The 144,179-nt window shown below is 36.2% G+C and overlaps 5 protein-coding genes across 9 annotated transcripts; 2 read left to right on the forward strand and 3 right to left on the reverse strand.

Moving 5' to 3' along the window:
- The first annotated feature begins 16,613 nt into the window (after window positions 1-16,613).
- On the forward strand, window positions 16,614-17,243 carry LOC137247232 (uncharacterized). The gene is made up of 2 exons (XM_067778341.1): window positions 16,614-16,764; window positions 16,846-17,243. The coding sequence occupies exons 1-2, from the start codon at window positions 16,695-16,697 to the stop codon at window positions 17,145-17,147; spliced, it is 372 nt and encodes a 123-aa protein (XP_067634442.1). The 5' UTR covers window positions 16,614-16,694; the 3' UTR covers window positions 17,148-17,243.
- Window positions 17,244-20,430: 3,187 nt separating this feature from the next.
- Window positions 20,431-25,565, forward strand: OstDelta (oligosaccharide transferase delta subunit). Of its 2 annotated transcripts, none has more exons than XM_067776927.1 (5): window positions 20,431-20,582; window positions 20,773-21,011; window positions 23,636-24,670; window positions 24,735-24,981; window positions 25,038-25,565. In XM_067776927.1, the coding sequence occupies exons 1-5, from the start codon at window positions 20,570-20,572 to the stop codon at window positions 25,436-25,438; spliced, it is 1,935 nt and encodes a 644-aa protein (XP_067633028.1). In that variant the 5' UTR covers window positions 20,431-20,569; the 3' UTR covers window positions 25,439-25,565. The 2 variants fall into 2 exon arrangements, with proteins under 2 accessions (XP_067633028.1, XP_067633029.1); XM_067776928.1 differs by having other exon boundaries at window positions 25,041-25,565.
- A 1,054-nt stretch (window positions 25,566-26,619) lies between these two features.
- Window positions 26,620-31,207, reverse strand: LOC137245767 (prenylated Rab acceptor protein 1). The gene is made up of 4 exons (XM_067776934.1): window positions 30,756-31,207; window positions 30,480-30,686; window positions 30,222-30,415; window positions 26,620-30,167 (listed from the first exon to the last, which is right to left on the reverse strand). The coding sequence occupies exons 1-4, from the start codon at window positions 30,842-30,844 to the stop codon at window positions 30,070-30,072; spliced, it is 588 nt and encodes a 195-aa protein (XP_067633035.1). The 5' UTR covers window positions 30,845-31,207; the 3' UTR covers window positions 26,620-30,069.
- A 3,282-nt stretch (window positions 31,208-34,489) lies between these two features.
- Window positions 34,490-82,235, reverse strand: LOC137245762 (neurofilament medium polypeptide). Of its 3 annotated transcripts, none has more exons than XM_067776926.1 (9): window positions 81,777-82,235; window positions 62,701-63,009; window positions 55,376-55,579; window positions 49,208-49,981; window positions 48,929-49,118; window positions 38,215-38,384; window positions 37,927-38,161; window positions 37,077-37,470; window positions 34,490-35,923 (listed from the first exon to the last, which is right to left on the reverse strand). In XM_067776926.1, exons 2-9 carry the CDS (start codon window positions 62,912-62,914, stop codon window positions 35,729-35,731), a joined length of 2,376 nt encoding a protein of 791 aa, XP_067633027.1. In that variant the 5' UTR covers window positions 62,915-63,009; window positions 81,777-82,235; the 3' UTR covers window positions 34,490-35,728. The 3 variants fall into 3 exon arrangements, with proteins under 3 accessions (XP_067633027.1, XP_067633025.1, XP_067633026.1); XM_067776924.1 differs by lacking the exon at window positions 81,777-82,235 and adding an exon at window positions 76,277-76,435; XM_067776925.1 differs by lacking the exon at window positions 81,777-82,235 and adding an exon at window positions 76,156-76,293.
- Window positions 82,236-86,039: 3,804 nt separating this feature from the next.
- On the reverse strand, window positions 86,040-120,746 carry egr (TNF superfamily member 12 eiger). Of its 2 annotated transcripts, none has more exons than XM_067776937.1 (7): window positions 119,860-120,746; window positions 107,377-107,502; window positions 95,913-96,253; window positions 95,687-95,830; window positions 95,470-95,606; window positions 92,640-92,741; window positions 86,040-92,483 (listed from the first exon to the last, which is right to left on the reverse strand). In XM_067776937.1, the coding sequence occupies exons 1-7, from the start codon at window positions 120,016-120,018 to the stop codon at window positions 92,113-92,115; spliced, it is 1,380 nt and encodes a 459-aa protein (XP_067633038.1). In that variant the 5' UTR covers window positions 120,019-120,746; the 3' UTR covers window positions 86,040-92,112. The 2 variants fall into 2 exon arrangements, with proteins under 2 accessions (XP_067633038.1, XP_067633037.1); XM_067776936.1 differs by having other exon boundaries at window positions 92,640-92,762.
- Window positions 120,747-144,179: the final 23,433 nt, after the last annotated feature.

Raw genomic sequence — 144,179 nt, forward strand, 5'->3', positions numbered from 1 at the left:
CGTCAATGCATGTGATACCGTTTCAGCGAGTGTGGGTTTTGGATTTGGGTATGCAATTCGCTTTGTTTCGACATCCCCAATTCGATTTATGGAGGCTTGAATTTTAGATCTCTTAATGTATTCCACAGGTGCGTTCGTATTTGCCAGATGAACCAATCTTTCAACATCCGTTTTTTCAATTCTGTTTGGTGTATCTGCTTCCTGTGTTCGCTTTGCCATCGTCTTTTGACAGCAGGCATCAGCCATTCATATTTGTTCCGCTCTCCTTCGGGAATCCTCTGTAAGATTTCTGCTCCTGGTCCCTTCAATGCTACGAATAGTGCAGCAACTTTATCTTCAGCATTCCAGTTATTCACTGCTGCAGTCTTCTCAAACTTAAAGACCTGGGAAGAAACAGACCAAAGGGTGCCGTTTTTACCTTTGGATTACTTGGATAAGCAGCTGTTGCAACGACCTGTCCTGAAATTGTGTAATTTTTGCATCCTGCTCTTCCAACATCAATGAAATACGCATTTCCTCCTCTTATAGTTATGCAAAGATCTGCGAAGAAACCTGTTCCGAAATTTGTGCTGACATTTCAGATATATGTACGTGCCTCTTGCGCTTCCAGTTGAGACACCATACATGTCTTCTATTCTTCCGATTGTGCTCCTATCTTGCATGTAATATTTGTAGAGATTTCTCAAATACGCGTTTCTTGTGCTTCAATGTTTTGCGTGTCTCCTGCGATTATAATTGACATGTCATATAATTCTTTTGGAATTCCAGTTGAGATGCCATTGTCGATGTTTGTGCAGATATTGCAGCCAATATCATGTTCAAGTCTGTGATCATCACTGCCAACAATTCCTTTTCTAACACCAACTGTAGCGAATTTTAGGAGTTATTAATTATTCTGCACATTGTTATAGTTCGATTGCTGAACTGTCGAAAAAATGACTGAACTATTAAGTATAGCTAAAATTTCTTTATTGACAAACACTTCTTGTTAGTAAAACTTCACAACTAATTTTAGCGCGTTCTTCGCTTATAGCGTGTTAAAATCAAACTGATTGACCATCGCTTGCACTGCGCTGCTTTTATGCTATCACTTCGCTATGTTCACTTCTTTCTCCCAGGGTCTAGACTTCGCGAATAGCCGTCTCGAATAGTTGTCAATTTCTTTCGTTTATGTATCTCTTATTGACTTTGGCATCATACATGTACGTCTGCTTCGCTGTTTACATGTATGTGTAACTTGCTTTGTTATTTACATGTACATATGCGTAGTTGCTTACTTTGCTGTTGTGCATTTATTTACTAGCAGCATAGTGATGTATCGAAATGCTAATGCTCGCCATAATACTAACCTAATACGTTTATGTGAAAAAAGCACTAAAAGTGGAATACTTTACTCCTGAAAAATGTTTTATTATTATAAGGCTTGGAAGCACTGCGATCTTTGTGTAGATCTATTATTACCGTTTACAACTCAACTTAGTTGGGTTGTAATGAAAACAACTCAACTTTAAGACAACTCAACTCCTGTTTGGTATTACGAATTACACCTTATTTCAGTTGAAGTTGAATTGAGTTGCCAACTTCAGAAAGTGATGATTTGACAGATAAATGAACAGCTGATCAATTTGTGGCGGAAATTTAAGCATTTGCAAAAGTGATTTTGTTATTAAAAGCAAAACGGATATTATATGAAATCTATTTTATAATGGCGAAAATGTTGGCGATTGATATGTCGCGAATACGGAAAACATTCGCGTGATCATTGCAATACCTTAGAACTGCCAAGCACCAAGTAAGAAAATGTTGATTTTTTTTTTTTTTTGGTTTAAAATAGATGGCAAGGAGCAGTGCTCCAACACAGCCAGGTTATCCCTCCTTTTTCGTGATAAATCTCCTAGCACTTCTTGTAGTGTTTGATGTTCTTTCAGTATGTATCATATGATTAAGCCAATTCGGATGTGTTGTCAACTTGCTTGACATGCCAGTGATCAAACCAATATTGACATGTTCTTTTGCGTGTGTTCTTTTTTACTTAAACGAATATTTAGCGCGGTTAAAAACTTAAAAATTAGCTTCAATTTGAATTAAAAAATCTGATAGTTGTGTTATTTTGCTGATATCCATGTTGTGAAATATTTCCTTAAAATTATGATTATTATTAAAAATTTCAAAATCCTCTCTAGCGTTGTTGTGCATGTGGCATTCGAAAACTTTGTGATAAAAATTGTCTGTTTGGCCACAAATGCATGTATTATTATTGCGAATTTTAATTTTATGTAGATAGGCAGCATCATAGGTGTAACCTACAATGATTCTGTTAAGTATTTTAATTTGTCGAGCAGATAGAGTGCATTTTTTGAACCATGGCTTGACATGAGTATGAGTATAAATGTAGTCTAAAGTGTTAGGTTTATTATTGGAGAAGTTCTTGAATTATAAGAACCAATCTCCAAAAATTTGATTTTTAATGTGTCTTAACGCTTCATCAATAGTCAACTTGACGTCAACAACATTTTGACACAATGTAGCTTCTTTCGCTAAATGGTCCACGTGCTCATTACCTGTGATTCCAGAATGACCTGGAGTCCAGATGATGACCACTTCCTCAAAATTTCCGTTGCTAATGATGTTGTGTATGTCCACAACACATAAGTTTATGGTACTTTTTTGTTCAAGAAGACAGCACGAAGACATGCTCTCCGTGAAGATTGTAATTTTGTTGTAGTTAAGGTTAGCAGCTATCTCTAGGGCGTGTTTAATGGCATGAAGTTCGGCAAATGTGGAAGAAGTTTTGAAATTGATTTTAAACATGTAGTCATTTTTGTTAGAGAAATTGTAAATGCCGCACCCAGTACCGTTGTCATTTACAGACGCATCTGTAAAGAAGATTTTATGGTTGTCGTGTATATATTTATTAAGCATATGTGTGTATATAGCTTTAATGGCTTCTGTAGGTATGTTATTTTTTTTATCATATAGTGAGTCCTTGATGATGCGCAAATTGGGCGAGTGGACATAGCTACTCACTTCACACAATCTGTCATACACCTCTTTGAACTCAGAGAATATTTTTCCATAACTAGTGTTAATATTAGAATATTTGTATAGTAAATCTTTGAATGATTCATCATGACATAGAACTTTTGTAACTTCTTTGGCAGTTAACCACTTAGCTCTACTTTCTGGGGGTAGCTCATTAGCTAAAGAAAATGTTTTGTACTGGGTTCCATACCGGCAAGGCTATCATTCTTTTTTTTTTCTTCCAAAATTCCATTCTTTATTTTAAATAAACCAATGCACTAATTTAATGTATGTCCATCCCCTATTGCAAATAAATTAATTCACCAACTTAAATACAGATAACTTCAATCATTGATTGTCAATATCCCATTACTGAAATTTACGAAGTGTCAAAAATGAGTAGAATGCAAGAAAGAAAATTGATAGAACGGGAAGAAGGTGTCCGCTTCCGGTCAAAGCAAGCCTATATATACAGGTTTTTCAGCTGAAAACGCTCTCTTTTTCCTGTTCAACAGCCAGCGGTAAGATCGTAAAAGTGGTCTCGAGTATTGATTTTATTTATTCATTTTATCGGATTTTGCAACAATAGTATATACGGTTTTAAAATTCGCCTTAATGTAAAGAGAAAAGTTCTCTAGAAGTCGCGTTGACCGTAAACAAAAAGAAAAATAAAATCCGAATACGCAAACAAAACTAAAATTTTTAAACAAAGTTTCGAGATTGGAGCAGAACATCATTTGGAGCTGGAGAAGGGTATTGCAAGTTGCCCAGAGGATCCGCATCCAGCAGCTGAGTGACAATGGAAATTGGATTCCTGAATTTTTTTTTCATTACTTTTCTGGTGTCTTAGATTTTTTTTGATTTGATTTTCATACTAGTAACAAAATATACAAAATAGACATAGATAGCAAATATAAAACAGAATTTTGCAAAGAAGCATCGATAGAAAAATAGAAAGGAAATTATTAGTGTGCATATCTTGGTCAAAAATTAACTTGGAAGGAAATAGTAATAAAGAAATAAAAAGCAAAGTAAGAAACTTTTTTTCTCTAAAATATCTAATGTCCAAAAGAAAAAAAATATATATATTTAACTCTCATAGTATACATATGTATGTATAATAAGCTTAGAGAGGCGGTACAGTTAGGCTCAAGCTGAACTTCAAGTCGAGCTCAGTAGAAACTGAAAAATTTAGTATGTTCGGTAATCTATAAACGTCACTATATATGCAGTGGAAAGGAAAAGGAAAAATTTAGCTGGAAACAAAACTTTGAAAAAAAAAAACTTTGTATTAAGAAAAAAATGCGGTCAATTAAAACTAAAGTTTAGATTAATTAAGTATTAAAAAAATAAATCAAATAAATTACCTAAATAGTGTGAAATATGAAAGAAGAAGAAAGCCCCTTACAAAGTGCATAAGCTGTATACACGTGTGGATATATGTAGCTATCAGAGCGCTGATACTACCACATAAACATATAAATAGATATATACATACATATATATATGATGCAAAAAAAAAAAGGTATTGCAAAAAGAAGAAAAACTAATTTTTTTTGAAAAGTTTTAATATTTTTAAAATTTTCACTAGAAAATGAATGCGGTTTAAAGAAACAAAAAAAAAAAGTTATCATAAAGAAAAGAGAGTTTTTTTAGTTTTTCCATAATTGTATATGCATGTCGTTAGATGCATTTATATACATATATACATACAACCATGTATATAATTTCTAAAGCCGTTCATCGATGCTGCAACGAGGGAAGCGCTTCACTTCGGAACCAGTATATAACCATGTGAGTATTTGAAAATTATATAAAACATTTTTGCTATTTAAAGAAATATTTTTTCTGATAAAATTTGGTATCAAAACAAGTATAGTAGAAATCAGTAGCGTTTAAACAACTTTTATTACAAGAAAATACGTGATTATATACATATATGTTGCCTACGTAGATATATGTTTGCAGTTTTTTTTATGCTTATATACTTGTTTAATGAAAAGAAAAAAAATTTGGTTGTAAAATATTGCCACAAAAAAAAAGAAAATTAATTTTTTTTTCTAGCACCCTAATATACATAATTTTCTGTATGCGCATGAACATACGCATGTGCATAGTTACATAAAAGTGTCTTTCTTTTGACCGCCGCTCTGAATAGCATAAGCTAGCTTAAAGGCTCCATTACTGATACTTAGCATAGACTTGACTTGGCTTGCGAGCTGTCACTTACATTTCTGTTAAATTAACATTGCATGTTACTGATTACTCAAAACTTAACTTGACTTTGAAGTCTGTTGAATTTTGATTTTCTATGTGAGTTCTAAGTGACGTTTACATTTTGAGATGCCATTTGTTTGTTTCCATTTCATTTTGACATTTTGTCATACAAATTGACATTTATTTAAAAATAAATTTCAACGCTGATTATGATGCCAGATTTTATGCGCCAAGTGGAGTATAATCGTGGCTAAGTTGCCAAGTATACGCCAAGTCAAGTCAAGTCTATGCTAAGTATCAGTAATGGAGCCTTAAAGCTGGAGACATTGGTGCTTTATCGGTAACCGTATCGGTAACCGTATCGGTAACCTTATAACAGCTGATTCGACCAACCTTATGAGAATCAATGCAATCGATTATTGGTGCCGCTAAGGTCGTAACCGTATCGTAGCCAACCAATTGGGTTTTGGTTTCCGTCGTAAGGATAAACAGCTGATTACGTTAGGGATACGGATACAGCGATACGACATACGGCACCAATGACTCCGGCTTAAATTGTAGGGGAGAGCCGTTCCGTTTGGCAATATGCAGTTTGCTTCCTCTCTCTAATTCCGAAAATTAATTTTATAACTTTTGTTTGTTTTGATTTGAAGTTTCTACTTCTTTCATATTGAAGTAATCCTATGTAAAATTAGAAGTCAAATATTATAACAAAAACATAGGCATGTAGCTATAAGGTCAATCACACTTTTTGAATATATGTACGTTATCTGTGGAAATAAACGAATTTTTGTATTGATCAGAGGAAAATTATCGTTTAAGTTCTTTTCTATCTCTGTCTGAACCCGAAGGTAACGTAAGTTGTAGGAAGGCGGGGCTTTCACCCATTTTTAAAATTTCCCCACAGAAATGAAAGCCATGGATAGGGAGGGCAACGGGCAGTTTCACGATCTAAAGCTGCCAGGATTGTGAATGGTAAGGATCTGTAGCGCGGCTAATCACTCAACGTGATTTTGTTGTTGTTATCTTTTTTTTTTGATGTAGTTCATTTTTTTTTGGTAATTGAATTAGTCAGTTCGTTAGTGTGCACAATTTTTTTTTGTATGGCCTACTTGTGTAGACTCACTAGTGTTACCCTTCTTTCTTGAATCCCACGGCAATGGCTGAAACTCCGGGCTGAACAACGAGCAAGGTGCACACGGTGGGGTAACACTGAGAAGGTGGATGTCTGTAGAGGAGCTTTCCAAGCTGCACAGGAGGGATCCATTACAAAAATGGCGTCCAAGTGTGGGGCCCACTAAACGTGGGAGCTCCGAAGTTTTTCTTGATATTTATGGCAAATTTTTTAAAAATTCACTTATACCATTTTTCACGGAATGCCTTTGTGTTTAGTGCATTTACAATTGCCCGTGAAAATATATTGATGCTCGTTATACCTTCAGGGAATTACGATTTGCCTTATTGTATATTGGAATGCAGTTAAAATACAAACTTATTGTGCGTTTTACTGACCGATACAATTCAGGTGAAAGATTCATTACTTTTAAACTTCGAACCAAAGTTCGATGTGTCAGATTTGTTGGAGTCATATCTGAGAATAATACGGAATATGACCACAAGTCAAATTTTTTTCATTTAATTTTTCTTTCACACGCTATCCTTACCTTTACAATATTTATGCCTTCTTACAACTTTACGAAACCTTTGGACAGAAGAGAAATACATATCTTGTTATATCTTTTGTGGAGTGTAAACTAAAAAAAAATCATAAAAACAAATAAAATAATATAAATATTTTTTTTTTTGTAAAGCTAGTGAAGATAGAAATCGTCAATATGTCTGTACGGTACAGCAACGAAAACTTGCCTAGAAATTCCAGTCAGTTTTGTATACTCTGTCAGGAATATATTAGGAAAAACTACGAAACTTTGCAAACCGCTTGTAGCCACTTATTTCACCGTGCAGGTCTACTAAATTGGCTTAAAAATAACCAAACTTGCCCACAGTGCAGAGCGACTTGCAGCTCTAAGCAATGTACAAACCCGAATACCTCCGTAATGGGTACCCGATCGAAAACTACGTCTCAAAGCGGAATGTCTACTAATGCAACCCAGGCAACTCTACCATAAACTGGTGGTCATCAACAACAACCACAACAACAACAGCAAAAAGAGATGCAACCTCCGCAACAGCAAACATCTTCTGAACACAATACCGGTAATCCCTCAGCGGCTGCAAATGCAGCCCCAGCAAACACTGACCTTAATGAAAGCCGCATTCGAAGCATAGTTACCGCTGTCGTATCTGCTAGGCAAGCTTCAGCATTAGAAGAGTTCGAAAGTAGGGTATCTCAGCTTATTGAAGATAGGATTCAAAGCTCGTTAGCTAGTGTTCTTAGTAGGTTTCATATAGATAACCCAAACAATATTGAGGCTAGCATTCCACCTCAGCAACCCGATAATGTCAATTGGCCGCAAGATAGACCCAGTTTCATAGATGGGCCCCTCTTACTTCCTAGGAACGATCATTTCAGACTAAGTGATATGTCTAGTGTGACACACGCTGGCAAAATATCCCAACTTATTTCCAGCTGGGACATCAAATTTGACGGATCAAAAAAATTGACCGTAGAAAACTTTATTTACAAGATAGAATATCAAGTTGTAGACGCTTTAGCGGGAAATTTTAACGTATTGTGTGAACATGCACAGATTCTCTTTACGAAGGAAGCGAAGGACTGGTATTGGCGCTATCGCAGATCAGTCCAACGTGTTACTTAGCCAGGTTTATGTGAGGCCCTAAGATTAAATTTCGAGGAACATAGAACCGATACTGATATCAAGGAAGCGATGAGAGCTAGGAGACAAGGTAATACGGAAAGTTTTGACGAATACAAAACCGCTGTATTAAAGATAGCTGAAAGCCTAAAGAACCCAATTAGTGAACTGGAATTGGTAGAGATGTTACAAAGAGCACTGCGTCCCAGAGTCAGGCAACAGCTTTTGTATGTGACTGTTAACTCTGTTGCACAACTACGAATGCTGTGCTTAAAAGGAGAAACGCTTTTGCAGAAAATTTTCAAAAATAATTCATCTAATCAAACCCCAACTATTTCTAAACCAAATTTTAGCAAAAAACAAGTAAGCGAAGTAGAATTCGAAGAAGACTTGGATGGCAGTGATGCGATACCTCCTGCTGCAGATGCTAACGAATTGGCAGCTGTAAGAAAAACAGATTCCAAAATCATATGTTGGAATTGTAGGCAAGAAGGCCACAGGTATTTCGACTGCGTCGCAGCACGTACCATATTTTGCTACGGCTGTGGACTTGTTGAAGTTTATAAACCAAATTGTAAAGCTTGTAGTCCGAAAAACTCGAATGTGAGCGAAGGCTCCATGACGAACCTTCGCAAGGACAAATAAAAATTTATCTGGATGAAGATAATAAAAATAGGGAGAAACTAAACGTGACTGGAAAAGAGTCTACCCAAAAAGTATTTAAAATAATACCATATAATGAACGTATTAGAATTTATAAAGAAAAACGCAATGAAATTTTAGGCAGTAAGGATAGGAGTGATACAAAACGATCTGCTTTGCATATGAGTGATTTTTGGCGGAAAGTTAAAAGCAATCGTAAAAATGTTAGTAACCTCGTCTATTCAATTACTAACAAAGAAAATGATCTTAGGGCATATGCAGAAGTAGTTATTGAAGGTAGGAGACTCCTGGGATTGTTAGACAGTGGAGCGCAGGTGTCTTGTTTAGGTAATAACTTAGCTAAAGAAATCTGTGACCAGCACAAATTGTCTACACACGCTGCTACGATAAGTACGGCAGATGGTCGAAATCAAATAGTATATGGCACGATTTTACTTCCGGTAACGTTCAAAGGTCAAACAAAAAGCATGAAATTTTATGTTGTGCGAAGCATAGCCGAGGATTTAATACTTGGCGTTGATTTTTGGAAAGAATTTAGCATATCACCACACCTTATCGCGCAAATAGACGTAGATGATAAAACAGAAGAAAATGCCAATAAACACCATCTCACCGAACAGCAAGCCATAAAGTTGAAAAATGTTATAAATACCTTTCCTTCTTACGAAAAGGAGGGCCTAGGGAAAACTTCTCTAACCGAGCACGTAATAGAAATTGAAGCAAACGTTAAACCAACGAAACAAAGGTACTTTCCTATATCCCCAGCCATAGAAAAACTGGTACATAAAGAGATCGATGAGATGCTAAAGCTAGGGGTAATTGAAGAAGCACCAAATAGTCCTTGGGCAAGTCCCATAGTGTTAATACGAAAGCCAGCGAAAGTTAGATTGTGTCTCGATGCTAGAAAATTAAACAGCGTAACTGTAAAAGATGCATACCCTTTACCGCATATCGACGGAATATTAAGTCGATTGCCGAAAGCTGAGTTCATATCTTCACTGGATTTGAGACGAGCTTTCTGGCAAATACCCTTGTCGGAACAATCTCGTGATTTGACATGCTTTACTGTTCCGAATAGACCATTATACAGATACCGCGTGATGCCCTTTGGCCTGTGTAATGCACCACAAGCCCTTTGTCGTCTAATGGATCACGTGATACCAGCAAACCTGAAAGATGAAGTTTTTGTTTATTTGGATGACCTCCTTATTATTTCAAACAGCTTTGAAAAACATATATCTGTATTATCTGAAGTTGCATATCAACTTCGAAGGGCTGGCCTCACTATAAATGTACAGAAAAGTAAATTTTGTATTCGCGAAGTAAAATACCTAGGTTTTATTGTGGGAAATGGTACTCTTTGTACTGACCCAGAAAAGGTTTTATCCATGATAAATTTCCCAGCACCAAAGACGGTGAGACAGCTAAGAAGATTACTTGGTATGGTAGGATGGTATCGGCGATTCGTCGACAATTTTGCATCGCTAACTACGCCACTAACAAACCTTCTTAAAAAAAAGGCCGTGGATTCCACTGGAATGAAGAAGCGCAAGCAGCTTTTGAAAAACTAAAGAAAAAGCTTGTAAGTGCACCAGTTTTAGCCAATCCGGATTACCAAAAGCCCTTTTTAATTCAATGTGATGCCAGTAATCAAGGTGTAGGTGCTGTACTGGCCCAAGTGAATGACCAAGGGGAAGAAATGCCTATTTCGTATTTTTCAAAAAAACTAAATAAAGCCCAGTCGAATTATAGTGTAACAGAACTTGAGTGCTTAGCTGCAATATTGGCAATTAAGAAATTTCGTCCTTACGTTGAGGGTCAAGAATTCACCGTGATCACTGATCACGCAAGTCTTAAATGGCTCATGCAACATACCGACCTTAGCGGCAGATTGGCGAGGTGGTCGTTAAAATTACAGGGTCACAAATTTCAAATTGTACAGAGACGCGGAACCCAAAACATTGTTCCGGACTGCTTATCGAGGCAGAACTTTGAAGAAATCTCTAAAGTCAGTTGTTATCCCATTATTGATATGGAGTCAGAGGAGTTCGAGTCCGAGGATTATCAAAAACTAAGAGCTTACGAAAAATATACAAAAGAACTGAACACCCAGATGGAAATGAAGAACGGGAAAAGTTCAACTGGAAATTGTGGGTACCAAAAGTATTGACGGTTAAGGCCATTGAAAGTGCTCATAATCCCCCAAACAAATCTCACGGTGGTATTGCAAAAATCCTAGCTAGATTACAACTAAATTTGTATTGGCCAGACATGATAATAGATGTTAAAAGATTTATAGCCAGTTGCTCTATTTGTCAGCAAACGAAATCACCTAATGCTATTCTTCGCCCACCGATGACAGACACATTTAAGGTTCAGCGTCCATTTGAACAATTATATATAGATTTGTTAGGTCCATATCCCAGATCGAAGGAAGGTAATATTAGCATGTTGATCGTGGTTGATCATATGACAAAATTCCCTTATTAAAGCCTCTAAGAAAACTGAACTCTACGGCAATAATAAAGTATTTAAGGGAAAACGTATTTACGATATTTGGTAGGCCAGAAGTGATTATAAGCGATAATGGGAAGCAATTTAAATGCACGCAGTTTAATAATTTTCTGGGAGAAAGAAGTATAAAACATGTTTATACAGCCGTATATAGTCCTCAGGCTAATGCCAGCGAAAGAGTAAATCGCTCCATAATAACTGCCATTCGTACCTATGTCTCAAAGGAGCAAACGAACTGGGATAGATATATACCGGAAATTTCGGAATCATTGCGAAGCTCGTACCACCAGACAATTGGATTTAGCCCATAATATTCGCTTTTTGGTCAGCAAATGATCACCAATGCAAAAGATTATTCTCTTATTAGGAAGTTAATGACATGTGAGGGTGAACTAATTAATAGAAATGAAAAATTAAAGCTTATTAGGGATTCTATCGCCCATAATATTACAAAAGCTTATGAAAATTCAGCAAAAAGGTATAACTTGCGTAGTACGTCCACTACTTTTAACATTGGAGATGAAGTTTACCGAAGGAATTTCGTACTCAGCGATTCTTCGAAAAAGTTCTGTTCAAAATTTGCACCAAAGTTTATTAAAAGCAAAGTGGTAGGTATGAAAGGAAAGAATATCTACCAACTAGAAGATCTAGACACAAAAAGAAGAGAGTTTTACCACAAGAAGGATATAATGAAAAGAGTTTCCTAATTTTAACCCTCTTCAAAACATTGCCACTGTGCAGCAATGTTTGTTTTGTACTGGGTTCCATACCGGCAAGGCTATCATTCTTTTTTTTTTTTCTTCCAAAATTCCATTCTTTATTTTAAATAAACCAATGCACTAATTTAATGTATGTCCATCCCCTATTGCAAATAAATTAATTCACTAACTTAAATACAGATAACTTCATTGTGAATAGTATCAATCATTGATTGTCAATATCCCATTACTGAAATTTACGAAGTGTCAAAAATGAGTAGAATGCAAGAAAGAAAATTGATAGAACGGGTAGAAGGTGTCCGCTTCCGGTCAAAGCAAGCCTATATATACAGTTTTTTCAGCTGAAAACGTTCTCTTTTTCCTGTTCAACAGCCAGCGGTAAGATCGTAAAAGTGGTCTCGAGTATTGATTTTATTTATTCATTTTATCGGATTTTGCAACAATAGTAAATACGGTTTTAAAATTCGCCTTAATGTAAAGAGAAAAGTTCTCTAGAAGTCGCGTTGACCGTAAACAAAAAGAAAAATAAAATCCGAATACGCAAACAAAACTAAAATTTTTAAACAAAGTTTCGAGATTGGAGCAGAACATCATTTGGAGCTGGAGAAGGGTATTGCAAGTTGCCCAGAGGATCCGCATCCAGCAGCTGAGTGACAATGGAAATTGGATTCCTGAATTTTTTTTTTCATTACTTTTCTGGTGTCTTAGATTTTTTTTGATTTGATTTTCATACTAGTAACAAAATATACAAAATAGACATAGATAGCAAATATAAAACAGAATTTTGCAAAGAAGCATCGATAGAAAAATAGAAAGGAAATTATTAGTGTGCATATCTTGGTCAAAAATTAACTTGGAAGGAAATAGTAATAAAGAAATAAAAAGCAAAGTAAGAAAGTTTTTTTTCTCTAAAATATCTAATGTCCAAAAGAAAAAAAATATATATATTTAACTCTCATAGTATACATATGTATGTATAATAAGCTTAGAGGGGCGGTACAATTAGGCTCAAGCTGAACTTCAAGTCGAGCTCAGTAGAAACTGAAAAATTTAGTATGTTCGGTAATCTATAAACGTCACTATATATGCAGTGGAAAGGAAAAGGAAAAATTTAGCTGGAAACACAACTTTGAAAAAAAAAAAACTTTGTATTAAGAAAAAAATGCGGTCAATTAAAACTAAAGTTTAGATTAATTAAGTATTAAAAAAATAAATCAAATAAATTACCTAAATAGTGTGAAATATGAAAGAAGAAGAAAGCCCCTTACAAAGTGCATAAGCTGTATACACGTGTGGATATATGTAGCTATCAGAGCGCTGATACTACCACATAAACATATAAATAGATATATACATACATATATATATGATGCAAAAAAAAAGGTATTGCAAAAAGAAGAAAAACTAATTTTTTTTTTTTTGAAAAGTTTTAATATTTTTAAAATTTTCACTAGAAAATGAATGCGGTTTAAAGAAACAAAAAAAAAAGTTATAAAGAAAAGAGTTTTTTTAGTTTTTCCATAATTATATATGCATGTCGTTAGTTGCATTTATATACATATATACATACAACCATGTATATAATTTCTAAAGCCGTTCATCGATGCTGCAACGAGGGAAGCGCTTCACTTCGGAACCAGTATATAACCATGTGAGTATTTGAAAATTATATAAAACATTTTTGCTATTTAAAGAAATATTTTTTCTGATAAAATTTGGTATCAAAACAAGTATAGTAGAAATCAGTAGCGTTTAAACAACTTTTATTACAAGAAAATACGTGATTATATACATATATGTTGCCTACATACATATATGTTTGCAGTTTTTTTATGCTTATATACTTGTTTAATGAAAAGAAAAAAAATTTGGTTGTAAAATATTGCCACAAAAAAAAAGAAAATTAATTTTTTTTTGTGGCACCCTAATATACATAATTAATTTTCTGTATGCGCATGAACATACGCATGTGCATAGTTACATAAAAAAGTGTCTTTCTTTTGACCGCCGCTCTGAATAGCATAAGCTAGCTTAAATTGTAGGGGAGAGCCGTTCCGTTTGGCAATATGCAGTTTGCTTCCTCTCTCTAATTCCGAAAATTTATTTTATAACTTTTGTTTGTTTTGATTTGAAGTTTCTATTTCTTTCATATTGAAGTAATTCTATGTAAAATTAGAAGTCAAGTATTATAACAAAAACATAGGCATGTAGCTATAAGGTCAATCACACTTTTTGAATATATGTACGTTATCTGTGGAAATAAACGATTTTTTGTATTGATCAGAGGAAAATGATCGTTTAAGTTCTTTTCTATCTCTGTCTGAACCCGAAGGTAACGTAAGTTGTAGGAAGGCGGGGCTTTCACCCATTTTTAAAATTTCCCCACAGAAATGAAAGCCATGGATAGGGAGGGCAACGGGCAGTTTCACGATCTAAAGCTGCCAGGATTGTGAATGGTAAGGATCTGTAGTGTGGCTAATCACTCAACGTGATTTTGTTGTTGTTATCTTTTTTTTGATGTAGTTCATTTTTTTTGGTAATTGAATTAGTCAGTTCGTTAGTGTGCACAATTTTTTTTTGTATGGCCTACTTGTGTAGACTCACTAGTGTTACCCTTCTTTCTTGAATCCCACGGCAATGGCTGAACCTCCGGGCTGAACAACGAGCAAGGTGCACATGGTGGGGTAACACTGAGAAGGTGGATGTCTGTATAAGAGCTTTCCAAGCTGCACAGGAGGGATCCATTACAGTTTAAGAGATAAATGATGAGCTTCAAATGAAGTTATTTTCAAGGCGAATTCATTACAGGTGGTGTTATCCCATAAAGGCAATACCGAGGCTAATTCAGTACAGGTGGTGTTATCCCATCAGCTGATTGCTTGTTCTTGATGATTTTCCATACAAAGCCTTGTACAACAAAATGTCAGTTAATCGAAATCAATGAAAATTTTCTATTGACTTGACATTCTTCTGCACGGCGAATTGGTTGAATTCGCTTTGCCACCACCTGGTATGGATTCGCCTTGCTTACTACTATTTCAGAAAACGGTCTCTTCTGTTTTTCACCTTTCTCTCTTCATTCGTATTCGTAATGTGTGGGAGTTTTCAAAATCAGCTGTCACTATATAGAACACCTGGCATTATTACATTATGGAGCAGGATAATTGAACGGTTTACTTCACCTGGTTATTCCACCATGACCATACTATCCAGCTAAATAAGGCTGACAGGGAGAATAGCTGTCACGAATGACTAGAGAATGGAATAAAGGTTTGTTTTATGCTCGCGCTCAATAAATCGAATCGCCCCGAATTGCCCACTTGTGTTTCAAACCAATTTTTATTTTAAATGTGTCTTGAGAAAATTTGACTACATATTAATATTCATTTATAAAATCTAGTTGATAGAGCAAATATGTATGAGCAGCTAATCAAGTGAACATTTTAAAATATATAAATAATTCAATAAATCAGTCGGTTACAAAAATGTTTGAAAGATATTATTGAGCACATGATTTAAGTAATCGAACAGCAATTGAACAGATGAGGCTGTTTACTATTGCGAATGTATTTTCAAACATTCGCCACCTGCAGAAATTCCCAACTGTGGTACGCATTTTGAGAAAGCCATGCTGGCGATTGGCTAACTGAAGGTTTGTGAAGTTGTACGGATTATTTTACCCAAGCCCATTTTCTGGTCGATTTTTTGTAGCTCAATCAAAATCGTAAGGCAGTCCTTTTTCTTTATCTGGCTACTTTCTCCGGTTTCTTGCCTGCTTTTATATATAATTCATAGAGGTGGGCATGTTATTTTTATGTATTTTTTTTTGCTGTTCTATTGTGAATAATTACCCTGCAAAAATTGTTGGATTACGTCTTCCATTTTCTTCATGTTGGAGTACTCTAACAATATTCCTTTGCAATGCGTTTGCGGACCACCATCAGCCGATCATTGCTCGTTTTTTTACGACCGTGATCACGACACGATGACGATCGAACAGAGTTGCCAAAAGTAAAATATTTCATACAAATAACTGATAATAAAATTATACTATGGCAACTCTGATAAAATGCAACCGCGCATTGCTTTTATGTATACCATGGCGGAACGATACAAGGTGGCGGCATGGGACAGCTGACTATAAACTTTTTTCATGATGTATACATACTATAGTATAGAGAAATATTAGTTTCTTTATTCACGCAAATGCTAAAGAACATAAGAATTTCATAGTATAAAATATAAAAGTTGTATTGCCCCTCATTTACTTTTATTTTAAATTAAATTCACTCCGATAATTCTTTCCGACACAATTCCTCTTTAGTACTTTGGCATATGATCCTCTGTGGGTGCTCCATGGAGTACTACAGTGAAAGTACTTTGGAAAGTATTCTCACGCATTTATTCTATGGAATACTCACAAACAAAGCGAGAGTGGGATCACCTACTCCTCTCCTAGGGCATCGCAATGTTAATTGGAGCACATTTTTTGTATGAATACAAATTAGTTTTGGAACACTCCTATACTCCTAAAGGAGTATTCCTTACACTATTTATGGAGTACTCGCGTTTTTTGAAGGGTATTATTTTTTTTATTTTTTCTGGCTGGGAATGTCTGACATTGCATTTTCATTTCCCTTGGTAACTCAAACTTGTTATGTCAATAAAAATCAATTTGTTTATTTGAAATTGATACAAAGTTTTAATAAAAGTTCACTGGCATATTTTGTACTTTTATTTATATATTTTACATAACTTTTTTCGTTATTCCCAAATAAAAAAAATGTGTTCCCAAGAACAACATAGTGAAATGAAGGATAAATTCAAAACTCCAAAACTAAAAAAGCCTACAAGTGAGTTAGAGAGAATATTGGATTTTTAATCAAAACTAGCTGTTTACGGACTTATTATTATTTTTTTTTTTTTTTTTGTAGCTACCCGTGCGCGATGCTATGAACAATTTCTATGGCAGGAGCTTTACGATGAGTATATTCGTTATAACGATCGTATGCTAAATATAAAAAGTGAGAAAGCAAACACAGAATACTTTGATGAATTTTGCAAGAAAGTGCCGAAGGAGGACATTGGCGAAAAGGAGCGCTTAATTAACATGTATCCTTTATACAGTACTAGTGCTATAACATTATGGAACAATAATGGGGATATAACTAAAGACTTCAAAAAACGTTATACCGTAACAAGGCCGGTGCAAGAACAGAGAGAACAGTTCGGTTAAATAACATACATATTTTTTTTTTTAAACTTGATATAATCGCTGGGATTGTTTGATCTCAATGTCACGTAATTCTTCTTCAAAAAATTACAAATAACAAATAAAGAGCATACATTCAGAAATAAATATTCATACTTCTAACAGATTCTTGTAAAATTGCATTTAAAAGGAACATCTAGTAGACTATAGGATATTCTCTAAATCTTCAAAGTCTTGAAAATGTGCCTGTTGCATAAAAAGTTATTATATATGTATACTAGCAGACCCGGCAGACGTCGGTCTGCCCTAAATTTGGCCTATCTGCATATATTTTAAGAAGCTTTTTCCATCTAACTCTGCCCTCGGCCTCTTCACTTTTTCCTAATCCTTTTATTCACTCCTCCGTCTTTTTCGCTTCATCTATCTCCATCTTCGTCTCATTCTATCTCTCAGTCTATCTCTTTTGTTCCAGTCCCAGTCCCAGTTCTAGTCCTAATCCCAGTCCCAGTCCGTCTCTTGTCTACTTCTCGGAAAAAAGGATCGTAAATACTAATATTGGCAAATTTATATACCAAATTTCAGGCAAATGGAATAGGACATATCGCTCATTTGCTGCAACGTCGTCCTAACTCAAAAAACACAATTTTACAGGAGAGCCGTTCAAAAATTTTAACTGCCATATGTTGCGCATATAAAGGCATATTTTTATTGTTATAACACGTGCTAAATTTTTAACTGATCACGGAGATTTTTTATACAACATAGATCATGATATTGGGTACGTTTATATGTTATTAGCTCAAAAGTCATGTTTTTTGAGTTATGACGACGTTGCAGCAAATGAGCGATATGTAAATAGGTATGTGGGTATTATTAATTCATGCCTCTATTTCAGCTTCGCATGCATATTTATCAGTTTTGCCAGGTTGATGCGACTAAATCGAATATCACAATGAAAATTACTTTAGAGCTCCCAGCAACAGCTTTCATTTGATAACCATATTACCCACACATTCTTGGGGTATCCGGGTCCACGTTTTGGCGTATATCTCGAGACCCTAGTCACCCAGCGGTATAATATATTACTCTGTACTAAAGCACTCATCAACAGCTTTCATTTGTTATCCATATTCTACAAACACATTCTAGGGGTACCCGGGTCCACGTTTGAACAAAATCGACCGACACATCTCTTCAAACACCGGCGACCAACTAACAGACATTTTAGCCTTTCCTTTTATATATATAGATTTTTATTTTTCACACTTCACTATAATATTAAAACGAAATGCGGATATTCGTTGCTTTTGAAATTCGGCTTACAAATTGCACATGAATTAAAAAAAAATGTCTTAGCACTTCTAAATCGCGGGTCCCCTCAGAAACCCGTGTCCCGATGGTTATCCCCCCCCCCCCCCCCTCCTCTCCTCGGGCCTGGTGATGTGCTATACTTGATATCATTCGCCATAATATTTTTTATTGATAAGCACGTTGTTTAATTAAACACCAACCAATTACACGGAAGTATATCCGCACCATCTGATATGAGTGCCGGTGCGTATACGTAACATTTTGTTATTACGTATAAACATATAAAAAAATTTGCAATAAAATAATATTGCGACTATAAACCTATCCTATATTTCAAGTTAGATCAAACTAAACACGGGGTGCAAAGCAAATTCAAAATCGGTTCAGTAGTTTAGGAGTCCATCGCGGACAAACAATGTGACACGTGATTTTTATATATAAAGATATATTTGAAAACACCCTATAGCAGCAATTTTGAAAGAGCATCTTACTTACCTCTTACCATGTGCGGTGGAGTCGGAGGTGAGAACTTGTTGCAGCGTCAGAGCCCGAATATACCACACCGGATGAGGGTTAGGCCCACATCCTTTAGAAAAACAGACAGATAAACAGACTCCTAACTTGAGGAGGATTCGTTCGATGTAGAGCTGATACAGAAGCCGCCAGGACGGAAGGCAGTGTGAGAGCTGCAGTCATGATCAGAAAACATTTATATTCATCCAAATCCCCATAAAAAAAATTCTTACAACAAAGCTCCCTTATTCAAATTCCCTTTGACCGAGCTTCTAAAAAATATCCATTATCCGACATAAATTACAGAACGGAGTGCCATATACTCCAGAGTATTATATAAATTTCTCCTGACAAGGATAGCGATACTATAAATTTTGGGCCAACGTCATGTGCTTGATATCACATTGAGTGCTGAACAAACAAAGAGGAAATGGAGGAATCCTATAGCATCCTATCGAAGAGGATAAATGGCTGTATATAACAGAGATTGTCCTTTCATAAGATAGGTAGGTTCTCTCTACCCTTTAATTTATTAGGTTCGTTGTAGTGAACAGTCCCCCGAGGCGCTTCCCGACACAAAGATATTTCTCAAAATGATGTGGAAGGCCAACTTTCTCAAATCGCGCTACAAATTTGAACTTTTCTTGGTTATTCTAAACGAAAGCATAACACTCTTAATACACGTCAACAAATATCTATTGGGATATCAAAACACCCATTTCTTATTTCGGTTCGTTAAACCGAAAACGGAAGTCAAAAGCGAAAAAATAACGCCGGAGCACTCCCAAACCGGGTTGGTCAGTAGTATTTTTACGCAAAGCACATACCTGCATAAGCAGCATTCGGTCGCGCTTAAAAAAATTCCCCTGGGTGGGTCCAATACTGGTTTGGAGATCAACATTTTGTTTTTGTGGGTGCAACAAGTTCATCAAAATTACACAACCACATGCAATTTTCAATTTCTTTGGCAAATTCGTTTTAACAGAATCAAAATATTTAACTTCCGTTTTCGTTTGTCGGGACTGGGCAAGAAAAAGAACTTGAGACTTAACAATTTCTCGAAGCACTGTTAAACATTCTCACACAATACAAGAAAAATACTTGCTAACATGTCTTTTGTCCTATTTATTTGTTAAATAGCATTTTCTACTGTGAAAAATGTTAGAAAAATGCCAACGAGTGGGAAAAATATTTCCCTAGAAAAATGTGAAAGCATCCAAAGCAAATGTCGAGTTCACCTTCTTGTGCATTAAAAACAAAAAGTTTGCTACTTTTTCATGTTAGATGGCGCCCATGTTGCTCGTTTTGCCGTTCTCCCTTAAAATACGTGCAATCTACTCATCACACTCAAGATTGCGTTAAACGCTTTTCACACAGATGTCACTGTGCATGCGGTATGCGCCTAAATTTTAGAATTGTACGCCAAAGCAACCTTGCAGATGGTCATCAACGTGAGTGAGTAGAGGCACTGCAGTATATATCTAGCTGTTCTTTCGCACTTGTTCATTTCAAAGATCAAATACCTCGTTGACGTGTCTGTCTTATATCCGTGTTTTCGGCCGTCAGTCGGTGTGGAATTTTCTGTAAAGTTTAGTAAAAACTGGTTAAATCGGTGTATTAAAATGTTCAAAATAGGTAAATAATTTAAATTCTACAAATATTCAAACGAAGAGACTTGTTTGCTATATCCACGTTTGCATGCAAAAAGCCGGTTCGGTCAAATAAGCAGTCGTGCCTACGCCGGCTGCATTGATGACAGAAAAACATTTGTTTGTTCTTAGCGTCAAATGGGCGTTAAATATATCTTTTTTTTTTTTTAATTTAGTACTGATATACACTACACTAGCGTTTGCTTGGACACCAATTTTGGGAGCGCGTACCGTACCAGGGCATTTGGAACAAAGTGACCTCAACCGGATGCAGCGTGTTTTTGCCGATGGTATCACATCGAATGACCTTCAATCAATATACTATTCCACTTTAAATATACAGGTCACTGATGCAACGGAATCGGCTGAACTGTGCTCTAAAATACAAAAAATACATGGAGAATCTAAATTAAGCGTAAGTTTGTTTTGTTAGTAATGTGGTTGTAAAGACGATAAGTTTTGGAGAGGTTCGGTGGTATGGCAATGCTTGGCTAACAGATATGGAGCTATTGCATTCGTGCACCCGCCTTCACTCACACTTCATCTGTTAGTGCAAAACTAGCACCCTCACTCAGCCATAGTGGTAGTGAACCTGAAATTTTGTTCTCTAAGATTTAGAAGCTGGTAGTGAAAATATTTTCAGCTTCAGCTTAGTGCACAAATATGTTTCTGGCCGTGTGTTCCATTAGTGCACCATTAACGATTCCGAGTAAAAAATGAAATTTGATAGAGAAATTTGTGTACGGTTTCTTTTATGTAAATTATCACTTCCGTAAAATTATTAACTAGTATTCAAGTAAATTGTTAAAAATTTGGCATTTTCATCACTCGATGGGAAATAAATGTTACAAAACTTTCAATTTTTTCATAGAATTGGATCAGGTCCACCTTGGTCTCGTTCTGGGATTTAAAGTAGTAAAGTGGTCGGCCCGGGGAGGTGAGAGGCGCAACACCGCTAAGAAAAAATAATTTTTTTTCTGCAAAAACCAGAAGCCTTTGGAAGAGAAAAAATTAGTTATTTTATTTATTGTCAAAGCGTGATGCACGAATGAAAAATTATACTGATTTTCCTCATTTGAGCGAAGAACAAAAAGTCCAATGAAATTTTTTCTATTTCATATTGCAAAGAAAACTAGTTTCCCCATGGCAAAAATGTTGTCATTACATATGTCCTGTTGTTGTTGTTGTTGTTGTAGCGATAATGTTGCTCCCCGAAGGCTTTGGGGATTGTTATCGATGTAATGGTCCTTTCCCGGATACAGATCCGGTACGCTCCGGTACCACAGCACCATTAAGGTGCTAGCCGACCATCTCGGGAACGATTTATGTGGCCACATTAAACCTTCAGGCCATCGCCTCCCTCCCCACCCACAAGTTCCATGAGGAGCTTGGGGTCGCCAGAGCCTCGTCTGTTAGTGAAACAGGATTCGCCGCGGATATGTGAGGTTGACAATTGGGTTTGGAAAAGCTATATATTGCGCTGGCAACCAGAAGGGTTGCGCTACATAGCCCCTTGAATCTGGTATTTTAGTCTCCTCTTACGACAGGCATACCTACCGCGGGAATATTCTGACCCCCCCAACCCGCTGGGGTACATATGTCCTGTAATAATACATCATGCATGAGGTGGATAGGTAGAGAAAGTCAGAACCATGGTTGGTTTCCAGGGTTAACCAGAGCTGTTTAAAATAAAGTTTTTTTAAGTCACATATTTCTTCCTTTCCATCATTGTATTTCTATAAGCTCTGACTTTTGAAGCATCGTTGCTTCATCTCATTTACGTCAAAAGTCTGTTTCCATTAACCTTAGTTATGGATAACGGGATACTCTGAAGATCCAGCTTTCAGTTGCTTTGACTAAAACTTTTCCATTTCCACTCAGGAAAAGGAAATTAACCCCCCACAAAAGGAAATACAGACCAACAACGCCTGTTTTCCTGCACGCAACACTTAGGCGAGTATTGTCAAATGCGACTCCATTTTGTAATAATGATTTTACATGTCTGGTTTTATTGCGTCATGAACCATAAGGAAGTTTCAAACTTCATGAGGTAATGCTTGGTAATACATGTATGATCATCTAGCCTATGAACGAAAAGGTGTACGAAGTTCTCTAAATCGCTGTCATAGAAAGGTGATGTATGCGATGCTTGCCACCTTACGGTCTGTATAAACTTTAATTATTATTATAATCTGATGCTCTGCCATCTTTACATGAATTAAGTCTACACTTGATTTTTTATTTTTTTAATACGAGTTAACGCCTTTTCATATTAGAGTGACGATATAATAAATTATTTTTAAATTTCGTTCCCTTCCTAACGGGTACATTCCTTCAGAATAGAGTTGAAATGTTTTTATATCAGCTATGCGAAGTTGTTTCATTTAGTGTAGTGCCGAAATCTTCACTGCCACTCAGCTTAGGTAGTTGAAAAAATAATTGGCTGCAATACATTTTTTTAGTCGTAGCAGAGAAAGGCAGCACTGTCACTTAGCTGAAAAAAATAGTAAAACTTTTCCAATATATATTGCACTCCAAATTTATACACCATCCCCAACTATGTTAGCCAGATAAGAATCCTGTCGGGCGGAACTATTTGATTTAAACACTGCGAACCTTGTTTTTGGTGTGATGGGGTCACCAAATGAAGATGGAAAAGAGAGATGAAACCTGTCTTTTACACAGATCAACCATTGCATAGGACCTCACATCCATTCTCGGTCGCTTATGTTACTAAATTATGTATTTCGCCCCTCTTGCTAAAAGCATGAATGTGGAAATTTCGAATAGGTTGCGGAGTTGATTGAAGTACAAAATACGTGAATGGAGCCATAATATCAGAGGTTGGCTGGAAGTCGTCTACTTGCCACGACATATTTTTTAAAAGTCCGTCGTCTAACCTCTGATTATTTTTTATAAATTTTTTTTTTTTTTTCACATTACGCGAAAAAAAGATGTTCTAATTCTAATTTACTTAAAATTATTCCCCACTCGGACAATACAACAATCTTTTGATGTCCAATGTATGCACTGCTTCAGGAATCTGAAAAAGATTTTTACCTCATTGGCTCGATTAAAAATCTGCGATGCAGAGAAAAATTTACTGAAGCATTTTTGGCTAAAGTTTACAACGCATTTAAGATGGATGTCGGCTCTTCTCAGGATATTTATTTCCGTGTTGCCTCCTATAAGCTTTTGGGGGTAAAGATTGATGATCAAACTATCACGAAGCTCGTAAAATCTCTGAACGAGTTGTTAAAAAAGGACGATTCAGTAATTAGTTTGGGTTATGCTTTCAATGTGGCAAGTGAATTGGGCAGCTCCGCATCATTCGTAGCAGATCGTGTTGAGGATGCTGTCGTACAAGCTGATGAAGTGGATGGCAGAATGTTACAATTCGAGGGCGGTCTCAGCATAACTGCACTGGTCATTAATGGAATATTTCGTATCACAAAAACTTTCAATAAAGCCCCACCTTTAAGTGCAGATCAATCTGTAAAGTTTGCTACATATTTTCTTAATCGACGCTCCGTACAAACTGCTAAAGGAGCACACGTACTAATTGAGGCTTTAAAAACATTAAGTGGCGCGGGAGAAATTGCGCCCATTTGTATACAACTTATAGGAAATGGCCAACTGCAGGCTGATGATCCTGTGCTGAATGTAGCGATAGTTGATTTATTGGGAAAAGCTCTTACAAATCCACCACAGAATGTGCATGGAAAAATAGTATTAAAAAAAGATAAGACAGTTCTTGCTGAAAAAGTGCTGCTAATATCAAAGTCATCAGACAAAACAATTTATGCAGCACAGCTTTCAAACTACAAGCCAACACGCGGTATATATCTGGCCGAAATCAATGCAGATAACACGTATACACAGACTATGCAGTTCAAGGTGCTTGGCAGAGTAAAAGTACATTCCTTAGAAATTGGTGTAGCTGATTCGGACGCAAGTTCGTCTGTTAAAAAGCAGAGTGTTCTGTATCCACAAACTCTTACCGAAACATTGAAGGCAGACACCACACAAAAATTATTACTGAAATCAGTACTAATTGACGAAAGTACAACAAAGGTACATATAATTTGATTTGAAGTACTCTTAACAAAGACATAAACTCTCTCAACCATTATTTCAGGTTATTACAGTCCATCAAGCATTCGTACGCCTATCAAAAGCTGACACAAAAGAAGAAATAATATTTGTTGCTGAACAAGATAGCAATAAAGCTTACAAGTTTGATATGGATGTAGGTGCACATGGTGCCGAATTTGGCTATAAATCTGGGAAATATGAGCTTTATTTAATTGTCGGCGATGCATCGATTTCGAATTCATTCCAATGGCACGTAGCCAATATTCAACTCAAATTTGCACACGAATCAGGTACTTACTGCTCATACTGCTTGTTGAATTTCTAAAATCAAAAATTTTTTTTTTAGCAGTTTCTCCTAAAAAGCTGGTAATCAGAAGCCCACTCCCAGAAATAGAGCACATGTTCCGTCCACCAGAAAAGCGTCCACCACGTTTGGTGTCTGATGTTTTTACTGGTTTGTGTTTGACACCTCTTGTTCTATTATTTATATTCTGGGGAAAATTGGGCATCAACGTTTCTAACTTCAACTTTGTTCTGAGCACAATTGGCTTTCATACAGGATTTGGTGGCATATTGGCGCTTTTTACTATATTTTGGTTAAAGCTAAACATGTTCCAAACATTACGATTACTAATTCCTATTGCAGTATTTACATTTTTATGTGGAAATCGGCTTTTACGGCGTATATACGCGCAACGTATAGCAAAGTCACCATCATCATCGTCCACCAGCGCAGTAAGCTCATAAATGCCCTTCGAAAGGGACGGTTGTGTAAGATTTATTATAGTAAATGTCGGTTTTATTTGGATAAACAAAACCAACACTAATAAAGAAATAAATAAGTTCGCTTCATTTGAAGTGAAAAAAATACAAATACCAGCACAGTTCTTCACTATTTTCTTTAATTATTAAACAAAAAATCCGACATAAAATGTTGTTTCACCAAGTACGTCGTTTGATTGCGCTTTCGTGAATGAATAATTTATAATAAAACAATGGCTTGAATTTATCCTCTTTCTGCTTACTATAGTGTTTGTATTTGAATATAATATATGGGATATTGCATAAAAGGGGAGGAAACGGTTGGCACACAGGGGTTGATGATTCAGCATTCGTTATATGAATGAAATTATCCAAACTCTTGTTTCCTTTTTTATAACATATTCTTAGACAAAACTGACGTCGACTTTCAACTAGGAAACTCACAAGGTCTATTCGTCGTATGTGCTATGATTTGAAACCCGTCATATATTTTTGTGAATGATCCCCTGAAATTGCTCCACTACGATCAATTGTCGGCATCTTGCTTTTCAAAACACGATCTGATATTTCTTAGTTACAACTTTCAAACGTCACACATCCAATGTTCCTTTACGTATCGTGATTTTAGAAGCATAGATTACAGTTCCCTTAATGCAGCGGTGGAGTCGGTCGAATGGAGCTTGATTCGTACGCTGACATCGGTCGATGATCAGGCATCATTCCTACAGAACCATATTATTAGGCTTTTCGACAACCATGTGCCAGTGAAAATCAAAGCTGCTACACACAATAATACCTGTTGGTTTAGTGCCAATCTAAAACACTTAATTCACCAGCGTAATTCACCTTGCTTACTCACGCCGGAAAAGATACAAAGCTAAGCAGACATTTTATAATAACAAGTTTAGTGCTGCTTTGAGTTCGAAGGAAACCTGGAAGTCGATTAAACATATTGGTATCGGAAAATCCAAATGCGATATTTCTGTCCTCCCTGATGTAGACATTAACGAGATAAATATAAATTTTGTAAATCTGCCAATCTCAACTGACAATATATGTGCTTACAATTATTGTATTCGCGCTAATGTTGATTTTGGTCCTCTTGAGTTTGCTAGTGTCGATGATTGTGATGTCGTTCAAGCCATTCTTTCAGTAAAGTCTAATGATATGGGGTTCGATGGTATATTTATTTATTTATTTATTTATTTATTTATCAGTCTACAAATTAAACAATTATACAGACCAAATATACCGACACTTAAATCTCAGATGTAATACACGATATAAACAACATAAGCATGTCCGAAATTTTTAAAAATAATTCTTCCTAAGATCCTTCCTCACTTAACCTACTTGGTTAACTCTGTGCTGACGTCCTGTGTATTTCCCAAATGTTGGAAAGTTGCTAAGGTAACCCAATCCCCAAGCAAAACAAGGAGTATAGACCTATAGCTATTCCGCCTTTCCTTTCCTAGGTCGTCGAATGAATTTTGCACTGCCAGATAAATACTTATGTGCAGGATAATAACCTTCTCACAGATTCCCAGTCTGGATTCAGGTCAAATCGTAGCTGTAAAACGGCGCTCCTATCGGTGATAGAGGATACTCGAGAACAAGTTGACAAACATTTTACTGCTTTCTTGACTCTTCTCGACCATTCAAAAGCGTTTGACTCGGTCGACCACACCGTTCTCTGCAAGAAGCTGGACAACCTATTTTTTTATTTAATTTCTCCAACTGTGCAACAGCCCTAATCAGATCGTATTTGGCAGACCGAACTCAGGCAGTAAGTGTTGGTAGCAGAAAGTCTGACTTCGTCAGTGTTTTAAGAGGAGTCCCAAAAGGCTCAATCCTTGGTCCCCTGTTATTTGTTTTGCATATAAACGATTTGCCTGGTGTTCTCAAGTATTGTAATATTCACATTTATGCTGACGACGTACAATTGTATATGTGCTGTCCTAGTGATCGTACCAGTTCATGTATTAATAACTTAAATTACGATTTGTGTCAAATTGGTACGTGGGCTTCTATGAACGGCTTATGTCTTAACCCTAAGAAGTCGAAATGTATAGTCATTCATAGAAGGTCACTAGATAAAAGTGGAATCGAAAATTTAATTTTAGACAACACTATTATAGAATACGTTGACACGGCAAAAAATCTAGGTGTAGTTTTTAACAAAACCTTGACATGGAAAGATCACAACTTCCGCACAGTGGGAAGTGTATGGGATGCTTCGTACACTCTGGCTTACACAATATTTTACTCCGTTACATATTCGTATACTAATAGCAAAAGCGTACTTAATACCTACGCAAATTTTTGCCAAATTGTTGTGCTGGGATGAATTGCCTAATAAATACAAATACAAATATATGCTTTGTTGTTTCTCATAAACAATTTGAGTGAATAAATACAACTGGGCAGCCAATGTACATATGAGTGTCGTAATCATGTAAAATTTTTGTTGTTTCCATTGTTTCCAATATAAAATTTGATTCAAGCATCGCACAAACGGCGAATAGGATACCTTTTGTGCCTAACTGTAATAAATAAAAGTATCAGGTGTTTTAAGTTATTGCCAAATAAATTATTAAAAAAAAATTCAAATGGGTTTTCGAATAAAATACAAAATAAATGCCCTTAGATTTAAATAAAAGATTAGCCACTTCATAAATTTAGATTTTTTTGAAAGCGTTACAAATGACATTTCTAGATGCCGCCGTAGTGTGGTGGTAGAGTGCTCCGCCTGCCACGCCGAAGATCTTGGGTTCACACCCCGGGCAAAGCAATATCAGAATTTAAGAAACACGTTTTTTTATTTACAAGCTTGTTTTTTCAAGCGGGGTCGCCACTCGGCTGTGATTTGGTAAACACTCAGAGTGTATTTGGCCACGAAACGCTTCTCAGTGAAAACTCATCTGGATTGCAGATGCCGTTCGGTGTAGGGCCAGTCCCGCAAATTCGTAGGAAACATTAAAAGGAGCACGACCAAAATTGGAAGAGAAGCTCGGCCTAAAATCTCCTTGGAGGTTACCGCGCGTTACATTTATTTATTTTATTCAAAATAGTGTTAACAACTGTCGTATTATAAAAAAGGCAGCCGGTTCTATGTATCGCAGCGATTCTGGATTTTTCCCGACCAAGGACTGACATTTCAGTGTAACCCCATTTAATTTGTTGCGTCCCCCACCAAAAATTGTCATCCTCCCAGCAGATCCGGGAGGGTATCGTACCCAAGAAGGGACCTGTGCCTGATCCTGGTCCAGAGAAGTGGTTCTGCTGCGTTTGCCGGAAAATAATCTTTTTAGGATGTGACCGCCATAAACGCATGTCTTCAACCTGCCCCTGTCCACCCTCGTCATCCCCGAAAAATGGCCAAAGTGGATCCGGCATTAAAGTATGGGAAACCAGGAGATTCTCATCGTCCGATATGTTGTTGTTGTCGTCCGATATCTCTCCTATTGCCAGTGGCCAAGACATTTGAAGCCATTCTGCTTCCCTATTTCAATGCAAATTTGCGCCTTGCCACAATCATCACATTATAGTTATGACTAGAAGCGGCCGCATGAGCTTCTGGCGCCATGTGGCGCGAGCAGCAGCGGGTACTTGTGGCTTGCTGAACAGCGCAGACTAGACTAGACGCTCTTGAGCGTGAACAGCAAGGAGCCACAAAAGATTAATAAAAGTTACGAGTTTCGTCGGGCTTTGGGGTCTAGCCCAGAACATCCCGTCCGATGCAACCATCCCTTAGCCGTGACACACTGACAAGAGTGTGACCGTTCTAAAAATATTCTTTTCCGGCAACCGCAGCACAACGATTTCTCTGGACCGGGATCAGGTACAGGTCCCGGATTCCGTTCTATACCTTCCCGAAGCAAGAGAATTTGGCGCAGTCCCGCTGCAAGAATCTGCTGGGAGAATGACAATTTGTGGGATGGACGCAACAAATTAGGGTTACACTGAAATGACAGCCCTTGTCGCCCGCGTCGCTCCGGTACACAGAACCGGCTGCCTTGGGAAGCTTTGGATTCCTGTTGGAGGATATTGATGACAATTTGTGATTGGTCGCGCCTATTGATGCGGCGAAGCACTGCCAGAACAACGACAACAACTACATAAGATAAAACCAGACCTTGTGAATTGTCTATATTTTTTCATACGTATTAAGTTTGGCTGTAATGTAATTTATTAAAACGGCAATTTGTAGCCGGAGTATAGTTGTATGGTTCGAAAAAAAGGATATGTGCACTTACATATGTAGTATAAAAAAAAAAAAACAAATCTTAGTACAGTATCATACAAGAGTTAAGGCCTAGCTTGGCTTTCGTAATGACTTGAAATAAGTTTACATTGACTTGAAATATGTTTCATTTCACTTGCGAAAAATTGTTTCGACCTGGAGACGCTATATGGAAAAAGGCAACTCGGTTCTTTGAAATCTGGGTTTTTGCAATTTTTTAATTGGACGAGCTACTTTGTAATATATTGAAAATATGAGCTCCATTTAATTTCTGATATATTAACGATATGGGTCAATTATATTATCATGCAATGGGTGGATTCGCCATAGTTTGATTGCGAATTTTGTCTATGGCATAGATCTGCAAGATTGTTTACACGACTTCGGCTAAGAATCCTTCATTTTCCTCAGTTACAATTGCATCGATATTGTAGAATATTGCGTGTAATGAGATTACAAAACATGAAGCACCTATAATGTAAAACAAATGTTACATCTTCATTTTTACCTATTTAAAAAGCGTACCTAGCGTCCAGAATAATGCCGCACCGGCGCCTGCTATGAACAATATAGGCACAGATGCAATGTTTACTGCCATTATTTGATGATTGGTGGTTACTTGGTGTCCGAAAATACTAACAGGTGTTTGGGCTTTTTTGATTCTATGACTTGCAAAGGCCACAGCAACTAAAACCACTAAGATTAAGGGTGATGTGATGCTTAAAATTAAATAATGAAATTATATTACAAAATATACTGAAATCAAAAAGTTTTACCACTTACAGACAGTATATCATCAAAATGACAAATATAAAAATATAATTGCTTTGGAAGTAGCTAATATTGCGTACAAAGCGGTTCGTCAAACGTGGCATACTCGCTGCAGTTTTGAAATTGGCTGTGTTTACAAACTCCGACCAGGGACGTATGGATCTACGTATGAGCTGTAAGAGCTCCAATGGACTGGGTATGTTTTGAAAGTTTGTAAAACTGAAAATTAAGGAAGAAAAATTAGATTTAGAACGTCTAATATTTACACATTATTCGTTTAACCCGTACCTGCTGAAATCAAATGAAGGCTTTTGTTGGTCATCGGGAACATTCATGTCGCCGCTGATCTCCACTTTGACTTCATCCATCGTTGACATTACTTCACTATTATTCAGTGTTCTTACTAGAATTTATATGGAATTAATTCAAGTTTGCTGACGCTGAAGTTTCTCCTTTATTTGTTTTTCTTTTAGTTCTCTTCGTTTGCCCAAATAATTTTTCGGGATTCTGCGATGGTTCAAATAGGCAAATTAAACATACATATTTCCACACAAAATAAAATTGACTGGCGTTCTTTTATTTTTTCATAGCAAAGTACATTAAATTTATTTTTGTTTGAAATTTAATAATGCATTACGGAATTTAGCAAAGTTTTGGAAAATATGCCAACTTTTTTACCTTTGTAAAGCAACAAAATATGTCTGTTCAAATTGTCAAAATCTGTGTATTGGGGTTGGTGCGAATGGTATGGAATGGAAACATCATTGTAAATTTTACCAAGTAGCGCAACTAACAGCTGATCGGTGAAAATTCGCACATTCACACGCACAGTTCTCGACTCAGTTTCAAAACAAAACTTTAGATTATTTAATTCAAATTTTAAAGTGAGATAATCCTTACATATTTATGTATACAGAATATATATGGCGTTTTTGTTGTTATTAAAACAATAGTTTTATTTATATTAAAGCTTTTATCATTTTTTTTTTTTAACTTCGAAAAATCTCCGAACACCATTCCTTCATTATATGACATTCGACTGCCTAGTCCACTGCCTTCCACTCTATTCGCAACATAACCTCTACTTAAGCTGCCAAACTATATAGTAAACAATGGGAAACATAAAACCAGGGATGCACCTTAACGTTAAGCTAATCGTTTATCAAAAAATTTCCACCGTATCTGTTGAAACACTTCGAAATATTATCGATAAAGAAATTATCAAGATAAATTGTATCTCGTTTTTAACCGAAACGAAAAGCTTTCGTTAACGTTAAAAACGTTAACAAAAACGTGATACTTTATGTTTGAATTGTGCTGGCAATGCTATAGCCATGGTGAAGCCGTAAGGTGGTAACAGCGAGCGGACATACACACACAAACTCCATGTAATTTGTTTGTGTAATTCGTTGGTGGTAATGTCAAAAATACTCTGAGAAATGTTCGTACTGTCAAAATTCATGAGAAAAGTTGCAATCAGCTTGGCTAATGCTTTCACCTTTAATGACTCCGCCATCAATCAGCTTTGCCAGCATAGTTTGAAAGTAATAATCAACATAAACGATTTGATTTCGTTTTGATATGGCAGAAAACGAAACAAAATCATTTCGTTAATTTGACGTTATAAACGTTAATAAACGAAACGAAATGACCTTGTTTCGTTTATTAACGTTAATTATCGTAACGAAATGATATCGTTTCGTTGGTTAAGCATGCCTGCATAAAACTTAGCAGTTTTTGTATGTGTAAGTAAAATATTGCCAATGTGTTGCTTTCATTTTGAGTTTGCCATCTCCTTTTGACAATCCCTTCGACCATGCAATGACATAAATAAAATCAGCTGATGATATGAGCCAATCAGCTGATGAGATGAGCCAACCTGTACATAATTGAAACATGATGTTAACACAACTATCCCCATGTTTCAATGGGCAGTGATCCAGATGCCGATAGGAGTTTAACACGCAAAAGATAGGCGCCGCCATATTGAACACCCTGTCAAAACGCTAAAAAATAGCCATATTAAACATCCTGTCAGGCTGTTGACAGATAAAGCGGGAGTCATTGGTGCCGTATGTCAAATCGTTGTAGTCGTATCCCTAAAGCTGCAGACATTGGTGCTTTATCGGTAACCGTATCGGTAACCTTATAAGATAAAGTTTTTTTTTTTCTTTTATTTTTTACATGACATAGGGAATGATACAGGGAATGGTAATACTGGTAGCAGCAAAATACAATGCACCCGGCCCTAAGGAAAAGAAAATCAGTCGCCACCTGTAACTCCAGACAGTTCCAACAACAAATGTCGCTGGAATTCGGTATTTTCAGCCTATATTTACTGTTGCTGATCGGGATCACTCGCATTCCGACAGCATTAATATAACAATAAAATTATATGATGTGTAACCAAAATAAGGTCAAACAAAAGTTGGAGCAGGGGGATTGGAAACACGTCCTTTTCAACCTCCCAATATATTTTGAGATGTGCTGATCGCAATCTTCATGCGTTCCGACAGCGTCTTTACTAAACAAAGTTGAGGGGTGATTGGGTACACTTCAATTTCAAACATCCAAAGACATGTTTAGCTGTGTTGATCGGAGACCAATACATTCCGACAGCTTAAAATACAAATATAATTGAAATATATAAGTTCCAAATTTTGTTGCCTTAAGCTGGGAGCCCTGGAGGATTGGAAACGCGTCCTTTCCAACCTTCCTTAAATGACTGGCTCCCAGACTCGTCCGTTTGTTACGCCAGTAAATATGCTGATCGGAATCACATGGCATTCCAACAGCATATTCAATAGAAATAAATGATATAATAATGAATTGTACTTAGTAGTTTATGTTTTAGGCCTAAACAGCTGTAATAATAAATAAATTAAATTAAAATTATAACAGCTGATTCGACCAACCTTATGAGAATCAATGCAATCGATTATTGGTGCCGCTAAGGTCGTAACCGTATCAAAGAGGATAATCCGAGTAATCCGAGTTTTTAATTTTTATTTAGCACACATATAGTAATAGGAGTAACGCTCCTGCCAAATTTCATCATGATATCTTCAACGACTGCCAAATTACAGCTTGCAAAACTTTGAAATTACCTTCTTTTAAAAGTGGGCGGTGCCACGCCCATTGTTCAAAATTTTACTAATTTTCTATTTTGCACCATAAGGTCAACCCACCTACCAAGTTCGTCGCTTTAGCCGTCTTTGGTAATGAATTATCGCACTTTTTCGGTTTTTCGAAATTTTCGATATCGAAAAAGTGGGCGTGGTTATGGTCCGATTTCGTTCATTTTAAATGGCGATCTAAGATGAGCGCCCAGAAACCTACATACCACATTTCATTAAGATACCTCAAAATTTACTCAAGTTATCGTGTTTACGGACGGACGGACATGGCTAAATGAATTTCTTTCTTCGCCCATATCATTTTGATATATAGAAGTCTATATCTATCTCGATTAGTTTATGCCGTTACGGATTACCGTTATGCGAACAAAATTAATATACTCTGTGAGCTCTGCTCAGCTGAGTATAAAAATGGTGTTTGCTGAAAGCAACTAAAGTTATATTTTTCCTTTTAGGTTATTGGCAACAAAACAAAATCACGCCTTCGATGTAATCCAGGATACATATATTTATATGTATATGTAAGTATTTTACTAAAATAATCCTTGTTGTTGTTTGTAATAAATATTACTAAATAAATTCAGCTTCGCTCCTGAAGAAGATAAGGTGCTTAGCGAAACGTCGAGCCGAAATAGTGGAGTTTTATTTAACTTTGCACTAAGCAAATAATGGTCAAAAAGCTTATTTCTACTGCTGAAAATCACTTTTAGTTAGTTGCTATAATATTTGTTTTCTACCAAAAAACAAGTTTTGGTTGCCCTAATGATTAATTTACTGCCAATAAAACAATTATGTTGATGAATTGTTACATTTAGTTACCTTACATTACAGTTACATTTCACTTTTTCAGTAATTAAAAAAAAAAGATCAATGTAAACGGATGTATAAACTTTTTAAAATCAGTTTATTGAGTGAAAACGGAAGTTGATTACAGAACTGATTAATAATGTCAACACCTCAAAAGAAATCGTATGTCCATGGCATCTGTATTCATTTTTTAGAGATGCTTCTTGTCTTCAGATATAGTTTAGTATTTTTATTGTGTCTAAATATTTTTAGGTAACAATTTAAATTTGTTTAGTAATTATTAAAATGAAAATAAATAATATTATAATTTACACTAGCTGCCAGGAAATTTCAGAATATATAGTACATACATATATGTACGTATAAAGTTATTGTATTGATTTATTGTATTTGTTCAAAAATCGTTTTAATTTTCTGACTTTAAATTTCATTTGCACGACTTTACTTTTTGTGTGAATTCTGAACTTATAAGTAAAGAGTAATCAATTCGTTGGTTAAATGAACCATTTCTCCAAATCTGGATTTCCTTTTTTTCCAAATACTTGAATAGTTTGACTTTGCTTGTATAGATACATACATACATATAAAGATAGACGATAAATATTTATTATTGAAGAGTATTTTTTTTAATAAATTCAAGTTACACATTTAATATAATAATTAATGAAATTTTTTATTTTGTGTATGGTATATTGGTTTTTCTTTTTAAATAACAAGCATTTTAATAATTCACAATCCTCATTTTTTCGAAGTTTTTGTTGTTAATAATAAATACAAATACATAAACATACACACGTAAATATGTATGTATGTATGCTTGCATGAATTCAAATTTTTAAATTTTCTCTTTCCACATTTTACATACACAAACATATGTTTATATTTATTCTCACATTAAGCTTTTTTTGTATATGAAAATTTCGTAAATCTTAGCAATGTTTATTGTTCTTATTTTTTTTATTGATGTGTGCACACTTTTACAAATAATTTGTTACACTTTTATAGTTTTACATTAACCTATGCATGTACAATTAAATCGGAAAACAATATTTTAAAATTTGTGTATAAACCATAATATTCTTAAAAAAAAAAATTTACTTATACTAGCAGACCGACTTCGTGATTTTATATTAATTCTCTTCATTCTTTAACAATGGAAGAAGTGTTCTTATTACTTACTCTTTCTTCTTAGCCCTTCTTTAAAATTTTGACACCAGCCTCATATTTCCAATGTAAATATAATTAATTATCCTCCTTGGTTTTTTTTTTAATTTTTTAGTTTTATTTATAATAATGAAGTTTTTGTTGTAGTGGCGTCTATAGACCAATTTCGCGCATAGCACCATGTAAACAAGAATTCTTTAAACATTCTCTTGGTCCCAGCTGGGGTGCGGGTGTGCCACGTAATACCATTAATATGGAACGCGCTGCAGCTTGACAATCATTGTTGTTGCCACAAATAGAGTCGGCTTCAGCCAAATATTGATAATCGCAGGCCACTTGTGATGTACCCTAGAATGATTGAATTTTAAAAACTTACAAACACAAATTTGTTCCAAAGAACGTAAATTAACGAGAAGATTCAAGAAGCTGTCATCTAATCGACCATGCCATTTGTCCAAGCGTAGAAAATTAAACATACCGTTTTGTTTTTTGAGAGGCCATTCTGATGTTCAAAAGTCTGGCCCTCGAATATTTTCACTGAAAAAGAGAAAATATCCTATTTTTTTCCTAGTGTTTCTCCTCAATCCCGCAAGGACTCCCACGAGACAGCGTCCTGGCAAAACCCTAATCACCATTGGTAGATGAACCCTAGTGAAATAATTTCGTCAGACCACCTGCTATCCACTTCTGGCCATGAGGATGTTGCTGTCCTGCAACAGGTGGTAGTATTCGCCAAGCATTTGCAGGAGCAGACCACAGGTGAACAGCGGAATTCAAGTTCCATGCAGCCACGTACATCCAGTTCATTTGTATCTATGCGGATTAAGAGATCGCCTGGCAGTTGCCCATGATACTGCTATGGCTCGGAAACCAGACGATCCAAGTCTCAAACTAGTTCTATGTAATCACAGGCAAGGTTTGGCACCATCCATCGACCATGTTCAGTGCGCTCCAATAGACCAGCACCCTGTAGAGCGCAATCAGCTTGACTTCCATACCCTTGGCGATAGTCCCCAGTTCCTACCGATGTCTCACTGTAGTAGTATAAGTGTATGGAGGCTTTCGTAGGCCTATCCTCCACGTTAAAGAACCAGTGCCGCTTGCCAGAACAGAAGCTCGTAAAACCCGAAATAAGGAGGATAGAACAATTATTTGCTCCTAGAAGAAGAGACGAATGACTAATCGGTCTAAAGTAACACGTAAGATACTTAATCAAACTATAAATATTGATATTATGGGCTAATATTTTGAGAGCTTTTGGGTTGTTGAGCGTGGTTCCAAAGAAACCAAGAAAAATAAGTTTTGAAACGCACAAATGAATATAATTTCAAAATTTCCCTGTTTGTTTTCGATTAATATTTATGGTCACCCCTCTATGTGAGACAAATTAATCCACGTGGGGAATTCCCTACATGTAAACTGATAGCACGATGGTAGGCGATGTTGACTTCTCTTGTTATTATCACCTCTCTGATCATTCAGGCATTCCCCAAATACTTACACATAAATAACAAATCTGATGTATACCACAAATTGGGAGGAGTTCTTGATTAATATCACCACTCAAAAGATCAACGCCACGACAACGCTCAGCCATCGATTCAATTAATGGACATTGATTTGAGCCAATTATGTAGTTCTTATTACCCAGATAAGCATCGTTCAGAGATTCATAATGGCCGGGTCCGATATCTTCATCTGTATCGGTGAACTCGTTTGGCAAATCAGGATAACGTAAATAGCCATTACGCTTCTTTTTATGTTTTTTCATTGCATCCGAATCCTCATTACCATCTCCCATGGAATCATCGCTTTTATTGGACGTATCAGTTGTGCTGGTGCTCATCATGGAGTTTGAGTGAATTTCCTTTGTTTTATCACGGTCTGTTTGCAAGCTGCAATTGATTTTTATTAAGCTTTTCAGTTGAAATGTTATCAAATTCATTTAATAATTTGGGAAAAATTTAAACAACGTGACATTGGGACGGACAAGGCGACAGCTTTTTTGATTATACCTTGTAAATCTCTTCAAAGCCTCCTCTCCCGTGAGTGGTATTTGAACCCGCAGTCCTAAGATGGTTGAAGTATTACAAACGCATTCAGCCACGTCATGCCTTAGTTGTTATAAACTTATCCCAATTGCCTTCTTTGCATATTTTATTCTTAACACAGTACATACTTCGTATGTTATCATGTGTTAAAGATATGCTGGCAGGTTTCAAAGAAACTGGTATTTTTGATTTTGTTCTATTTATAGAACTACAAAGAATTAATGGTGTCTTCTTGAATGAATTAAGCGGGTATTGCCCTAATTGCTTTTAATTGTTTTAAATGTATCAAATTCAACTTACACAATATTTTCCAATTCATCCGTTGCTTGCTCCTTCTTTACAGACAAACGTTTTTCCAGCTCATTTTCACTGTGGTCTTCAGGTTCAATAACATTGCGCAATAAATGATTCTCAGTTTCTACGGACTGTCGCAATTTATCCAAGGCGCGACGCATTTTTTCTAAGCTATAGGCCGTAGCCAAGCGTGAGAGCACATGATCCTTCAAGCGCCGTATTTCATCGGGATTAGCCATACCTAAATTTGTTTCAATTTAATTTATGATATAAGCTATTGTTAAGTTTATTTACCTTCATGCGCTCCTGTATATTTGATGGTCTCATCGATGATAAAATCTTCAATGGATTGTAATTTCCTATCCATATTGTCTATTTTCTCTGGACTCAAATCACGTTTTTTCTTTTCTTGTTCAGTGTTGTCGGCATTGTCGTCGCTAGCGCTCCGTTTTTTAACTTCAATGCTATGGGCAGATAATTGTGTAGAAATAAGTACACAGTGCTCCTAAACTAGAAATTGGTTGTTAATAAATGGCACCAAAATCTGATTTATACTTCCGTTTAATACAATAATTAGCTTGGCCTCTAAAATGGCTTTCAAAGAGGCATATAGCACTTTATTTTCTTAGTTCAAAAATTAAATTTTTAATTGAGTTAAAAACCGATTTTTTGCCGCTTTACAGATACACATTAAGTAACTATTGAGAATTGAGCACACCCTGAATATTCGAACATTTATTCTTTAAAATGCAAGAGATCGCATAAAAAATGTATGAAAGCTCTCTCCAAGCTGCAAACCCTAGGGGCGTCAAACCAAACTTCTATTACTAAAATGCAACTTTACTTGGATCTTGGATGAAAGACATTTAAAAAAGTATTTCACAATATTTGTGCGACTCCTGGACTATTATGAGGTGATGACCGCGAAATTTATGCATTTTCACTGTGATCATTGAATTCACGCTTAATACTATATTTCCTACGACTGTGCCCATTATTAGCTTTATGAAAAAATTGTCACGAAGCAGTTAAATTTGGCAACCTCGAGATCATCACAATGCGACCTATGTATAGTGGTACCTAGAATTTCTGAATACACTTTCTATTACAAAAATGCAACCTAATGTGAAAGAATGAGCTTTTAGGCAAACTATTTCACATTTTTCACAGGGCCTTTTGACCTATAAAAAGGTGCTGGTGGCGAATGTCCCGCTACTCAACAGTCCGACCATGAAATTCTTTGTTTCTATCATATTTCCTAAGTCTTTGCCAATATTTAGCCTTTCTGGAACAATTTAATTTTTCCTCCAATTTTGCACACACCGAAGGTCTGGGTTCATGTCCCGGAAAACTTAAAAAGTAGCACTACGCAAATTGAGAGAAAAGCGATCTACCTATCCTCGGAGGTTCATCGCGCCAAGTAGTTATTTATTCAAAAAAATAACATGGCTGTTATTTAACAAAAAAAGATCTAAGTTTGTAATATGGTGTATTGATCTTGCTATCTTGAATATCAAGTACCAATAAAATCGACTGATGAGCGGAATACGAATATCACCCTATGTCGGCGGCTGTTTGGAAAACGCCCTATTTCAGAATTCGGTGCAAGAACGTCCTTACATTTTCTGAGATATGGCCTTTTCGAAACGGCAGCCGAGATAGGGTGATATTCCACTCAGCAGTCGAAATGTACTTATACTTGGTAATTGTCACATACATTCATACAAACATCCAAATAAAGCTAATATAAGTGTGTTAAAAATGATCTAACTAAGCTAAGTTGAGAAAAGGAAATTTGCTACATAAGCATCGTCAGACATTTAAGTTCTTCTTTTGATGGACGTTCCAGGCTATACCCATTGGATGTCATGCAAAGAGCTTATGCTCAATGTTGTAGCGTGTGGGCTCAGCCCAAATCTCGGATTTCAAGCACACTAACTGGGGAATATCACCCCAACTGGGTAATTTAAATTAGTTAGCTCGATGCTTTAGGAATACTATCTGCGAATATTTTATTTAAGGGACTAAACCATTACATATTTGCGTATCATTTGTTACGACCGACTGGTTGCGATCGACCGGTAATGCGATGGAAAAGTTGAATCCGACTCAGTTGCATCGCAAACCGTAGTTGGATCTAAATTGGTAATCGAACACACCAAAGTGCTGGCGAACAAAAGGTAAAATTTGCCACTAAGCTATAGTGTTAAGCCGCAGCTAAGGTGACAGATATCCGGAAAAGTTCTTTCTGGTGAAAACGGCTACCACGCCAGTTACGAAAATTTTATCCCCAAAAAAATCTTGGGCATCCTATCCAGTACCAGTGAGTGGAGTACCGTGGTGATAGCCAGTGAATTTCCCGGCTGCGGAAGGGAACTTCTTTGAGTGACTAACCCAAACGGAAACGGAAGGTTCGCGCAGCTCCGTGACCATCCCACAATAAAGGTGAAGCCTTCAGGTTGCAGCACACCATCAAAAACAGCTGGTTTTTCTGCCAGGAGCCCACACAAATTACCACAATATCGGAAGAACAAGGTAAAACTAAGTATTTCGTAGTTTGGCATCCATTTGGATCCAGTAAATTGCGCTGGCACACCCGGAAACAAGCATAAAGTCGTGCGCTGAATGCATGAGCATACCGTGGCGCTAATTGGGAGAATTACCCGTGTTTTTTTCTTGGAAGACATCGCATAAGATATCATGCAGGGCTGCGATTCGAATAAAGAAAACCAAGTGCGCATTTCCTGAACCCTGATCGGGAGTTTTTGGGATTAGTGAGGATTCATACTCGCACGGAAGATTGGTCCTTTCAGTTCGTTTCAGCGGGGTGGCCCATAAATGCACACGAGCAAAGTGTCTGAACCAATTGTGATCCAGTGAAAGTGTAAATCCGAATGTGTTGATTTGATGCAACTATTCACTTCCACGTGTGGGTAATCGCGGCGCATTCGGCTCATTGAGCAGACGAGGGATTTGAAGGTGGTGAGGTAGAACGCACACACCAGTGGAGTTGTGAGTTAGAGTGCATCAGGTCAATACATTTGGTGGTAAAACACTATCATTTTTTTTTTGCATACTTTATTTAAATACAAGAATACATACGTGGTAGTTATATAATAAAATTAGTACAGTAAGAGTGCGGTAGGGTTTGGTTGGAACAATCGGACAGCGTAACCCAGGACTGTAAACTCGCGTATGCGAGATCGCGATCTTCAATCGCGAACCGTAACCTTTGGTCATGTTAGGTTGTTTTGACCAGATCCTCCTTCACCTAAGATAGATTAACCTCTTTCTTGCATATATTTTTTTTCACTTTGTATATGTATACCTACATTTAAGTGAGATAGGAATTTAAATAGGCATATTTTTGTGATCAGCCAGGAGCTGTTAATCTATATAGATTTAGGTGAGATATGAGTTCCCAAAACCTGGTGTGAATATGAGGGTGATGTAAAATCCCAATAAGAAGTGCAGGTCGGTGCAATACATGTGATATGATACCGGGGGGCCGCATACAGGTTCGAGATCGGACATGAATAATTGCATTAGTCCGAAAGTCAGGTCAGATGCTGGGACGTCCTAGGGTAGGCCTGTAGGTTCTTGAATTCATTTCTTTTTGGAGTGATTGTTCCGAGCTCGGCTCAACCGTGTCCATGCACAGGGGTTGCACCGATGAGCAACCATACGTTAAGTTGTCATATCATATTGATTAATAAATAAAACATTATAATGAATTGTTAAATTGAAGTGAAGGTGTGATGAGTGAATTTCTTGACGGGGTCATGACGGACGAGGACGGGATAACATGGGGGAGTGGTAGGGTGGCATGAGCGTGGGGAGTGACTCATGAATATGGGGGGTGTAGGGAATTTTAGGGGCCAGCCACAAGGGCCTAGGTTGGCAAAAGGTTGAGGAGGGGCGGACAAGGGGGGTACGAAGGGGACGGACAAGGACAGTTAGGGGTATTGAGAGTTAGAAAGGGGGGGTTGATGATTCTATTGGCCGTGGCTGGTCAGATGCTACGAGGGTGGAGTGATTACTCCGGTGTCACTGAAGGGTATGAATTTTTTTTTATTGCGGTTGCTGCGTGGACTGTGGAAAACGAAACCCACCCATATCCGACGAGCTAGTTCGTGCTTAAAGGCAAGCATACCCACATTCCGCGACAAGTCCAACGCAGCCTGGCGGAGGCCAGAGGAGGGGTCGGGCCCCATCAAACCCGCCTGCAATAATAAAATGGCGCCCAACGTGTGGGGCCCCATGAAAGTGGGTACTTCATGACTTTTTTTTTCAAATTTAATACTTCTGCATCTGGCTAAAAATTTTGAGGCATAATAGAATCATCATTAGGAGGGGCGGGATCCCGACGCAGCTCATTTTGGGGAAGTATGTCCGGATGATTGTGCGAAGGGATATAAGTACAATTTAAGGAATATCGGGGGGCCTGTTCAGGTCGAGGTGGAGCAGCTACAGTGCAGGTGGTGGATCAGGACGCGCACTTGAGGTAGTTCCACATGCGACTTGAAGTATCAGTTCAGTTCAACTGGTGGGCGGCTACAGTGGTTGCGTCAGATTTTAGGGCGTATTAATTGAGGTAGCCCACACTCGTTTTACTGAAGTTGGGTTTGGATCGGGCCGGGGCGGCTACATTGTCGTGCTTCGACGCATGTGCGTGACGCTTGAGGTAGTCCTGAATTCGGTCTGGGCTAAGTGGGTGTTCGTGGCCATCCCATGCGGATGAAGATCAAGTCCGCATGGCTTTGGAGCGTCCACTCAGGGGTTTTGGTTAGGACGATTTTTGAGGGGTTGGGGCAGTTTGACTGGGCTTCCGATTGGGAAGAAATTCATCACACACACTTTTGAAACAATTCATTCGTTATTTAAAATTCACACGGAATAGTAAAGGAATACTATATTACACGGTAATTGCTAAACGGACATTGAGCTTTATCAGGGTTGATGCGCTGTTCTAACGCGCAGAATTTAACTTTCAGAAGAGATAACCTGAGTACACATATATATATCTACATATCTACGCTTAAGTTGAATCTTGAAACTTACATATCGAAACACGTATATAAACTTTAACATTTTTGTAAACGCACGGCTTGGGCTTCGCGAACAAAACTTTTTGTGAGGAGATAATAGCTCGGTTGTATCATGACGAGAAGGGGTTCGCGGAAAGCAGGGCTGCATGGCAGTAATAAGAAGCAAGTGGGGGATAAAGATAGGACTTCGAAAATAATCGCCGGCGAGGACGAAAGTGCCATAGTCGAGCAAGAGGATACCAGCAGGGAAGAAGGCGCCATAGGCGATGACGGAAATCAAGCGGTCGAGACATCGCGTGGAGGCCAGCGGATCATACCCGTGGGTGACATTCCTTCGCCAGAAGTGTCGCTGTTGGACAAAGGCAGCGGCGAACTGTTGCAGAAGTTCGAGTCGATGTTCTTCCAATACCAGATGGACGTAAATAAAACCACGGCGGATGCTATCAATGAAGCGATGTTGAAAGTTCGGAAGGACGTGCGTAGCTTGGGGGATAGGGTCTCAGCCGTGGAGAGACACCACAGTAATGATAAATTAGACGAGAAATCGGGGTCAGGGGAACAGGCGTTGGTAGACCGTTCGTGCGAAGAGTGCGAGTCAAATGGTGCGTCAGGAAATCAGCGATCGCAGTCCTGCCGGCGGCTGTTCACCGATTCACCAGATGGTAACACCGGGGTCGCACGGACCGACAAGTTGAAGTTTAAAATAATTAAAGATTGGGGCTTGAGATATGCGGGAAACTCGAAGTCAATACCCGTTGAAAGGTTTTTGTTTCGGGTGGAAACGTTACAAAAGCGTCACATTTCTTCGGAGGATTTATATGCCAACTTTCATTTGCTTTTGGAGGGATCGGCACAGGATTGGTTTTGGCTGTTTATGGAGGAACATTCGGAAGGGAAAAATGTAGGGTTTACCGAACTCCGTAGCGCGTTGCTGAACCAGTTCAGGAAAGCCGATTGCGACGAAGAGATTAGACAGGCAATGAACGAAAGGAAACAGGAATTTTCTGAAACATTTGACGAATTTTAAGCAAGCATCAAGGGTATGGCATTTACGATGAAGGATCGGATGCCCAAGCTTAGTTTAGTTAACCTGATGAGACGAAATTTGAAATACAAAATTAAGAACTTGATTTTTGGATGTCACATAGAAACGCTGCAGCAGCTGAAGGAGGAGTGCAGGCGGGCCGAGAAGCACCTCAAGGAACAAGAGCAAAAGTTTCCGAGGAGGAAGCTGGTCGACGAGGTAGAGGCAGAGCCGCACAAGGACCCATGCGACGCCGCGGAGGAGGTATCATTGGAGGCGCTGGACGGTCGAGATCGCAAGGCGTTTCACCGAACCGAATCGAATAGAGGACCCGCAGAGGCGAGGATCTGTCAAACGGTTAAGAAGGTGGATACGAGAGAAGATGTGGCGTGCAGTTCCAAATTCCATGACCTGGTTTGCTTCAAATGCAACGAGATGCGAACGAGATTTGTGCTGTGCGACAAATGCAAACAGGAAAACCACATGGCTGGCGGCAACTTCGGGAAGAACCGTCAGAACCAGCCACACCCGGACCACAAACAAGAACAGTGACAATACTTAAGAACACAGTGCAACCGAAGCCAAAGAGAACATCGTTATATAGAACCTGGAATGAAAGAAGACAGCACTACCTGGAAGTTAGGAGGAGAATATTCAGGGATAAGGTTGAGGAAAAGGAAAAAGGGAAGCATAGAGAAAGGAATAAGAGAAAGATTGAGAAGTTGCGAGATAAAATCAAAGAGAGGAAACATGTTAGGCGAGCCCTAGAAGCGACCATTATCCGAAGCGAATTGGATAAGCGGCCATATACTGAAGTCATCGTAAATGGAGTCCAGATCAAGGGTCTGTTGGACAGCGGAGCGTCGGTTAGTTGCGTAGGTGGAGACGCGGTCAAAATGCTGGGTACGGACGACGTTCAATCCATGGACGAGGAACTAAGAACAGCGGATGGAAAGGTGCAGGCAATCATCGGCAAGCTAAAGGCAAAGGTTCAGTGGAGACAGACGACAGTGGATTTGACTTTGTACATAGTTCCGAGTTTGAAGCAGAGACTCTACCTAGGTATAGATTTCTGGGATAAGTTTGGTCTGATGCCGACTGCAATTTCGGAAATAACTGGTGAGGACAGCAATGTGATTGAGCTATCACAGGAACAGAAGGTTAAGCTGGAGCACGTTAAAAGTCTATTCCCATCTTCTGCTAAATTGGGGCTAGGGAAAACGCACTTGATGGAGCACGTCATCGATGTTTATGATGAGACGGTGCCCGTAAAACAACGCTATTATCCCTTGTCGCCAGTGAAGCAGAAATGTGCGTATGAGGAGATAGACCGGATGTTGAAGCTTGGCGTCATCGAAGAGAGTGACAGCGCATGGAGCTCACCGATAGTGCTGGTCCAAAAGCCGGGTAAGAATCGACTGTGCGTCGACATGAGGAAGCTGAACGAACGGACGAAGAAGGATGCGTATCCCACTCAGCATGTGGAGGGAATACTCAGCAGACTCAAGGACACATTCTTCATAACGGGACTGGACCTCAAGGACGCCTTCTGGCAAATCCCGCTGGAAAAGAGATCGCGGGAGAAAACCGCCTTTACGGTTCCGGGCCGCCCACTTTACCACTTCAAGGTCATGCCGTTCGGCCTATGTAATGCCAGCCAAAGGCTGTGTCGCCTGATGGACCGTGTTGTTCCGTCCAGACTCCGGGACAATGTTTTCATCTATATAGATGACCTTTTAGTTTGCTCACCGGACTTCGAAACTCATCTTCAACACTTGTCTGAGATAGCAGAGTGCCTCGCGAAGGCCGGACTGACAATCAATGTGCAGAAATCAAAGTTCTGCCAGAAAGAGATCCCATACCTAGGGTTTATTATAGGTCAGGGAGAGCTGCGGACGGATCCGGCGAAGCTCGAAGCGATGGTGCAGTTTCCGGTACCGAAAACTATCAAACAACTTCGGAGATTCTTGGGACTTACATGGTGGTACAGGAGATTTGTGCCGAACTTTGCTACCATCACGTCACCGTTGACGGATTGTCTGAGGAAGAAGAAGGAGTTTTGTATGACGGATAAGGCTGTTACTGCTTTCCAAGAATTGAAGAACGTGCTGGTATCGCCAAGAGTGTTGGTCAATCCGGACTTCGCAAAGCCTTTCTATGTCCAGTGTGACGCGTCCACTACGGGAATCGGAGGGGTGCTCTTCCAGCTGGACGGCGAGGGCAATGAGAGACCCATCTCATACATTTCAACATAAACATTATAATGAATTGTTAAATTGAAGTGAAGGTGTGATGAGTGAATTTCTTGACGGGGTCATGACGGACGAGGACGGGATAACATGGGGGAGTGTTAGGGTGGCATGAGCGTGGGGAGTGACTCATGAATATGGGGGGTGTAGGGAATTTTAGGGGCCAGCCACAAGGGCCTAGGTTGGCAAAAGGTTGAGGAGGGGCGGATTGGCCGGCCTCATACAAAGGAGGCGAACCGAAACTCGGTCAAGGGGGGTACGAAGGGGACGGACAAGGACAGTTAGGGGTATTGAGAGTTAGAAAGGGGGGGTTGATGATTCTATTGGCCGTGGCTGGTCAGATGCTACGAGGGTGGAGTGATTACTCCGGTGTCACTGAAGGGTATGAATTTTTTTTTATTGCGGTTGCTGCGTGGACTGTGGAAAACGAAACCCACCCATATCCGACGAGCTAGTTCGTGCTTAAAGGCAAGCATACCCACATTCCGCGACAAGTCCAACGCAGCCTGGCGGAGGCCAGAGGAGGGGTCGAGCCCCATCAAACCCGCCTGCAATACATTTACCGTTTATTTTTAGCGTCATAAAGGTATAGATCTTTTAAAATTATCTGGGAAATTAGCATAAAGACTCGTTTATTAATTGTAAAAAAAATATAAGGAAGCTACCACAACAACACGACAAGGAAGTATGATTACTGCTAGGCCCATTTTTATGGATTAATCGCCTGTAATACATATCCGGCGGAACAAACATTCATAGAAACGTTTTTTGTCACCTTATTCGATGGTGCCCAAAAATTAACTTGTTGCGTTGTTTTTTTGCAACTTACGCGGACACAATTTTAATAGCATTCGGAAGTATAAAAAACGAAGAAGTAATTAAAAACTCCATTAAAGAAGAGTTTGTAATGGTATGTGTCTAGGGCCTCGTAAGTAACAGCAGATGTAGGACGTACTAGCTGCTGGAAGTTCTGTGTTCGTGTCCTGCTTTCGCGAGGTCAAGTCTCCGGCATTTATGGGCGGCAGAGTTCTCGAACCTTGAGGCAGCAATTAAGCTAGGTTCTAGAAAACTTCTAGTATATACCAAGAAGATGAAGTTATTCTTTAACAGAATTCCTGGCACCCAATTGAGGTTTTTAGTTTGGTCGTCAAACAAATTTCGGTAACACTATGGACACATTCAGTCCATGTGAGGCCTTTATTTACCAACCAGATCAACCTAACCTAATGAAATTTGTATTTCTTTTCACTGTGTCGTTCAGACTTACAGTCAGCTTCGCATACGACTTTAGTAAATTTTAACCTCGTAGCATGAACTTTTGTGCATTCCTTTAGTTGATTTCAGCTTATGTGGCATGAAACAAGAATTTTACTTTTACGTAAACATATTTCTGAAAGAGTAATGATTTTGCCTTTGTTTTGGTAAAACATAAATATTGTGACGAATATTAGCATCACTAAGCGATACTATCATCACTAATCCGATACTAAGCAGTTACTCGTATGTACGTAAACAAATCAATCATCATGTGCACACATACATACAAGGCAGCAGAGAGATACTCACAAACCCATGCTATCATCAGCCGAAGTAGTACTCACATATACACACGCATATGGCTACAAACTACAAATATACATGTATATGGCTGGTAACCAAGCATGAAGTTCACAAAATTACTAGATCTTAAGAGAAGTCGGTGAACGAGGAAACCGAGCGTATAAAAGCAGCGCAAGCTGAGGCATCAAACTGCTTGATTTAAACACGCAATTAGTTGTGAAATAAGAGTTATTGTGAAGTACTCTCAAAGTAGTCCTATAAAGAGCATTTTGCTTTATTGAATATTGGAGTTATTTATTCAACAGTTTAGCTATTCGAAAGTTAGCAGAAGGTTTGGAATAAGCGGCATTTCAGTAAATTCGTTACAATATGTATATATGCTCACTAAGGCATCAAAACTTGCCTTGAAAATGTGTACCTCAGTAATATATGCACGAAAATGCAAAATAAAGGAATTTTTTGAAAATAGGAGGAGTCAGGCTTTAAGTTCAAACTGTTTTTTCTTTTTTTATTTTTCATTGGGGGTTTGAAGATAACGAAAAAGATTATGAGCTGGCAAATGAGGGTAAAGCACTCGATGAATTTACGGTAAACGCCCAATCAATTTGAGAGAAATAAAAGGGAGACATAAGTTGCATATGATCAACCAAGTAGGAAGGGTTCTGATAAGTAATAGGGTTTTCCATTTGATCATCAAACAATATTCAGGTTACACTTTGAACACACTCAGTCTCTGAAAGGTATTTACCATCATAATCTTTTTCACTCTTTCTTTTCTTATCTCTCCGTCTTTGGGTAATTTGTTCCAACCTCTTTGCACGTCCGACAAAAGATGTGAATTCTTACAATTATGCAGCAATGTATTCTAGTAATAAAAATTATTTGGTGCGATATACGCCAGAAGAAGTTAAGGACGAACTTCTTCTCCAATTCCTATTAAAGCAGATGAGTTATTTCTAAGAAGCTTTCGATATTAAGAATATGTGCACTCGCAGAGCCTGTCGATTGGCGACCGTTTAGAAAAATTGTTTCTAGAATATATTTTACTTGTCCCAGGATTTCACACCTTAACTCAAAATTTCCGCTCAAGAAATAATACTGCCCATATCACCTCATAATATTCTTACCCTGAACCATTCTCCCTTTTTACGCTCTTCTTCTTACGATCAAGGCCAAAATAAGTTGACCAGTCAATCGATTTTTTCTGTCGTAATTTGCTTAGACGTGCAGATTCGTAAGGTAATTTAAAACTCAAACGTTTAGTTTCCTTCAAATCACGTTTTTTCTTACGTCCTTCTGCCTCTTCTTCTTCAAATTCTACGATATCAAACAAAAGTGAGATTAGTTAGAAAATCTTAACCAGATACATATATTAAAACTCTTGAAATATCTACTTAATGTCCTACCTTCTTCATCCTCATCTTCTCCTTCTTCTTCTTCGTGCTCCTCAGATTTGGAACCCTCTTCCTCTCCCTCCTCGTGACCATCGTGTGAGCCATGATGATCGCTTCGTTTACGATGTTTATGCTTCTTTTGCGCATGTCCGCTATGTTCATGTGCATGTTCATGTTCATGCTGATGACCATCATGGGCATCTACAGATGTGGCAGCCTCAGTTGCATTATCCTTCTTGGATGGTACTTCTAAGAGCATATCTGTAGTTGATGCAGTTGTTGGTGCACGTGTTGATGATGTTCGTATTTCTTCATTAATCGAACGTTTCTTTTTCTCATAACCTGTGGTTGATGCAGCACCAGAGCCAAATAGCTCACTAAGCTCTTTTGCTACTTTATCGTCGGTCTTACCCAAGTTGTTGCTTTCATTGATGGCTTGTTTTGTTGAGCGTTTGGCAACTGGAATACGCTTTTTACGTTCTGCATATGGTAGCCATGGTAGAACGGGATACGATCGTTTCTTTTGCATCAACATATAATAGGGGGGTATGCGAACTCGTTTCTTTTCCGCGAATAAATCACCCTCAATTTCATTCTCTTGCTGTTGATATTTTTCCCATAGATTGCGCAAAGCGTCTTTGTAACGTTCTTCGCGTTCATGTTCCTGTGCCTCTTCAATTTCTTTCAAGAATTGTTCTGTCAATTCGGAATGTTCGGGAATGGATATTCCTGCGCCGGGAGGTGTTTGAGTTTCACGTTCACGAAATGCTGAAGAAGGCTGCAGATCTGTAATAAATGTGCATGAATACTTAAGCCTCTCATAATTCGAAGTAATATGTAATTAATTTTAATTACGTACAAAGCCTAAATGGCTATGCCATCAGCATTGGGAGGAACCTCTTACTGTTATTGTTAACGAAAATTACTTCCTGTAGGATGAGGAAAGTGTTATGGATATAGTCAGTCCAGTTCGAGGCTTCAAATAAGCGCCCCTTTATCATGCGCTTAGATATATCTATTACAAAATGTGGGTTTAACAGTAACAAATAGTTACAAAAATGATGCCGAAATGATCCGGAAACAGACATCCAGAGATATTTCCGAAATGATTCCGAGATAAACTTGTGAAGGATCCCGAGAGGAGCCGAAATATTTGGCGTGCGGTCCTTTAATTAATCTCGAAATTATATCCTCAAAATAGCCATTAACATATTCCGAAAACATTGCCGATAAAGTTTGGAGATACAAAGGCACGAAGTGCGTAAGCTTTATCGACATTCGTTATACTTTCGGTTTCAAACAGACGGAAACGAAATGGGAATCGGGAACCCATTCGGAGAATCGAAATGGAAGCCCTGTTCCGTCCCTGGGAGATGGATAATTTCGAAATATAAGATTTTTGACAATGGCGGTGATCAGTGTTGCCATTTCAGCTTTTTCCAAGCAAAATTTAGCTTTTTTTCAAAATTTTATAAAATCTAGATTAACAATTTGGTGTAGATTAAATTTAAAGAACATTGAATGAAATTGGGCTGGATGTTAAAACTTTGAGGTGCTTAATAACATATAATGCTATCGTTATGGTATTCAGAAATCGAAGAATATTAACTTTATTATAGCAAAATCAGCCTAATAGCGATTTATTTCGGTGTGATTGCTATTCGATTCAATAGGCAGTTTCATCTGCTTCAAAACTACTTTCGAGCGAAATTTAAATTTTTGCTTTTGAGAAACATTTAACTGGTTCTCTAAGTTCACAAGTAGACAAAAGAACTATACAATTATATTTGTTGTCATTAAAGGTGGCTTGAACCATTGCAAACTGCTCTGAACGAATGAGATAATATATTTCTAAAACGCCAAAATTTAGAAAAATTATCAAAATGAAAAAATAGAGGCTTTGAGTAAAGCTAGCCTGAAATTCCTGAAAATGAGGAAAAGAGTTCTGCACAATTACGCCTAATTACCACATTTTTTAAATATTTTTATCTTTCCAGGAACAGAAATATTGAAAATGTACTCACAACACCATTTTTTTAAATTTTCTCCCTTGCGGGAACTCTAAGACCATTGAAAAGCATTTTTTTAATTTTCAATATTTTTTTTGGAAAAATGTGAATGTTGACCGAAATTTTGAAGAACTTTTTTTCTCCTTTTAAAGAGCTCCAGAACCATTGAAAAATTACTCAGAACACCATATTTTTATTTTTTAAATTTCAGACTTTTGGAAAAATGTGAATATTGGGCGTAAAACTACAGAACTATTTCTCCTTTACAGGCACTCTTGAGCTATTTGAAACCTACTTAGAACAGTTTTTGTTTTTTGTTTAGCGATGTTGTGTATTCAGTATGACAGATATGCTGTAGTTGAAATAGTAAAAGAGTCTCAAATACGTCACTTTAAAAAAATTTTACAAAAAGCGTGCCATCTGTAAATTATTTTATTTATTTTCTATAAAATTGGAGTACAAATTAATTTTAGTTTTTTACTAGAAGTATACGTTTTTTGTTTTGAATAAAATGAACAAAACGCTTGAAAAGTTGCCTTAAACTTTTAGATTTTTTTTAGCTTTAGCCTTTTTTAGTTTTTTTTGTCTCTAGCCTATTTTCTGAAAAAATTCTGGCAACACTGGTGGCGATATATCTTAGCTTTCATGAAATGTTACTCATACGCAGCGTTGGTTTGTCTTATTTATGAGCATTCAACATATCAACGCCGATCTTTTCGCACTCCTAAATCGTATCGCTTAGCATAGAGTTACTTAACTACCATGCTTTAGGTGTAGCAACCATAGAAAGACACGCGTATACATATATACTCATGTACATATGTGAATATGGGTGTTTCCCACCACGTGACGGACGTTCCATTCTGCCAAACTCTTTTGCATATCTAACCTATTCCAGCCATAGGGTCAGAAAATTTATTTTTGGTTATAAACGACATTTGTAGAAACCTATTTAAAACAATTAAAGTAATTCTTCCCAAGCGATCACAGTTTTTTTATGGCTCATTAAAGATGCAGTTAGGACTCTTATTTGAGGTGACATGTTATCTTCATAGAATTTAGCGAAATGGTTTATGATGCATGAAAACGTTGTATGAATGGTTGATACAGGAATGTACAAAGATTATAATTACTTACTTACTTACTTAATTGGCGCTTAACCGTCTAAACGGTTGTGGCCGTCCAACAAGGCGTGCCAGTCGCTCCTTCGCTCCGCCAACCGGCGCCAATTGGTGACACCAAGGGAGTTTAAATCGTTTTCCACCTGGTCCTTCCAACGGAGTGGGGGCGGCCCTCTACCTCTGCTTCCATAGGCGGGTTCCGATAGAAACACCTTCCTGGCCGGAGCATTATCTTTCATTCGCATAACATGGCCGAGCCAGCGCAGCCGCTGCGTTTTAATTCGCTGGACTATGTTGATGTCTGCGTATAGCTCGTACAGCTCATCATTAAATCTTCTTCGGTACTCGCCATCGCCAACGCGTAGAGGTCCATAAATCTTTCGAAGAACTTTTCTCTCGAACACTCCCAAAGCCGCTTCATCTGCTGTTGTCATGGTCCATGCTTCTGCCCCATATAGCAGGACGGGTTCGATAAGTGACTTGTAGAGTATGATTTTCGTTCGCCGAGAGAGGACTTCACTTTTCAATTGCCTACCTAGTCCAAAGTAGGATTTATTGGCAGGAGTGATTCTTCGCTGGATTTCAGTGCTGATCTTGTTGCTAGTGTTGATGCTGGTTCCCAAATAAACGAAGTCTTTTACTATTTCGAAATTATGGCTGCCAACAGTAGCATGGTTGCTAAAGCGCGTATGCGATGACTCTTTGCTCGATGTCAGCAGGTACTTCGTTTTGTCCTCATTCACCATCAAACCCATCTTTACCACTTCTGTTTCCAGTTTGGAGTAAGCAGAACTAACAGCTCGGGTGTTTAGGCAGATGATATCAATGTCATCAGCATATGCTAGTAATTGCACGCTTTTATAGAATATTGTTCCAGTGCGGTTAAGTTCTGCAGCTAGTATAATTTTCTCCAGCATCAAATTAAAGAAATCGCACGATAGGGGGTCACCCTGTCTGAAACCTCGTTTAGTTTCGAACGGCTCGGAGAGGTCCTTCCCAATTCTGACTTAGCTGATGGTGTTGCTCAACGTCATTTTGCACAGCCGTATAAGTTTTGCGTTGTTGGGCGGCCACCGTGGTGTGATGGTAGCGTGCTCCGCCTATCACACCGTATGCCCTGGGTTCAACTCCCGGGCAAAGCAACATCAAAATTTTAGAAATAAGGTTTTTCAATTAGAAGAAAATTTTTCGAAGCGGGGTCGCCCCTCGGCAGTGTTTGGCAAGCGCTCCGGGTGTATTTCTGCCATGAAAAGCTCTCAGTGAAAACTCATCTGCCTTGCAGATGCCGTTCGGAGTCGGCATAAAACATGTAGGTCCCCTCCGGCCAATTTGTAGGGAAAATCAAGAGGAGCACGACGCAAATTGGAAGAGAAGCTCGGCCTTAGATCTCTTCGGAGGTTATCGCTCCTTACATTTATTTTATTTTTTTTTTATAAGTTTTGCGGGGAAACCAAATTCAAACATAGCGGGATATAGGCAGCTCCTTTTCGTGCTGTCGAAGGCGGCTTTAAAGTCGGCGAAGAGGTGATGTGTGTCGATTCTCTTTTCACGGGTTTTTTCCAAGATTTGGCGCCTTGTGAAAATCTGGTCGATGGTAGATTTACCAGGTCTGAAGCCGCACTGATAAGGTCCAACCAGCCGGTTCACGGTAGGCAAAGATTATAATTGCATCAATTTTATCTCTTCAGCAATGTTAGTTGTTGGTCGAAAGTTCGTAAGTATTGCCAAGAGGACGGAGTTATTTTATAACATAGGTCCTGGTTTTTGGAAGGCTTTTTCAGTTTGGTCGTTAAATAAATTTCTGGTAACACTACGGATTCCTTCAGTCTATGTGAGGTTCTCATGGACCGGCCATTTCAACCTAACCTAACCTAACCGCTCAGTTATGAGAAATGCTGTTTCACATAATTGATGTATGTACATATATAGGAATGATTTGCCGTTACAGTTTCGTCTCCAAAGCCAATTTGACAAAAAATGACGGAAATCGTTCCAATATATGGTCATCATATATAATCAACGAAATAAAATTAATAATTTTTAAGAATTCATGAGCTTAACACCGGCTTATAATAATTGAATTTCAATTATTATGTTTTTTCTAAGAGAAACTGAAAAGAAAGAAACATTTACTGGCATATTGCGATGGACCATTTCGAAAACCGCCAACGTAATCATCATCAGGCAATTTTGTAATGTTATCAAAGGTTTCACCGGGATTCGAACCGTGAATCACATGGTGAAACTGTACAGTAAATGTTTCTTTCTTTTCAGTTTCCCTTAGAAAAACATAATAATTGAAATTCAATTATTATAAGCCGGTGTTAAGCTCATGAATTCTTAAATATAAGTATAAACTGAACACACCATTAAGCAAACATACATAAAATTAATCATGTTTCAAAAATTTAGAGAGAAATAAAATAAAATTGACGATTAAAGTTTTCTAATTATCCTAGGCAAAAGTTTACTTTCTTGCTCTTGATCGACACCTCCCGGAAACACTCATATCTACAAATTTTGATATGTATATACTATTTTCTTTACTTTCCCTTTATGACAATTCTTAATCTTTACGGCATTTAAGATTTCCTTTTCACTTGTAAAGCCTCAATTGTAGACTTAAGTGAGTGCCAAGAAATTGGCAACTTACATACATACATACAACAAATACATTGAGCCGTCCATTATATAAGCTCATATGGGCCTTTTTGGCAAATTATTTTAATATGATCAATATAAGCAAGAAATTTGTTCTTGTTCGAAGTATTTTAGGCTGATTAATTTTGTCTAGAAAATAGTGAACGAATTGCACAGAATGCATTGAATGGAGGGGCTCGTGATATTTTTTATTATCTATAAAATAAAAATAAAATAAAACAATTCGTGCAATCCGTGCACCTTTCAAGACAAAACAAATCTCCCTAACATTTCATGAAGTGACTACAAACTTTGATGATCTGATTGAAAGAGAAACACATTGCATATGTGGTATAAGTCGTTTTAAATTCGGATATGTAGAAATGGAAATTTTATTATACTTCACTTACCATATTTATTGTCACGTTCTCTAAAGTATGATGCACGTTTCTTTTCTTCAAGGTCAATTTGATTATTATCCTCTTTAAATTCATAGCCACCAAAAGGACCCAGGCTAAGACCAGAATGATCGTTATCATAACTTTCACGTTCTAAATATTTAGCTAAAGCCTTATTTAATCTATGACGATTGCGGTTTTGACTATTGTCGGAATCTGTAAGTGAAGTTTAATGATGTTTGAGTACTTACTTAGGTAAGAGTAATGATAAGATATTTTAAAATTTTATAGAAAATATATTAACGACTTCTTAATCTAGGCAAGTATTTCTCTTAAAAATTAAATAGTTTTTTTTGGTTTCGGGAATAATTATTTTAGGATATCTGTATTTTATTAGCGAGACATGCGCATATTGCTTTATACAATTGTTTTTGTTATTGATATTAGAGTAAAATTTCAAAATTTACAAACGGCGATGGTTACTAGGACATGTTTCTGAATTTACATTCTTCATCAGCTAGTTCCTCGGGAGCTGAGTATTGAACTGGAAATCTCCAACATTGATACTTTATACTAGTGTAAAAGCAGATAGATAGATGCCTTTATCCACTCAGCCATATAAATGCCCCGCTGCTCGCTTTGCAATTGGTCCTAAGTTTTGCCTTTTTTGTTTCTATTTCTTTATTCGCCATTTAGGTACATACTTATTCTATGTGCTTTTTAATCCTAATTGTGTGGAATAATTATAGAGCTTCGTAATATTGGGTTTATAGCATTGCTTTTATAAGCATTATTTCCGCTGTTCAGATGTGAAGTTAGCTGAGGAAGATTTGAGATTCAGAAATATGTCCTAGTAACCATCGCTGTTTGTAAAATTTGTAATTTTTGTCTAATATTAATTATTTTGGGATAGTAAAAAAATTAATCCTTCCGTCCCGACATTAAGTTGGGTGCTCTACCCATTTAGTTAACTCACACATATGAATATCGTGGGGACATTAAAGCTAGTATATTTGATTTGATAAAAATATTTGTACCGAACATCTCGGTAAAAAAGGGGTAAGCGGTTGAATAGTCCGGGAGTACCTCTCTCCTTTCTTCTGTGTTTAAGCATCTTTTTTTGTATACTCGCATATAACGTTGTACATATGTATGTACCTGTGGAGCTTTCCAAGTCAACTCATCCTTTCCTTTCCAGTTTGTACTTTTTACTGAATTTTCTAAAAAATACATTATGAAAAAAATAGTTCGTTGGAAGTTCCTGCGATGATTTCTCAAAACATGTTCACATCTAAATCAGCAGAAAAGTGTGATATTAATAAAAAATATACGAAACTACTCATTCAAAGTCCTCATTACAACTTCTGCATTACTCGCTTGGGAGGAATCCAAAATCAATAACAAGAATTTATTCATTATTCTTTTGCGAATTCTCGACCATTCTGCTTCTATAATAGTTCGAATCGCTGAACTGTAGTAGAACAGTATATCAAAATGTTCTTTATTTACAACACTACTATGGCAAGTGGTAGTACTTCACAATAAATTTACTCGTGTACTTCACTTTAAGCGTGTTATAATCAAACTAACTCTCTATTCCTCGGCTTGCGCTACTTTTATACTCTCAGTTAATTTTTTCTCCTATTTCTCCTAAGGTGTAGACTTTTCGCGGACAGCCCTTTCGAATAGTTGTATCTCATAGTTGGTTATGCTATACAGTGATGATCTCTTCCTAGCCCGCGGACAGAGATTTTTAATGCTCTCACACAGATTATCGCACAGGTATAATGCAAAAACACTCTCTACACTGTGAGGTATGCGAGTGTACTGGTCAGTTGACTAACGACTGCTGACACTTAAGCACATTTTTATGTACTATGCGCTTAATTTTTTCACATTTTGTGTATTTTTATGAGGAACAAGTGAAGTATTTCAAGTGAAAACAAATTGTTCTCGGTGGCATTGGAAAATCTCTTGTTATTTCGATAACATAAGAGGTTACAAATAATATATGTATTTTCCAAATCGATGTAAAAATTTTGTTTGCATAAAATGAGCAATGCTTAATTTTTAGGAAAGGTTGCGGCAATGAATATTTTTTTGCAAATTTGCAAAAAACAATTGTTAAGTACTAAAAATAGCAGCTCTATTAAAAATTTAAAAGCTAGCGAATTCTACAATATAAAAATAAATAAATTCAAGGCCCGATGACATCCGAAGAAATTATAGGCCGAGATTCTCTTCCAATTTGCGTCGTGCTCCTCTTAATTTTTCTTACAAGTTGGCGGGACGGGAACTATGTATATGTTTTACGCCGACTCCGAACGGCATCTGAAAAGCAGGAGAGTTTTCACTAAGAATCATTTCATTGTAAAAATACACTCGGAGTGTTTGCCAAATCACAGCCGAGGGGCGACCGCGCTTGGAAACAATTTTTTCTAATTGAAAAAACTTATTTCTAAATTTTCGATATTCCTTTGACCTGGAGTTGAACCCAGAACCTTCGGTGTGGTAGGCGGATCAGGCTACCATCACACCACGGTGGCCACATGTACATATGTATATGTGTGAGTAATGTCATCTTCGTTCTTTGCTTATGATAACATGATTTGTGGCGAGTGTTGCCAGAACTTTTTCAGAAAAAGGCTACACCATTTCCAGTTCTAAATGAGAAAGCGTCATATGGAAATGAGAATAGTCAATTGTAAATGCGAAAGCGTCACTTCGATATGAGAATAGTCACTTGTAAATGAGAAAACTGTAAATGAAATTTCGAAAGCGTCAATTGTAAATGAGAATAGTCAGTTGTAAATGCAATAGTAAATTGTAAATGCGAAAGCGTCATTTGGAAATGAGAATAGTCAATTGTAAATGCGAAAGCGTTATATGAAAATGCGAATAGTCACTTGGAAATGAGAATAGTCAGTTATAAATGAGAACAGTGAATTGTAAATGCGAAAGCGTAATTTGGAAATTAGACTAGTCAATTGTAAATGCGAAAGCGTCACCTGGAAATAAGAACAGTTACTTGTAAATAAGAAAGCGTCATTTCAAAATTAGAAAGCGTCAATTGCAATTGAGAAAAGTCACTTGCAAATGAGAGTAATCAATTGTAAATGCGAAAGCATCATATGTAAATGAGAATAGTCACTTGAAAATGAGAAAACATAAAATGAAAATGCGAAAGCGTCATTTGTAATTGAGAATACGTAGTCAATTATAAATAACAAGTATCACCTGAAAATGCGAAATCAGATCAAACCTACTAATTGCTTAAATAACCTGAAACCGTGGTTAGCCTTTAGGATGGTATTTAACCACTATTTACTTCACTATAATAACAATAGGTATTAATAAGGATTTGTTGATTATTCCCATTGTGTCCTTAGGACTTCGGACTCCTTATGCATTTTTTGAAGAGAAGTCCAAGTTGTTGTTGTTGTTATAGCGATAAAGACATTCCCCGAATGCCTTGGGGAGTGTTATCGATGTGGATGGTCCTTTGCCGGATGCAGATCCGGTGTGTTCTCATAACAAGCGCCAAAAAGGTACTAGCCCGACCATTTCGGGAACGATTTGGTATGACCACATGCAACCTTCTAGGCTATCCCGCCCTCTCATCCCCTGGATCCATCAGGAGTTTGGGGTCGCCAGAGCATAGGCTGTTAATGAAACAGTATTCGCCACAGGTAGGTGAGGTTGATAATTGGGTTGGAGAAGCTATATATTGCGCTGGCAACTCCTTGAGAGGGTTGCGCTACAGAACCCTTTTGAATCAATTTTGTATTTTAGTCTCCTCTTAAGACAGACATACCTACCGCGGGTATATTCTAAGCCCCCTAACCCGCTGGGGCGAGAAGTCGAAGTTCTTGTACAGTGGTGGGAAATGGGTAATGAGACATTATACCTTTACATAAAATTGGCAAATTTTATTCTTAATAAAAAAATAAGTTTTATATTGGTTTCCGATCGGTTTGATCTCCAGAATAGATCGGAAAAGCTTACCAAAAAAATATATGCAAAAAATAAGTCTTTCGCTTTTTCATTTAATGATTACTCACTCTAAATTTACTTACGTTTATCATTTCTATATAACGCTTTCGCATTTACAATTGACTATTCTCATTTCCATATGACGCTTTCGAATTTTTAAGTGATACTTTCTTATTTATAATTAACTACGTATTCTCAATTACAAATGACGCTTTCGCATTTTCATTTAATGCTTTCTCATTTACAAGTGACTATTATCATTTACATATGACGCTTTCTCATTTACAAGTGACTGTTCTCATTTCAATGTGACGCTTTCGCATTTAAAATTGACTAATCTCATTTCCAAATTACGCTTTCGCACAAACAATTCACTATTCTCATTTACAACTCACTATTCTCAATAACAAATGACGCTTTCGCATTTACAATTGACTTTTCTTATTTACAAGTGACTATTCTCATATCGAAGTGATGCTTTCGCATTTACATTTGACGCTTTCTAATTTGCAACTGATTAATCTCATTTACAATTTACAAATCTTATTTTCAAATTACGCTTTCTCATTTTCAAGTAACTATTCTCATATTCAAATGACGCTTTCTCATTTTAAAGTAACTATTCTCATTTCCGAATGACGCTTTCTCATTTACAACAGGAAATGGTGTAGATGAACAAAAAATAAAAGCTAATTAAAAATGTTATTATTTTTATTAAAAATGTTTATGGCTAAGGAAAAAAGCTAAAAGTTGAAGGTTCAAACATAATAATTGAAATTAAATTATTATAAGCCGGTGTTAAGCTCATGAATTCTTAAATATAAGTATAAACTGAACACACCATTAAACAAACATACATAAATATGTACAACTGAGCCCGAGTTTACAAAGCTTCTCATTCGCAACGAAGAAGAACTTTACAAAACCAAATCTACATGGCATACAAATCAATATAGAGACAAAAATGTCTCAATTGTGTTGTTAGTGTAGAAATGAGAAAAACTGAATTAAGCATGAAAACAAATACCAACAGGATGGCCTAGTGGTTAAAAGCTACTGCAGTTTCACCATGTGATTCACGGTTCGAATCCCGGTGAAACCTTTGATAACATTACAAAATTGCCTGATGATGATTACGTTGGCGGTTTTCGAAATGGGTCCATCGCAATATGCCAGTAAATGTTTCTTTCTTTTCAGTTTCTCTTAGAAAACATAATAATTGAAATTCAATTATTATAAGCCGGTGTTAAGCTCATGAATTCTTATATACATATTTTTTCTGAACTTCATGATTGAAAAAATGTGTGTATGTGAAAAAATAAGATTTTCAATGAAAAGTAAAATTTTAACAAGTATAAAATTCATTATTCAGTCAAAAAAGATTCAGAAAGCTGAATTAAAAATGATTATAAATTTTTGATCACCTAAAGTAAACACATTTGATTCAAATATGATTCCAAAATGTGATTGAAAAATTATATTCAGTTTTTGATCATCAAAAGTATTCATATTTTATTATTTCTTTTGTTCAATTGTATGACAACTCATTATTTAGTCAGAAAGAGTAATCAAATTGTATTTATATGTAGGGAAATTCAAAATTTAATCATCTAAATGCTGAGTGGGATGGTTTTATTGAAAAGAATACTTACTTTAGGGAGTAGATTGATGAGGAGTGTGATGACTAGTAGCTAGGACCTACCTAATTATTTTCTAGCTTTTCCTATTATTACTACTTAATGTAATTAATCTTTTCAGTAAAACCGTTTAACAAAAATTTATTTTTTTAAATTATATTATTTTCAAGTTTTTCTATTTATTAAATTGTCTATTATTTCTCATTCTATTTAGTTCATTTAGTGCCACAACGACTCTTTCCTGACGATTTGTTACGATCTAACTCCTCAATAAATAATATTTCCAAAGGCTTTACTCGACTCTGCGCCACATATGCTTATCCCTCCTCGAACTCCAAAGAATTTTAATGTCACTTCCCTCGGACTGTATGTAATATTTGTTCCAAATATGAGCCAAATCTGACCAAAAATACATTTTTTTAAATGTATCGATCCATGAGCCACCTATCGGAGTTTATTTTTTTTATTGCATTGTCATCGGGTTCTGAAGTATATTCCAAGTTTCAAGCTTGTAGCTTATCGGGAAGTTATTTAAGTTTCAATTACAAAATTCGTAAACAGCGCTCGCTACACAGAGCCAAGCTTAATAAAAAAATAAATAAAACCGTTTAAAAAAGGAAGAGGTCGAGATAGTGTGTGGATATATGTATGCAATAATATAGTGCCACGACAATTTTTCCAAATATTTCATATATCTTATTTATGATATTATTTAGTTTTAGTCAAAGTACAAAATACGATGGAACCTATTGACGCTTTATTTCTAATAGGGTCGAATAAAAAATAAATAAATAAATATGTTTTGACTAAAATACAGCTGTGTCTCTTATATCGCGGGAAGTACTTTTCAACGCTTAAGATCTGCAATGTATTTTATTCCAGTCCCAGTCCCAGTCCCACTGCGAGTCTCAGTCCCAGTCCTAGTCCTAATCCCAGTCCCAGTCCGTCTCTGGATAATATATTACTCTGTACTAAAGCAATCATCAACAGCTTTCATTTGATATCCATATTCTATAAACACATTCTAGGGGTACCCGTGTCCACGTTTTGGCCTATATCTGGAGACCCTAGTCACCCAGGGGTATAAAAATTACCCTCTACTAAAGCACTCATCAACAGCTTTCATTTGATATCCATATTCTATAAACACATTCTAGGGGTACCCAGGTCCACGTTTTGGCCTATATCTCGAGACCCGAGTCACCCAGTCACCTATCCTATATTTCAAGTTAGATCAAACTACACAAGAGGTGCAAAAAAATGCAAAATCGGTTCAGTAGTTTAGGAGTCCATTGGCCTCAATTGTGTGACGCGTGTTTTTTATATATTAACATTACTTCAAAATCAATTCTAAGGAAGTGCTCTTTTATTCGCGCACAAGCAATTTTTTATATAAGCACATCATCCTTCAAAAGTATTCACAATTTCCACGTAGCTTTATAAGAGTTTGAGTGGGCGCAACGGAATTTATCAAATATGAGAACTACTTTATACATTTTACTTGCACAACACTTAACTTTCCAATGAAAGATATAGGCATTGTAAAGTGAAATGCCATTAAGATGTAATGCCCCGTCTACGTCGTAAACGAACAAAACAGATTGGTTTCAAAGCACACATATACACATAAACCCATATCTACAATATATACGAGTATAAGTATATGTACATTGTAGGTGCGAGCACTTTTTCCGAGCTTTTACTTACCATCATCCCAGTAATCCTGTTCGCCAGTGGTACCCAATGCACGAGCAAGATAGCGCTGTTGGGGAGGTGGTGAATTTAATGGATATTTAGCGGCTTCACGACGATGCAATTCATCAACGGCTGCCTGCAGCGAATAGGGTGACCGCTGCGACCACGTACAACACATCATACAAAATATTTGTAGTAGCAACAGGAAGCAAGCAGCTCCCGTCATGTTGATTACAAATTCTCTTTGTTTTGTCTTGTCCTAGGAATTTTCTTTTTCTTTTGATTTAGTTAAATAGTTAAAGTGCAATGAATGACAGCAATCTGAAAATTATATTAGAAGATAAATAAGGGGCAAATTATTGATGAATGGAATTGATTGAGAAAACAATGGAGTTTTACATACTTGAATAAATACTACGTATCGCACACCCAAAACTGCACATCCCCTAAGCTAACAGAAAGGTGTGCGAAATTTAAGTATATTATTTTATTATTTTATTTCGGTCGGTCAATTAGGACGAATTTTAAAGTTGGCTTCTTTATATGAATTCTCAAAGAATTCGACCAATCAAAGTAAAGAGAAAGAAAGATGGCACAGAAGATGACACAACGCCAAAACCGGTTTGCGTTCCAATCAAATTTTGCAAAAAAAAATTGTTCCAACATACAATAATCAAAGTAAGTAATTCTGCAAATTGGACAAAACGAAGGCTAAACATAATTCTGGAAAATTGGTTGGGTTTACGCCCCCAGGGAAAAATATTTAACAGTGCCAATGTCGGTATAACTTCAAGTATTTTTTATTAAAATGAATAATTTTTGGCAGATAGTGAGAGACAGAGTAAGGCGTTGGGGAGTGGTATCGATGTTGTTGGTCCTTTGCCGGATGCAGATCCGATACGTTCCGGTAAGAAGCACCATTAAGGTACTAGCCCGACATCTCGTTAACGATTTGGTGTAACCACATGAAACCTTCTAGGCCATCCGCCCTTCCAACCCCTAGATCCATGAGCAACTTGGGGACGCCAGAACCTTGCCTGTTAATGAAACAGAATTCGCCACGGATAGGCGAGGTTGACAAAAGCTATATATTACGCTGGCAGCCCGTTGAGAGGGTTGCGATACACAACCCCTTGAATGAATTTGGTTTTTTAGTCTCCTCTACGGCAGACATACCTACCGCGGGTATATTATAAGCCCCCTAACCCGCTGGAGTGAATGTTCCCACTCATTTGTACGAGTGTGTTTGTTTACTGGTAGCTACGTGTGTATGTGTTAATGTTTCTTGTTAAGCAGTGCTTTATAAGTACGTTTCCACCAACACGTTCTGTGTTTGTTAGGAATTTCGCTTATTAAATTCCTTTGACAGCCTTCGGTTATAGCTGGGGTATGCATTAGGGTGCCGTTTATTTGTATGACGAGAGATTTTGTACGGCTACTACTAAAACATGGAAGTAGTGTAGCGAGATCCGTAAGGATCTAGGTAAAAACAATAATTACCAGGTACTTAGACCGAGCTTCTCTTTCAATGCCTCGAGGGCTTTTTAATTTTTCCTACAAATGGGCGGGACGGGACCTACATGTATTGCCCCGACTTCGAACGTCATCTGCAAGGCAGATGAGCTTCCACTGAGATGCTTCTCATGGCAGAAATATATTCGGAGTGTTTGCCAAATCACTGCCGAGCGGCAGCCCCATTTAGAAAAACTTTTCCATATGAAGAAAACTTGTTTCTAAACTTTTGATGTTTCTTTGCCCGGGTATTAAACGCAGGATCTTCGGTGTGTTAGGAGGAGCGCGCTAACATCACACAGCGGTCGTGGGAAATTTTACTTAATGGCTCATCTTATCTTTGAATGGAAAGTTCGGCAAATAATTTTAATCTTCTCAATAAAAAACAAAGAGATGCTTAGGCTTGATGGTACTTGCCGAGATTATAGTCACGACTCGAGTCACGTTTTTACATGTCCTCTTCTACTGCCAAAGAACGATTTACTGACATTTTGACTATGTTTTTCTTTGTGAAATCTGAAGTTGATGGAGGCCTTGTGCCACACCAAATTTTTTCCAACACGTTTTCATGATGACTTAATGACTAGTTCTAGGGGCTCTTGCTTTGCTCAAGAAAGTCCTGAAATGGGGATCACCCTAATGTAATGTACGAAAGTTATGCAAGATTTTTATTGTGTGGTAATATATGGCCGTAAAAAGTCCCAGTGCAGCACAAAACTTTTCGCAACAAGTCTGTTTAGCATTTTGATCTGATTGTACGCAACTCACTCCTACATCTTTAGAGATATTTTATTAGTGACTGTGAATATACCATTTCGCAAACTTTGCCTTAATTAAGCTATGCAACAGCGGGCACAATTACTCGAACTCAGAATGAAAGACCCAATCGTTTTGAATTCTTGAGTCATACTTCTTTGCTTTGGTCATTTGAAATGTTCAGATATTACCTTGCATATATCTTAAACGAAGCTTATTTTTTAATTTTCATGTTTTATTTTGAAAAAGGGGTTATTTTTTAATATTTTCCCAGTGATATTGAGATTGTCCAAGAGTAGTGTGGATGAATATAAAATTACTTGTGTATGTACATACATATGTAGTTTGGTTGATATGCTTATAGTCGTAGTTGTTGTGTTTGTTAGTGTTACTTTTTCAATTTCCTGAGGCAGCCACCAATCGGCCAGTCGACAGGATGTAGTAAACACCGAACGGATATTGATGACAGACCAATTAGAGAGCTTACATGTGCATGTTTAAATTAAAATTACTAGATTACATTAGCATTATTTTATATATGTACATATATTCAACACATTAGTCAAAATGCAAATATTCGAAAGAAAAATAAAAAAGGTACATTTTTATCTTTCTGTTACATGAATAAATTTTCTACAAAATACCCAGCAAACATTTGGAATAAAAAAATAGCCAGAAAGTAGTCATTATTCGGACCATATACGATCATTATGATCACTTATGAGTCAAAAATAAAAGTATTTCCGATCAGGCGATTGTCGTCCGATATGAACCTAGTGTCATCACATCATAGGCGCCTACATAAGGACTATATTTGGCGTCATATATGGCCCTAATGAACTCTACCTCTTCACCCAGGTCCTTTAAATAATACGCAAAATATTGGAGTAATTGATTGATTGATTTTAAAGTCAACCATCTCTAAGAAGATGAAAGCAAGACAAAATAACAAGATTCTGTTTGTAATAAGATAAAAAAGTGGAAAAAATATATGAAATTCGTTTTCTTAGTCCTTTGTTAAATATATACTCTTGGGGTGGAGCTCATAATTTCAAAATATATCTAATATCTGATATCTAAGAGAGCGCTCCAAAAATGTTGGATAGGTATAGATATAAATTAGTGACTTCCCATCAGGAAGAGAAGCTAACTAAGAGCTAACTACAAGTTGATTACCAATAAACCAATGTGGACTTTTCTCTGTTTATTTACGTTGCTCACAAATTTCGTATGGCAATGGCCGAAAAAAAGTCATGGGTTATTATTTCTGCATTACTTGTCAGCCAATTTAAGCCGAAAAATAAGCTTGGCTCTCACCAACTGTTATATCCAATTGTTATTATGAAAAAATTCCCTATATGCGATACATCCATCGAACTAAAGGGCATTGGGGACATTACATTTATTAGCATATTTTTTCGCCATTTTCTGAACACATTTTTCTATATTTTACAATTTCTTGACAATTACTTGCTGACTTAAAATTTTTCGGCCGGTCTGACTTTTTATACTCAGTTGAGCAGAGCTCACAGAGTATATTAACTTTGATTGGATAACGGTTGATTGTACATACAGGTATAAGGGAATCGAGATAGATATAGACTTCCATATATCAAAATCATCAGTATCAAAAAAAAAATTCGATTGAGCCATGTCCGTCCGTCCGTCCGTCCGTTTGTCCGTTAACACGATAACTTGAGTAAATTTTGAGGTATCTTGATGAAATTTGGTATGTAGGTTCCTGGGCACTCATCTCAGATTGCTATTTAAACTGAACGATAGCGGACAATAACCACGCCCACTTTTTCGATATCGAAAATTTCGAAAAATCGAAAAAGTGCGATAATTCATTATCAAATACGGATTAAGCGATGAAACTTGGTAGGTGAGTTGAACCTATGACGCAGAATAGAAAACTAGTAAAATTTTGGACAATGGGCGTGGCACCGCCCACTTTTAAAAGAAGGTAATTTAGAAGTTTTGCAAGCTGTAATTTGGGAGTCGTTGAAGATATCATGATGAAATTTGGCAGGAAGATGATAAAAAATTTTAAGGACTACCTTTATATAAATGGACCAAAAAATAGAAGGCAATTTTTCCTTTAATACAGACATAATCTTGTTGAATTTTGACTAAAAAGTTTTAACAATAGCTCTTGTAAAAGAATTTTGGGATTTTAAATAATAAAAATTTATTTAAAGCCGTCTCTTACTCGGCGAGCTCAAAACTCAGTTTCTAAACCATGCACTGGATTGTGTAAGATATCCTCTTACGCCTAATTTTGATGTGGATTGACGCCGCCAAATCAGTGAAGCCTTAATAGAGCATCGATATTTATTTTAAGTGGCGCACTGTACTATTGGTCGATTTTTTAAGATTGCATTACTTGTTTGTAAATATAACATCAATCTATGCCTTTAAGTACTATTATTGATCATCTAGCTATTAGGATATACCCTACAACATTTTTCTATAAGCCAATTTTTATACTCAGTTGGGCAGAGCTCACAGAGCGCTGGTTGTACAGGTATAAAGGAATCGAGATAGATATAGACTTCCATATACCAAAATCATCAGTATCGAAAAAAATTCGGTTGAGCCATGTCCGTCCGTCCGTCCGTCCGTTAACACGATAACTTGAGTAAATTTTGAGGTATTTTGATGAAATTTGGTATGTAGGTTTCTGAGCACTCATCTCAGATCGCTATTTAAAATGAACGATATCGGACTATAACCACGCCCACTTTTTCGATATCGAAAATTTCGAAAAATCGAAAAAGTGCGATAATTCATTATCAAATACGGATTAAGCGATGAAACTTGGTAGGTGATTTGAACTTATGACGCAGAATAGAAAACTAGTAAAATGTTGGACAATGGGCGTGGCACCCCCCACTTTTAAAAGAAGGTAATTTAGAAGTTTTGCAAGCTGTAATTTGGCAGTCGTTGAAGATATCATGATGACATTTGGCAGGAACGTTACTATTATTACTATATGCATGCTTAACAAAAATTGGCAAAATCGAAGAACGACCATGCCCACTTTTTAAAAAACTATTTTTTTAAAGTCAAATTTTAAAAGAAAAGTTAATATCTTTACAGTATATAAGTAAATTATGTCAACATTCAACTCCAGTAATGATATGGTGCAACAAAATACAAAAATAAAAGAAATTTTCAAAATGGGCGTGGCACCGCCCTTTTTCATTTAATTTATCTAGGATACTTTTAATGCCATAAGTCGAACAAAACATTACCAATCTTTGTGAAATTTAGTAGAGGCTTAGATTCTAGGACGATAACTGATTTCTGTGAAAAAGGGCGAAATCGGTTGAAGCCACGCCCAGTTTTTATACACAGTCGACCGTCTGTCCTTCCGCTCGGCCGTTAACACGATAACTTGAGAAAAAATCGATATATCTTTACTAAATTCAGTTCACGTACTTATCTGAACTCTCTTTGTATTGGTGTAAAAAATGGCCGAAATCCGACTATGACCACGCCCACTTTTTCGATATCGAAAATTACGAAAAATTAAAAAAATGCCATAATTATATACCAAATACGAAAAAAGGGATGAAACATGGTAATTGTATTGGTCTATTGACGCAAAATATAACTTTAGAAAAAAACTTGGTAAAATGGGTGTGACACCTACCATATTAAGTAGAAGAAAATGAAAAAGTCTTGCAGGGCGAAATCAAAAGCCCTTGGAATTTTGGAGGGAATACTGTTCGTGGTATTACATATATAAATAAATTAGCGGTACCCGACATATGATGTTCTGGATCACCCTGGTCCACATTTTGGTCGATATCTCGAAAACGCCTTCACATATACAACTACCACCAATCCCTTTTAAAACCCTCATTAATACCTTTACTTTGATACCCATATCGTACAAACACATTATAGAGTCACCCCTGGTCCACCTTTATGGCGATATCTCGAAAAACCGCCCACCTATAGAACAAAGGCTTACTCGCTTTTAAAATACTCATTATCACCTTTCGTTTGATACCCATATCGTACAAACAAATTCTATGGTCACCCCTGGTCCACCTATAGAACTAAGGCCCACTCCCTTTTAAAATACTTATTAACACCTTTCATATGATACCCTTACCGTACAAAAAAATTTTAGAGTCACCCCTGGTCCACCTTTATGGCGATATCCCGAAAAGGCGTCCACCTATAGAACTAAGGCCCACTCCCTTTTAAAATACTCATTAACACTTTTCATTTGATATCCATATTGTACAAACGCATTATAGAGTCACCCCTGGTCCACGTTTATGTTGATATCCCGAAAAGGCGTCCACGAATAGAACTAGGTCCCATTGCCTTTTAAAATACTTATTAACACTTTTCGTTTGATACCCATATCGTACAAACAAATTCTAGAGTCCGCCCTGGTCCACCTTTATGGCGATATCTCGAAAAGGCGTCCACCCATAGAACTAAGGCCCACTCCGTTTTAAAATACTCATCAACACCTTTCGTTTGATACCCATATTGTACAAACGCATTCTAGAGTCACCCCTGGTCCACGTTTATGGCGATATCTCGAAAAGGCGTCCACTTATAGATTCTGGCCCACCTCCTTCTAGAATACTCATTAACACCTTTCATTTGATACCCATATCGTACAAAAAAATTCTAGAGTCACCCCTGGTCCACCTTTATGGCGATATCCCGAAAAGGCGTCCACCTATAGAACTAAGGCCCACACCCTTTTAAAATACTCATTAACACTTTTCATTTGATATCCATATTGTACAAACGCTTTATAGAGTCACCCCTGGTCCACGTTTATGTTGATATCCCGAAAAGGCGTCCACGAATAGAACTAGGTCCCATTGCCTTTTAAAATACTTATTAACACCTTTCGTTTGATACCCATATCGTACAAACAAATTCTAGAGTCCGCCCTGGTCCACCTTTGTGGCGATATCTCGAAAAGGCGTCCACCCATAGAACTAAGGCCCACCCCGTTTTAAAATCCTCGTCAACACCTTTCGTTTGATACCCATATTGTACAAACGCATTCTAGAGTCACCCCTGGTCCACGTTTATGGCGATATCTCGAAAAGGCCTCCACTTATAGATTTAAGGCCCACCCCCTTCTAAAATACTCATTAACACCTTTCATTTGATACCCATATTGTACAAAAAAATTCTAGAGTCACCCCTGGTCCACCTTTATGGCGATATCCCGAAAAGGCGTCCACCTATGGAACTAAGACCCACCCCTTTTAAAATACTAACTAACACCTTTCATTTGACACCCACATCGTACAAACAAATTCTAGAGTCACCCCTGGTCCACTTTTATGGCGATATCTCGAAAAGGCGTCCACCTATAGAACTAAGACCCACGCCCTTTTAAAATACTCATTAACACCTTTCATTTGACACCCACATCGTACAAACAAATTCTAGAGTCACCCCTGGTCCACATTTGTGGCGATATCTCGAAAAGGCGTCCACCTATAGAACTAAGGCCCACTCCCTTTTAAAATACTTATTAACACCTTTCATTTGATACCCATATCGTACAAACAAATTCTAGAGTCCGCCCTGGTCCACCTTTATGGCGATATCTCGAAAAGGCGTCCACCCATAGAACTAAGGCCCACTCCGTTTTAAAATCCTCATCAACACCTTTCGTTTGATACCCTTATTGTACAAACGAATTCTAGAGTCACCCCTGGTCCCCTTTTATGGCGATATCTCGAAAAGGCGTCCACCTATAGAACTAAGACCCACGCCCTTTTAAAATACTCATTAACACCTTTCATTTGACACCCACATCGTACAAACAAATTCTAGAGTCACCCCTGGTCCACTTTTATGGCGATATCTCGAAAAGGCGTCCACCTATAGAACTAAGGCCCACGCCCTTTTAAAATACTAATTAACACCTTTCATTTGACACCCATATCGTACAAACAAATTCTAGAGTCACCCCTGGTCCACTTTTATGGCGATATCTCGAAAAGGCGTCCACCTACAGAACTAAGGCCCACGCCCTTTTAAAATACTCATTAGCACCTTTCATTTGATACCCATATCGTACAAACAAATTCTAGAGTCACACCTGGTCCACCTTTATGGCGATATCTCGAAAGGCCTCCACCCATAGAACTAAGGCCACTCCCTTTTAAAATACTCATTAACACCTTTCATTTGATACCCATATCGTACAAACAAATTCTAGAGTTACCCCTGGTCCACCTTTATGGCGATATCTCGAAAAGGCGTCCACCCATAGAACTAAGGCCCACTCCCTTTAAAAATATTAATTAACACTTTTCATTTGATATCCATATTTTACAAACGCATTCTAGAGTCACCCCTGGTCCACCTTTATGGCAATATCTCGAAAAGGCGTCCACCTATGAAATTAAGGCCCACGCCCTTTTAAAATACTAATTAACACCTTTCATTTGATACCCACATCGTACAAACAAATTCTAGAGTCACCCCTGGTCCACTTTTATGGCGATATCCCGAAAAGGCGTCCACCTATAGAACTAAGACCCACGCCCTTTTAAAATACTCTTTCATTTGACACCCACATCGTACAAACAAATTCTAGAGTCACCCCTGGTCCACCTTTATGGCGATATCTCGAAAAGGCGTCCACCTATAGAACTAAGGCCCACGCCCTTTTAAAATACTCATCAATACCTTTCGTTTGATACCCATATTGTACAAACGCATTCTAGAGTCACCCCTGGTCCACCTTTATGGCAATATATCGAAGAGGCGTCCACCTATGAAATTAAGGCCCACGCCCTTTTAAAATACTAATTAACACCTTTCATTTGACACCCACATCGTACAAACAAATTCTAGAGTCACCCCTGGTCCACTTTTATGGCGATATCCCGAAAAGGCGTCCACCTATAGAACTAAGACCCACGCCCTTTTAAAATACTCATTAACACCTTTCATTTGACACCCACACCGTACAAACAAATTCTAGAGTCACCCCTGGTCCACCTTTATGGCGATATCTCGAAAAGGCATCCACCCATAGAACTAAGGCCCACGCCCTTTTAAAATACTAATTAACAACTTTCATTTGACACCCACATCGTACAAACAAATTCTAGAGTCACCCCTGGTCCAACTTTTATGGCAATATCTCGAAAAGGCGTCCACCTATGAAACTAAGGCCCACGCCCTTTTAAAATACTAATTAACACCTTTCATTTGACACCCATATCGTACAAACAAATTCTAGAGTCACACCTGGTCCACCTTTATGGCGATATCTCGAAAAGGCCTCCACCCATAGAACTAAGGCCACTCCCTTTTAAAATACTCATCAATACCTTTCGTTTGATACCCATATTGTACAAACAAATTCTAGAGTCACCCCTGGTCCACCTTTATGGCGATATCTCGAAAAGGCCTCCACCCATAGAACTAAGGCCACTCCCTTTTAAAATACTCATTAACACCTTTCATTTTATACCCATATCGTACAAACAAATTCTAGAGTTACCCCTGGTCCACCTTTATGGCGATATCTCGAAAAGGCCTCCACCCATAGAACTAAGGCCACTCCCTTTTAAAATACTCATTAACACCTTTCATTTTATACCCATATCGTACAAACAAATTCTAGAGTTACCCCTGGTCCACCTTTATGGCGATATCTCGAAAAGGCCTCCACCCATAGAACTAAGGCCACTCCCTTTTAAAATACTCATTAACACCTTTCATTTTATACCCATATCGTACAAACAAATTCTAGAGTTACCCCTGGTCCACCTTTATGGCAATATCTCGAAAAGGCGTCCACCTATGAAATTAAGGCCCACGCCCTTTTAAAATACTAATTAACACCTTTCATTTGACACCCATATCGTACAAACAAATTCTAGAGTCACCCCTGGTCCACTTTTATGGCGATATCCCGAAAAGGCGTCCACCTATAGAACTAAGACCCACGCCCTTTTAAAATACTCATTAACACCTTTCATTTGACACCCACACCGTACAAACAAATTCTAGAGTCACCCCTGGTCCACCTTTATGGCGATATCTCGAAAAGGCGTCCACCCATAGAACTAAGGCCCACGCCCTTTTAAAATACTAATTAACAACTTTCATTTGACACCCACATCGTACAAACAAATTCTAGAGTCACCCCTGGTCCAGCTTTTATGGCAATATCTCGAAAAGGCGTCCACCTATGAAACTAAGGCCCACGCCCTTTTAAAATACTAATTAACACCTTTCATTTGACACCCATATCGTACAAACAAATTCTAGAGTCACACCTGGTCCACCTTTATGGCGATATCTCGAAAAGGCCTCCACCCATAGAACTAAGGCCACTCCCTTTTAAAATACTCATCAATACCTTTCGTTTGATACCCATATTGTGCAAACAAATTCTAGAGTCACCCCTGGTCCACCTTTATGGCGATATCTCGAAAAGGCCTCCACCCATAGAACTAAGGCCACTCCCTTTTAAAATACTCATTAACACCTTTCATTTTATACCCATATCGTACAAACAAATTCTAGAGTTACCCCTGGTCCACCTTTATGGCGATATCTCGAAAAGGCCTCCACCCACAGAACTAAGGCCACTCCCTTTTAAAATACTCATTAACACCTTTCATTTGATACCCCATATCGTACAAACAAATTCTAGAGTCACCCCTGGTCCACCTTTATGGCGATATCTCGAAAAGGCCTCCACCCATAGAACTAAGGCCACTCCCTTTTAAAATACTCATTAACACCTTTCGTTTGATACCCATATTTTACAAACAAATTCTAGAGTCACCCCTGGTCCACCTTTATGGCGATATCTCGAAAAGGCCTCCACCCATAGAACTAAGGCCACTCCCTTTTAAAATACTAATTAAAACCTTTCATTTGATACCCCCATATCGTACAAACAAATTCTAGAGTTACCCCTGGTCCACCTTTATGGCGATATCTCGAAAAGGCCTCCACCCATAGAACTAAGGCCACTCCCTTTTAAAATACTCATTAACACTTTTCGTTTGATACCCATATTGTACAAACGCATTCTAGAGTCACCCCTGGTCCACGTTTATGGCGATATCTCGAAAAGGCGTCCACCCAAAGAACTAAGGCCCACTCCATTTTAAAATACTCATTAACACCTTTCATTTGATACCCATATCGTACAAACAAATTCTAGAGTCACCCCTGGTCAACCTTTATGGCGATATCTCGAAAAGGCCTCCACCCATAGAACTAAGACCACTCCCTTTTAAAATACTCATTAGCACCTTTCATTTGATACCCATATCGTACAAACAAATTCTAGAGTCACCCCTGGTCCACCTTTATGGCGATATCTCGAAAAGGCGTCCTCCTATAGAACTAAGGCCCACGCCCTTTTAAAATACTCATTAACACATTTCATTTGAGACCCATATCGTACAAACAAATTCTAGAGTCACCCCTGGTCCACCTTTATGGCGATATCTCGAAAAGGCGTCCACCTATAGAACTAAGGCCCACGCCCTTTTAAAATACTCATTAACACCTTTCATTTGACACCCATATCGTACAAACAAATTCTAGAGTCACCCCTGGTCCACCTTTATGGCGATATCTCGAAAAGGCCTCCACCCATAGAACTAAGGCCACTCCCTTTAAAAATACTCATTAACACCTTTCGTTTGATACCCATATTGTACAAACGCATTCTAGAGTCACCCCTGGTCCACGTTTATGGCGATATCTCGAAAAGGCGTCCACCCAAAGAACTAAGGCCCACTCTCGTTTAAAATACTCATTAACACCTTTCATTTGATACCCATATCGTACAAACAAATTCTAGAGTCACCCCTGGTCAACCTTTATGGCGATATCTCGAAAAGGCCTCCACCCATAGAACTAAGGCCACTCCCTTTTAAAATACTCATTAACACCTTTCGTTTGATACCCATATTGTACAAACGCATTCTAGAGTCACCCCTGGTCCACGTTTATGGCGATATCTCGAAAATGCGTCCACCCAAAGAACTAAGGCCCACTCCCTTTTAAAATACTCATTAACACCTTTCATTTGATATCCATATCGTACAAACAAATTCTAGAGTCACCCCTGGTCCACCTTTATGGCGATATCTCGAAAAGGCGTCCTCCTATAGAGCTTATGCCCACTCCCTTTTAAAATACTCATTAACACTTTCATTTGATACCCATGTCGTACAAACAAATTCTAGAGTCAGCCCTGGTCCCCCGTTATGGCGATATCCCTAAATGGCGTCCATCTATAGAACTATGGCCCGCTCCCTCTTAAAATACTCTTTAATACCTTCCATTTGATACACATGTCATACAAACACATTCCAGGGTTACCCTAGGTTCATTTTACTACGAGGTGGTTTTCCCTTATTTTGTCTCCATAGCTCTCAACTGAGTGTGTAATGTTCGGTTACACCCGAACTTAGCCTTCCTTACTTGTTCATTATAATCCGTTAAAAAGCACGAAGATTCAAAATCAATTTCATATAATTCAATTTTGTGTTGAAATACATACATATATGTAAATCAAGTTTTTAATTATTTTTCATGTCAAAAGCACAATTTTAAATACAAAATCGGCAGCGTGCAGTGGATAGTCAGCACTGCCGTATTATTTTTTATTTCCTTATATGATTTTTTGCTGGATGTATAAACGAAAATAAGAAGATATATTATGGACATACATATCCGGGGTATTTTGGAAAATTAAGCACGTAATTTGTTGAGCATAATAATATTGACACACTACTTTTATCTTTTGCAAGATGCGTTATCCAGGTTGCGTGAAACATCGCTATTAATAATTCGGCCCTACAGTTAATTGACATATCGGGTAAATTTTTACTACCTATCCCTAAGAAGAAATCATTTGATCTTAAATTCTAGGCACTTGTTGGTGTATATACATATGAACATAGATACATATTCGTACATATATATATATATCGATATTTGAATATGGGCTTGGCTAAGCAGAATTTGCAATTGACGCGATATGCGCAGAAGAATATATGAAAAAGTCTAATTAATCCGAAGTTTAAGTACGAAATATTATTGAAAATATTACGATAAAAAAAATACAACGTCACATTTGATTCATGTTAACCAACTGCACTTATCAATGGAAAACCACACACGAATACATTCATGTCTCAAGGAACTTACAAATTCCGACTGATTTTTCAACTTCACATATGCAACTTTTACTTTAAGCATTTATTTGTTGAATAACTTAAGAAAATTACACAACATTGCAAAAAAAGTGTTCAAACAATTTTTAACTCACAGCAAAACACGAAATAGTTTCCACAAAAAATTTTCACTTTTAATTTGCTATTTTTATCTCCTCACTCCGTGCGTGCGCTTGCCGTTTTTAACAGTTATTATCCTTGCGAAAACATATCCTAGAATGACGTTCGTTTTAGTAATGTTGTCGTATTTTATAGCAGGCAAAAATTTCGTATGCTCGTGTCATGTACTCGTAAAAGCTCTCAATCGTTAATTAATTTTTTTTTTAATATTCTTTGCATTTCGACAAAACCTTATATCGTTGGTGTTGTCTATATCGGATTTATTGTAATTTCTCTCTCCTTTATACTTTTTATATAAAATTAAACAAATAAGAAATGTGTAGTTTTAAGTTCAGTTAAGCGGCCACACGAGCGGCAGTAAAAGCTAAATAATTATATATATTTCGCACAGAGAACTAATTCGTTATTTAGTCAAGTTTTCTACATTTAAGCGATTGTTGAACTTGATCACTTTAACAAAATGAAAATTATTTATTATTTTGAGAATGAAATAGTATATTAAGTTTGGTCCGCAATCGAAAATTTTAAGTCCTTAAAAGAGTAAGTATATCGAAATTATGAGAATGACGAGCTGACAAGCCATTTCCGTATGTCTGTCTGTTTGAACGCAGACTTGCTTCTTTTATATCTCGATGAAACTGGTTGAGATGCTATGTTTTGGTATCCGATTAGACATTTATCGGAACCGACCCGATGGGATCACTATAGCATATATCTTCCATTAAAGCGATTTTTTATAAAAGAGGATTTCCTGCATTTTCACCAGGTGCTTACGTGTATGGAAAACAATGTTGTCTAAAAAAATTGTTAATATCGGTATTTTATATAATATACACTTATATATCCCATACAACTGATTGTTCTAATTAAAGGGTCATCGTCAAAGCATCTCCTATTGATAGCGTAACGAATTTAGAGAAATTACGCTTATTTGCAACCTTCAGTTTACGTTCGTATCGCTAAACTGTTGAATAAATAATTCCAATATTCAATAATGCAAAAATGGTATTTATTAAACTACTTTGAAAGTACTTCACAATAACACCTAACTTCACAACCAATACCGTGCTTAAATCAAACTGATTACGGAATACTCAGCTTCTGCTGCTTTTATACTCTCTGCCCAAAAGTATAGACGTTTCTTCTTCTAGAATCCTCTACCTGGTCAGCAGCTATACGCGCGTGTATTTGTAGTGTGTAACCATATGCGTTTGTATATGTGAGCGAAGTAGTAGCTGATGATGACATGCGTTGTGAGTATGTATCTGCTGCTTGTATGTATGTGTGTACATGATGATTAATTTGTTTACGTACATACAAGTGTGGCAGCTTGCTTTACTGTTTTTGTGGCTTTATTTACTTAGTATCAGATTAGTGATGTGAGTATCACTTAGTGTTACTAATATTCGTCACAATAGCAATGACGAAACTTTGTTTAGGGATCGTCAATCTATTATGTATTTGGGGTTTATAGATTATCTGTTCTCCACAAAAACAAAAAAACAAGTAAGGAAGGTTAAGTTCGGGTGTAACCGAACATTACATACTCAGTTGAGAGCTGTGGAGACAAAGTAAGGGAAAATCACCATGTTGTAAAAAGAACCTATGGTAACCCTCGAATGTGTTTGTATGACATATGTATCAAATGGAAGGTATTAAAGAGTATTTTAAGAGGAAGTGGACCATAGTTCTATAGATGGACGCCATTTAGGGATATCGCCATAAAGGTGGCCCAGGCCTGACTCTAGAATTTGTTTGTACGATATGGGTATCAAATGAAATGTGTTAATGATAATTTTAAAAGGGAGTGGGCCTAAGTTCTATAGGTGGACGTCTTTTCGAGATATCGCCATAAAGGTGGACCAGGGGTGACTCTAGAATTTATTTTGTACGATATGGGTATCAAATGAAAGGTATTAATGAGTATTTTAAAAGATCGTGGGCCTAAGTTCTATAGATGGACGCCTTTTCGAGATATCGCCATAAAGATGGACCAGGGGTGACTCTAGAATTTGTTTGTACGATATGAGTATCTAATGAAAGGTGTTAATGAGTATTTTAAAAGGGAGTGGGCCTTAGTTCTATGGGTGGACGCCTTTTCGAGATATCGCCATAAACGTGGACCAGGGGTGACTCTAGAATTTGTTTGTACGATATGGGTATCAAATGAAAGGTGTTAATGATTATTTTAAAAGGAAGTGGGCCTTAGTTCTATAGGTGGATGCCTTTTCGAGATATCGCCATAAAAGTGGGCCAGGGGTGACTCTAGAATTTTTTTATACGATATGGGTATCAAATGAAAGGTGTTAATGAGTATTTGAAAAAAAAAGTGGGTCTTAGTTCTATATGTGGACGCCTTTTCGAGATATCGCCATAAAGGTGGACCAGGGGTGACTCTAGAATTTATTTTGTACGATATGGGTATCAAATGAAAGGTATTAATGAGTATTTTAAAAGATCGTGGGCCTAAGTTCTATAGATGGACGCCTTTTCGAGATATCGCCATAAAGATGGACCAGGGGTGACTCTAGAATTTGTTTGTACGATATGAGTATCAAATGAAAGATGTTAATGAGTATTTTAAAAGGGCGTGGGCCTTAGTTCTATAGGTGGACGCCTTTTCGAGATATCGCCATAAAGGTGGACCAGGGGTGACTCTAGAATTTGTTTGTACAATATGGGTATCAAATGAAAGGCGTTAATGAGTATTTTAAAAGGGCGTGGGCCTTAGTTCTATAGGTGGACGCCTTTTCAAGATATCGCCATAAAGGTGGACCAGGGGTTACTCTAGAATTTGTTTGTACGATATGGGTATCAAATGAAAGGTGTTAATGATTATTTTAAAAGGAAGTGGGCCTTAGTTCTATAGGTGGATGCCTTTTCGAGATATCGCCATAAAAGTGGGCCAGGGGTGACTCTAGAATTTTTTTGTACGATATGGGTATCAAATGAAAGGTGTTAATGAGTATTTGAAAAAAAGTGGGCCTTAGTTCTATATGTGGACGCCTTTTCGAGATATCGCCATAAACGTGGACCAGGGGTGACTCTAGAATGTGTTTGTACGATATTGGTATCAAATTAAAGGTATTAATGAGGGTTTTAAAAGGGAGTGGCCCTTAGTTGTATATGAGAAGGCGTTTTCGAGATATCGACCAAAATGTGAACCAGGGTGATTCCAGAACATCATCTGTCGGGTAACGCTAATTTATTTATATATGTAATACCACGAACAGCATTCCTTCCAAAATTCCAAGGGCTTTTGATTTCGCCCTGCAAGACTTTTTCATTTTCTTCTACTTAATATGGTAGGTGTCACACCCATTTTACCAAGTTTTTTTCTAAAATTATATTTTGTGTCAATAGACCAATACAATTACCATGTTGCATCCCTTTTTTCGTATTTGGTATATAATAATGGCATTTTTTTCATTTTTCGTAATTTTCGATATCGAAAAAGTGGTCGGATTTCGGCCATTTTTTACACCAATACAAAGTGAGTTCAGATAAGTACGTGAACTGAGTTTAGTAAAGATATATCGATTTTTGCTCAAGTTAACGTGTTAACGGCCGAGCGGAAGGACAGACGGTCGACTGTGTATAAAAACTGGCCGTGGCTTCAACCGATTTCGCCCTTTTTCTCAGAAAACAGTTATCGTCCTAGAATCTAAGCCTCTACCAAATTTCACAAGGATTGGTAAATTTTTGTTCGACTTATGGCATTAAAAGTATCCTAGACAAATTAAATGAAAAAAGGCGGAGCCACGCCCATTTTGAAATTTTCTTTTATTTTTGTATTTTGTTGAAACATATTATTACTGGAGTTGAATGTTGACATAATTTACTTATATACTGTAAAGATATTAACTTTTCTTTTAAAATTTGAATTAAAAAAAATTTTTTTTAAAAAGTGGGCGTGGTCGTTCTCCGATTTTGCTAATTTTTATGAAGCAGATATATAGTAATAAGAGTAACGTTCCTGCCAAATTTCATCATGATATCTTCAACGACTGCCAAATTACAGCTTGCAAAACTTCTAAATTACCTTCTTTTAAAAGTGGGCGGTGCCACGCCCATTGACCAAAATTTTACTAATTTTCTATTCTGCGTCATAAGTTCAACTCACCTACCAAGGTTCATCGCTTAATCCGTATTTGGTAATGAATTATCGCACTTTTTCGATTTTTCGAAATTTTCGATATCGAAAAAGTGGGCGTGGTTATTGTCCGATATCGTTCATTTTAAATAGCGATCTGAGATGAGTGCTCAGGAACCTACATACAAAATTTCATCAAGAAAACTCAAAATTTACTCAAGTTATCGTGTTAACGGACAGACGGACGGACGGACGGACGGACGGACGGACGGACGGACATGGCTTAATCGAATTTTTTTTCGATACTGATGATTTTGATATATGGAAGTATATATCTATCTCGATTCCTTTATACCTGTACAACCAACCGTTATCCAATCAAAGTTAATATACTCTGTGAGCTCTGCTCAACTGAGTATAATTAAGGGCAACGCTAACAGTTTTCGAAGTGATATCAACACTAATTTTGGAGTCAACGCTATAGCTCATTGTATAGAGTGAGGGCAGATGGGAACAGGACTCGCTTTTGTAAGATTTTTTTACAGTGCGCGTGATTCCCCCAGACATTTTTTTATTTACGTTTCATCAGTGTCGAAGTCAAGCTAATATTCCATGTTAATCTAATAAAATTTCGGAGTTTTTGGATTTAATTAACTAAATATTAATGTAGATGTTATTCATTTTAATGTATTGTTTTTAGGATTCCAGGCTTGATTTCAGCTCAAGGTCTATGACAATAATTTTTTTCTTTTTTACTTTTCTGTAATTGAAAATTATTTTTTAACTTTTGAATTGGAAAAATTCCGAGATTCTCGAGTTAAGTTTGAGAAAACGGCTAGATAAAGCCTGAGGAAAAATCAAATAAAAGGTAACCTGAATGTGCATCCCAAGTGAACAGCGCTTTATATTACCAGATTTCTTTAGCAGCAAACAATAAAAACCAAAGTATAATTTTATATGTATGAGCTTAAGCGCGGATTACCCTTATTGTTTTAAATGTATGGAAACATTTATTTTAAGCAATTTTCAATTTATAATTTAATAATTTGGGAAAAATTTTAAATTTTATATATTTTGTATAAGTCAAACTATTGACTAAATTCAGACATATGCTCTTGTTTTTGACCCATAAAATCTTTACTTTTTGAGCACAACACATGAAAATTTCAGTGATAATAGATCCAAGCAATGTTGGTTATAATTCAGTTACGTCCCAACTCGAACCCTGCAGCGAGTCGCATTAGCTCCGAACTAGCGCAGATCACTCGAATTAAAAGACGGTACTAGTTCTAATTTTGTCCCCTCGCAGTATTTTCAACTGGCACTTTTAACATTGTGATGTCCATTGGCCCCATTTGCAGAGCTTTTAAATGCGATCTTACCTGGTTTAGTCACAGGTGGTTCTGAAATAGTTATTGTCTGTGATTGATTGATTTACATAAATGCAGCAATGTCGGTATACGAATAGCAACTGTCTCCCGAGGCATCCGAGTTAATCATACGTACATACATAACATATATTAATCCTTTTCGGTCACAGACAATGATGTAATTAATCACTTTTACAGTTGATCAATTGTTTAATAGAGTGCAGGATGAATTATTTTTATAATACACTGTTGGTATCGTTGGTCAGATTTGAAATAAAATTTCTCTATGAATACCAGCGGAAATGTAACTCATACGCATTGTTGTTTTTTGATTCACAATTTTTATTAATTGTAAATTTAATTGATTTCCATACATACATACATATGTATGTGCACACATTTATTAATAAGTTATAGTGCGTAGATAAATTCAAGTTTTTTTATTATGCTAAAAATAATATAGAGAATATATAACAATTTTAAAACACTAAAATCTAAACCTTTTATTTGTTAAAAAACTTAAGGAATCTTTTATAAAAGAAAATTGATGAATTTGACACTTCGAAATACTTTGGAGCTTTCAAATATTGTTCTTGCAGTTGTCTTGCGCAATTTCTCAACTTTGCGGTGGACAAAATGAGCTTTCCCAGTTTAAGGAGCTTCTCAAAATTCTCTCAATTTAATATTTATTCGGATAAACTGCTCACAAATACAAACACAAATTATTATTTCTTCCCCAGAGGCTCCAGTCGCCGCGTCAATAAAAACCAAAATATAATTTCGACTTTTCCTTTTATGCTTTGTTGTTGCTTTTTCATAGGAATCAAAAGGATAGCACCATGTACATTTGTATAGATTTGCGTATATACATGCATGTGTGTATGTATATGTATGTATAAGCTTGTGTGACTCAACGCGGGACACCTGTTACATGTTGGAAAGCTAACAATATTTATTATCAATTTGCGTAACAAACGTAAAATTCGGGCTTTCCGTCAGCCTTTCTTCTTCTTTTCCTTCATATATACATACTTATCATGGGCTTAGAGTGCAAACCTGCTAAGTACCATTTTTGCCAAAAATGACTTTTCGATGCAGTTTGATAGAGAAGAAGCTAATGCATCAACCTGGCATAAGAAAAAATTCAAATATTGGCCACACACATAGTAAATCAATTTTATGATGAGTGAACTTCCTATGATTTCAATCAATATTCAGATAGTTTTTGCCTGTCATGTAAATTTTTTTTACAGTTTTTAAAGAACACCTCTTACACAAAAAATACATAAGAGAGAGCTTGAACTAATACATATATAACATTGCTGCAAACAACGGATATAAAAAAGCACTAGTAGATAAGCTTAGAAGGACGCATGTAGAACCAAAAAGGAATAGTGGAAAGGAAAATAATAGCACCTGGACAACTATGACATATACTGGAAAAGCAATATATAAATTGCCAACACTTTTTAAAAAAATGCAACATTAACATAACATTCAAAACACTGAAAAATCTAGGGCGAAAACTAGGAACTAACACTAACTCAGGGGATCCGATTAGCAGCCACGGTGTATACAAGCTTACCTGCGGCGATGCCAACACAGTTACAAAGGACAAACAGGCTGTCAAATAAGAACGAGGTTCAGAGAACACATTAGAGATTACAACAAAAAACACGGAATCCAAACATTATACCAGACTGCAACTTCCCGAATCTCAGAGTCGGAAAAGAATGTTCCACAGCAAACATCAATAAAACACTCGGGGTCCTTCACATACAAGCAAAAGGCCAACGTCTGAACGTACTCGAAAACATAGAAACTACAAACATAAAACATTCGACGGTAAGATAATAAACGTAGAGAAAATAACACAATATTTGAGCCTTTAAAACTTGTTTACGAGAAACAAAGTAATCACACAGGTACAACAGCCAAACACACAACAACAAATAGACCAAAAACAATAAACTTACCAAAGCAACAAACTCCCAAAGAAGGTCAAACGACTAGAATTACTGACTTTTACCTATTTCAGTCAGCCACACAAATCGATCAGTAAAAACCACCCTCGGTTCTGAATGAACACACAGCACATTCACATAAATATACACAAACATCCGTTTTGACAATACCTGCTCATGTGCCTACGAAACATAAATACAAGACAAACTACAACAACAGGTTCGAACGAAATCGACACTGATGATGGCACAACGCCGAAAACGGTTTGTCTCAAAACCAAATTTGACAAAGGCTGACGGAAAATCGTTCTAAAATACATCATTTATCCACCCTGTCAGAAAATCAAAACAAAATTTAAATATTGTGGAACACAACTTACCCTTTTAAATATATTATTATAAACCTCTAGTATGTAGAACATTTTTAAATTGCTGTCTGAATTTGTAATATACATAAAAATTCTTTTCCATCTGAATAATATAACTTTGCATAAAGATCCTGCCCCTGAGGATGCCAAGGAGATTGGCGAAACGTAGGGAGTTAAGTGGAGAAAAAGCGTATCTTTTTTTCTTGCACTAGCGCACATCAGACCGCATCAGCTTATTAAAAAACTAACATTTATAAAAAAGTCCATAAAGTGGTCAGCAAATAAATATAATTAATATAACTTTGGCCAAAATATTAAGGATTACAAAACCATTTATGCCAATTTCACACAGAGGCTTTATGAAATAATTAGTGAAGTTTTCTACGTTAAAGCCCTTATTAACCTCAATCTTCCGTAAAAAATACTTATTTCTAATATCATTTTTGCTTTACTGAATGCCTAATGGTTTTGTTATCAATGCAACAAATGACAATCAGAAATAAATTATTTTCAATAATTTACGAAAAATATAAAATTATCAGAAAAATGCAAATTTTTATTTTTGTACCGTTTGCAGCAAACGATTTTTTATATATTTGGCTAGGTGCAACTTCTATGAGTAGTTGCGCATGCATTTATTTTAATTATCTTTAAATTCAAAGAAGAAACTTCTGCTCTCCATTTTAAAATTTTTAGTAAAAAGGCACAATTTTTTTGGGGTTGTGATAGATCTTCCTTAATGAAGCAAGTGACCCTATGTGAAATGGAAAAATTAATTGTTTAATTAAACGAAATTTTGATTCGAATAAATTTATGTGTGAAGTCGGTATTACTTAAGTTAGACAAATGTGAAAATACCTCTAATAGTATTAAAAAACAACGATGTCTAGTTTTATTTTTTTAAGGGTATAATAATTTTTCATACGATGTGTAACCAAAACCGAACGTTATTTATAATTCCAATGGAAAAAGTACGATTTTTGTATAAATTACGGGACACTTTAATTGATATAAGATCTTACAATTATAAATTAAATAAATAGAACGCACAATAACCTCCGAAGAGATTTTAGGCCGAGCCTTTTACAATTGCAAACGTCATTTCCACGGTGAAATAGAAGTAAAAATTTCTGTATTGAGTTGTCATCAAAACTATGCTCGTGCAGTTTGTTTGTATATAAATAGTTTTATCGCATACTTGATTTATGGAAGCTAATACAAAAATCGTTATCTATGAGCTAAGAATATCATTGAATTAATTCGAATTCAGATGCTGGCTGATAGGAATAAATTAAGAAAATAGTATCAAAAAATCCGGCGGATGACGGAATGTTTCAATCCCGTGGAAAATTCCTAAAAGAATGATAAAGGCGACCCATCGAAACCAAACGAAGTTCCAGTAGAACGCTAGAGAAGATAATTCTTGCAGCACAGCTTATTGTTCAAAGGCCTTAACAAACGCGCCGTAAGTTCTGTCTTCTGTGGACCAGATAAAAGCGCAAACAATTCAAGCTTATGAAGAACTCGTCCATCTGAGAACCAATGTTGATAGTGAAAAAAATTTCGGCTTGTTTTCGTTAAAAGGAAATTTAAATTAAGCTTACCGAGTTACAAGCAAAATAAAATATGCTTTCTTTTCGGAATAGCCCTTGTCTGCTTTATGTTGATGATGATGTTTTGGTTCTAAACTCGAATCGTATCGAGCTAAACTGCATATGTATGTATATTTAAATGTATCTTTGCTAAGAATTAAATTTATAATTGCTAGTCTGTAAGATTTATTTAATCACAAATTTAATAAAGTGAATTGGATCGAGTCGCTTGTACGGCACAGCTCCACCCCACTATGATCCTTTGTTGCAGTAATTCAGACACAATTAATAACATTTGAGAAAAAAAACTCCCAGATAGTTATTATATCAAAATTTATTAAAACAACAAAATTTACGAAAACATATTTATTTTGGAAAACTCCATAGTTATCTTCTGAAATATATTAATATTGTTTATAAGTATATACAAAATAAATACGAATATATGTATGTATGTAAACACTGTTCATGTATATTTATGAAATTATAAACTTACTTTTTATAAAAATATTGTTTACAGACTTAACAAAAAATATTACAAAACTACTATACATAACACTTACCATTCTGATATTACTATCGAAAAACGTTGAGGTAAACTTTATTTATGGTACAATATTATGAATCTGTACTCCGTTTTTATAAATTCGCCAATTTTCTCAAAATGTTTGGGATCTGACTCGAAATACCATTAAATAAATACATATTTCAGAAAAAAATGTAGATCCATAACATTCTACCACAAATCAGGTTGAAGTGGCTCAGCATTTTTCTGTGTAATTTAAGCTTTTCCGCAGTGTTATTAAACATTAATATGTAAATGTGTTAAAAAATTTTGGAATCAATTATACAAAAAATTTCCTTTACAATATAAATGAAAGCTTTGTATTCGAAACAAATACACAACTTTACAGAATACCATAAATTATTGCTAAATAACTAATTACGACTGATATAAAATATTTTATTTATGTATACATACATATTTGCCAAAGGCCGTAATTAACATTATTACAAAAGAGTCCAAACGAAGTTAAAATCAGTGTTTGCATTTGCTACTCCAGAGCAGCAGTAGCAGCGAAAAAAATGCCTGTTACTGCTCAAGCTCTGAACATGAACAGAGCACAGATCAGAGCCGTAGCTCAAAAAAGTGATAGCATATCTTATGCTCTGCTACAAGCTACATCGTGTTTTAGGGCGGAGCAAATAGCAGAATATAAACTACAAACGAAATGCTATTTTAAGTGGATAGAAAGCAAAAAAAATGTCTTGCTATTTGCTATGTTGGGCATTGTTGTGCAGAACTTTGTCTTTACTGTTGACTTTGTAATTTAAACTGATTTTGTTGTTTTTGAACTCGGGCTTTTATTTGTCGGATTTTAAGCTCTTGTTGCACCTTCTTGTTTGTGTTGTTTTATTTTTATCTCTGTTCCCCCGCTGCATTTCAAATTGTTGTAAATAAGTAGTAGCGCAAGAAAGGAAAAAGTGTTGCCTAACAATGGCCAGTAGAGCAAAGAGCAATAATTTGTTTTTTTTTTTGCTCTCTCTCCACTACAAATAGCATTTCGTTTAGAGCAGAGCATAAGAGATGCGATCACTTTTTTCGGCTCAGAGCCGGAACAATAGCAAAAAAGAAAACTCCAGAGTAATATAACTTTTCCAAACATTAGTTTAAGTTATGCAGATCTAAGAAAACCGATAAAACCAAATATAATCACACTCCAGAAATGCTTGAGATAAATGTCGTCTTTAAAGTTGTCTTATGCAGTACGCAGCTCTAAGGAAATTTCTACTTCTGAGTGTTTTTTTTTTTTTTTGCTAAGAAATAAATGAATGTGCATTGGCTTTTTGAAGAAATGGTGCATAGAGCAAACAAATATATAAAGTTAAATATTTATTAAAATCAAATAAATATTAATGTTTTATGTCATGTCAAAATTTAGTGGCTGCTCCTATTTCCATGCAAAAGAAATAATTCAAGATGTTTCTTAAGCATATATTTACTTTAAACCCCTGTTAACTTTGCCAAAATATCCATATCCGTATAAAATTTCTGATACAACTAACCTTATGGAAATCAATGTAGATAGTCAATGGGGCCGTGCCATAACGCCCTAGCCATAACCATACCATATCAACCAATTGTTTTTTGGTTTTTCGCCATATCCATAACCTAATGAAAATATTTCATTTGGTGAATTTTTGTTTTGAATACGTTTTGACTAAATGACTTATTTCTTATGAAATTGTAACATATTTTAGGTTAAGGCACCAGTAACCGATGCCAATTGATATGGATAAATGAAAATATGGTTATGACTATGGCGTTATGATTATGTCAACTTTACCAGGCCTTTTAGATGTACATATATATGGGCTAAAAGCTAGACTTATCAAACAAAAAATGCTTGAAAGGCCAATTTTTAGGGATGTGGAAAAAGCTGACATTGGAAAAAGTCTTAAATAAAAATATTGAAAAACATTTTTGGAAAAAAGGGTTTTGCATTTTTTTCTTATAAAAGAAAATTTAAATGTTTCTTACTGTTAAAAATCAAATCTTTTAAAGATTTTGAGATGAGACATATTTGAACTAAAATATGTAAAAATGGGGTATGGCTTCCGAAAAAAATTTCACTTAAAATACGAAAAACGTTTAAAATATTGGTCCGAATTTTTATATCGTTACAATTTACCTGTTACATCTAAAGAATTTTCAAATACTGCTCCTAAGTTCACATAATTTCCAATAAAATAAAGGCGAATGCAATTAAAAGTGTGTTTGAAATCGCACTATTGCTATTTTAACTGTAAAATAAAAACATACGAAAATATATATATGTTCAAATAATGATTTTCGCTAAAAGTACCAACAAAATGTATGCAATCGTTTCATTTGCAATTTATATGAGCGAAAATGCCTTAGATTTTCTTGATAATTTGTAACGAGTTAAAAGTTCGCTCATGTAAAATGCACTGAAAACCTATCAATCGCATACATTTTACCGAGTTTTAAAGTGAAAATTTCTGTTGTTACCTATACCTAGTTTTCAGAAACTCTAGTTCAGCAACTTAAAATCTATAGTAGGATTGATTTTAAAGAACAAAAAGCTTTTAAGCAAAACTTAAAAAAAAACGTAAAATGATTTTTTTTGAAAACGTTTTTCGATATTTAGTTTTGAAATTTTTATCAATATCCAATTTTTCTCATATCGGAAAAGAATTGTCCTATCAAGCTTTTTTTGTTTGACAGCTCTAGCCTAAACCTTTACAGAGAAATGTTTCCAATTAACTCCATAGTGCGTCCCCTAACAACCAAACCTTCACCAACCTTTTGATTAAATTTGCTTCCAATAAATTCAGCCAGAAAATGTGTACAAAGAGAAATATTACGAACATTTAACGATATTAAAACTGAAATAAATTAATCCTATCAACAATCAGCCCAAATCAAAACAAAAATTTCTTGTGATTTCTTTTCCCTTCCTCATATTCTGAAGAATGTTCGAAAAAAGGAAAATCGGTTAAGGGAGAAAAGTAGGTGTTATGAATGTAATTGAAAGGGGGATTTCTGTGCTATTTTTAAGGAATTTTTTCATTTTTTAAATTAATGAGAACGTAGAAAAATATTTCAAGTAAATTTTGTCTTTAATGAATAAGCACAAAACTGTACAAATTTGTGCTAAAATACATTAATATTCTACCTTGATAGCCTCTATTTTAAGCTAAAAAGTATATAAATAAGCAACAGGCAGAGAGGCTTTGGTAAATTTGATGTAAAGCCATTAAAAAACTGCGCAAGGATTTTTTAAGAAGACTAGATTTTGGCGTATGACGATTGATTGATCAATTTTATACAAATTGGCCAAACTATGTAATTAAATTTTTTAATTTCTGAAACGAAAGTAGAAATGTGTAACCAAATATCTTTGACAAACAGCTGACTTCAAAAATTCTAAGTTATTGTTCTCTCTAGGAGAAAAAATTGCAGGAATTTTTCCGTGGGAATAAAAAAATTCTCCAGAACAAAATTCCGAGTTTACATTTAGAAAGGGCGAAATGTTCTGACCAAATCTTATTCAAAATTGTTTTCTTTTTGTTCGACTTAAGTATTGTGTGAAGATCTTGACTAGAAGACGCTTAAAAGGACAATTTATAAAAACATTTGCCATTTTTCGTGCTCGCTTAATAATTTTTCTTAGATCTAGATCTGTAAAGCGGTACTCACAGCTTCTGATTTACGGCTTGAAAAGCTTTCAAGCTTTCGTCCACGTCCATTTTCCAAATTTTTACCAAATTTCTATTTTTTGTCACAAAAAGAAACCACAATAAAGTTTCACCACTTTATCGGTCTTTGATAGAGTTATTGCATTTTTTCCATTTTTGGATATCGAAAAAGTGGTCGTAGTGCCAGTTCGATTTCGCCCATTTTCAATATATTCTAGGTCTAGTTATCGTAGTAACGGACGGACGGACGGGCATGGCTCAGTAAATTTTTTTTCTATTCTAATAATTTTGATGTAATGAAGTCTGTTGCCGTTATCCAATTTAATTTATAATACCATTATGGGCAAGTAGAAAAAACATTTATTTATAGAATTACTACGAGTTTATTTGTTTCCAAAATCGAACATCCTGAAATTTTCCAGCTAAGTATTTTATAAATTAAAAAATATAACAAATGGTTGTTAAAGAAACTAATAAATCACAATTATTTTTTTATTAACTTTTTATATATTTTTTTGTATTATTATTTATTTTAAATATACTGACACTGAAAATCAGGAAAGGAAATAGTAAATCGGCAGAAATTTGGAATTTTTCATGGAATGCGATTTTATTCATAGTTAGTTACAGCTTTTTGACATATTTTTCTATGGGCTATCTATCAAAAATCTACAAATAACTTTATAACACTATACAGCACTCGGCAGTGCATAAAAATTTAAAGCCATTAACATAAAAATGTATTTCTCCGCTTTTCAAAGTTAGCCCCCAAAATATAGCTTTGGGCTTTCGAAGTTCGAAATTGGACCCTAATTGAACGTGAAATGTTTTCTTCTCTTATTGGATAGATATACATGTTTTTTTCAAGTTTGGTTTAAAATTATATTATTAAAATTAAAAAACAAATGAATGACGCCCACATTTAACGCTTTTTTTATTTCGTAATTATTTTTATAAAATAAAAATTTATAAAATAAATTATTTAAAATAAAGTTACAAAAGCAATTACTATATTGGATACGGTTCAATTTCCCCAAAAAAATTATTTTGGTCTAATATCCAGAAAAAATTAATTTAGCAGTATAGTGTTACTTACATATAACAGTTAGGAAAAAAATCTCATTTTACCTCAAAATTTTTCGACTCTTGTTATATAATAACTATTATTTGCAGTCCCTGTTATTTATGCATAACACAACGCAATAAAATTAAAAAAAAACTCTTTCGCAGCTCAAAATGTTAGATTCGTCGGTTGTGTTTTTTGCGTATATTCCGAATTTGATTCACAAAAATTTTAGATTTGGTCTAGTTTTCGCAAATACGAACACTGCACAAAAATCAGAACATATTAATTTGTGACAGACAAAAAAAAGCTGAATGTGCCCTCCTATTTGGCGAAGGACTTAAAATGGACAAATTTTTTTCAGCGCCTGTAAAAACAAACGATAATCGTTTTTACCTTATTATAACTTATTTATTTAATCTTTGATTTCGATTTGTGAAATATTGTTGAAAATTTATTCACTCAAAACATATTTAGTCCGTAGAAGTCATATCAGATAGTCAGATATCTTGGCCAAGTTCAACTTTTACTTACGAACTGAAACCCTTTACTTGAGTCCCATGATCGTCGATTTAGATATCTCTCTTGGGTAAATAAATGAATGAGTGAAGCGAAAAACTCTGTAAGCGTCAATTTTCTTCAAAAATTGTTTTTGTCCCAAATTAACAGGTTTTCGCGCCATTCGAATAACCTTTTTTTATTATTTGCCACAATGGAAAACTGAAAATAGAATATGTGATAGAGAAATCAGGAAGAAAAGTTCAATTTCGATGTTTTACAAATATGCCAAAATTGTTTTTTTCGTTATACGCTCCACTCTAATGGCCCACTTAAGAGCTTTTAAACTTAAAGCACTTCAGAAATTTCAAAGATCAAATTCGAACTCGGAACAAAAAATCCCATCAGAACAGGCTATAACATTTTAGGCAGAACAAAAAACACAGCCTTGTGCATTTAATTTGATTAATTATATAAAAAAATACATTAAATATTCGATTGGCTTATTCGGATAATATCACTATTTTAAAATGTTCCATCACCCCACAATGTGCATACTTTCCATGCGAATGTAGTACATATTTGTATGCATATATGTACGTATGTATGTATGTTATTTTGTGTTATTAAATCTTCTTTCTATATCTTTATCAATCCAAAGTAGCTGCGATTGTTGGCATCTTTTAGAATGGCATTACGATCGCTATGAAAATCGCGTAAATGGATCGTCTCATTCTCCTTGAGATATATCAGGCCGCTGGTGTGGCATGTGTGGATTTTGTGCGGCATATTTGTAGGCACTGTATTCAAACATTGTAGGAATGCTCGGTGACCATGGAATATCATAAAACCATTCTGGTCATGAGTGTTATTATAGCACACCTGGGCGTATACGTAATAAATACCCGATTCATATACCGTTAATACGCCATTTTCCACTTTAAAGTAATTACTAACGTCAATTTCATTTGTCCAACTGGGATGACCGATGTACATATCGCCGGAATACGCTAATAAAAAATCAAAATATATACATAAAGGAACTTTGTTTTGAGGAAAATTATATTTTAAAATATTTTAGTTATAGTTACATATGTATGTATGTATGTGCGCTTTATATACATATATATATATACACGATATCGACAAAGTCTATACATACTTACAATCAACTTTAATGCTGGCGTAACGATCGGGTATTTTACGATTAAGGTGAAAGTGTGCTGCTGGCGTATTTGTTGTTACCTGAGTTTGACGCGCTGACTTAGCTGAAATGGAAAGAGATTCACCTGAAAAGGTTAAAAAGATTTTCGCTAGCATTAAAAAAAGTATGCAAATAGAGCATAATAAAAAAGTCTAAACAATAATTTATGTACATAAATTGGCTATCATGGACACCGCATCATATTTCGCAAACCAAAATACTTGAAATTTAGGGTTTGAACTCGTGAAAACGGGCCGACTATCAGAGCGCCGTCTTGTGATGCATACGGTGTGAATTACCACTCTCAGCATACATCAGAGTTGTGCTGGTAATGGCTCCGTATTCACCAGGTGAAAGCATGCATATTGTTTACGCCTTAAAATCTGTTGTATGTAAATTATATAAGCTTAGCTAAAACATAATGTTAGACTGGTAAGTTCACCCTAATAACCCCGAAATTCTTCTAAAATATTCCAAAAATTATACCGAGATAGTCCCGAAATGATCTCGAAATATTTTTGAAACTGCACCGAAAGCAGTCGCGAGCAAATCTCGAAATATCCTGAAAATAATTACGAAATTATTCTGGAACAGTCAGCAATTGATCTCGAAAGTCTTATAATGATATAAAAAAAAATCTGGAAATGATCACGAATACACTCTGGAAATGGACCTGAAATAGTCCTAGAATTATCAAGACAAAAATTGCGAAAAGACCACACAACAGTTTTGAAAAAATTCGGAAATTATCTCGAAATAGCACTAAAAAGAGTTTGCAAACTGAAATAATGCTGAAATTTAAAAAAAAAAAACAACAAATGTTAAGGCAGAAGTTATCCTGAAGTCAACCAAATCTGCCAGCATAGTCTCTAAACGGTGACAATTGCTAACAGCCAATTACAACTAAATCTTGAAATTTCCAATTTTTTTTATATCATAGAACTGCAAGAGGTATCTCTTATTTGTAATCGCTGCGTGATATATTCGTACCAATACAAAATCGACCAAATACGCAACAATTATAATCTTGAATCCCAAGCATATGTAATTTCGACAAGTCAAAAACCAGAGTCCGTATTGTGTCTTACGATTACGGACCGAAAACCATTTTCACTCAAACGATGGGGAAATTTTTTTGAAAATGATAATTAACTATGGGTATAATGAGTACGGATTTTCCATCTCACGGATTCCGAATCACCATCTTAGAACAATTGTGATTTCCAAAATATGCTGGCTAGGCTATGTTATGCAAATGAAAGATGATGTTCCGGCCAAAATAGTATTCTTTTCGGAACCCTCTTATGGAAGCAAAGAGAGAGAGCGGCTCCACTCCGTTGGAAGAACCAGGTGGAAAACAATTCAAATTCCATTCGTGTTACCAAATGGCGCCAGTTAACACAGAGAAGAAGCGACTGGCGCTCCTTTTTGGTTAAGCGACAATTAAGTAAGTATGAAAGGGGACGTGCCGCTACCTGCTTTCCAAAAATTGCAGATACCTTTAAAAGTATCGAGTGATCACGTGAAAATACTGTGGGAATTTTTTCAAGGTCGGTAGAAGAATTTGGTGGCCTATGAGAAGTATGTACACTAGACTGGGTCGATTTATTAACCGATATCGCGCCATCGATTTTTCGATAGGATTTGGGCTCAGGAAAAAAGTTCCACTACGCGTGCCCAAAAAAAATATTTTCGAGCCAGCGAAATTTAATTTTTTTGATATTTTTTCGACTTTGATTTTTAAGATTTTTTTCATGACCTACCAAAAAATTTTCATTTGATTGTAAAATTTGCATGTAAAAAAAAATTTTTTTTTTTGCAAAAAACTGGTATTACTTTTATAATAAAAAAATTTGCATGTATAAAAAATATTTTTTTTTTGCAAAAAACTGGTATACATATGAAAATCTTTTTAGTAGGTCATGAAAAAACAGGGGTCGAAACTGATATTACTTTTATAATATAATTCCTTGCAAAACTATTAATTTTGAACTTGTAATATATTTGGATCAAGATAAAAATTATTTTCGGATTTTTATTTTTTTAGTCGATAGAACTAGTTAAACTCGGACTTTTAAAAATAAAACCCGGAAATAAAAGTTAAATCCGGGCTTTTATTTTTTAAGGCCAAAACAAAAGTCCCGCTTGATAACAAAGAAACGGTTTATCCGAAACAAACAATTTTTTTTTAATTCGGATAAGCCGTTTCTTTGTTATCAAGCCAGACTTTTATTTTGGCCTTAAAAAATAAAAGTCCGGATTTAACTTTTATTTCGGGACTTTTATTTTTAAAAGTCCGAGTTTAACTAGTTCTATCGGACTAAAGAAATAAAAATACAGATTTTACTTTTATATGTGGACTTTTATGGAAAAAGTTCGAAAAATAAAAAGGATACATGATTCGACATGATATTGCTATAGGGATACCTGGGAACTCAAACATTTTGACCTAGAACAATTTTTTGACCAGGAGTTTTTCGACTGCAAAAAAAAATAATTATTATTTTCCGTCCCTGGAAACAAACCTTAAAAATCATAGTCGAAAAAAAGTAAAAAAAAATAAAATTTCGCAGGCTCGAAAATTATTTTTTTGGGTATGCGTAGTGGAACTTTTTTTTCTGATCCCAAATCCTATCGAAAAATCGATGGCGGGGTATTGGTTAACTTTCGTCCATACAAATCGACCCACACTAATGTACATGTAATGTAATGTCCTCCCTTAAATATATATAATATTCAAAACTTGTTTGTAAACGATTTTTTCAAAGGTCAACAACTAAAAGAGGACTTACCGTTTTTGACTATCAAATTTTTATATCTGCGGCTATTCATGTAGCGTCTGTGTGAACGTTTTCTTTCGGTTTGGTCTTTCGCAGAATTTTTTTGTTCAATTTCCCCCTCAGATATTTGTTCGCGTTGAGTAGGAAGTCTAAAAAGAAATATTTTATCATAATTAATTTCCACTGCTTACAAACCTCATTATAGAGTTTGCTTCTTCATTTAATTTACCTAAGCATTAACAGCCTTCTTTGTTGATTATTGGCATTGGATTGATTTTCATTGCTGCCGACTTTTATATCAACTTTAGCTTGCGTAGTTTTTTCCAAAACCTCAACAGCGTCATCTGGTGCAATGGAACGAGATTTTCGCGTACTACGAAACAATTAGCAATAATATAATACATTTAGAAAAGAAAATAATTTAAGTTAATTAGAAATAAAATTTATTAATTTACTTTGTCTTCTTCTTTAGTGTAGCATTGAATTTAGAAAAGTCATTATACAAATCTCCATCATCTGATACATCCATATCTTCTTCTTTGCTATTTTCATCGGCATCTCCATCATCTTCGCCTCCATTGGCTCTAACAATATCTTGCTCATTTTCATCTTCTTCTTCATCGTCCATATCATCCCCGTCATAATTCATAGCATTAAATTTCTTTCTAAATTCTTCATAATCGAATTCACTATATTTATCATCGTAATTATCATCATCATCATCATTGTCTATGAAGTCATCTCCATCCTTATCATTGACCGATATGGTTGGCTCCTCAATGAAAGCATGACTATACTGAAAGGCGAAAAAGGAAAATTTAAGAGTTGAAGAGAAATTATTATGGCGGAATGATACAGGACTTTGCGTGTTTCTTTTAAGTACGTCGGCCAACCGTCACTTGGCATGGTTCCGCCATGGAAAATATAAAAAAAAAACACACAGATAATAGTACCATTTTACTTAAATATTTGTATTTAATAGTTTGCCAAAAATCTCCTTAATCCATTTTTAAATATATCCATTATTTATAAGATAATTACATCAAAATTCGTATCATTGAAAAACGTATCTAACTCATAAAAAGTTTTGAGCATAAAATAACACTTCCAACTTTGTTTATGAAAACAAAATTTGAATATACATAACCAAAAATTAGTAGGTTTAATTATTATGCTTTAGCGACTATGAAAACTTGGAGAATTTGAATTTTCACACAAAACGCACAGAAGAATTTTTTTTTAAGTCAAAAAAATGCTTTAACGCCAAATCAGTTGTTAGTCGAGCAATGAAAGTCTAATGAACGCATTCACCTGCTTTCTTATCCCAATTATCTTGGGCCGGCAAACATGCACACAAATTCTTTGCTTGTGAATCATAATGCGTAAGTAGTATCGATGCCAATTTTTAAATTTTTCTAATCCCGCGGTTTTAGGGATCCCCTTAATGCAATCCCGGCACCAATACTGATTTCGTTATTCATTATTTTACAACGGTCAATTTGTAGGAAAAATTAAAAGGGAGCACGACGCAAAGTGGAAGAGAAGCTCGGCCTAAAATCTCTTCGGAGGTTAACGCGCCTTGCATTTATTTCTTTGTTTAAACGGCTTGTGCAAAATAAATAACAAGAAAGATTCGCATTAATTTTAAATTATGGTTTATGTGCTTTATATTAAAAAATAAATAAATGTAAGGCGCGATAGCCTCCGAAGAGATTTAAGGCCGAGCTTCTCTTCCAATTTGCGTCGTGCTCCTTTTAATTTTTCCTACAAATTGGCCGGACGGGACCTACTTGTTTTATGCCGACTCCGAACGGCATCTGCGAGGCATATGAGTTTTCACTGAGAGCTTTGCATGGCAGAAATACACTCGGAGTGCTTGCCAGACACTGCCGAGGGGCGGCCCCGCTTAGAAAACTTTTCTTCTAATTGAAAAACCTTATTTCTAAAATTTTGATTTTGCTTTGCACGGGGTGTGAACCCAGAGCATTCGGTGTGGTAGGCGGAGCACGCTACCATCACACCACGGTGGCAGGGTGCTTTATATTACTTTGTTAAAAAATGCGCTGCTAACCGAAAGTATTCGTAATTTAATTTTTCTAAACTTTTCGCAATATTTGCTTTGGGTATATAAAAATATAATTCATTCTATAACATCTTATATAAATAGTTCGTGAAAGTTTTTAAAAGCTGATAGTTTGCAATTCGCTCATTATTATTCTAAAATTCCATGAGTTATGGCTACATACCTGAAAATTCCATAAGTATTCGCTATAAAAAGTTTTGCCATGTTGCTTCTTTGCTAGAAAAGGGAGCTTCAAAATCCCGGGATTACCACGATTAACAAATATCAAGATTTTCGGGACCTAAAAGAGACTGAGATACCGGGATTGGCGCGCCTATATGTATACTTACATCTGAAGATGTGCATGAATGAAGGCGTTATTATATCGCGAAATTGTTTTTCAGATATTTTTATGTATGGCAGGACAATTTTAATGCATGTCAATATTTCTTATCTTTAATAGGTTTTTGAGGAGAATAAAAGCATTTTAACTCGCTATTTTCGTCTGCAAACGTTTTACTTGAAACGAAATTTTTTCAATATGGCCATGGATTGTCCATCCATTTTTAAAAATTTTATTTCATTTGATTTGAAATATATATTCTTCTGAGGTAATATCCTCCCATTCATTCCGGTATGAAAACATACAAAATAAGTGTTGAAGATTAATTTTTATACCTAGCTGTACTTGTACACAGGATATTATAACATTGATTGGATAACGGTTGGTTGTACAGGTATAAAGGAATCGAGATAGATATAGACTTCCATATATCAAAATCATCAGTATCGAATAAAAATTTGATTGAGCCATGTCCGTCCGTCTGTCCGTCTGTCCGTTAACACGATAACTTGAGTAAATATTGAGATATCTTCACCAAATTTGGTACACATAGTTATCTGGACCCAGAATAGATTGGTATTGAAAATGAGCGAAAGCGGATGATAACTACGCCCACTTTTTATATACATATATAACATTTTGGAAAACACAAAAAACCTGATTATTTAGTAAAAAAATACACCTAGGATGTTGAAATTTGACGTGTGGACTGATATTGAGACTCTTGATGAAAACTTAAAAAAAGTTTTTAAATGGGCGTGGCACCGCCAATTTTACAAATATTATATATAAAAATTATATACATAAATCAAAAATCGTTAAACCTATCGTAACAAAATTCGGCAGAGAGGTTGCCTTTACTACAAGGAATGCTTTGAAGAAAAATGAACGAAATCGGTTAAGGACCACACCCAATTTTATATAAAAGATTTTTTAAAAAGGTCGTGGGCGAATAAAATAAGCCTTATCTTTGCAAAAAAGAGCTTTATATCAATGGTATTTCATTTCTCAAGTGGATATATAACAATAGGAAAAGCTTAAAATTTAAAAAAATGGGCGTGGCACCGCCCCTTTTATAACTAAGCAGCTTTCTATGCTTCGGGAGCCATAACTCGAAGAAAAATTAGTTCAGAATAGAACCATATGCATATGTGTCATTGCGCAGCTTTGTAACACTATTAAGCACACGAAACAAACAACAGCAGCATTTCAAGAGTACAGCTGGGTATGTAATGTTCGCTTTCACCCGAACTTAGACTTCCTTACTTGTTCTCGTCTAACGTTTAAATAAAGAGAGTGGGCAGAATACTTTCCCCGCTGAGGGGTTACATTGAAAAAGAGTGTCGTTACTGAGGTGAATTTCTCTTTCTTTTCTTTTTTTTGATCTATTCTAGTTTCGACAATCAGAATAAGTCACATATATTGAGATTCAAGCGCAATACAAAATTTTATAGCTTTAGAGCTTCCGCAACCCAATTGTCAACTCCACATACGCAAGGAAAATCCTGTTAGGTTAGGTTAGGTTGAACTGGCCGGTCCATGAGGACCTCACATAGACTGATTGAGCCCGTAGTGTTACCAGAAGTTTGTTTTAACGACCAACCTGAAAACCCCTATCAAAAACCAGGACCTATGTTATAAAATAACTCCGTCCTCTTGGCAAATACTAGAATCTTCTTAGGCTTAAGTCACTTGCTACTTCTAGATCTGACAGCTGTATCACTCCTAATAGCTGGAGTCTTAGCCTGGCAAGTTCAGGGCATGAGCACAGAACGTGCTCGATCGTTTCCTCCTCCAACCCGCACTTCCTACATCTGCTATCACTGACCAAGCCTAATTTAAAGGAATGTGACGCCAGAAGGCAGTGTCCAGTCAGAATACCCGTCATGGGTCTACAGTCCTCTCTTTTTAATGATAGAAACAACTTTGTTAGTCTAAGGTTGTATGACCTACACATAATCTTCGACACTTTACAGCCCCGCGCTTGAAACCACGCCTTTTCCGCTTGGTCGATCATGTGCACCTCTCGCCTTCGCTTAATCTCGCCCAGTCTAATTGGGACGTCTACGGAGCAAGCTTCAAGGAATGCGCCCTTTTTAGCTAGTTCGTCCGCTTTTTCATTCCCATTTACTCCCATATGCCCTGGGACCCAATATAGATGTATGCTTCTCCCTGTCCCGATTCTCTACAGAGACTGCTTCCACTCTAACACGTATTTAAATGATGTGCTATGCGAGATTATTGCCTTAATTGCTGCTTGACTGTCAATGTAAAAGTTAACACGGTTGCAGCTTAAGCTATTCTCTTCCAGAGTTTCTACTGCTTTGGTTACGGCTAATATTTCCGCTTGGAAAACGCTACAGTAATCAGGTAGCCTGTAGGCATCCTGTTACAAATATAAATATATCATATACATATTTAGCCGGCGAGGCATGGGGACCCAAAGCTCCTCAAGGAACTAGGAGGTGGGGGAGGGATAGCCTAGAAGGTTTAATGTGGTCATGTTATTCGTTTAAGAGATGGTCGGGATACTACTTTAATGGTGTTTTGTTAGCGAAACGTGCCGCATCTATATCCGGCAAACGGCCATCAATGTCGATAGAACTGTCCAAAACTTTCGAGGAGTGTCTTTATCGTTAACACAACAACAACAGTCACATATATTTTAGGATATAGAAATATAACCTAAACGAAATTAAAGTTACGTCTAGACCCTTTCCTTGAATGCCGGTATTGTTTGAAAACATTGACTTCAGATTGTAATCATATTTTGACCGATATCTCAGATATCGGTTGAGATATAGGCATAAAAAAATTAATACAAGATACGATAAAGCCTCGAGGATATTTAGGCCGAGTTTCTCTCCCAACTTCCGACTTCGAACGGCATATGCAAACAGGCGAATGTTCGCTAAGAAGGTTTTCATGGCAGAAATATACTCCGAGTCTTTGCCGCTTAGAAAAATTTTCTTCTAATTGAAAAAACCCGCATATAACCTTTGTAAACGTTAATATTTAATTGTTTAATAAAGTGAAGTTCATACTATTTTTGAATATTGAATAACTAGATATCACGCGTTATATTTGGACAATTAATTTGCAAAGCAATCCGCCGCAACACACTAAATGTAAATTATTTTTAATATATTTGAATCCGAAGAAGATTTTCCACCGGTTCTTTGGCCATATAATTTTTGATTAACCGTTATTTCAATTAGGTAAAATTTATCATTATTAAATACTAGAGAAGGAAAATTCAAAATTATATAATTATTGACAGACAGGATCACTATTTTATTATAATTAGACACCGTCGTAAATAAAATAATCTAGATACATATGTGTGTGCACCAAAGCCCTTGAGAATAGATCGGCGGCCAATATTCAAGCATTTTGAAACACATCATGGACAAATTTATGGCAAGAATCAACTGAAAACTATTTTAGCGACATGTTCTGCAATGCTAAACATTTATACATATAGCATATATTCGTATACACATATATATATATATATATATATATATGTATATATTAGAGCGGGTCAAATTGTATGGATGGCCTTTTTTCATCAGGAGTATAGCAAAAAGTAATCTACATGTGATTCTAAGAAAAATTTTTGAAGACACCATAGCTGTAAGTCCGATTTCGAGTCCCCGACTTTTGCAAAATAGATATTTTGCCATATTAATGTAGGGTTTCGGCGACATCGTGATGTGGTGGTAGCGTGCTCCGCCTATCACACCGTATGCCCTGGGTTCGCACCCCGGGCAAAGCAACATCAAAATTTTAGAAATAAGGTTTTTCAATTAGAAGAAAATTTTTCTAAGCGGGGTCGCCCCTCGGCAGTGTTTGGCAAGCGCTCCGGGTGTATTTCTGCCATGAAAAGATCTCAGTGAAAACTCATCTGCTTTGCAGATGCCGTTCAGAGTCGGCATAAAACATATAGGTCCCGTCCGGCCAATTTGTAGGGAAAATCAAGAGGAGCACGACGCAAATTGGAAGAGAAGCTCGGCCTTAGATCTCTTCGGAGGTTATCGCGCCTTACATTTATTTTTTTTTATGTAGGGTTTGACCAAAAAATCTTCATAGCTTCTGATAGAATTATAGGAAAATTATCATATTGGTCTTATTTTAAAGTTATTTTACATACATTTCAGAATCTGTATTAATATCTATAGTGTTTTTGAATTTTAGTACAGATATCAGGTTTAAATTATGAGAAATTAGCCTAAAATGAACTTTTAAATATTATATTATCATTTTTAACAAATTGTTTATGGAACAAATTTTTTTTTACAGCTAAAATAAGCTTAGAATGTTTCCAACAACTTTCATTCAGACAGTTTTGCTTTTTTCGAATTCGTTTTAGTAGAAAACAATTTTCAAAAAAAACCTATATTTTCAAGTAATAAGCAAAAAACACACAATTTTTATAATTTTAATGTAATTTATTTAAAAAATTATTTTTTTACTTAGAATTGACCATTTTAACGTATTTTTTAAAATACAAGTAATGTTATGTTATTATTTTAAAAATATTTTTTGCTATCCATTCGTGGTTGTTTTTCCGACTTTCTGCTGTAACAGCCATAAGACCTTCACGTTTTTTTTTCTATAACACGTTTGGAAATAGATGTTAACAAATGTACATATATTTCTGTTCCTTGTATATGCATTGGAATATTAGGATCATTTAGAGTTGGCTCATCATAATCTAAGAATTGTACCAAGTGATCGTATGGAATACTTATTGTGAATGCCGGTTCAGATAGTAAATTATCGTAAATTATCTCAATTTCAAATGGTGCTGTTTCAGTTGATTTAGCTAACATAAAACCAGGACCAGTTGTACATTCTCGATGGCTAACCAAAGCAAGCAGGGTATTATGTCTATATATAACAACTAATACACCATCGGAAAATTTGAAAACTCTAGCCGTTTATATTATTAGAACTTATGTGCCAATGTATTTCAATGTAAAATACTATAATTCTGTTGTATACGGCAGTGTACTTTTATCAAAGTTTATTCGTTGGACATGATACCTACCACGTAATTTACTTAATATTGTAGATGGTGTAATCCAAAATAATTCATATTACGCTCATCCAGAAAACATTTTATTAACAATGTTATTTGATGATAGAAAAGCCATACTTGATAGAGCTATCAAAAAAATTTTATACTATCGAGAAAAAATACTTGATCCAACTAAACTCAGAGTTTACAAAAAATATAATATCAATTTTAATGCTTTAGATTATACTGATATGATTGATCTGAATGACGATAATTTAATATTTGAACCGGCATTCACAAGAAGTATTCCATACGAACACTTGGTACAATTCTTAGATTATGATGAGCCAACGCTAGATGATCCTAATATTCCAATGCATATACAAGGAACAGAAATATATGTACATTTGTTAACATCTATTTCCAAACGTGTTGTAGGAAAAAAAAACGTGAAGGTGTTATGGCTGTTACAGCAGAAAGTCGTGAAAAACAACGACGAATGGAGAGCAAAAACGATTTTAAAAAATAATAACATAACATTACTATTATTTTGAAAAATACGTTAAAATGGTCAATTCTAAGTAAAAAAAATATTTTTTTAAATAAATTACATTAAAATTATAAAAATCGCGGTTCGAATCTCGGTGAAACCTTTGATAACATTACGAGATTGCCTGACGATGAATTTGTGGCGATTTTCGAAATGGTACCATCGCAATATGCCAGTAAATGTTTCTTCCTTTCTTTTCAGTTTCTCTTAGAAAAACATAATAATTGAATATTCAATTATTATAAACCGGTGTTTAACTCATGAATTTTTAATAATAATTATAAATTGAACACACCATTAAAGACAAGCAAACATATAAAAATTGTGTTGTTTTGCTTATTACTTGAAAATATAGGTTTTTTTTGAAAATTTTTTTCTACTAAAACGAATTCGAAAAAAGAAAAGCTGTCTGAATGAAAGTTGTTTGAAATATTCTGAACTTATTTCAGCTGTAAAGAAAAAAAATGTCAATAAGAAATTTATTAAAAATGATAATATAGTAGTTAAAAGTTCATTTTAGGCAAATTTCTCATAATTTAAGCCTGCTATCTCTACTAAAATTCAAAAACACTATAGATTTTAATACAGATTCTGAAATGTATGTAAAATACCTTTCAAGTAAGCCCAATATGAATTTTTCGTATAATTCTATCAGAAGCTATGAAGATTTTTTGGCCAAACCCTACATTCATATGGCTAAATATCTATTTTGTAAAAGTCGGGGACTCTAAATCGGACTTACTGCTATGGTGTCTTCAACAATTTTTCTAAAAATCATCTGTAGATTACGTTTTTCCTATACTCCTGATGGAAAATAACCCGCTCTAATATGTACATATATATATTAGAAAGTACATTTCATCTACATATTAACAAATATATAGTTATTATACATATATGTAAATGCCATCAACTGAATTGTTTAGATGTAGACAATCTCTGGCGCCTATTAAATTGATATTAAAGTCATCAAAACAATTCAAAATTAATTTCAAAAATTAGTTCAAATAATAAATTAATAGATATATTGCAATAGTTGAATTTTTTTTATTTATCTATTATATCTGTTCGGCCGCCGAGGTTTGGTGGTACCGTGCTCCCTACCACACCGTCGTTCTTGGGCTATAGCCCCAGGCAAAGCAACTACAAAGTAGTTTGGAAAAATTGTTTCTTCGCGGGGTAGCACAAGAGCAGTAGTTTGGTAACCTCTGGTACCATTTTGAAAAGCTGCTCAGCGAAAATACATCTGCCTTTGCGATGACGTTAGGAGTCGGCAGTTTGGAAGCACGAAGCCGAAATCTCCTTGGAGGTATATCGCACCAATTATTTACTTTTTTTATTTTACTTGTAAGCAAAATGTTTACTGGGTAGAGGAAATTCTAGTTGCGTGATGTGATGAAATGAAAAATTTTCATACTTTTGAATATTTCCTTTATAAAATTTTTTTCGTTTCACCACTTCAGAGAACTAAAATTCCCATAGAATCAGCAAAGATTTTTAGGGTTAAATATTAACATTTTCAATCGCATTAAATTGCAGATCATGTTGGCAACAACAAAATGCAAAGTAAGCGATAAAATCAACGAAGCAACAAAAAATGGACGCATTTATGCCCAAATTTTCAGGGCGACTTAAAACTGGCGACAGAGGAAGGGGGAGACCTCCACTGAGTTGGAGGAGGCAGGTGGTTAGGCGGGTAAACGCCAATTAATGATGATGATGAAGCAAGCAATAAAATTGGATGTTAACAACGAACGAGGAAAGTTTAAGCTATGATCATCTTAACAATATTATAAACTTGTACTAAAAAGCTGGATCCTAAACCACTGATTTAACGAAAAAAAGTTTCCCCACTTTAAGTATTCTAGCTCATGTCGCTTGGCAAATACAAAGCCTGTGATTCGCAACCAAAGCATCAAGAGTGTTTGTTATGTCGGCAAGCGATTTCGAAACATAAATAAAACATTTCAATCACAAATATATTTACATACATTCATATGTATATTTGTATCACCAGAATTTTAATGACATGCCTTAACAATATCTGGAACTCAAATATACCCTAAAAGAATTATATCGAGTAGATGGCTTGTGATATATTATCAAAACCGGCTAGTGTCGCGAATGAGTATATATGATCGCGGAGCGTATTTCCACTAAGATCCACTAATAATCAAGTTCCTTAATATAATAGGATATAGGCCCACCTATAAGTACATATACCGCAATGACCAGTATGACAAGCTAAGTCGATTTAGAGATGACCACTTGTCTGCCTGTTTGTATGAAAAAGAAGGATGCTGGTACTCAATTTTTGAGATGGGCTTTAAAATTTCACATGCGTATGTAATTTCATGTTTATTTGTCCGAACAAATAGGACCAGACCATTATATTTTATATCCATGATACACCCAACTGTTCCGATTAGATTATTTTTATTATTTATAATTTCTTACTCATTTTAAAGCTAAAAGACCGAGACAAATTTATTACAACCTCAAAATCGTTCGGAATTATTTGGTAAAATTTCTTTGCTATACTCAAGTTAAATTTGAAATATTTTATCTGAATATTGTAAAATTTTACTAGAAACAGTTTTAAATAATATTTTACCTTTCTTATGAAATGCTTCTTTTGGCTCCTTTTGGAGGAAGTTCCCATTAGGTGGCATGTTAGACGGATTTGTAGGATTAAAATGTTTTAGTAATTATATACCGCAAAATTTCACGAGGGGTCGAACTTAGAAACCCACACAAAATAAAAAGAAAATTGGCAGTCTTAAAATATGCAACCATTTCTCAGCTTTATATAAAGGTTTGTTCGAGTCGCGAAAGAATAACAGCATTATTGCTAAAGTGGTACCTAATTGATGGAATATTCGCGATTCTCAAGCAATCGCAGTGAAAATTTTCATATTGCACCATTTTAGGAAGCCTACGAGGGTTGTTTAAAAGTACGTTGCATATTTCAAGGCGCAAATTTCCTTCTTCATTCTCCGTCTTTCTTCACGTTCTCTGTGCGAGGATTCCATTCAAGTGCTTTGGCGCATATATAATAGAACAATTTAACCCTTTTGTGACATGCGAATAATCATTTTATTCGTACCTATAAAAATAGACTCAAAGACCTTTTCATGATAGAGTTATTTGATAGTAACTATTCTTGGTATTCGATAGTAGATATCTAAGACGACATATAAACGTTCAATAAAAATATTTTCTTAACTGTGTATAGCTATACACACATACATATTTATAAATACAATTTGATATTGTGTTCCATTGTACCTTCGTAAAGGAATTATATGTGAAAAGCTTCAACATTTATTTAAATTAGATCAATAAATGATTCTCATGGTTTGCCTTTTGACTACTAAAACAGTTTTCGAAAATTGCTGGGATCGTCTATGGTGCAAGTATGGCATATAAGTTTACTCATAGGGGACTTAGCTATTTTCTCCTTTAACACTAAAGCCATACTTTGCTGTATCTTTATAGAGTTTCTTTGTGGAGTATATCTCGGATCTTTAGTTTAGTTTTTAAGCTTCTTTTATAGTTCCAGCAGAAACTACATAAGATAATATGTATCAAATATACAATAATAATAACAAAATAACATTGTGGCGTCAGATTGGCACACATACAAGTAAATACCCGCATTCCTTGTATTTTATTTTGTAATTCTCTGGATTGGTGTCAAAAATGTACTGCGCCAGAAGCAGAAGTGTCAAAGGTCCTAAAAAAAGTACCAATTAGCTGATTTCCTTCCACCACCACTATCGCTTCCTCAAGATAAAATTGTTTAACTAGTTGAAGCGTTCTTTTGTTTCAAGTTCCAAAAAAAATCAACTAATATATCGATAAATAAATCAATCAGTAGTAATAGAAGATAGATTAATAATATATATTCATATATATGTCTAAACTTAGGTTGTAGTTACCTCTTTTCCACCTTCGCCCACGTCGTCCACATTTGTTATTCCTAAACGTTTCTGCATACTAAATATAATTTTTTCCAGCTGCTTAACGTCAGTTTCTAAATGCGAGATACGCCGAAATTGCCAAATCTAAGAAAAAAATATGCATAAGGTTAACATTATTTTATGTGATTAAGTATTAAAAAGTTTTCTCAGATAAACAATAAGCTTACAAAACTTTGATTTTTTGTTTACAAATCGGTTAAAAATAAGCGTAAAATAATCGAACGGCTCCTTGGTTTTAAGCTTGGAAATGTAAACTTTAAACAAATTTGTAAAAGAAAGCTTGTTGTAAATGGTTTCCCAACGCTTATTTTAAACGATTTTTTTATTTATTTCAATTATATCAATAATATTAGCATATGATTTACATATTACAATTACAATGAAGAATGGCTGCATTTCTAATGGGTTCTAGGGAAATCGGTTTAAGTGCAGCCATTCTATCTCATGAAGAAACGTTTATGAAAATAATTTTAAATTTTCCAATTTGAAAAATATCCACAAAAGATTTTTTCATATACGTAATACTCCTATATTGCAAATACAAAATAATCGCAATGAGTTTTGAATTCGAAATCAAAAAAAAAGAAGCCTACAATATTTCAATGATTGTAGCAGCATAAGTGTAACAAGAAAACATTTAAATTTAGGTACATTCGATTATTGCAGGGCTGTGCAAACATTTTTATATTCAAGTGCAAATCACAATATATACATACATATACCACACTACTAATGTACACCGAAACTCTTTTAAATTGAAAACAAAAAAAAATATTTTCAATGTTTAAAGAATTGCAATTTAATTTTAATGAATAAATTGAAAAATTCTTTGTTGTCAACTTGTTATTGTAAATTTTAATATCATACCGAAGTGCTATGGCTTCATGTCGAAGTGCCTTTCTTTGCACTTTCATATGAAATTCAGGCACTTTGATATGAATCGAATTTATATGTGAGGGCATATGAAATTTTTTTTTATATTCAAGCGTAAATTTTTATCTGTGCCTATTCTTCAGGGTAAAACAAACACAAAAGTGTTATAAGTGTATAGGGCTTGAGCAACTCTGGATTATTGAATACCAAAACAAAATCATTTAAACAGCAATATATCGGCACTCTGATGTTTGTGAGTGTACCCAACCTATTGTAGCAATATATGAGTATTACATATATGGATTTTTTGTGTTTTTTTGTTAACATTTTTTAAATTATTTATTAACAATTGCCCCTAAAGCTAGAGTTGTTAAGGAATGCAATACTGAAACTCCGCTTATTGTGCCGTTTAAACTAATATGAATTCTCTAAAATATTTAACTGTTAATTTCCCGGTTTGGTTACGCAATTTTATTTTACCTTTTTAATTTCATTATCAAAAGTAGCAAAGGTAAAAGTAAGAAAATCTCACAAAAAGCGCATTCGACGTAGTTGGTAGCACTATAGAATTTTCGTCATCTGAGGATTGCAATTGATTTACTGCAATTGCAGTAAAAAAAACTAAGCCTTAATGTATCTTTTACTACAAATTAGTAATTTTTTTTTAATTTACTGAACTAATTGAAACAGTGCCATCATTGAACAAGACAAACATAGGTGAAGTTTAAGCCATACAAAGGAATGCAAAGGATTGCGGGATGCATTCCTCCGAGTATTGCAGTCCGAGGAATTCAATCCATGGATTAAAAAAGGAATAATCAGTCCGAAATGCGAAAATTAATAATGGCTCAAATTTTTTATTTATTATTCCCGACTAACAAAAAAGTATTCTGGAGCTGCAATCAAAGGAATGATTTATAATTTTTTCAACTAGAAATGAGTTTTTCTAAGCGGGGTGGCCCCGGTAGTGATTTGGCAAACACTTCCAAGTGTATTTCTGCCGTGAAAAGGTTCTCAGTGAAAATTGATCTGCTTTGCAGATGCCGCTCGCATAAAACATGTGGGACCTACAATGCCCGCCAATTTGTGGAAAAAATTAGTTCGGTCTAAAATCTCTTCGGAGGTTATCGCGCCTTGCATTCATTTATTTATTTTTTTTTTTATTTATTAAGTACGTTTCTTTATAACAATAGATAAATCTTTTTCTGGCCTGATTTTTTTTTTTTTAGAATAATTGTGGGTAGGATTTAAACCGGTTTTCAAACTTCCGTCCCAATGGGTGCCGAATTTTCTCTTGCCCAAACTTATATATTGATATCTTGTACTGTTCACTCAGCTTGAATTTTCTTTCCAGAGTATATTCAATTCTTGAGGACAATTAGACTTTGCAAGCAAAAAGCCAAACAAGTTTTTTCCAACTACTCCTCGTATAAAAAAAAGAGTCTGGGCTTCACACTCCTACGTAAAATTATTAATTATCTCCCAGCCAGCATTTTTTGAAAATTTTGATCAAAAAATATTTAAATATCATACCCCAAGATGATTAAAAACGTTCAAATTTAAAAGCATTTTCTGTTCGAAAATTAATGCATCGTCGGGAGAAAAATGTACCATAAATGTGATTATTCTTGAATAATCACTTATGATTCCTATTTCTAAACGCTTTTTATTCATATTTGATATCATTGTAAAATTGAGCTTTAATAGTTTTAGAGCAATATTTGACTGCTTTTCACAGTCATTTTCTGATCATATTCGTGAACATATTTCAATCGTTTTGTTTGAGATTTTTGAATCATTTTTGAATGCCATTATAATGCATTTATTCTTCATATCTCATTCAAAATAGGATACTACATAATAGTCTTATTTCATCAGGGGAAGAAAGCATGCGAAAGTGAGCTATTCGAACCACAGCTAACTCTCAAACAAACTTGACCGATATACACCTGCGACTACAACATCCAACATCAGCATTATCGTCTGCATCTTAAAATACGGATACGATACGGGATGTTGAAGCCGTATCCAGGTATGTCAAGATAGTTTCACTTACCTGGGGTTCAAATAGCTCACAACCTATGTATTGACCAATCATTTATGTATTTTCTGGGAAGCTGAAGGGGAGAAATGGTTGGGGAAATCTTTGTTCACGAGCCGCATTACATTTTTTTGTCTTGAAGAATATCTTTTGCATAAATAATAAAATTTGTATATATTTTTTCTTAGCTTCATGATTGAAAAAATATGTGTATGTGAAAAAAATAAAATTTTTAATGAAAAGTAAAATTTCAACAAGTATAAAATTCATTATTCAGTCAACAAATATATTCATAAAAGATTCAGAAAGCTGAATGAAAATTGATTATAAATTTTTGATCACCTAAAGTAAACACATTTGATTCAAATATGATTCCAAAATGTGATTGAAAAACTTTATTCAGTTTTTGATCATCAAAGGTAAGCATATTTGATTAGTGTTTTTGTTGGTTTTTATGAAATATTAAAATTTAGTCATTAAAGGATTTCAAAAATGATTCCAAAAAGTGATCGAAAAATGCTTTTTAGTTTTTCATCATCAAAAGTATTCATATTTGATTATTTCTTTTGTTCAATTGTATGATAACTCATTATTTAGTCAGAAAGAGTAATCAAATTGTATTGATTTGTAGGGAAATTCAAAATTGAATCACCTAAATGCTGAGTGGGAAGAACATTGAACGAATTTGGGCTGGATGTTAAAAATCTAAGGGGATAATGCTAGCCTTATGGTACGCAGCTAACGAGGCATAGTACCTTTATTAAGGCAACATCAACCTAATATAATATCGTTTTAGTTCCGCGTGTTTGCCATTCGATTCAAATGGCTGTGTCATCTGCTTCAAAATTATTTCCGAGCGAAATTGAATTTTTGTTTTCAGATATATTTAACTAGGGTTACCAGATGGCCGAGATATGAATCGGGGACACTTCCAACAAAAAAGTTAATCAAATTTCAATAGTAAAAATTTTGACCAAGTTTAACCTTCTAAACGCAGTCGAAGACGGGCAATTAATTGCACCCAGCCAACTGCAAAAAAATTTATAAAGGGTAGGGGAATATTGTAAATAATTTAACAATTCGCACAAATTATTCGCAGATAATTATTTATACATTCTTTTTTCTTACTTCTAATTTCAAAAATCTGGTGCTTTCTTTCTATCAGCATTTCCCGACATATTTCTGGGAATTGCTGATTTTTTTCAAAAGTTCAGCATTCTGAGGAAAGGTTAACATTTTTTGGAATTAGAGACATGTAAAATCTGAAAAATTAAACTTCACTCGAAGGATGTGTCCAACATTTTCAACACTCAAACGATTTCTTTCTTTTGTCGATTGTGAGCTCATTAAGGAGAAAATCCTTTCGCAGTTCGCATTGTGACATGGTATCGAATAGAAAAATTGAGCAATTTTGAGCACTTCCGAATATCCTTCGAGATCTTTATTAGCTGAACAAAACGAAGCCAATTTGGCGCTTGCAGATTTTTGTGCAAACAATCGTGATCATCGGCCTTGGATTCCAAGAATTTTCTCAAATTTACTATTTGGTCATGTAACAAAGAATCATTGATGGTCACTTTTTTCAAGCAAATAAAAGAGGCATGGTTCTACTTCACTATATTGCAAGTCTTGATCTGTTTTGAAATCCAACCATTTGAAAACTCTGAATTCCGAAAATCCTGACGTCGAGAATTTCAGATATTCTAATGTTTCACAATAAACAATATCAGTTTTTGCCAAAAATTCGTCGCAAGCATGGTCCCTTCCATCTTTTCTTAATTGTGCGAAATTCGTCCTTACAGCTAATGGAATAAAATTCGATTTTTGTCGTTCATCCACTTTTGATAGGAGATCAACGTAAAGTGAAATTATATCTAAAATGCTATCGTAAAAGCGGGGACGCTGGGACAAATCGTCGAAATCGGGGACAAATCCCCGAAAGTGGGGACGTCTGGGAACCATAATTTAACTGGTTTTCTAAGTTCGAAAGTAGACAAAACTGCTTTGCGATACTGGCATTACGGACCGACTCGAATCATTGCGAATTGCAACTATAGGAATCAGATAACATTTCACCAAAAGTCGGAAAAATTAAAAACAAATTGTGCTCTGGAAAAAATGTATGCAAAACTATGCCCAACTATCATATTTTGCAGAGCTCCAGAAAAAGAAAAAAAGTTCTTACCCTTTTCAGGAACTCCAGAACTGTTAAAAAGTTTTAAGAACACCAAGTTTTTTTTTTATTCTAATTTTTTTTTTAATTATTGGCTTTTGGAAATATTAGAATATTGGGCGTAATTTTTCAGAACACTTTTCGTTTTCTTTCGATAACTATTGTGTGAAGTTGCCAAATATGATGTAGTAGTAATAGTAGAGATTAGTGAAATGCTTTACTTTAAACAATTTTTCAAGGTTCGATTCGAGCTCCAGGCCAGAACAATAATTTTTTTCTAATGATAATTATTGTCATTTTTTAAATTTGCCAGTCAAACAAACCACCGCTGTATAGCTAAATGGTTAGCGCAGCGTGCCTAAAGCGTACTGATGATGAAGGCTTAGCACCCTTGGAAATGGATCTATCTGCGCAGCTATGGCAGGTTGTCTGAAAAATTTTCTACTTACTATTCCAAAAACAAAATACAATTTTTCAAATATAGAAAAATTAAAAAATAACAATAATTATCATTAGAAAAAAATTATTGTTCTGGCCTGGAGCTCGAATCGAACCTTGAATCATTTTATCAATAGGCCGATAAAAAACAAAAACAATTGTTAAAAAATTTTTGTAAAATACAGACTGCATCTGTAAATAATTTCAATTATTTGTTATGAAATTTTTTCTGCAAAAGTTCTGGCAACTCCGCCTATAATCAAACTGGGAGAATTTTTGGTTAACAAACATCAAAAAATTTACCTCTGTTTCTCAACAGTTTTACCTTACGCTATTTGTATCATGAAATAATTTTCGAAAAAAACACTCCCAAAACTAACTGAACTATAAGACGAACGGACATCTTCTCCCAAAGAAGAACACATTTCGGGTGACTTCGAATCACTGCATTCCATTTCGGGTTGTATCCTATTTGTCTACATAAATAATATGGTCACCGTAATTATATGTGATCTCAGTGGTAGGTATTATTTTATTTATACATTTTTTATGCAATACTAACTACATACATATATACAAATATTGTCACAATGCCAGTGCAGACTTTATGTCTATTTAACTGATAAGAAGTGGAATATAAAAGCTTTAGCGGAAGCGATAGTTTCCTCCACCACTATAATGAAACAATGAAGAGCATATAGATAGATTATTGTAGGAATGCACTAAATGGCTTATTTAAGAATTAATAGATGGTTGAGTGCCAACTTATGTTAAGTGATAAATTTGAAGTTTCTTGTTAATATTGCAATCCCGCAAGACAATTTGGTTCATTCTGATTCCAACAGTATTCAAATAATCAAAATGGTTCGTACGAGTTTCCTCAGCCGGAATCATGAAGTCGCTTGCGGCCAGACGTTATATTCAATCTCTGCTGTTTGTGTATGATCTTATATGTGGTTGGGTTGCCTGCCCGGAACGACTAGCGCAAATTGGCTTCAATGTCCCGAGCAGAACCCTTTGTGCCCAATATCCGTTCCACGTGAAAGTTATCGGAGCTAATTATCACAATTTTGATCATATCTCTAGGGCCCTCAGTGAATATAACAGGATCTTTTTTAGCCTTGAGCTTGACTTCGCACTCCCGAGAGCGCTAAACTTTACTCGTATTATGTATAAAATAAATTTATTAGCATTTAAGTTGAATGAATGTAAATCTAGTCTGTAAGATTAATGAAATCATAGACTAATAAATGAAATGAATCGCGTTCTTGGAAATGAAAAGGAGTTGGATATAAAAGGCGAGTCAGCACATACTTAGATGACTCTTGGGTGAGACACACCGTGTATAGACTCTATGTGAGGCGCTGCTGGATGGGTTTTATTTTATTATTAACATCAATAATTTAAAAAACACAATGCATTTATTTAGTTTAAAGCATTTAGGCAAAATTAAAGATCCAGACTTAAATGTGGAATCTAGAACAACTCACTATTGTGAATATGGTCCTAATTATTTTAGGCTACCTTTCATTAACCTCTACAGCAATAATTATTATCATTTCATATTAACACAAATGAACTTGCCATTAGCTCAATAGCATAACAAATAAATTTGGATTTAAGAATTTTAAATTTAATCCCAAATATTTGCTTAAATATGCAAAAAGAACCAAATTCTTATCAGTTTATATATTTAAGGAGGATTTTTGCCAACCGTAAATTAAGCTGACTTTTGACCACATGAAATCAAGCGACTAGCACATTATTAATAAATAGAATTCAACTTTATATGTAGGAGTTTTATTATTAGGGATTGATAATTTCGGTTGACAAATGCAGACGGCAGGCGACGCAAACGTGCACATAAACACAGTGCGTCTCTCATTACCATCAAGCCATAATCATTGCCATACTGATGCTAAAAAACATTGGCAATGAGGGATTCAGTTACTGACGCTTGTATTCAACTTGTCTCTGATGAGCTATGCTGTAAAATTAACAACTATTTACCTAGTCTTTCCAATTTTTTCGCCCTACGTAACTTGGCACTATCGCCGACTAAGTCCTCGGCGACCTTCGAGGCAAAGACAAAGTAACGTTCATAGTTGATTATAAAACATTTGGCCATTTGTGTGCTACGCATATCCAATATGTTCGCAGAGCCTTAAAGAAACACACAAGAGAAAGGTGCAGGCCTGTCAAAACACCTCGCTAAGCACTGCCACGGGATGACTTCTTATGTCGCCAGACGAAATACTGAACAAACAGTTCAGTACCCCGAATCCTAGGCATCCAACAGGCAACTGATTTATGAGGCCCATCCCATGGATAAAAAGGGACTTCTCCATAAGTACTACGAAGAGATCCTGCACACAAATTCTGCTTTTTGAACCATAAACAAGCTCTCAGCGGTTCTACAAAGAGTCATCAAAACATTATGCCGATAAATGCGCTGCGGACCCCGTTCCCAAAGTCCAGTTCCCGAAACCACAAGTAAAGGAAAGCAAACTTCTCGCGTCACGCTGGAACACCTTCGATCTGAATACAGTAATAACCTAAACGCTTACTTATCCAGAATCAACCCTGTCATATTCAACGCATGTCCTGCATGTAATGTGCCCACCTGACACCAACCATCTTTTCAATTGTAATTTGGAGCCAACGCCTCTAAAACTGAAGTATCTATTTAACTTCCGTTAGAGGATATCAATGACAATTCGTGAGTCATCGCACCTGTTAGATGGCCGAATCGCTGCTACAAGATAACGAAGATGAACTGTATACGAAAATATACATTTGTTTTTTTTGTTTTTTTTCACAAAATTGTAATCTCATTTTCATATTTATTTTGCATTTTCGCTTTTTTTTTTGGCAGAGTGAGCCAAAATGTCGAAAGTAAGAGATGGTTAAGTTTTCGGTAACTATATAGAATAATGGCGTAAGACTTGATTTAAAGCTTAAGCTCTAGATTATAAACTCCGATAATATCAATCCATTGAATAGTCTTGTCTCTTTAGAGATATAAGCAACTTTGCGATTCTAACGTCGTAGGATTTGCACATGATCTTAATAATTTTGCAGCCCCACGGTTCTGTCCACGCCATACCTGCTTAATGGATCATGCAACTCATATCTTCTTTTGATTTCTCCCAAATGATTGGGACGTCTGCCATCTTTCCGTTACCTTCTTTCCCTTTATGATTAGAAACCCGGCTTATATGTATGGACTCGCCTGAGCGAAGTCTCTCCAAAGCATCTTTGCATTCCAGGGCAGTTCTTGATAAAATCCTCTTCAGGATTATTGCCTCGAACGCCGCCTGGCTATGAATACGCATTGACAGCACTGAAGCTTAAGTACGCTTCCTCTTCGAATTTCTGCTGCTTTCTTTACGGATACGCTTTCCGCCTGAAGGACACTGCAGTGATATGGTAGCCTGTAGGATCTAAGTACTTCCATCTATGTAATTCTGTTAATTCTTATACCTTGCAAATAGCTCTTGAATCAACGTGATTTGAGTTTCTCTTTAAAATTATCTGACGCATTTCCGTAATATTGATATTTTTTGTTGTTGAAATAACCAAAGAAATCAGTCCAATAACAGAAAAATCAGTTAGATTTATTGAGTCTGTCACTTTTACAGACTATTTTTAACAACAGTGTTTCTTCTGTTGAAGTAACCAAACAAGTTTGTTTTCCTGACAACAAATTCGGCTGAATTAACCATAATGTGATTAATTTTACTGAATGTTCTGAAATTGAAAAACAGCAAACCTGAAGCTATGATTTTACTACCTTAATTGTTTTCGGTGTAAAGTTCTTTAAAATACTATGTATAGGAATAAAACAAAATTTTACTTCAAAGATGGATATTTATATTCCTAGACATTCAAAAAGTTTCGAAAGGGACATGACAGGCTAATAAAGCCCAAACTAGTTTGCCCACAATTCGATAGTACAATCAAACGAAACGCGCTTGTGAATTCTACAGAGAGAGGTATCTTTCATTCATTTGGATACCAGAATCGACTTGGGGATGTATATCTTTAAATATTATAGATATCGAATATAATTAGTGATCCATAAATAACTTGTTTTGCTGCTTCTCGACCTTCATCCTCACAGCCCCTCCCCCATCGTGACGCTTCCGCAGAACCCTCTTCAAAATGGCATTACGCTGTTTTTATATATTAATATTATAGTATATCTGTAGAAGAAGCTATCATAGAGTCGTGTCCGAATGGTAGGTTTAAGTAATATCATACATATTTTACAGTTCGCTGTTGTAGTAAAATTAAATATTTTTGAAAAAATTACTTAATTTTATTAATTTGCGGAGCAACGGGAAAAATATAGTACCTATTTATTATACCTCTGTTTGTATATTTGTAATTCACCATGCAATGTGAAGTGGTTTCAGTAAAAAACGAGTGAGAGGCGTCCCACAAGGCAGTCACCTTGGTCCAATTCTGTTCTTGCTATTTATTAATGATATCTGTACCACTATAAAATATTCCAAAATCTTAATGTATGCTGATGATGTAAAATTTTTTAGGTCTTATGCGTCTATCGAAGAACGTCCTTTGCTTCAAGCGGATTAAAACTGCCTAGTTACTTGGTGCAACGTTAATTCAATGCTGCTGAACCTCAGTAAATGCAAATTCATGTGCCTCTCTAGAAGATATTTGCCAGCAGCCTCTTACGTAATAAATAATTTTTGTCTTCTATCAGTAAACTATTTTGTGGACTTGGGAGTCACGATAGATGCTAAACTTAGTTCCAACCTTCATATTAATGCTACTGTCAATAAGGCTAGAGGTGTTCTTTCATTCGTGAAACGGTGGTCCAAAGAATTTAGTGACCCTTATGTTACTAAAGCCCTTTTCATCACTTTAGTTAGAACGATACTAGAATACATATCAATAGTCTGGAATCCACAATACCGAGTTCATGCAAATAGAATTGAATCAATACAAAAGCAATTTCTACTTTTCTCTTTAAGGAATTTTCAGTAGGACTCTGCGTATAATTTTCCACCTTATACTAGTCGGATGAAGCTTATCAATCTTCCAACTCTTGCAAGTCGTAGAGAAATGCTAGGCGTTATATTTATGGCTAAACTCCTGAATGGATTGATTTCTAGTCCAATTCTTTTGAACGAAGTAAACTTTAACGTCCCATCACGGGTGTCAAGACATTACAAACATCTTCTTTTGAGGTAGTGTAGAACTAGTTTCGAATTAAATGAACCTTTTCGGTGTATGTCATGATTTTAACACTTATCAATTATATTTGATATAACGGATTCACTTTTTACCATAAAGAAAACTGTCCTATCTTAACTCTTAACAAAAAAAAAAAAAAACATAATAATAATCAAAGAAACTAAAAATGTTCACTTATTTAACAATGTAGTATATATATGTAGAATTCCTAACTGTTATGTAATCTCTAACTGTTACGTATAGTACTCAGCTGATGATTTTTATTCTGTAGCTGAGCAGTTTTAGATCTCGACGTTTAACAAACCTCCGCCTATCAACAACTCGGCAAAACAAATCCGCGCGTCATGCGGATGCGCCCCTCGCGCCGGTCGGGCGGGCTTTGGAGGGTATTAATCCGTTGGATATTATTATTATTATTATTAAACATAATTTTTTACTAATGCCGATGACAGAGTGCCATACTTTGAAAATTATACATGTTATGCCTAACAAACATTTTTTTTCTGGTGAGCTCACTTCCCATACCAAGCTTTGGTTTATGACTTAACTACAATATGCTTTTATTTTCCCTTAATTTTTTTGAATGTGGTTTACTTCTTAGTTTCAGGACATGGTTTAGAAGATGAAATTCCTTAGTTTAAAAGATAGCTTCAAGTATAAAACCGAGTAATTATTCAGACTCGAGTTTCCAAGTAAGATTTCGGTATTTCGTTTGTTAAACAAAAACAAACAGGCCACCTTTTACTTAGAAACTCCAGTCAGAGCAAAAGCTTGTTTTTATGCATAATGCCCAATGTGTCCTTATGGCCAAGCAACAATGAGGATTTTCTTATAGATGTGTTTAACGCAATGCATGTATTTTTATGTAGAACGGCAGAACTAACGCGGTCTGAACATGAAAAAGGCCAATATCCAACTTTTGTTGCAACAAAACCATTAAGGTCGAGCATCAATGTAGTTTTTCATATAGATGCGATCAACGCAAATGTATGCATACCAGTAACATCGCCACAATCATGCAAGATATTGCGTTTGTGAATATAAAGGAAGTTCAGACTTCGCGTTTGAATTTTATTTCGCTTTGCTTATAGTGGGAAAAATAATTTCACTTGCGAAGTGTGACAGCACCCTTATCAAAAGCAAATGTCCAATTCATCTTCTTATACTTTGCTTGCAACAAAATTTGGAAGCTGGCAACTTTTTCATGTAAGATGGCGTTAGTGTCGCTCGATCTGCCGTTCTCCATAAAAATACGGGCAATCTACTCATAATTCATAAGAATGTGTTAAACACATGTAAATGAAAAACTGCTTATGTGACGGAGCTTTAAGTTTGACAACACCCTCTAACGTGCCAACCTAATATAAACGCACGCAAGTCATTTTCTGTAAAAATGTCTCATGCACATACAACTTGTATGAGAGCAACCCAAATTGAATTTGCTGCGTGAAAACCTAACTCGATTTCCAATTTTTGTTCTGCGTGACATTTCGATTTGACGTTTGCACACATTCTTTACATTGTCGCAACGCATGCTTATTTGGGTTCGTCCGGTTGTTTGCGTGCGCTAAAAAACGCAGTGCGGTTTTATTAGGTTGGCATGTAACCGTTTAAAATTTGCATTAGCACACTCATAATATACATATGTACATAAATGTATGTAACTATGAACATATTTTAATTATTTACTCACCGTAAAACCTAACAAAACCAAAGTCAAGATCACAGCCAATGCACTTAAAATAACTGTGGGAAGGTTGGACCTGCGTTTGGAACTTGGCGTCGAACGCATTGATGACACAACAACACAACGAGGGTCCGATAGAAAAGGCTTGAGCGTTTCTGTAGTCATAATTACAATAAATATTGCCAAGCCAACGACGAAATTGATAACAATAAAAAAACAATCTGCGCAATGTTTGATATGGTCAGAGTCACTATCGATTTACACACATACAAATATCTATTCACAAATATAGTACGATGCCACACCCGTTATTTTATCTAACTTTTTATTTATTATCCACACAATAACAATTACATATTTTTCCAACAACACTGCAAGGATTGGATGTGCAAATATGTACAAGTCCGTTACATTTAAGTTTATGGGGTGTACACTGAGCTACATGCACACATATGTACATACATACATATGTTTGTATGTTGTTATGATTGACAACAGCAACAAGAATTTGCTGTTGATAAGTTTTTTATTGTTGTTAACTCTCGAGTCTCGCTCTCGCTTTTAATTCACCGAACATACATATGTATGTATCTCTTTGTACCGACTTAGGTTTTTTTTCAATGGCAAATTAGCTTTTGAAGTAAGGAAAAAGGCATTTGGCTTGCTGAACTTGTTCCGGTTGACTCAAACTGCAAACTATTTTTGTAGTTCCTTTCTTCTCACCACTCAATGTGCCCCAATTCACTATCATTATCGGAAATGCCAATATAGTTGCCGGTCTCGATTGCCGTTTGCCGATACCGAAAGTTATGCATACTATGCGTTTCATATATTATATAGCACTAGCTCTGAGAACTTTTAGAAAACGACGTCCGAGCATTTCAATGTTTCATTCAAAACTAAACGATCTTCACTCGATATGATCATTCATTGGTCTCAAGAGTGTTGGACATGAGCACATATTCTATGTACATATGTATATATATATATGTATACATATATGTAAAGTACCCAGCAGTTTGTGCAGCAAGAAAATAGCAAATAATATACAGTGTAATAGCCAATGTTTTGCCTGGAGGTGCAATGGCAATTTTTTTCTATAAAATTTGTATTGTTCTATTTTGTTTCCAGATTGATTAGATAATTTTTTTAGTGTTTTGTTTTAATAACTTAACTTAATAAATTTTTGATTCAGAATTATCATTTTTCAGAGTCTTTATAAACTAATCTTATGTTAGTTTTTCTTTAAAGTTTGAAATATGAAAAAATCCAGTTTTTAATTAATTTCTTTTTCAGGAAATTCAAAAAAGTCCATAAATTAAAAGAAACTATCGAAGTTGAAACTATTATACCAAGTTACTAAAAAAAGACATTCAAAAAAATGTCTAAAATTTGACAACCTTATGTGACAATAACATTTCATTTTCATTTATTCATTAACAAAATATTAGTACAATGAGGTCTATGATATTTTATAGTACAACTAAAAATAAATTACGCTAATAATAATAAACTATAATATGTTAATCTATATCAGATGCGATAACAATGTAAATATAAACACAGATTTGTAAAGAAAAATGCTATACGAAAAGTACATTTAACCTTGTCTAATGAAACTATAATTAAAGCAGTAAAGAAATAGATGTAAATTAGAATAAATTTGAATAAATGGCCAGCTAAACACTCAAGTTTGGAAAAATAATTTAATAGAATGCGCCTAAAAGTGCTTTGGTTTATATTGTTCCTTATTGCAGCTGGGATTGAGTTCCATATACGAATGGTGTTGACGAAAAACAGCCTTGTAGATACCAAGAAATTGTTGTTAGGTTAAACTAAATCACTTGATCTAAGCGATCTATTAAATGTGGGTTTCTCATATACATAGATATGGTGGGGATTTAGCAGATATCAACCGATACAAAAATTTTAGATTTATAGCTTTCTGGTAGTCAAATATGTCACACCCAAAGAGTTGGAACCGCCACGCAGAAATATGATCAAACTTGCGTAATCCGAACACGTAACGGGTTATATAATTGAAAGTTATCTCAATTTCCTGCACAGAACTCGTGTCCAATTTGGTATAAACAAACTCAGAGTAAGTGATTATTGGTAGTAAAATCTGTACGGAAAGTTTTGTTCTAATTTGTAGAGAGGTAACAGAGGCAATATGCAGTGTAGCATATACTCTACCAACAACAGAATTGATCTGGTAACATGTAGCATATACTCTACCAACAACAGAATTGATCTGGTAACATTTTGTAAAATGGTGTTGCCAATGCATATGAAAGGAGTTAGGACATCGACAAAATTTTTCTTCGAAATAGGCAAAACAAGAGATTTAATAGGATTAGGACGAAGACTATTATTATTAATGGCCCAATTTTGAATGAACGAAAGATCTTTATTTACTCTGCCGCAGAGCGTACTTAGGTCGGTGAATCTACCTACTACTACCAGAGAAAATTTTAAGATAGAGATGTTGCAGGGACGAAAAATAGTGTGAAGCAAGCTTCACAAAATTCTAATAAGTCACATTCACCAATTACCACAGCAGAATTTGTTAAACTACCACTGTCTGTATTTATTATTTAACAATTATTTGTAAATTTTTTATTCAGTTAATCTGTTCAGAATTTTAATTTTTACTCTCTAGAACTCCAATCAGTGTATTTTGTATGCTTAAATTATGTTAAAGTTTGTGGTATGGTGAAAGTGACCTACTAGAATTTTGTGAAGCTCCGCTGCTTTCCACTGAAGTTCGCGCATGCAACATCTTTATTCTTCAATCCCTTTGCTACTACCACATTGCGCCATCAACTCGAGTTCATGAGCTTTTTTGGGGTTAAACAGTAGGCATTAAATAGGAAAATATCCCATAAAATCCAGGTTATAACATAGTGTGAATAAACTTTAAGGAAGAAAAAAATAAAATAAAAAAGTTATGGAAACCTTTTTCGAATAATACAAAACGTTTTGGAATTTCAGTTAAATCTATGATTCGAAAATCATTGGTGGCCTGAGTTTCAGAAAATGTTCATACTGCAATTGTAATCCCGTATCTTAAATATTGCTGGGTACTGACTGCAATGTGTGCACATACCTGCACACATTTTTGCATTGTATATGCCTAGGTACATACATATGTATGTGCATAATCAAACATTTGTGGACAAGAGTGACAGGAGCGCGCTGCTGTTTCCTCATCAAAATATTGATCAATGCGCACAATGAATTTGACGCCAAGAGCGATCAGCCAAAAACGGCTATCATATTCTTTGGTGCGTGTGTTTGTGTTTGTTGATTGTGTTTTGGTTATTTTTTTTTTTGTTGTGATGTAAAAAGATCTGCGCTTGGGCTGGCCAACGGTCGCGACAACAACTAACAATTACACGGCCAATGCCGGCAATGCACAGTGTGACAAAAAGGTGACTGATGCACACAATTTTGCTGTATTAAAATGTACCTGTACGGGATTTCCATACAATTGAAGTATCTAAACTGAAAATGACTACCTGGCCAAAACAGCCGTTATAATAAAATAAATAAATTAATGAAAAATAAATAAAAAACTTGAGTGCGCCTTAAATTAAGCACTTCCATATATATATATATGGCGGTTAATGACGGTTTTTGGAGAGTTTAGTTCACTGGTTTAAATCCTAGGGCGGTGGTGGATTTTTCAGCTTTGCTCAATGAATATAGCTCTTATGATCGTCATTAATTGACGCTTAGCCTACTGGGCGATTCATTGCGACAACTCACTCAAACTGAGAACACTAAGTATATTCAAGCCCCTTCGTTCCCCTGTTGTAAACTTCTTTGAGGTATCCGCCCTAACTCTACTTCCAAATACAGGTGTCCACCTCCAGGGCCGGATCACCTTTATCCAATCTCTCTCGTTACACTCTGGTCAGGTATGCATGTAGCTCAAACTGTTCAACATTAAATCTCCCGGTTTATGGAACACATCATTTGCATAACGAACAGAACGAAATATATTTCGAAGAACTTTTTTCTCCAAAGGCCACCCCACCTTCTCTCGATACAGTCTATGGTCCCGAGCCTTACGTCGATCAGGACAGGTAAGCGTGATTTTTGTTCTACGGGAGGGGACTTTACTTTTAAATTGAAGAGTAATCGCGGGTAATATTTTAATCGACAGGATCTTGATTTTTCAGGAGAAAAGAAGGAGTTTGTAATAACATCTCAAATTACGCCTTCCAAATGTTTTGAGGGAAGACACGTTTTATGTCCAATGCTTGGATATCAATTGGAACGTTTTTTCACTACGCAAAACTTCCTCCTCATGCACGGCTATTAAAAGTTTTTCTGCAGCTTCTTATTGGGGATTAGGTTAGGTTGAACTGGCCGGTCAATAAAGACCTCACATAGACTGAATGTGCCCATAGTGTTACCAGAATTTGTTTGATGAACAAACGGAAGAACCCCAATTACTTATGTTATAGAATAGCTCCGTCCGCAAATACCAGAAGTTTTCTAGAACCTAGCTTAATTGCTGACTCGAGACCTGGCAACTCTGCTGTCCCTAATAACTGGAGTCTTGACCTAGCGAGCGCAGGACACGAACACAGAACATGCTCAACCGTTTCTTCCTACACCTGCTGTTACTGACGAGACCTAATTTATAAGCACCTAATATCGTAGGCTTTGTAGGCTTTTGTCCATGCCATCCATATGGAAATCCTGCCTCCTTTTAATTTCTCCCAAACGGATTGGAACGTCTATCGTCGTTTCAGCGAGTGTTGCACCTTCCTTTGCCAACTCATCGACCTCGCCGTCACCTATCCCTTTATGACCGGGAACCTAGTATACAGTTTTTCCAATGCTTCTATGCATTCCAGAACACTTCTTGATAAAGTAATGTGTGAGATTATTGTATTAATCGCCGCCTGACTTTCAATATATATATTGCCGCGACTGCAGCTTAAGCACGCTTCCTCCAGAATTTCTGTTTCCTTCTTCATGGATCTATTTATTTCTGGATCGACACAGTAAACAACAGACCCGACCCCTTCGGTTAATTTGGAACTATCAGTAGACACGTATATAGCGTTTTGCCATTTCTGCATCAACCCTCCGACTTAAATGTGGTCCCAAGATCTCTTTGGAAGTTCAGACACTGGACCATACATTCCGTTTGCTCTTATTGGGGTAACTTTAGTTTTTTTTAGTTTCCAATTTCCACTATCTTTTAATTTGTATACCTTTCATGAAATGAAATGGTACATTAACTTTGATCCATATCAAGAAGAGATGGTAGAATAAGCTGAGTTGATTTAGCCATGTCGGTCCCTCAATTTTTGAGATATCTTGATGAAATTCGGCAAGGGGTACATTTCGGTGTCCGATTAATCGGACTTTATCGATTTGTCGGAATCGACCATAGAATATTTCTCGGTTAAGAGAGTTTTCGTCATTTCTTCATTATCTTATAACTTTAAACGAGCAATTCTTGTTTGTTTGTATAGCCGAACGATCTCGAGAACGGCTCAACCGATCAAAATGAAATTTGGCACAGAGATAATGTATCACCTTCTAAGACTTTCTACCTAGGTGTTGCCAGTCAGAATGTTTCGCAAGGTTGCCACCTATTCGAAATTAAAAAAAATTGCATGAAATATGCCGATATGGGTATCAAATGAAAGGTATTTCACTCCGCATTCCAATAGGGACATTTTTGAGTAGGGTTGCCATTTAGGGTTGCCACCTATTCGAAATTAAAAAAAATTTCATGAGATATGCCGATATGGGTATCTAACGAAAGGTATTTCACTCCGCATTACAATACGGACATTTTTGAGTAGGGTTATCATTTTGGGTTGGGGTAGCTAGACGAAATATTACTCTACTTACTCATATTCTATTAAAGCTTTAAAGGAGAACATTAAAGTTAAAAATCTTCGTAAAAATCTTACACATGATTCGATTTAATTTTCTAAATTTCATACACGCTAATAAAATTGAAATGCAATATCAAAGCACCGTGGCAAATTCTAACAAAGTATATTTAAATGCATATTTTTGCCAAATATGAAATGAGTAATTGCAATTTCTCACAGATTACTATTAGAAAGATGTCTCACCGTAGCAGAAAGATATCTCACCAAGGTAATTTTCTACCGTTGAACACTAGAGGCATATGTTCAATTTGAAAACGACATCTAACCATTTAACTATTTACCAAGAGATGGCTCTTAGGAAAGTAAGTTGACATTTAATTAAACTAACTGATAGTTGTCATTCGTGAAATTTTCAAGTTTTTGGAATGTAATAAAATTGTGAGACTTTCATAGTGTATAACTAAAAATGTTTGAACGGAAACTGAATGCGCCTAAACTGAAACGGCAAATCATTTGAAGTCAAGGGTATTCTCGGAATCAGGCATTCCTCTCCCTTAAACGGTCTTTTTAAAAGCTTTGCCATTTTCAAATTGCTCATAAGTTTGGTTACAATCAATCTTGTTCCATTACACAGTTTTGGTGCATGCAGATTACGAAGCATAATAACTACAGATCCAACTTTGAGACGTAAATGAAGAGGGGGCATTCCAGGCATATCTAAAGAATTAAAAAATTCTGTAGGATAATTTAATATATCCTCCTCATTATCAATTCGATCAATTGATTTGTAGGATTGTGATTCTCCCGGAATTTTGTTTTGGATCGTCCAATTTAACTCACTAACATCACTATTTTTGGCTGCTAAAATTGCGCGTTCACTCAACCAAGTTAGGTTAAGATAGTTTTCATCAAAGAGAGTAGATTAATAAGAGGGAGCATTGTAGAGTCGCTCATTCACTACAAAGTGGTACGGCTGCGACTCTGGATTAAAAAAGTCATAAGCCTGGCCATTCGCGCAATTTTAGTGATGTAAATTGCATGGCGCCAGCGCCAATGCCGGTGACAGCTCAATGGTAGCTCAATGACTCCAAGCGAATTTTTGACGCTACTCAGTAGTGAGTTCGTAGTACATTTCACTTGTGCTATTGAGTGAAATGATTTTTGTTTGTCAGGCACGAGTTTGGTGTTATTGGCGCTACTGGCAATGATGATACTGAGCTGATAACGGTAGCGCTGGTAGTTCAGCTTTTGAATCAGAGAAAGAATTGATGACCCATGTAAGCTATTATGGCTTTGGCTATTATTGGCTGGGACTTTGAACCAAATAAATCCTGCGTACATAACAACCGGAGTCATTTTTGAGTTTTATATTTTAGATTTAATGTACAATTAATATGGGTGTGCTTGAGCAGCCAAATAATAACAGTAGTATTGCTAAAGTGCTGCTTAGTTGATGGAACGTCGCTAATTTCCTAGCGATGATCAATAGATTGTCAACATTTCTTTCATAAAACGTAACACTGCTGCAGCTCGAACACACCCTATATCAAGCAAATAAGAAACAAATAGACAAATTAGCTTTTTTTACAAATCGCTTGGCTGAGATTTTCAATTGTTGATTTAACTTAAGCTGTTATGACAATATTTTTCAGCCAGCTTATTTTCAAATAGGTAATTTTTCCAAAGGCAAAATAAATTACAGAGTTATGCAGCCTTAAAAAATCAGGCGGAAGAGGTATGGTGAATTCCTCTTACAGCCGTCCTACAATTTCCACAAAGTTTTAGAACTCTGCAGTGCGCAATCTTATGTGTAAAGAGTATTTGCTGCTAGTCATATAATGCCACCTACGAATATTATAGCATGAGCGGGCGACATCTGTAATCGAGAGTTGCTGCTATTCAACACTGTGCGTAATACGCGAGCATGGGATTCACCACGTGGAAAGACATTTTTCTGATATAAAATAGCATGGCTAATCCCATACCCGCGAAGTAATGGCATGAAATATTGCTTGATAGCATGTTTTGAACCTACTTGTTACTTCTAGTCACCCAGCAGTATAAAAAATACTCTTTACGAATGCCCTTATCAACAGCTTTCATTTGATATCCATATTGTATAAACACATTCTAGTGGTACCCGGGTCCATGTTTTGGTCTCAGGACCTTAGCCACCCAGCGGTATAATATATAGCCTATAGCCTATTCGGGTACCTACATAATATACCTACAAAATTTTATAAAAGTCCGTCCAGTAGTTTTCAAGTTTTAAGCATCCGAACATACACTCACCACGATTCATTTATATATGGGGTATTCCATCCCATTCCGACCAATTTTGAACCCGACCCCTTTAGAATTGGCTGAAAGCTTTTCTTCTTTTTCTAGCTTACGAAAGACGTTTTTCAGAATTTTTTCAAATTTTTTCATCCAACTCAAAAAAAGTTATGAATTTTAAAAAAAACACCGTTTTTGTTTTCAAAATGCTATAACTTTTTCTAAAATTGACCGTTTGGGATCTTTTTTTTTTAAATTGGTTTTAAATGTACTTTTCAGAAAAAATACAAAAAAATGTTTAAAGTTTTTTTTTTAATTTTTCAGTTTTTCGAGATTTTTCGAATTTCGCCATTTTTTTTTTTTTCTCATAAAAAACTTCAATCCTGCAATCATCCCCACTAATCCCGGAGTGGGCCGATTTTTTGTATATTTTTTTTTTTATTTAATTGAAAAAAAAAACAAATTCAAAAATAAATTTTTTTTTTATCAATTTTATTTACATAACAAAAAATGTAAGAAAATGATTTTTAAGTATTCTTTTCTTTATATATTATGATAATCTACGATTAAAATAACCAGGATTAATGACTGACACAGTAAACATGTAAGTTTTCTAAAAATAATGTAAAATAATAATGTAATATATAAAGAAAAGAATACTTAAAAATAATTTTCTTACATTTTTTTGTTATATAAAATTAAATAAAAAAAAAATATAAAAAAAAATCGGCCCACTCCGGGATTAGTGGGGATGATTGCAGAATTGATTGAATTTTTTTATGAGAAAAAAAATGGCGAAATTCGAAAAATCTCGAAAAACTGAAAAATTAAAAAAAAAACTTTAAACATTTTTTTGTATTTTTTCTGAAAAGTACAATTAAAACCAATTTAAAAAAAAAGATCCCAAACGGTCAATTTTAGAAAAAGATATAGCATTTTGAAAACAAAAACGGTGTTTTTTTTTTAATTCATAACTTTTTTGAGTTGGATGAAAAAATTTGAAAAAATTCTGAAAAACGTCTTTCGTAAGCTAGAAAAAGAAGAAAAACTTTCAGCCAATTCTAAAGGGGTCGGGTTCAAAATTGGTCGGAATGGGATGGAATACCCCATATATAGATGTGCATATAAAAAAAGTAGAGTTTGATTAATGATGACATGTTGAACAAAGTAAGTTATGCCACATACTCGAAGATTGCTGAGCAAAGCTCGGTCGCCCAGGTACTTTTATTTTATAGAAGCTTCAAATTTCACGCAATACTTACACATAAGGTATGCATTGTTATATATAATATACATATATCCCATACAACTGGTTGTTCAGATTGCATGAAATTGTGAAATTTCATCAAATTATTTTCCAGCTCCATTAATGAAAGGTATGAAGTCTTCGTCACAGCCAAGGACAGTCTGTCCTTACTTCTTTTCTATTGTTATCTTGTCACTAATCTTCATTATTTTCCGAATATGACCCTCTTTAAAGTGCCTTATGTTGGTAAGTTGGGTGTTTGAGCTATGTAAGAGTTCAATATTAGTGAAAATTTGCAAAAGAAAACAGATTTTTTAAAAAATTACGGTTGAAAAGTTCTTCGTGATAATCCTTCAATTGCTTACTCAGTCCAAAGAAAAATTTACTGGCAAGGATAATGGTTTACTTTAGGGTACAACTGCTAAAATTCGTCCAAAAATATCGGGAGAGTTGTCATGGACCCAGGATCACGAATCCAAAAGCGGAAATACAGAATTTTATTTCTGTGAAAAGATATTTCCAAAAAACCGAAAATGGCCCCGGAGCGCTCCGAAACCGGGGGTGGGATCCATAGTATTTTTGCGCAGAACACCTTTCTGCATTGGCGGCCTTCGGCCGCGCTTATAAAAATTACCCTGGATGGGTCCAACACCGGTTTGGAGACCAAAACTATATCCGCGCAAAACACTTTTACCCACAGTTTTTCTTGTGGGTACAACAAAATCATCAAAATTACAACAACCACATGAAAATTTTCGATTTTGTTTGCAAATAAAAAAAAATAAAAAATAATAAATAATGTTTGCAAATATCTCCGAAAAAAAATAACATTTCTAATTTCCGCTTTCGGATTCGTGGTCCTGGGATCAAGACGCGTCTCCCTATACTTTTGGACGAGTTTTAGCAGTTGTACCCTAAAGTAAACAATTGCCCTGGCAAGAATTATTCTTCGTTTGGTTTCTAAGCTGACATTGTTTTCGCTGTAAATTCTGGCTTCTAGATATATGAAATGTTTGACAGTATCGAAATTATCTGCGTCAAGGGTGAAGTGGCTGCCAATGCGCGCTTGCATCGATACCTTCTTCGATGACGGTTAATTTTTTGTCTTTATATAAAAGCCATCATCACCATACTCCCGCGATTGTACGGTTTTACAATATATTGTATCATTGCGGTTTTGATCTGCTAGAATTATCTACCCCAACACTTTATTTAAAGCACTATCACGATAGCGTCGATGGTTAGAAGGAATTCTTCTCAATCCTTATGAAGCTGATGGTGTTTACTTTAGCATATAACTGCAGCAGGTAAGCCTGTAGGAGAGGCGACTACAATATCGAAATGATCCAAGGAGTTGCCAGCGCAGTTTATAACTTCTACAACCCAATTAACAACCTCATCTATCTGTGGAGAATCCTGTTTCTTTAGCGACCCCAAGTTCCTCATATAACTAGGGGGGTGGGATGGCCCAGAAGGTTCAATGTGGTCATTTCAAATCGATCCCGAGATGGTCGGGCTTGTACCTTAATGGTCATTTTACCGGAACGTACCGAAAATATCCGGCAAGGGACCATAAACCATTTATAACACTCCACAAAACCTCCGGGAAGTGTCTTCATAGCTACAACAACAACCTCTAGTGTATTTTCAAATATACATACATAAATAAGCACATAAGTATGTTTGTTCAAATGTAGATTATTGAATATATAATCCTTAATGCTCATAACAATTGCAGATGAAAATAAAGAACGAAAAGAGTCGCCATTACCCGAACAATGACTAGACGTGGCAACTCAGAACAAAAATTATTTGAGTAAAAATACGCTACTGTCAGTCGCGCCAAGCCAATGGAACGACTAATTAAGGTCGCACTGTTATGACATTCGTAAGCAGGTATGCTTTGTACTTAATTAGTACATCATCTTAGGAATTCAAGGATTAAGTCTAAGCAATTTCAATTTTGTATTTTGCGAAAGAATGTTTATGCTGAAGTGGTTTCCCCTATTTGTACCGAAACATGCACAAGTCATAGATATTTTGTAAGTAAACATTAGGGTGGAACAAAATAAAAAAAATTATTTTGGTCATCAAAAAAGTTAGCCTATAAAAATTTCAGCTTTATATGTAAATGATAAGAGGTGCTTCATCACGATTTTCATTCTCCTGTACAAATTACATGTGTAATTTTTCATTTGCAGGGTATTCAAGCATTACCTCGTTTAAAGCTTATTTGTGATTTAAGTTTAAACTCAAATGTGGTTTTATCACAAAATAATTGCAATACAATCGAACATAATATTCTTATTTTGTTATGTTGATTTTCCGACAGGGTGGGTAAATGATGTATGTATATTGGAACGATTTTCCGTCATCCCTTTTCAAATTAGGTTTCGAGACAAACCGTTTTCGGCGTTATGCCATCATCAGCGTCGATTTTCGTTCACCGAATTTGACAAGGGATGACGGAAAATCGTTCCAATATACATCATCGGATATTCTTCGAATTTATAGACATTCTCTCAAAGGCCAAGAACGATAAACTCCTTCCAAATATGATTATTTGTATTTTTGAGGGATTATTTCGTATTACAATAAAAATTTGTAAAAGTTTTTGTATACATGTGTGTGTACAATTCGGAGCTAAACTTTTATTTCGAAAAACTTTCAGGCAAATCAATCAATGAACAAAATAAATACGAGCCGCGATATACCTTCAAAGACATTTAGGCCGAGCTTATCTTCCAATTTTCGTCGCGCTACTTCTTATAGCATTTTCTTTTCTGAAAATAATGCCCCTCTCCTCTCTCTCGTGTGTTTGTGTGTTCCTTTCACAAAATATTTTCTACTTCATAAAAAAAGGGATGGCATTACCTACAAATAGAGCCACTTTGCATAGCGCTATGTGACCTAGATTGAGAAATAGAATTTAAGACTGCAACATGAAGGTAACATTTTTTCCAGAAAAGAAAACGCTATTAATTTTTTTTACAAATTTTCGGGCAGGACCTTCATATGTACATACATCTTTTTTACCGACTTCAAACTGCATCTGCAAGGAGATGAATTTTCGCTCAGAAGCGGAGGGACTTTCCATGAAGGAGTGTTTGCCACACCACTGCCGAGGGACATTTTTTTTTCTACTCGAAAAAACTATTTCTAAAGATTTAGATGTTGGTTTCTCTGTGCCTTGAAACCAAGACCTTATGTGTGGTAGACGTAATACGCTACCATCGCACCGCAGCGGCACCTCTTAATATTAAAATTAAAAAATTTTAATTTTACAGTATAACTTTTTCGATGTCCTAAACATTATTCGTACTATACAAAAAGGAAAAAAGGGCATTTTCTTATATTTATCCCACCCTAATATATAGGTATGTGCAGACTTTACATTAAATAGGTAGGTAAAACACCTTATCATAATAGTTATGGTAGGTTAATGTCACCATTAGTGATAAATTTATGTATTTCAAATGTATTAGTTTGTATGTACCTAAATAAAATCATTTCCGGCATTTTTATATATACAATTTTCAGTAGTTATATGGATACATTTGTATATATCCTCACATATTTGGAATTTTAAACACCGCGTGCATTTCTTTCATAATTATTACACACCGTCATCAAAAGTGGAACAACTCAAAAGTTTTAATTTTTACATTGAAGGTATTCAAAAATTGTATAAACCGTCATAATGTCATAAACTTATTAGATGTCAAAAAATTATAATATTATGAAAATATAACGCGTGAACCTTCTCATATGCAACCCAGTTCTGAACAAAGATTCCTTGCGACTTGTTCCCCTTCTCCCATTCTTCGTATGCTAAATAAACATTTCTTGGGAGTTTTTTCACTTCTTCCCTTCCTCATATTCTTAACAATGTTCGAAAAAAGGGAACACCGGTTAAGGGAGAAAAGTCGGTTAGGTTGAACTGGCCGGTCAATTAACGTCTCACATAAACTGAATGTGTCCACAGAGTGAGAAAAGTAGGTATTATGAATGTGATTGAAAGGAAAATTTCCTTGCCATTTTTAATAAGTTTTTTCATTTTCTTCACATCTGACTTCGAAAATTCGAAATTCCTATTCCCCAATTATTATTCTCCTTAGAAGAAACGAATTGAAGGAACTTTTCCGCGGGAATAAAAAAAATCTGCGAGAACTAAATTCTGAGGGTGTATTTAGAATTGGACTCATAGTATATTCACAACATTTGTTTTATGGGTTTTCTGAAAAAACTATATTTACAATACATAAACAAAATTTGGTCCTTTCTTTTTTGGTTTTTTGAAAAGTCAAATATTTTGGGGTGTGCTCGTTTTGCAAATGGTGTGCGCTAAGTATGTATGTGTAGGGAATGAAGTGACACAAGAAATTTGTTTGTCATGATAGGTGCACTTTACGTTGTGTGATATTTTATTCGTCCATTAGCACTTATCAATTTTCATTTAATTGGGCGCCTATTGGTGTATACAAATATGCGTACAGGGGCGTTTAAAACGAGTACCGAAAATCTAAATGAAATTCTTTGCAAATTATGATTAAAACAAAAAAAGGAATTTCTTCGTTTTTTCGAATTTAGCTAAGGGCTGAAGCCGTTAAGGACAACTTTATCTTAAGTATTTTGATATTGTTATTCCCGGGACTTGAACTCAGGACTTTCGGTGTAGTGTGGGCGAGCACAAGCCCACTAAACCACGGCCACGAAAAACTAGTGTATATGTTATCATAATTTTGGTATTTGGTGCTATTTTCAATACGGCAACTGTACCTACAAACACATGCATAGAAGGCATTCTATATACCCCCTGGTGAGGAGGGTTTGGCTTAAAAGGCCTAACGCACCCTGAGAACCTCCAGTGACAGGGCGAGTGGATGCCGCCCTGAATTAAGCATCCACAGCCTAGTGCGGGGTTGCTTCGAGGGAATACCTACCCAAGATAGGGAGGCAACTATACGACGTGGGATACACACTCAGGAAGGTAAAGAGGTAAATTATTTGTAAATTTAAGGTGATTGTCACATTAAGACTGAGCCCAGTAAGGTCTTAATTAAGGTATACTGGAATCAACGACTCGGATATGTTTGTTAAGGGCTGGCGAATGTGGCATTCGGAATCTCAGTACACGGCTTGACACACCGTCGAAATGACTTTCCGATTAATGTCCCATTCGTCTCCGTCCCGTTAAAACCTTGGCAGGCCTTGGGGTACGTTCAAAGTCCGTCATCATTAAGTTGGTGGTGCAGGTTCGGTTGAGATCCTCCCGATTAATACTGATCTGGCTCTGAACGCAGTCTTAATGAGGGACTGCGTCAACCTTCACGTGGCCTCCCTGCCTTCGCATAGACAACCACGGGATCTATATAGGTAACTGCACACTCGGACCAAGATAGCGGCCTCAAGTGGGGACCCAATTAAATAAATGATGAGCAACAACAATACTAAAATAAAAAACCAAACACAGGAGAATGAAATGGCGTTCAATCCATTTGTAGGAAGGAAGCTAGCTCGCTCTCCAGAAGGGCGTGGCCCATCGGCTGGGGGCCTTAACATTTCGTCGCAAGTGGTAACGAAACCCAAAGGAGCGGAGGCCGAAAGCAAGCAAGGAGCGTTGTCGCCGGGTGCTACACCGAAGCTTTGCAAAAAGAACTCCGACAGCAAGGCTCAAACGGGCACACCATTATTAAGTGAGCTAATTAAGCAGGCGTCAGCTGCGTTAAATCAGCAAAACCCCCCTGGAGAGAAAAAGATGACCAAGCTAGGCAAGGCGATTGAGGACTTGATGCAGTTCTCATAGGGCGTAATAATATACACGCGGAAATCAAGCGCTTGGCCTCCGTAATAAAAGTTCTGTACATCGAGTCGGCCCTAGAGGTAAAGAATTTAGAACATAAATTGCGTGCAAGCGAATGCGCCAAGGATAGAAGTCCATCACCCCCCGGAAAGCGACCGAGGAATAATTCGTACTCGACCGAGGAGAACAACGTGGTAAAACCCACTACTACTCTAAAAGATGTCTTACCAGGGCACGTGGGTGGACACAAACGACGGCAAGAAACGCAAGAGAAGACGGAGCGGAAAGAGGAAACTGCAGCCCAAAAGACGGGAGAGTGGCAGTTAGCCAAAAAGAAGAGCAAGAAAAAATCACTTAAGGCTAGGCCGGATGCAATCATCATTTCCAAGGCGGGGGATGCGACGTACGCCGACATATTGCGTAAAGTGAGAAGATGCGACGAATTAAAATCCCTGGGTGATGACGTCAAAACGATTAGAAGAACGGCGAAAGGAGAGCTGTTACTAGAGCTGAAAAAATCGCAAGATGGGAAAACAAGCGCGTACCAAGCAGAAATTGAAGCGGTACTAAAGGACTCGGCTAAAGTTATAACAAAGTCCCAAATGGTCACGCTACAGTGCAGAGATCTCGATGAGATTACTACGCCCGAGGAGATTTGCAACGCCCTCCACCAGCAATGCAACATCAAACTTCCAGATGTGGCTGCCATAAAAAGCATACGCACAGGGTACAGTGGCACGAATTCGGCACTTATAAGCCTTACAGCGGATGATGCCAAGGCGGTTCTTAATACGCAAAGAATCCGGGTAGGATGGGTTTCCTGCCGAATTAGAGAGCTCAAGCAAGAAAAACGCTGTTATAGGTGCTGGGGCTACGGGCATATAGCTCAGAAATGTAAGGAGACTGTAGATAGGTCTAGCCTATGCAGGAAATGCGGCCAGGAAGGTCATAAGGCTGCAAGTTGCGAAAATGCACCGAAATGCGCGCTATGTGGGGGACAACATTCAGCAGGCAGTTTTAAATGCCCACAACGAGAGGGCAGCAAAATGACTGTCTCATGAGGGTATTGCAGCTCAATTTAAACCATTGCGAGGCAGCCCAAGAGCTATTATCCCAAACAGTCTATGAAGGAGGATATGACATAGTGGTACTCTCTGAACAATACAAAAATCGCCAGGAGCAGGGTTGGCTCTCAGATTCAGCAGGGAAAGCCTCAATTTGGGCACCAGGGAAATTTCTCCCACAGGAAATTATGACGCCAACGGTAGCAGGATTCACGTGGGCAAAAATCAACGGTATATACGTCTTCAGTTGCTATGCCCCTCCGAGCATGACCATCGCCGAGTTCGAAGACATGATATACGGGATCACCATTGAAGCACGAGGTAAACACCCGCTTTTAGTGTGTGGAGACTTCAATGCATGGTCATCTGTGTGGGGAAGTAGACGAACCAACGAAAGAGGGAGAGTTCTCCTCGAAAGTCTTACTTCTTTGAGGCTAGAACTCCTAAATGAACCAGGGATATATACCTTCGATACAGGTACCAGACGATCCATTATAGATCTCACCTTCGCTAGCAGCGAAATAGCAAGACGAGCAAAATGGTCCATAAGCAACGTCTACACACACAGCGACCATAAAGCTATTAGCGTAGAGCTGCTCGAAACTCCACGAACGGTAGCAGCAAGACATCGACAAAGTAGGAAATGGAAACAGCACCTTTTCGACCCACAAATATTTAACATTATCTGGAAGGACGCCATAGTACGAGAATCGCATGCGGAAGACCAGTCGGTTCAAATCACTAAGTTGCTATGTATGGCATGTGATGCTGCCATGCCCAGAAGTCGCGGAAAAGCACAGCGCACTCCGGTATATTGGTGGAATGACGAAATTGCGGAAGAGCGTAGAAAATGCCACAAAGCACGAAGAATAGCGCAGAGGGCACGCTCATCACCACGATATGCAGAGCTACACAGCACCTATGTCGCACAAAGAAAGGCAATTAAAAAGCCATAAAAAAGAGCAAGAAGTTATGCTTTAGGGAACTGCTGGATAATGTCGACCTAGATCCTTGGGGATCAGCCTACAGAACTGTGATGGCCAAAGTTAAAGGACCGATATCACAGCAACCTACGTGCCCGATACTGATGAATATTATTGTTGAAACACTTTTCCCGGCGCAAGATCGCTGGACTTATCCAAGCGAGGATCTAGAAAGTACGGAAATTCCGCAAATTACAGAGCAAGAGGTGCTGGACGCTGCAAAAAGAGTTGCTGATAACAAATCCCCAGGACCCGACGAAGTACCAAACATAGCCCTTAAAGCCGCGATTACAACTAGGGCTACATTATTTACTGATCTTTTTAATGCCTGTATGCAAGAAGGCGTGTTCCCTCGCCCGTGGAAACGACAAAGACTTGTCCTATTGCTGAAACGTGGTAAACAGCCGGACCAACCATCCTCATAAGGGCACTTTGTATGCTGGATTCCCTAGGGAAGATTTTCGAGCGTATAATTAGTGAGCGCCTACAGCTGACTCTAGAAAGACCAGGTGGCTTATCGAATAGTCAATATGGATTTCGCAAATCAAGATCCACCGTAGATGCAATACAAACAGTCGTCAATATAGCTAGAGAAGCTATCTCTGGAGGCCAAAATAAAAGGAAGTTCTGTGCACTGATTATGTTGGACATCAAGAATGCTTTTAACACTGCGAACTGGATGCAGATAATGGCAGCGCTGCAAAACTTCGGCACTCCAGCTTACTTACGCAGAATTATAGGTAGCTATCTTAAAGACAGAGTACTTCTTTTTGACACGGATCAAGGAGCTAAAGAGTACAAAATCACAGGAGGCGTCCCACAGGGATCTGTTCTCGGTCCAACGCTTCGGAATGTAATGTATGACGGGGTGATAAAGATTGATCTACCAGAAAACACGCAAATTGTGGGATATGCTGATGATATTGCAGTGGTAGTAGTGGCCAAGAAACTGGACCTGCTTCAAGCATTATATAATGACGCCGTAGCAAGAATAAAGGAATGGCTGACCAATACAGGACTGGAGTTGGCTAGCCAAAAGACGGAAGTGTTATTAGTAAGCTCCAAACGGTCGGCGAACGAGTTAGTCTTAACTGTCGGGGATCATCAAATCACCTCAAAGGATTCCTTAAAATACTTAGGAGTGCACATTGACTCTAAGTTAACTTTCAAAGAGCACTTCAGAGCGGTGGGGGAGAAAATTACCAAAGTTAATGGATCACTTATGCGAATAATGCTTAACATTGGTGGTCCGAGCGAAGCTATACGTCAGCTATTGTCCACAGTAACCAGCTCAATAATACTATACGCAGCACCAGTGTGGTATGGATCTAAACAGACCCATCAAAAATATATATTAGCAGCGTACCGACTTGCTTCTTTAAGAATAGCAACTGCTTATCGGACGGTGTCCGACGACGCGATCCTGGTTCTAACCCGGAAAATCCCAGTGGACTTACTGGCAAGCGAAATGGCCGATCTGTATAACACTAATATCGAGCGACCATCTGAAGAAGACAAGAAAAGAGCAAGGACACAAACAATAGCTAAGTGGCAAGAACGGTGGGAGGCCTCGAGTAAAGGGCGTTGGACTTTCACACTAGTTTGGAACGTAGCTCAATGGAATGAGCGGAAGCACGGCGAACTGAACTACCATCTCACGCAAATAATGAGTGGACATGGCGGTTTCAAAGAGTATTTATGGAAGCGTAGGATAGAGGAAGATCCTCATTGCCCAATGTGTACCACAGAGTTAGAAAACGCAGAACACGTCATGTTCTACTGCCCCCGTTTCCACGAAGAAAGACTCACCTTGCATGGAGTCTTTGGGGAGGAACCTACCACGAGAAATTTAGTTTCACATATGTGCAGCAGGAAAGAATGCTGGACTGCAGTGAGCAAAATGGCATTTATAGTAATGACACGCCTGATGGATGTTGAGAGGGAGCGCAGAGAAATGCGCATGCGAAGCAGTGGTGATTAAATGGACACTCAGAACAAATAGCGGGAACCTGGACGCAGGGACAACAGTAGGCTCTTAAAAAATGAGAAATATGGAACGCCACCCTGAAGTAATGCGAAAGTGGTGCCGGGGTGGGCGACGGTTCCAGAACGGGGCTGTTTTTTAGTCTACGGACACACGGTTGCTGCGACGGCAGCAATTATGGTGCATTAGGCATTTTCCAGCCTCCCCGCAAAAAAAAAAAAAAAACAAAAAAAAAAAAAAAAAAAAAAAAAAAAAAAATACCCCCAACAAATGATATGAGGAACGTCGATCGCTTACAGGTTTCTACTAGGGCGTAGATATGTATATGTACATACAATTTTTCTAATTAACGGCGTTTGTATTATGAATTTATTTAAGTGTAATATTAAGAGCTATAATGAATTTCATTGTTGTTTAATTTATTTTTACGTACGTATCATGTGTAGGATATTTCTTCATGTATGCTTTTATATGTGATTATACTGCACATTGGACCACCCTTTTTTACAAAGCTTTTTTTTAATACCTACGATCTCTGCTTATTTTCGAATAATTCGATGTGGATAATTGGGTAATAACTTTCAGAATATTCATATCAGTTATTTATGTATATCTTATTGTTTATATTCATAGGGAAGTTATATTCTGTTGACCTACACTAACACCATGGATACATCTACATAGTCTAGGTGAGGTCTTTTTTGACTAGACAATTCAACTTTAAAAAATGAAATTTTCTTAGGGCTGTACTCAGACAAAAAAAAACGATCTGTATTCGTAAATAACCGACAAAAAAATAATTTTACTTTTATGCGTTATTCAAATAAATTTTACCCAACTCTGTTCCAAAGTAGATACCCAGCATTAAGCACTACTGAATTTGTTGCTTCATAATGTTTTAAAAATCGCATTTTGCATTTGTTTTGTGGATGTCTAATGTCCATACCTATGTATGTTTGTGTGCCTATAAATTTCAACAAAATCATTTCGGGTACTTAGATAAAAATTATGTGACCTTATTATCTGCGATTCCGAATGAAAGGTTCAAGTTCTTTCGAACATTTCAAAAGTCGATGACAATTTGTTTAAAGAATAGAAGATAATAGTCTGTATGGATAATTCTGTCTAGGACGTACAGGCTACAGTATGGAAAACGTATGTTTTCCAATTTTTTCTAAACTATTTCAATGATTGTTGAAAATTCTATGCCGGGGGTAGTGGGGAACCCATCTATTTTTTCTAGATTATAGTACGTGCTCCCTGGAAGGAAAATTATATCCGCCATGATGAAAAATTATATTTTTAAATCTTTCTTGAGACTAAATTTTGGCCCGTTTGTTGCTCCATTTAATTAGGGTAGCCTTAAAATTGTTTTTTTTTTTTATCAAATAGTCCCTACAAACGTAACCCTAACTCGGCCCTGTAACATCAAAGCTATAACAACGACCGATTACACTTCTACGACCGGCGCCAATCTAGAAAAAAATAGTCAGTGCCTTGACAACAGTTATTAATATGTGTCTATAATAAAGATATGTATATAGTATTAAAGAAGAAAATATAACCAAACCCCTTGCAAAATCGGGTATCGTTTTCTGACCGGGTACTCTGACTTATACCTAATCTTCCTGCACCAAACCTATTTTTCGCTCCCTTTATCAGTTTAAAGAGTGTAAACCCAGTTATCAGGCCTTCAGTTGAACATAATATCCTGTTACTATACCCATAATACTCCCACATATATCTCGTCACAGATCCCTGTTTTTGAGTAACAGCACTTCACCGAGTTCAACCGACACTTCCACTCGGAGAATCGTAACACGGTTGTTGCTGTATTAGCGTACTATACAAGAATTTTCATCGATATCCTCTAACGGAAGCCCAAGTAAACTGCTCCTTTTAATAGAATTGGTCCATTGGGGCATTGGTGTTAGAAGAATTCGTTCATTACAATTAAAGAGATGATAGGTGTCATTTGTCAGCACATTACTTGCAGGACATTCTTAGCATTTGTCGGAGTTGGTTCTAGATAACTAACAGTTTACGGTGTTACAATTTTCAGATCGAAGAGCTAGAGTGACGCGCAACCTCCTAAAAGTCTGCTTTCTTCTTCCGCAAGAATTGGGTCAATACCCTAAGGACCCGTTTCACCAGGCCTAACTCAGCAAAACAATTGACCGAACTTGTGTGGATGAGGTCGAGCGCGTTCGATTAAGGGGCTGTGTTTACAGAGATATCCCCTTCTTTGCCTGAAAGGCGGAGCTGCCTCAAGTGAGTATCTGTTTGGATGCTCAACAAAATCTGCGTATTCAGCATTTTGGCAGCTCTGAGCGCAGTTTCCTGCTAAGCCTGCTGTCTCCACCAATGTGTATATTTTAAATCAAACGAACATACTCGCCATGCGATCAGGTGACCGATTCCATTTAATTTGTTAGCAACGTTTCTTCATCTTTACCCTGAGTGCTGCCAGCAAGCGGTTTAAGGATTTGGTTGGGCACTGAACCTAAAATACAATAGCAGTTACATTGTGTCATCTGCGGCAACCACGTCGTGAAGGTAGCTATGGGTTTGATCGACGACAGTTTCAAATCACGAGAGGCGAAAAAATTAGAAATCATCAATGAAAGTACCCGGGTCAGAACGTGTTGGAATTGGGAATCAATGATGACTACTTGTGTTTCGATATGTAGAAACTCAGCCAAAGATGGGATAGGTCGCCACCGCGTGCCACTATCTGTTTAGTCTCTGCCTGTTTAGGTATGTCATTCCTGACCTGTACCGATGCCTGACGACCTCTATATCTATCAGTAAGCCGACATTGCTGATTGGTCTTTTCACCACTTCCTGTGGTGGGTTTTTTCTAGATTTAATCCACAATTTTTCTGGGTATTGATGGTTTTAGCGCTGTGGTGGGGTTATGTAATTTTTGGAAACCATGCTACCCTCTGATTGGCAAAATATTCGCGTTAAAGTAACAGATCAGAAAAATACCAAAGTATTCGCTACTGGCGCCAGGAGATATGTGCGATAGACCTCTTATTTAAGGATGAACATAGAAAAACGAGTTAAAAACATGCACTAGATAGCTGAATCCCTCATCACGATCTAGACCTGTCAACCAAGGGATTCATTAGATATTGTTGTCTGAGAGCTCTTTCTCTTTTGATCTTGTTCAACAACTTTTTCGCCGAATGCGATGGATATTTTGACATAATGCCTTACCGGATTTCACAGGGGCATCACTATTGACCGTAACTTACCACCGCACAGTGTTTCGTGTAGAACAAGCTAGCTGGACAAAAACAAAGTTCTTATTCCAAGAAAAGTGTAATGAGAAATGAAAGAAAACAAACAAAATAACGGGATTTGCGTTTTTTTTTTTTATATTTTTGCTCCTATATATTGAGTAATTGAAGTAAGAAGACAGGAGTGGCCGTAAAAAGCATTGATTAATTTGCTTAATTTGTTGAATATTAAGCTTCATATTTCTTTTAAGTGAACACTTTTATATAATTTTTTTATGGATTCTAAGCTCGAAGGTAAGTAAAATTTTTTAATAGTAATTCTTTCGCAAATAGAGTATTTTCAATATATTTAACATTCCGTTATTAAGAAGAAAAGGTATTTTTTCTCTATATTTTTAACTTTAGGGACAAAAAAGTTACATACATCCGCGGACATCCGGGCTAAATTTTACATATGTTATAGTCGCAAGTATTCTCTAATAGTCGAAAGAAAAAACCATTGCGAATTCTTTGCACATCTATTTTTAATTTTTTTTTTTTTTTGTAGATTTAGTTATCTCTACATATAAAATAGGATGTATGTACGTACCAGCTCCGACGAGATATTTGAACCTTTAAAGCTGATCTACAAACAGCAAAATACCACCAATTCCCAGGTACAGGGAACAAACACGTAGCCATAAAACACACAAAAATAAACGCGCAAGGTCAACAAGAGCACACCAAAAGCAAAAAGGCGAAGATCACTGACTTCAACCTGCCACAACATACCGCACCAGTCAATAAGGCATAAAACAGGTACATACAAAGCAATCCTAATGGAGATATAACCACACAGGAACGCTACACAAAACAACCCCATTTGGTAGCATCTACGACAATACCTGAATGTAATATAAATACTGCACAACTCATAACAAATCAGAACGATCTTAATATGGCAGCACAACAATCATCAACTATTCACCCTGTCGGAAAATCAACAACACAAAGCATTTTAGTTATAACCGTACCAAGAACGGAGTTTTTTGACATTTGGGTTCAACATTCGAAGGAAACCAGATATTTTTATTTTATTTTTTTATTTAAAGTTTAAGCTTACGAATATCGGCATATTCGTCGAAGCTGGATCAAAAGTGGATCACTTCTGGAAGACATAAGGAGCAATTTTTGAATAAAAACTCGGAGTGACCAACCAACCACTTTTTCAGGTGACCCCGGCCCGGAAGACGAAAGAAGGACTTTGTTAGCTGCAGTGAAAAAAACCAAACGGCATCGAGTGGATGACCTCTTGCAATCTAGAAGTCCTGGTGAGTTACTTTATGCGGCAGAAGTATCAACGCGTATGTCCGGCAACAGAAATATTGCTAACATTATAAAAATATCACAGGAAACAACTCAAATATCCGGCAAAAAGATGACATGTTAGCCAGATGCACGATTCTTGAGCAATGTAGAAGCTTTAGCATACTACGTAGATAGCAAGTCGACGACTCATGGGTACAAAACGACTCGGAAGTGGAGCATCAAGGCAGGCCATAAGGTTTATCCATCATTTTATAGTCTAAGAAAAGCTAAGGCAAAATGCTATCCAAATGAAATTGATGTGGGTGAAACACATGAGGAAATTAAGGTCCAGCCCGTATTGATAAAACTGTTGAGCGTTTAGTTTTAGCAAATCAAGAAGTTTTTGTTAGTTTATTACCTACAAACTTGACGTAATACTCAAATAAATACAAAATATGTATGTACATATGTACAGTCACTCACATAAATAAGTAGACACCCCTTTTTGGACAATTCTTACAATTTTCGCTTTCGCAAATTTATTTTAACTAATTTCCCATAAGAAAA

This window comes from Eurosta solidaginis, chromosome 3 (genome assembly GCF_040869045.1).
Source record: "Eurosta solidaginis isolate ZX-2024a chromosome 3, ASM4086904v1, whole genome shotgun sequence".
Taxonomy (NCBI): Eukaryota; Metazoa; Arthropoda; class Insecta; order Diptera; family Tephritidae; genus Eurosta; species Eurosta solidaginis.

Excerpts from the sequence above, each read along its gene's own strand:
- LOC137247232 (XM_067778341.1), top strand. The coding sequence starts at position 16,695 with ATGTGTTCCCAAGAACAACATAGTGAAATGAAGGATAAATTCAAAACT. Across the intron at positions 16,765-16,845 it reads AAAACTAAAAAAGCCTACAA|CTACCCGTGCGCGATGCTAT; the intron begins GTGAGTTAGAGA and ends TTTTTTTTGTAG.
- OstDelta (XM_067776927.1), top strand. Across the intron at positions 21,012-23,635 it reads ATGGAGAATCTAAATTAAGC|GAATCTGAAAAAGATTTTTA; the intron begins GTAAGTTTGTTT and ends GCACTGCTTCAG. Across the intron at positions 24,671-24,734 it reads TTGACGAAAGTACAACAAAG|GTTATTACAGTCCATCAAGC; the intron begins GTACATATAATT and ends CCATTATTTCAG.
- LOC137245767 (XM_067776934.1), bottom strand. The coding sequence starts at position 30,844 with ATGTCAACGATGGATGAAGTCAAAGTGGAGATCAGCGGCGACATGAAT. Across the intron at positions 30,687-30,755 it reads CCTTCATTTGATTTCAGCAG|TTTTACAAACTTTCAAAACA; the intron begins GTACGGGTTAAA and ends CTTAATTTTCAG. Across the intron at positions 30,168-30,221 it reads GGCATTATTCTGGACGCTAG|GTGCTTCATGTTTTGTAATC; the intron begins GTACGCTTTTTA and ends TTTACATTATAG.
- LOC137245762 (XM_067776926.1), bottom strand. The coding sequence starts at position 62,914 with ATGACGGGAGCTGCTTGCTTCCTGTTGCTACTACAAATATTTTGTATG. Across the intron at positions 55,580-62,700 it reads ACAGGATTACTGGGATGATG|ATTCCGACAATAGTCAAAAC; the intron begins GTAAGTAAAAGC and ends CTTCACTTACAG. Across the intron at positions 49,119-49,207 it reads AGAAGATGAGGATGAAGAAG|AATTTGAAGAAGAAGAGGCA; the intron begins GTAGGACATTAA and ends TTGATATCGTAG.
- egr (XM_067776936.1), bottom strand. The coding sequence starts at position 120,018 with ATGACTACAGAAACGCTCAAGCCTTTTCTATCGGACCCTCGTTGTGTT. Across the intron at positions 107,503-119,859 it reads TGGTTTTGTTAGGTTTTACG|ATTTGGCAATTTCGGCGTAT; the intron begins GTGAGTAAATAA and ends TTTTTTTCTTAG. Across the intron at positions 92,763-95,469 it reads AAATTTGATAGTCAAAAACG|GTGAATCTCTTTCCATTTCA; the intron begins GTAAGTCCTCTT and ends TAACCTTTTCAG.